The 112,182-nt window shown below is 49.4% G+C and overlaps 6 protein-coding genes and 2 pseudogenes across 14 annotated transcripts; 6 read left to right on the plus strand and 2 right to left on the minus strand.

Annotated features, from left to right (window-relative positions):
* The first annotated feature begins 2,848 nt into the window (after positions 1–2,848).
* Positions 2,849–12,297, plus strand: PELI3 (pellino E3 ubiquitin protein ligase family member 3). Of its 3 annotated transcripts, none has more exons than XM_032489913.1 (8): positions 2,849–3,021; positions 3,989–4,218; positions 4,753–4,824; positions 6,892–7,021; positions 7,626–7,727; positions 8,485–8,679; positions 8,998–9,186; positions 10,519–12,297. In XM_032489913.1, the coding sequence occupies exons 2-8, from the start codon at positions 4,067–4,069 to the stop codon at positions 11,086–11,088; spliced, it is 1,410 nt and encodes a 469-aa protein (XP_032345804.1). In that variant the 5' UTR covers positions 2,849–3,021; positions 3,989–4,066; the 3' UTR covers positions 11,089–12,297. The 3 variants fall into 3 exon arrangements, with proteins under 3 accessions (XP_032345804.1, XP_032345803.1, XP_032345805.1); XM_032489912.1 differs by having other exon boundaries at positions 2,850–3,021; positions 4,066–4,218; XM_032489914.1 differs by lacking the exon at positions 4,753–4,824 and having other exon boundaries at positions 2,852–3,021; positions 4,066–4,218.
* A 1,166-nt stretch (positions 12,298–13,463) lies between these two features.
* On the plus strand, positions 13,464–45,246 carry DPP3 (dipeptidyl peptidase 3). 5 transcript variants are annotated; one of them, XM_006179493.2, is made up of 18 exons: positions 13,464–15,308; positions 16,486–16,763; positions 24,354–24,443; positions 25,006–25,143; positions 25,726–25,800; positions 26,373–26,466; positions 29,603–29,733; positions 29,845–29,975; positions 30,051–30,109; positions 32,663–32,857; positions 33,076–33,188; positions 33,560–33,652; positions 35,122–35,184; positions 35,283–35,407; positions 35,527–35,647; positions 36,685–36,864; positions 41,963–42,125; positions 44,688–45,246. In XM_006179493.2, exons 1-18 carry the CDS (start codon positions 15,257–15,259, stop codon positions 44,858–44,860), a joined length of 2,274 nt encoding a protein of 757 aa, XP_006179555.1. In that variant the 5' UTR covers positions 13,464–15,256; the 3' UTR covers positions 44,861–45,246. The 5 variants fall into 5 exon arrangements, with proteins under 5 accessions (XP_006179555.1, XP_006179556.1, XP_014410398.2 ...); XM_006179494.2 differs by having other exon boundaries at positions 16,489–16,763; XM_014554912.2 differs by lacking the exon at positions 44,688–45,246 and adding an exon at positions 38,406–38,543 and having other exon boundaries at positions 41,963–42,098.
* LOC116666751 lies at positions 40,683–40,775 on the plus strand (annotated as a pseudogene).
* A 663-nt stretch (positions 45,247–45,909) lies between the features above and the next one.
* On the plus strand, positions 45,910–61,255 carry BBS1 (Bardet-Biedl syndrome 1). 3 transcript variants are annotated; one of them, XM_006179497.3, is made up of 17 exons: positions 45,910–45,998; positions 46,348–46,424; positions 46,538–46,572; positions 48,976–49,248; positions 49,363–49,409; positions 49,553–49,591; positions 49,712–49,784; positions 51,524–51,655; positions 52,420–52,526; positions 53,965–54,085; positions 54,257–54,415; positions 55,492–55,561; positions 55,995–56,153; positions 58,646–58,779; positions 59,806–59,940; positions 60,673–60,759; positions 60,999–61,255. In XM_006179497.3, exons 1-17 carry the CDS (start codon positions 45,952–45,954, stop codon positions 61,083–61,085), a joined length of 1,782 nt encoding a protein of 593 aa, XP_006179559.2. In that variant the 5' UTR covers positions 45,910–45,951; the 3' UTR covers positions 61,086–61,255. The 3 variants fall into 3 exon arrangements, 2 of the variants coding, with proteins under 2 accessions (XP_006179559.2, XP_032345802.1); XM_032489911.1 differs by lacking the exon at positions 46,538–46,572; XR_004323441.1 differs by lacking the exons at positions 60,673–60,759; positions 60,999–61,255 and having other exon boundaries at positions 58,546–58,779.
* LOC106728986 lies at positions 61,254–63,160 on the plus strand (annotated as a pseudogene).
* Positions 63,161–67,124: 3,964 nt separating this feature from the next.
* Positions 67,125–74,673, minus strand: ZDHHC24 (zinc finger DHHC-type containing 24). The gene is made up of 3 exons (XM_006179492.3): positions 74,281–74,673; positions 72,913–73,190; positions 67,125–69,692 (listed from the first exon to the last, which is right to left on the minus strand). The coding sequence occupies exons 1-3, from the start codon at positions 74,559–74,561 to the stop codon at positions 69,397–69,399; spliced, it is 855 nt and encodes a 284-aa protein (XP_006179554.1). The 5' UTR covers positions 74,562–74,673; the 3' UTR covers positions 67,125–69,396.
* Positions 74,674–75,447: 774 nt separating this feature from the next.
* ACTN3 (actinin alpha 3) lies at positions 75,448–88,250 on the plus strand. The gene is made up of 21 exons (XM_006179488.2): positions 75,448–75,653; positions 79,196–79,310; positions 79,487–79,606; positions 79,955–80,041; positions 80,125–80,212; positions 80,689–80,767; positions 80,851–80,932; positions 81,635–81,720; positions 82,034–82,126; positions 82,593–82,823; positions 82,949–83,096; positions 84,146–84,296; positions 84,871–84,979; positions 85,075–85,215; positions 85,452–85,634; positions 86,092–86,226; positions 86,322–86,501; positions 86,919–87,065; positions 87,152–87,217; positions 87,727–87,885; positions 87,968–88,250. Exons 1-21 carry the CDS (start codon positions 75,504–75,506, stop codon positions 88,124–88,126), a joined length of 2,709 nt encoding a protein of 902 aa, XP_006179550.2. The 5' UTR covers positions 75,448–75,503; the 3' UTR covers positions 88,127–88,250.
* Positions 88,251–88,382: 132 nt separating this feature from the next.
* On the minus strand, positions 88,383–93,362 carry CTSF (cathepsin F). Its single transcript, XM_014554909.2, is given in 14 exon segments — positions 88,383–88,943; positions 89,023–89,081; positions 89,483–89,573; positions 89,657–89,721; positions 89,802–89,921; positions 90,671–90,751; positions 90,831–90,927; positions 91,016–91,161; positions 91,280–91,393; positions 91,968–92,043; positions 92,172–92,318; positions 92,320–92,409; positions 92,715–92,813; positions 93,045–93,362. Coding segments are annotated over 14 exon segments (1,473 nt in total). The 5' UTR covers positions 93,258–93,362; the 3' UTR covers positions 88,383–88,868.
* Positions 93,363–112,182: the final 18,820 nt, after the last annotated feature.

Consider the following 112,182-nt stretch of genomic DNA (forward strand, 5'->3'; position numbering starts at 1 on the left):
AGCTCTTCCTTCTCTCCTCTCCAAATCTTTTAGCCCAGAAAGAGTTTGTTGCCATTTTGTTTGTTTTGCTTTTTCAACATCCTTCCTCAATTAGATACACAAATATTCTTCCAAACTGTTTATGCCAGCCCCTGTCTTTGGGCACTTGAACCCAAGAAGACATAGAGAAACATATTTTGTTTCTTTCTTTGTCTTTTTTTGTTTGGGAGTTTTTTAGGGGGAGGAGATTAGGTTTATTTATTTATTTAAATGGAGGTACTGGGGATTGAACCCAAGTTCTCATGAATGCTAAGCATACACTCTACCACTGAGTTATACCCTCCTTCCACTTTCTCTCTCTCTCTCTCTTTTTTAACACAATAAGGTCAAGGCCTAGATTGAAGAGAGAAGGGAGGGGCTGAACAAAAAGATTTCAAAACAATAGTGCATATTTTTATCGCACTACCGGTAGGTACTATTATTATTCCCATTTTATAAATATGGAAAGTGAGTATTATTAAGAAGCTGGAGTTCTTGGGACAGAGCACCGGACTTAGAGCCAGAAGCCAAGGCTGGGACTTGAGAATCTGTGTCTCTGTTGGTATTGCAATTCACCCTTCTTCTACCTGACCTGGACAATGCAATGCTGGAATGAGGCCCATCCCTCACTCCCAGAGGTCCCTCGTGGTCTGGCTGTGTCCACCATGCAGCTCTGAGCCCAGTTCTTTACAACAGGAGAAATCTCTGCCTCCTGGGACAAATCCTTGGAACCTCTCTTAGTCCTTCCTGCATTCTAGTGTCAGGTGGTAGTACTGGGGCCCTGGTCAAACCTCAGCTCCATACTCACCTGGCTGTGTGACCTGGCAGCCCCCCACCCCCAGCCTTAGTTTCCTTCTCTGTAAACTGAGGAGTCTCATAATTCAGTGCATGTTCACAGAGGGCCTGCTCTGGCAGGCAATGTGCAAAGGGGAGTGAGTCTGTCCCTATCCCTTTGTCTTTGTGGGCTGGTATGGAGGTGGGCATACTGTACACATTTGGGGCTGGAAGCTTCCCTGTAGAGCAGGGTTTGTATGACCTGCTGCCGGCAGCCCAGCAGTCCAGCCTGCTAGGTGCTGGGTGGTGGCCTCTCAGGGAGTTTCTCTTTGATATTATTGAGTGCTTCTGCCCCAAAAGCGTGTGCTGCCAGCTGCTTTCTTGAACAGTTGGCAAAACAGTTGATACCCTGGACTATTTCTAGGTGGGGGAGTTAGTGGCATGTGTGGATGTGGTGGGCCCAGGAGGAGTCTCAGAGACTGGGAGCTTCACAAGCAACTAGTTAGGGAGAGGGAAGGGACGCATGCTCCCTTTCAGGAATGTCTGGGCAAACTTTCACTTATCCTTCTTGACTGGGGGCAAAGCTGCCTCCTCTGTGCAGCCTTCCTTGATTTCCTCAATAAAACATGCACTCCAAAGACTCGGATTAAAATTCCATCCTCTGGGCTTCCTTCAGCTCTTGGTTTTAGTTCCAAACAGACCAAGAGATAATGAGCTGTAGGGATCTGATCTGATGCATCTCTGGGTCTCTCCTGCTCTGCATCTCTGAGCACCATCCCGTCATCCTGAGTCATAATAACAAGGTAGGAGTCCAGACTTTGGAGTCACATAGCTGAGATCCACTCTTGGCCCCTTTCTAGGAAAATAATCATGACCAAGTAAGGTTCCTAAATCTTTTTTTCTCATTTGTAAAGTGGGTGATTTGCTCCTGGGCATATATCCAGAAGGGACCCTACTTTGAAAAGACACCTGCACCCCAATGTTCATAGCAGCACTATTTACAATAGCCAAGACATGGAAACAGCCTAAATGTCCATCAACAGATGACTGGATAAAGAAGATGCGGTATATTTATACAATGGAATACTATTCAGCCATAAAAACCGGCAAGATAATGCCATTTGCAGCAACAAGGATGTTCCTGGAGAATGTCATTCTAAGTGAAGTAAGCCAGAAAAAGAAAAATACCATATGAGAGCGCTCATATGTGGAATCTAAAAAAAAAAAAAAAAAAGAACATAAATGTAAAGTGGGTGCTTATAGTGCTTGTTTCCCGGGAATTAAAGGGTTTATTTTGCTCCAAGCACAGCCCTTAGCACCTGGCACAGACTGTTAGACGAGATCTCTTGCAAGCCCAGGCCGGGGAGGGGACTGCAAACCCCCAAAGTCTCCATCCCCTTTGTGGCATCTCGGGTGATGTGTGCATGCTGCAGGGAGGGAGGGAGGAGTTCCTGGACACCTGGGGGCCCGAGTCGGCCGGAGGTCGTCCAGCGAGAAAGTAACAGAGCTGGGCTGGAAGACAGGTTTGCGACTCGAGTCAAACGCAGCCGCTTTCCTCTGCCTTCCTGTTGACGCACACCCCTTTCTCGCCTCCTCTTGAATTTTCCTTGGGTCTCTCCTTCCCGACCCTGCCTTTCTCCTCCTCTAATTTCCAAGGCTTCCCCCGTTTGGGAGGCGGGGTCTCGGGCAGGAGGTGGAGAGTCCCGGCCTAAGGTGGGGAAAGGGCCTCCCACTCAGTGCAAAGGCCCTAGACTGCGGTGGGAGAGGGGGCGCCAGGGTCTCGAGAACCCGGGAGTCCCCTGAAATGAGGTGGGGTCTGGGGAGCCCGAATTGGGGAAGGGGTCTTGTAGACTGCGGGAGAGTCCCTGAGCTGGCGAAGTTGGGCGAGAGTTCCAGACAGAGTGGTGGGCGGGCTTCTAAGGGCTCGGGGCGTGGCCAAATAAGGGGCGTGACCTCCTGGGAAAGGGCGGGGCTCCGCCGACTGGGGCTAAGCTTCGCCGCAAGGGGTGGAGTCTAGAGTGGGGCGGGGCTTCCGTGGGGCGGGGCAAAGGGACAGGGGGCGGAGTGTGACTGTTCGCTCTCGTACCCCTCCCCCGGCCACGGGTGTCCCCGTGACGAGGCAGCGCGGAGCCGCCGCGGGCCGGGCCCATCCCGCCGCAGCGGCCCTGGGGCCGAGCAGGGGCGAGGCGCAGAGAGAGCGGTGCCAAGCGGGGTCCGAAGTGCGGCCAGGTGAGGCCGCCGGGGCGGAGGGGCGGGGGCTTCGCCGGGCGGGTCCCAGCGGGCGCAGGGGGCGTGTTTGCGTGTCGGGGTGGTGGGGTTACTCGGTCCGAGGGCGGGCGCCTGTGGCTGTTTGCGCGATCGCACCTGCGGTCGCTGGTCTAGGATGGGTTCTGCGCCCGTCCGGGCACTGCCCGCGGGGCTCGGGTAGTGCTGGACTATGCGCGTGCGCGCGCGTGTTTGTGTGGAGGGGCCGCCGGGTGTTTATCTGCGTATGCGCTGGGCCGTCATTGTGCCTGCCCCGGCGCAGTCCCTACTGCGCGGGGATGTTTTCCAAACAGGCTTCCTGCGGAGATGGGCTCTGCTGCAGCCCTAGCGGGAGGGGGGAACACCGCCCCCACAGGCCTCCAGAGACCCAGGCGGCCCGGGGACTGCAGACTGACACCTGAGGGAGGGAGAGGGAGCGCACCCGGGAGGGGTCCAGAGGCCTGCCCACAGGGCGAGGACAAGATAGGGAGACTGAGGCAGATGGATGTGGAGGTAGAGGTAGCCAGACAGGCAGAGATGGGGAGGGTGGGAAGAGACGGCAGAAAGGACAGAGGCGGGGACAGAGAGTCATTGAGAAAACAGACAGAGGCCTAGACCGGCAAAGGGGCAGAAAGATTAAGATGGACAGATAGAATCCAAGAACCTGACAGAAGGGTTACTCAAAGGTCCTGGGACTGAGAGCTAAACCCAGGAACTGGGTCTAAGATAAGCAGTAAGGGCCCCTAACTCCTGGGGTGGGTTTTTTCCAAGCAAAGAAGCCTCTGGCCATCCTAAGTTTGGCCCTGCCAAATATTCTGACCCTCTATGTAGCCCCTCCTTCTTGGTTCCCATCTATCTCCCTTCCCTGGTATCCCAGCAACCCCAGCAGTTTGGGGGGGGGTGATGTGGTTGCTGTAGCAACAGAGTGGGTGAAAGGTCACTCTGGTCTTAGCCTAGGTGGTCCTGGCATTCAGAGAGTTTGGGGCCGGAGGCTGCAAAGCTCTTTTTCTCCTCTCCCACTCTGCCCAGAATGGTGCTGGAAGGAAACCCTGAAGTGGGGTCTCCCCGAACCTCAGACCTCCGGCACTCGGGGAACCATGGTTCTTGTGTCCTCTCTTCTCCTGGTGAAGATGCACAGCCAGGGGAGGAGCCCATCAAGTATGGCGAACTCATCGTTCTGGGGTGAGCCTCTCTGGTCCAGGTGGGGTGGGGCATCAGGCACCCCAGAGGACATCCAGACCAAGGGCCCCAGCTCTCCCCACTTATGGCCTTCTGCTGTTTGTCCCTTCACACCTTCCTAGCTCACAGACAAAGTTGACCAAACCTACCTCAATTCATAATTGTTTTATCTTCCCATTTTCCCTAAATTACTGTGACAACTCTAACTGCCCATCTAAGTTTCTGAGCAGAAGAAAGTAAAACCAGCTGCCTTTCACAAAGCATCTAGTGTGTAGCCTGGGGTGAAGAACTTTGGTTCTCCAGCAAGACTACTTGGTTCATATCCTGCCTCTATGAGTTGCTTAACTTCCCTGTGCCTGTTTCAATTTACCATTAGGGATGATAATAATAATAATACCTCAGAGGGTTGTCAGAGGAATGAATGAGGTGATTTCTGTGAAGCGCGTAGAACAGTATGTGGCTCGCACCAAGTGTTCTGGGAGGCAGGCCTGTGCCAAGCCCTTTCATGGACATTATTTCATTTCAATCTTCACAAAGATGCTGTGAGGAAGGAGGTGAGGAAACCAAGGCTCAGAGAGGGGAAGTGACTGGCCCAAGGGCACCCAGCTGGTAAGTGGCAGGGCTGGGATTTGGACCCAGGTCTTTCTTACTCCAAGTCTAGTGAACTTTCCCTAAGCCACAGCTGACCCTCATGCTACAGATGAGAAAACTGAGGCCAGGAGAGAGGAAGCGACGTGAGTTGGTGGCTGGGTGGACCTCATCTCTTCCTAGTCTTACCCTGACTGGGGTCCCTGCACCACCCACTTAACTTTGGCCCCAGGCACAGATTCCTCTTCCTCCCCTATCTCTACCTCCTTTTGGCCTCTTTCTCTGCCCTGAAGAAAGTATCTGATTAGCTATGTATCATTCTGATGATTATATAGAAAGTAGAATGACTTCTGTTTGTTGACATGTACATACCACATGCGTTTATCTTTTTTAGCAATAATAATAATGGCTAACGTTTGTCAAGGGCTACCTGTATATATGCCAAACTCTGCCAAGCATTTTTGAATGCTTTATCTCTAGTTCTCACAATGAACCTGTGAGGTAGGTCCTGATAAATTAGCCCCATTTTACAGAGGTGAGGTGATAGTGGAAGAGTCAGGATTTAAGCCAGGCCAGTCTGAGCCCCAAGACTTTGTCCTGAACTGCCCCACCCCCATATGTGGGAAGAGCTTACAAGAGCAAAAGTGATGCCCCTCTCAAGGGTCTTGTGTTAGAAAAGCAGCTGCTTGGTTTCCCAAAGGAAGAGCTGGCTTTTCAGCTGAGGGTGAGGCCACTGATCAAACCTAAGGCGACAGGCCCTCTTGACTGCTGTTTGTTCTCTGCAGAGCAGTGAAGCCCCACACTGGCTGGACATCAGAGCCACCTGGAGAGCACATTGAAAAATACTCATTGACAGGCCCATCCCAAACCTACAATCAGGATCTCCATGGTTGGGGCCAGGGAATCTATGTTTTAACAAGTTTAACAGAAGATTCTGCTTCAAGTGGTCCTTGACAGTATTTGGAAGCTATGCATCCTTCTCACTCCCTGCTGCCAAACCTTCTGTGGCTTCCTGCTGCTTACAGAATAAAGTCCAGAATTCTTAGTGTGGTGAGCAGGGCCCTCCCACCAACTTAATCTTCCTCTACTGCACTTCACCACCCAAGTCACCACTCCCTGATCTCATGAAACCCTGTTAGCTTCAGGGCCTTTGCTCAGAGTGAGCCCTCCATCCAGAAGGTCTTCTACAAAAGAGGCTGGAGTCAGACAGACCCCGAGTTCAAATCCAGACTTTTTCCACTTACTAGCCTAGGACCTCAGGCAAGTCGTTTTACCTCCCTGAGCCTCAATTTTCCTCATACGTAAAATGAGAAGAAAGATACTTGCCTGGCTGGACACTGCACAGATTCCATTAGGTAGTTAATAACATGAAGCACCAGGAACACGGAAAGCTCCAGAACATGGCAGTGGTCAAGGTTATGACTCACCCCATCTCTGCCTTCCACAATCCTTCCCTCTGGACAAGAGCTGGAAAGGAAGGTAGATATTTGATGTGTGTGAGTATATGGAGGTAGTGGCCATGTGGGTCTATTTTTTTTCTTTCATTCTGGTTTCTAATAGTACTTGTGCTATCATAAATGACAGTTTGCTAAAGATGAATCCTTTCTAGTTCTTCGAGGCCCAGTATAGGTGTTCCCTCCCAGAAACCTGACCCTGGGGCCAGAATTCCCTTCTCCTGTCTCTGGGCCTGTGGCGCACTTGGCTTGTGCCTGGGTCATGGCAGGTGGCACCTACGTTCCTTGAAAAACTGAGGACACCCCTCCCCTGCCAATGGGGACACAGAACTGACTTACAGTGTGTCACCGTGTCACCTCTGCCACCCCAGTGCCTAGCACCTGGTCAGGCATGGTTCAGGAGTCCAGAAAACACTGGTTAAGTAGATGAAAGGCCTTTTGAAGATATTCAGACCCCCCACCCCACTCCCCAGAGGCACCAGTTTGATATAGTGGGGTCATCTAGTTTGGGATGGTTCTGGGGCTTGTTATTAAGGTAGGATCTGCCCAGAAGTTGGCAATTCCTCCTAGTCTCTCCAGGGCTCACTTTCTCTCTCTCCCTGCAACCCTTTCTTCTTGACCCCCACATCCACAGCTACAATGGGTGTCTGGCAAGTGGGGACAAGGGCCGCCGCCGAAGCCGCCTGGCACTGAGCCGCCGGCCACATGCCAATGGAGTGAAGCCAGACGTCATGCACCACATCTCCACACCACTCGTCTCTAAGGCAAGCAGCCTGTCCTAGCAGACCTGGGCACTGGTCTTTCCAGTCCTACCAGCCCCCAGCCCCACTGGAGCAGGGGAGCCCACTGTGTCTTCACTCACTGCCTTGGGCTACCAGAGAAATGGTGCTGATGGGAGATCCCTTGTAGTGTGTTACAGTTTGCAAAACAATTCCTTGACCTCCAGACTCCATCCATTGGACGGAAGTGATCAGCATCATTTTAGAGACAGCCAAGGCTCAGAGAGGGGATGTGACAGTCATACAGCAATGACAAAGGAAAAGCCTTTGGCTTTGGAGGGTTTGGGTTAGAATTCGGGCTCTGCTGTTTCCAGCTGTGTGACTTTAGGCCAGTGTCTTCTCCTCTCTGAGCTGCGGTTCCCTCAACTATAAAATGAGAATGATAACCATGCCTCCTTCGGGTAGGTGGTTGTAGGGATCAAATTAGGTAACCTGTGTAAAGTGCCAGCTGCACAATACACCCTCTCCAATGGGTGGAACTGCCTTTTCCCTGGGAGTGGCCGCTGAGCCCTGGGCTCCAGCTTCTGGCTCAGAGGCTCACACTTCTGGCCACCTGCCCAGGGAAGTGACTTCTCCTTTCTCTCACCAGGCACTGAGCAACCGTGGCCAGCACAGCATCTCATACACCCTGTCTCGGAGCCACTCAGTCATAGTCGAGTACACACATGACAGCGACACAGACATGTTCCAGGTATGCCCCGGCACCTCCACAAGTCTTCTGGCCACTGGGCCACCGGGCTTGGATACGCAGCTCTGCAGGTGTTCCAGGGGGAGGCTGGAGGACCAAAGGTCACGGAGCAGGTGCTTTGGGTTACTCAGTTCAGTGGACCACATCCCAGTGAGGGCTGTTGACTTCCCAGTCACACAGCAAGTCAGTGGCTGTATCGAGATTCAAACCCAAGACTGGACTCCCAGGCTTCAGAAGGCATACAGTTTAGGGGTTCAGAGTGTGGTGTGAGAGTCATACTTCCTGGCTTCAGCTCCCAGCCCTGTCAACCAGTAACTGGATAACTTTGGGCAAGAGTCACTTAACCTCCCTGGGCCTTGGTTTCCTCATCTGTAAAGTGGGGCCCATTGTAGTAGCCACCCTGTGGAATCGTTGGGAAGATTAACTGAGGTATTGCACATAAAATGCTTAGCATGGATATATAGTAAATACTTACTAAAAATTCACTTTAATATTTGAGCATTCCCAGACTATGGGTGTGAGTTCCCCTTTCACTGTTCTCTCCACAAATCGACTAGTTTTTTTGAGGGAGGTGCTTCCCAGAACTGTGGGGGAGACAGAGAAGGAGAAACCCCAAATAGCAGTGATTGGATTTGGAGACCCCCGGGGAATTGGGATGATGCTGGCCACTCATTGTTTAGTGACCCTGCATACAGAGCAGGAAACCCTGGCGTAGGAAGCCGGTGGGATTGATCTGTGCTTGACCTCCCATTCCTCCCAGATTGGCCGCTCCACGGAGAACATGATCGACTTTGTGGTAACAGACACGTCCCCTGGAGGAGGGGCTGCCGAGGGCCCCTCTGCCCAGAGCACTATCTCCCGCTATGCCTGCCGCATCCTCTGTGACCGCCGGCCACCCTATACTGCCCGCATCTATGCCGCTGGCTTTGATGCCTCCAGCAACATCTTCCTTGGAGTGAGTGAGCCCCCCAGGCAGGGACCAGTGCTTTATCTGAGAGTGAGCCAAGGGGTAGGCTGGGGAGGGGCAGCATCCTGGGGTGATGGACCAGCCTGCAGAAATCATAACCATGACCTCTGCAGAGGATAGCATCCCTGCTTAACAAATGAGCAAAGTGAGGCTCAGAGTGGGTCAGGTGATGCCCAAGGTCATTCAGCACCAATTCCAATCCTCTCTGGGACACCTCTGACCTTGAGGATAGAGGGGCAGCATTCCTGGCTTGCAGCCTGCTGGGGGCCACTCAGGAATGTGATCTGATCCCACATGTGGTCCCAGGAGCGGGCGGCCAAATGGCGGACCCCTGACGGCCTGATGGACGGCTTAACCACCAACGGGGTCCTGGTGATGCACCCAGCAGGCGGCTTCTCTGAGGACTCAGCCCCGGGTGTCTGGCGGGAGATCTCAGTCTGTGGGAACGTGTATACCCTGAGGGACAGCCGCTCAGCACAGCAGCGGGGGAAGCTGGTAGGTGGACTGTCCACCCTCCCCCCAAACCCCTCATCCTTCCCGGGCCCTCCCCATCTGCCCTTCCCCCTGCCCAAGCCAGGAGGTGATGTCCAGTCCTGCTGCACAGGGGAGCCTCAGCAGGCTCCATCTGGGGCCATAAGCCGCTTGCCCCACAGAGCAGACCAGATGAGCATCTCCACATGCAGACCACATGACTGCCGGAGGTCCATGGGGTGACGTGAGGTGGAGCACACACAAGCACACTGGGCAGTACCCAGTGACTTTTGAGGATGCCAGCAGCTTAAAAATTCACACCCTCTTATGAGGGTGACACGGCCTGCGTGTGAGCAGTTTATAGCCTAAAGTGTTGGCAGTTTGTAATGTGTCTGTCACGTTCAGACAGGTTTAGCTTTATTCTCTCCCAGCAGGCAAGGGCTTTAGAGTAGCTCTGACACAGGTGACAGTGAGCGTTCCACGTGGTACCGATCAGAGAACTAATATTAGGAGCTGGGAGGGTCCTAGAGAGAGGTAGGGGCTTACTCAAGTTCACGTGGGCCAGGCAGAGCTTTTCCTACGTATGAGCACGTCAGGCAAGGAGATGCCAAACCTCAAGGAAAAAGCATGGCTTATCTTTCCAGAGCATAAATTCTACTGGGAGAGCCGAGGAAACATTATTTTTTTAAGTATGCACGTGTTTCACTTGTATACACTTGTTGAGCACCTACTATGTTCCAGGCACTGTGCCAAGTGTTCACATTGATTGATTCATGAGAACCACTTGATATACAGGGAGGCAGAATCCATCTTAGGATAAGGAAATCAAGACACAGAGAAACTGGATTACTTGACCAAGGACACAGAGTTAGTAACCATGAGGCTGGAATTCAATCCAAGGCAGTCTAGCACTTAGCATCCTTGCTTTTAGCCACAGCCCTTAGGACAGCTGCTTTGGGCTAAGCCCCTAGCATTTTGGACAGAGGACTTTCTTGACTCTGCCATTAGGGGAGAGCCAGGGAAAATGTTTTAGAAAACCGACTTTGGTCCAAACCTGTTTTGGCAGATGAGGTGACCAAAGCCCACGTTCCACTGAGAGTAAGGGATGGTGCCTGCCTGGGATCACCTGCCTGCCCTCCCACTTGCTTCTGTCTTTTCTGCTCCTCAGTCCCAGCCCTCCCCCTCCTCTGATCCAGCCCACCCCGCTCCTCTGAAATGGCCAACCCCACTGATCCAGTGTGCTTTCTCCAGGGAGGTTCGGTGAGATGGATGGGTGGCTTGACTGGGGTGATAGCAGCCAATAGCAGGGAATTCCAGAGCCCCTTGGGCAATAAGGCCCTTCTACTGCCCCTGCAGGTGGAAAACGAGTCCAATGTGCTGCAGGACGGCTCCCTCATCGACCTCTGTGGGGCCACACTGCTGTGGCGCACACCGGCGGGGCTGCTGCGGGCACCCACACTGAAGCAGCTGGAGGCCCAGCGGCAGGAGGCAAACGCGGCACGGCCCCAGTGTCCCGTGGGCCTCAGCACCCTGGCCTTCCCCAGTCCGGCCCGTGGCCGCACGGCCCCCGACAAGCAGCAGCCCTGGGTCTACGTCCGCTGTGGCCATGTCCACGGCTACCATGGCTGGGGCTGCCGGCGAGAGCGGGGCCCCCAGGAGCGCGAGTGTCCTCTCTGCCGCCTCGTGGGCCCCTACGTGCCCCTGTGGCTCGGCCAGGAGGCTGGCCTCTGCCTGGACCCTGGGCCGCCCAGCCACGCCTTTGCACCCTGCGGCCATGTCTGCTCTGAGAAGACTGCCCGCTACTGGGCTCAGACACCACTGCCCCATGGCACCCACGCCTTCCATGCTGCCTGCCCCTTTTGTGGGGCCTGGCTCACTGGCGAGCATGGCTGTGTCCGCCTCATTTTCCAGGGGCCGCTGGACTAGACTCCCTGGGGTCCCCTGCTGCCATGCCCGCCTGCCTACCCAGGTCCCCCACCTCCTGCAGCCCAGAGGGAGCTCTGCATGTGGGACTCTACCTGCTGGCGCATAGCCACACCAGATGGATGTGTTGGTTGGGCTGTGTCCTTCCCCTCTTAACTCTGGCTCTGAAAGGGGTCCCTGGGACTCCTGCCCCAGTCAGAATGATGCCTCAGCACCAGCTCTGTCCTGGGCTGATGGAGGGAGGCCCACCCCTATACCCTAGCCCTTCCTGGGGCATCCCACACCATGCCGCCTACACTGTGCCCCTGGGGGAGTGAAGGGGCCCTGGGCCCCTGACCCCTACCTTAGGGTGGCTGTGCCTGAGCCTGCCAACCCACTTTCAGATAATCTCCCTGCTGCTGCTCTGGGTTCTTCTATAAACCTTGCTGCTCAGCTGCCTTCACAAATCCCGCGTGTCCCGCATGCGCACAGTGCCTCCAGCACCCAGTGAGTGATGGGTGGGCGGCAGGCTGGGACCAACATCTGCTGATACCCACTATGGGCTGGACTCCTTGCCAAGTGGAATCTGGGGACACAGAGACAGTCAGACCTAGTTCCTTGCCTGGTAGAGTTCACAGTCTAGTGGATGACAGGCCAAATTACCCAGTGACAGTATGGCTTCCTGTGTGCTAGGATCAGAGAATTATCAGGGGCTGTGAAGCTGGTTCTCACTGAGGGAGGAGGCACATAAGGGCTCAGCCTCAGCGGTTGGGTGGGAATCCTCACAGGAAGGATGCACAGGCGGAGAGGATGCTCTAGGCAGAAGGGAGGCTGAGCACAGGCTAAGGTGTAAGTAAGCAGGAAATCAAGTGAGGGGGGTTCAGAGTGGCTGGAGCCTGGGATGCAGGGGCGGGCAGAAGGGAGGCTGGAACAAGAAGTTGGGGTCGTGCTGACAGGGAAGATGCTGGGTGGAGACTGGGAACCTCATTTCTGGAGTTGAGGGAGGAGAGAGGACTCACAGTTCGAGTGTTGGCCGTGACACAAGGGCTAACGTGACCGAATGCCCACTGTGTGCCCCGCGCTGTGCTAACAGTAGTAACTATGTTCGTTGAGCACTCACCAGGCACTGGGCTCTGCTGCTCAGAGGTTTTGTTGTTTAATCCTCACTATAACCCAGGGAGGAGGTGTTACTCTTTCTGTTTACAGGGAGATTAAAACACATGCTCCAAGTCACATGATTAGAAAGTGGCCAAGTCGGATTTGAATCCACAGCTGCCTGCCTGGCCTCAGAGCCTGCCCTCTTCTGCATCGTACTGGGCTGCTTTCCTTGGACAGGGGTGGGAGGGGTTGGGAGGAGTCGGGAGGGCAGGCCAGGTAAGGGGAACAGCATGGGGAAAGGTGTGGCAGGGGAAATGCTTATGACCAATGAGCCGGGTGTGGAGGGGGCAGAAAAAAGGAGTGAGGGGTGGGGTCTAGGGGGCCTTGGTTACCAAGGAGGCCAAGTCTGAACTGGATTCCTGTTCATCTTAGCAAAGTGTCTCCTCTCCCTGAAAGCCAAGGCAAGCTTGGGGTACTGCTGGGTTTGCCCCAGACCTTTCTTGGGTGAGCAAGCTAGAAAGACAAGTAGAAGGAGGTTCTGGAAATATAAAAATCTGAAGAGGCTCTGAGTATAAGCCTGACCTGGGCATCATCCCCAGAGGAAGACAGAGCCTTAGGGAGTACAGATTGCAAGGAGAGGGACCTGCCCCAGTCCACACAGGTGGTTGGAGCCAAAGAGACCAGACAGGGGGCTGCTGAGAGGACAGAGGGCACCCTCTATTGGTGAGAGGAGGACATGGTCAGATTCTTGCTCACGGAGTATCATGCTGCCGCAGAGGGGAAGCCCAGATGGGGACGTGGGGGTGGGTGTGGGAACATTGCAACTCCTGCATACACACACACACACACACACACACATACACAGCGATAGGAATTCAACTCTTCCCAGTTCTCTCTTTTGACCCTGTTGGGAATCAGACAGGAGAACATTCTCATGCTGTTTCTGTCAGAGAACCTCAGACTCTAGGGGGAGGGACAAGGAAAAGGCACAGACACCACACAAGGGAGAACTCAGAGGGGTTGGTGAAGGGTGTCAGATAGCCCTGGCCTTGGCTTAGCTTGGCTTTCTACTCTTGGAGCCTGTCTCATCAACTGTTAAATGGAGTAACAATCCCTACATTGCCAGGTGGCTGTGAATACATGGGGGGCACCTGTAACATAGTATGTGCTTAATATTATTTCCTCATCTACCCCATCTTCATTCTCATGGTTAAGAGCCAAGGCTGCGGTTGGTCATGACTCCAGTGAGTGGACTGCTCCATGTGAGTGTGTGTGAGTATGTGTTTGTGTGTCTGTGTGCGTGCGCAGTCTGTGTGTGTTGGGGCAGATGGAGGGGACACTGTGGTGGAAGGTCTGAGTAAGGCTAGACCCCAGTTCAGAGACTCCCAAGGACTTCCTGGGTGGCCTTAGGGAAGTCAGTAAGCCCATTAGCCTCAGTTTCCCCATATGTACAATAGGTAAAATGATATCCTATCTCAGGGTTTTTGCAAGAATTAAATGAGATCCCCCATGTCAGGCTGCTAGCACAGAACTTCAGGAAGTGCTCATATTAGCTATGATAAAAGTGCACCTTGGTTGGAGGAGTTCAAGAGTACTGGGATCTTTCATTGGCCTGAGCTGCCCATTGGTGGCAATGGACAGCACTACCTCCTTCATTTATTTATGTACATTTCAACTTCACCCAAGTTAGGTAAGACTTTACACCCATTTAAAAGACAATGGAATTTGAGGCACAGGGAATAAGAGGGGTGATTTTCTTAAGGACATAGACCAATTTATTGAGTTCCTGTCTATAATGATAATTACCATCAGAGTCAAAAGTTAGCAGCACTGTTGCACCAAGCAGGCCCTTGAGCACCTTTTGTGAATGAGAAGTTTGTGTTGGTGGTGGGCACATGCTGGTCTGTGCCTAGACACAGGTGTGGCAAAGTTTGGCAAGGAGAGTGTGTGGATTTCAGGTATTTCCTTTCCTCCGCCTGTCTCTACACAATACGAGGGAGAACTCAGATGGGTTGGTGGAGGGTGTCAGACAGTCCTGGCCTTGGCTCAGGTTGGCTTCCAACTCTTGGAGCCTCAGTCTCCTTAACTGTTAACACTTCACTCAAGCCTACAACATCTTCTGGATTGGAGACAATTTTTAGCCCAGTTTTCTGGCTGAGGAAGTCAAGACTCAGAGAGATAAAGTGATCCACCCAAGGACATAACCAGTAGGCAGTAGAGACCTGATTCAATCTTAGATGGCCTGGCTCTGTCCTAGCTCTGACCTGGGACCCCACTTGGCCCAGGTTGGGAGCTAGGTACTTCAACATGGCATGCCCCACCCAGGCCGTGAGACCATCCAGACATGCCAGAGCGGACCTCAGGCTCAGCTATGCCCTGGGCAGCCTTTCAGAGTCGCAGGCGGCTTTCTTATCCATCAGACACTTGTCAAGCGCCGGGAAACTGCCAGGCCCCTTGCCCTTTTGTGCTGAGGAAGCTGAGCCTCGACGATATTGAGCTGCTGCCTCCACCAGGCCCATGGCGAGTCGGTGGCGGTGCAGAGAACTTGGGAGCCCTGGTGGTGGGACCATCTCAGCCCTGGCAGGAGCCTGCTCGCCTGTAGCCCCAATTCCCTACACCGAGAGCTTTGCAGTCTCCGAAGAGTCTCCCCTCTCTGGCTCTCGAATCCAGTGAGGAAGGTTCACATCATCCCCAGGATGCAGAATCCCACATGCAAAACTGAGGTCGGGGGACTCAGAAAAACCCCAAAGGACAGCGAGGGTCGAGACTGTGTGTGGGGAAATCCCTGGTGCTCTGTCCGTGACAGCCAAGTCCCCCAGCCTGGACTCGGGGTACCTTGTCAGCCCCGTCTGTCGCAACTAGGCCGCGGCCACGCGGGCCGCGGAGGTCCCTGACCCCAGCGCGAGCGCCGCCTGCGGTCCAAAGGCCAAGGCCTCTGGGGCCACTCGGCGCGCGACCCCGTAGCGCCTGGGGCGGGGAGCCGGCGTGCAGGCGGAGCTCGCCTCGGCGCGCCTATTGGCTAGAGCTGACGCCCGTCCGGACCCCGAGGCCCGACCATTGGCCGGTGGGGGCGGAGTTCGCGGAGCCCCAATGAATGGGGGAGCCGGAAGCAGGAAGTGAGTTTGCGATCGGAGCAGCTGCTGCAGGTGAGGCACGGCGCCCGGGATTCGGGGTCACAATGTGTGTCATACTCGAGGGACAGGGCGAGCCTGGACCGAGCGCAAGATCATTCCCTTTTTGCCCCGCCTCCCCATCCAGTACCCTTTCCAGATTCATCGCGGCCCCATGGCCAAGGAGCGCTCAGGGCAGCTAAGGGTTAACGCCCCTTTCAGAACCCAGGGTGTTGTGCTATTCGGGGGCAGGATCGGGAGTGTTGGGGGAGGTTGGAAACTCAGTCCCAGCAAGAGAGGGCGCTGAGAAGAAAACCCTGGGTTGGGAGATACCCAGGTCCCAACGGAGCAGTGAGACCTTCGGTAAGTTCATTGGCCTCTCTAAGCCTCAATCTCCGTATCTGTAAAATGTGTATTCTTCCGGCGCGAAACTTCTGTGGCTTGGTAGCTCCCCTGGCTGAGCGCAGGAAGAGGGCAGGAGGACGCAGGGCCGAAGAAAAGGCAGTTAGAGGGATGAGAGTGGAACAGATCCCTGGAGCAGTGAGAGAGGAAGAGTCCAGGAAAATCATTTACTACTGTAGATACACGCCGTCAGATGTGACCTTATCTAATCTGCACACCCACCCAGTGAAGTCTGGGTTATTATCAAGCCTATTATACAGAGGCGGAAATCGATGCGCAGAAAAGTAAAACAATTGACTTGATATTAGGAGTCTCTGGCTGAGCCTGGATTGGAACTTGGATCTTCCAGCTGGGACTCTGTCCATGTGAACACACTGGTGGGCAGGATTGAAGAATCTGCAGAGGAATTCTGAAGAGGAGGCTAGGAGGTCAGAGTAGGAAGAGGGGAGACCAGGCCTAGGCTGGGAGTCTAGAGATGCAGATCTCTGTTTCTGACCCCTCCCTTAGGTTACTGGGCAAAGCTCCTAGCCCCTCTGGACCTGTTTCCCTGTCTGTAATACTAGGTAGTTGGCTTCAGTCTTTAAGTTTGAGAGGCACAAGCCAAACATTGCCCACCAATATATTTTGTAATTTCCTTGGGTGAGTCACCTAACCTTCTCTGAGCCTGTTAGCATATCTGGTGCATGGGGACAATGGGATTCCCTTCTTCATGGGCTTTTAGGGAGGATTAAATGAGACCATGAGCATGCAGAGCCAGGTGTGCAGTTGGCATGTGAAAAATGATGGCTGTGATCATGGTGATGGTTCTCAGCAGGGCCCATGGCGGACGCCCAGTACATCCTCCCCAATGACATCGGTGTGTCTAGCCTGGACTGCCGTGAGGCCTTCCGCCTGCTGTCACCCACAGAGCGCCTCTATGCCCATCACCTCTCACGGGCCTCCTGGTATGGAGGCCTGGCTGTGCTGCTACAGACCTCTCCTGAGGCCCCCTACATCTATGCCTTGCTCAGCCGCATCTTCCGTGCCCAGGACCCCGACGAGCTGCGCCAGCATGCCCTAGCTGAGGGCCTTACCGAGGAGGAATATCAGGTCAGTTCTCTCAGGCCAACCTGTATTTCCTGAGTGGCTTCTGGGTGTGAGGGGCCAGGAAGCAGGGATACCAAGGACTTTCTCTCTTTGGATTAGGCCGAAGATGTCAAACACAGGAACATCCCCTCCTGGAGTTTCAGTCTTCTCATCTGCAAACTATGCATGAGGGTAGTCCGTACCTCTTAGGGTTGTAGTGACCTGACTCCAAGATAAATGGTGGCTGCTGTGATTATAACAAGGGCTGTGGATTAAAGGAAACAGCTATGGAGATTCAGAGACGGTAGAGGAATTAGTCCAGTGTAGGAATCAGGAGGTCTGAGTTCTGGACCGAGAACTTCCTCTACCATGTTGTGTGTCCCTGGGCAGAATGTTCTGCCTGTCCTCTTGTTTTTGTTTGATTGTGGGCCTACTGACCAAGTAATACATGAATGCATTCTTAATGCATTCTTAATGCATTATAGCAATGTGGAAAGACACAAAACAAAACACGAAGATCATTCATTCTCAGTGCCCTCCCCAGAGGTAATCACCAAAGAAGGTGCAGTGTATAGTCTTTTCAGTCCTCTGTCAGTATTGCATACCTATACATGTGTTCATGGTCCTTATTATCTCTTTTTCATATGAGATCACACTCTACATATTGCGAGTTCTGCTTTTTCCATTGAACACCATGTCTTGGAGAACTTCCATGGGGTACAAATAAATCCACCTCATTCTTTTTTATTGACTGTGAAGCATTCCAGAGCAATGTACACTATAATCAGCTTAATCTTTTCTTTAGTGATGGACATTTAGATTGCTCGCTATTCTTACAAATGATACCACAATGAGCATACTCTTGCACGTGTGTGAGGAGGACCTATTTCTCAAAGCAGAATTGCTAGGTCAAAGGCTCTGTATATTTACAATTGGTGCTGTTAAATCATCCTCTAAGAAAGCTTCACCAAGAATGTATGAGGATATGGTCTGTTTTTCTATATGTAAAATAAAGGGATGGATTGCTTATCTCTGAGTGGAGGCCCAGGCTGTTTCTTCTACCTTTTTTGAACTTTGAGTAGTCACATCCCATCTCTAGGCCTTGATTTACTCATTAAAAAAGCTAATGCCTGGGAAAGTGGGACGAATGCTACCCAAGTATTAACTATTTTCAGTAGAATTCTTTTGTTTGTAAGTAGCAGAAACCCACCTCAGATTGGCTTAAACGAAAAAAAATCATGACTTCCAGTTTCTGGTCTGGCGTGTGAGGAGCTTAGATGTCACCCATCTGTTCTAACAACAAGTAAAAAGCTGAAGAAACTGAAAAATCAACAACTCTTCTTAGATCCTTAAAAGAAGTGAGGTCATAGGGCAAAACCCTCAAATTGGAAAAGACAGACAGGCAGGTACAGAGAATCACAGTTTACCACAGCAAAAATTCAGGAGCAGAAACCTCCATAGAACCAGTGCTGGTGTAGGAGAACCTGACCTGTAATTGATGAATTGCTGGAGGCTCAGTGTAGAAAATTCTGAGAGTTAAAAACTCTAGGAGGACCCAGTCATAAGGGGGTCCCCACACTTTCGGGGATTTTACCTCCAGCAGCTTGACCTGGTTCTCACAATGAATTTCAGAGAAAAAAATCCCTCATGCTTCTTGCAGAAGGAGAGAAAAAAGAATCATTTTTGAAATAGGCTAGAACATTCTGTTCTTCTTAACATGATCTTCCCTCAGGAGGAACTATTTAACCAGAACCAAACCTGCTAGCGTTTTATCAGAGCCTAACTGATCTAAAAGAAGGGAAATACCCAATTCCAGACAGCTCTGAACATCCTGTCCCACCTAAGGGGAGTGGTGGGGACCTAGGACTTAGAAATACATGTGAAGTTCACAGTCTAGAGGCAAAGGCTCACTAAGAGACTGAAACCTAATAATGGGACTCTGGAACACTTCCCCTGCTCCCACACCTTACCACCACATTACTAAAGGCATATTTGTGGCTATTCCTTTTACCCAGTACCTTGTGTCTGGCTATCAAGAAAAAAATTACAAAACATTCTAAAAGGCAAAAAACACAGTTTGAAGAGACAGAGTGAGCATCAGAATGAGACTTAGATATGGCAGGGAGTTGGACTTATCAGACCCAAAATTAAAATAACCATGATTAATATTCTAAGGACTCTAATGGATAAAGTAGACAGCATGCAGAAAAAGATAGGCAATTTAAGCAGAGAGATGGAAATTCCAAGAAAGTGCCAAAAATGCTAGAGATCAAAAATCACTAGCAGAAATGAAGACTGCCTTTGATGAGCCTATTAGTAGACTTGACACAGCTGAGGAAAGAAACTGAGCTTGAGGATGTCTCAACAGAAACTTCCAAAACTGAAAAGCAAAGAGAAAAAAGATTGAAACAAAACAAAACAGAATATCCAAGAACTGTGGGACAACTACAAGGAGTGTAACATACATATAGGGGTAAAACCAGAGGAGAAAGAAAGAAACAGAAGAAATATCTGAAACAGTAATGACTGAGAATTTCCCCCAATTAATGTCAGATACCAAACCACAGATCCAGGAAGTTCAGAGAACACCAATTAGGATACTAAATGCAAAACAAAAAATAAAAAACAAATAAAACCTACATGTAGGTATATCATTTTTAAACTACAGGAAATCAAAGAGAAAGAAAAAAAAATCCTAAAAGAAGCCAGAGGGGAAAAATATCTTATCTACAGAGGAGCAAAGATAAGAGTGACATCTGACCTTCCAGAAACCATGCAGGCAAAAAGAGAGTGGGCTGAAATATTTACAGTGTTGAGACAAAGTCTACCAACCTAGAATTCTGTACCCTGTGAAATTACCCTTCAAAATGAAGTAGAAGTAAAAACTTTCTCAGACAAACAAAAATTGTGAGGGAATGTGTTGCCAGTTGACTTCCTTTGCAGGAAATTTTAAAAGATGTTCTTCTTTTTTTTTTTTTTTTTTTTTTTTAATGGAGGTACTGGAGATTGAACCCAGAACCTCGTGTATGCTAAGCATGCACTCTACTGCTGAGCTATATCCATCCCCCAAAAGTTCTTTAGAGAGAAGGAAAATGATATAGGTTAGATACTCAGATCTACATAAAAAAAGGAAGAACATTGGAGAAGGAAGGAATAAGTGCAGGTAAAAGAAAAACTTTTATTGTTCTTATTCTTAATTGATCTAAGAGGTAACAGTTTGTCCAAAATAATAATAGTAATGACATATCCAACTATCTTTGCTTATGAATGACAGCAGTGATATGAGGGAGGGGAGGCATGAATTTGGATTATTTTGTTATTATAAGGTACTCAAACTACCCATGAAGTGGTATAGTGTTATTTGAAAGTGGGCTTGGATTATTTGTAAAGGTATATTGCAAACTCTAAGTCAACCACTAAACAAAGCAAAAAAAAAAAAAAAAAAAAGTACAACTGATATGCTAAGAAAGGAGAGAAAATGGAATCATATAAAAGGTTCAGTTAAAACCACAAAAGGCAGAAAAAGAATGGAAGACAGGTGCCAGTGTGATCTGGCTCTGGTGAAAGCCCCCTTCCAGGTTGTAGACTGCTGACTTCTCACTGTGTTTTCACATGATGGAACATGTGAGCTAGCTTTCTGGGGTCTCTTTTGTGGGGCACTAACCTCAATGACAAGGGCTATGCCCTCATGATTTAATCTCTTTCCAAACGCCCCGCCTCCTAATACTGACACTTTGGAGGTTAGGTTTCAACATATTGATTTTAGAGGGACACAAACATTCAGATCATAGCAATCAATAAACCTCTAGCCAGGCTAACTAAGAAAAAAGTGAGAGATCACAAACTACTATCACTACTATCACAAACTAATGTCAGAAATGAAAGAAGGGACATCACTACAGATCCATGGGCATTCAGATGATAATCAAGGAATACTGTGAAAAATGTTATGCCCACAAATTTGATAACCTATATGAAATGGACCAATTCCTTGAAAGCCATAATCTGCCAAAACTCACACAAGAAGAAATGATAAGCTACCTAGGCCTATATATATTAAAGAAATAGAATCAATAATTAATAAATAACCTTCCGAAACAGAAAACACCAGGCCCCGATAGGCTTACTACCAAACATTTAAGGACAACATTATACCAATTGTCTACAATCTCTTTATGAAAAGGGTGGGGGGATGCTTCCTAACTCATTGTGTGAGGCCAGTATTACCCTAATACCAAAACCAGACAAAGATTACAACGAAAGAGAAGAAAACTACAGACCAATATCTCTCATGAACATAGATGCAAAAATCTCAACAAAATATTAGCAAATTGAATCCAACAACGTATAAAAAGAACTATGCACCATGACCAAGTAGGGTTTATCCCAGGTATGCAAATCTGGTTCATCTTTCAAAAATCAGTAAATGTAATTCATCACATCAACAGGTTGAAGAAGAAAAATCACATGATCATATCAGTAGATGCAGAAGAAATATTTGGCAAAATCCAACACCTATTTATGATAAAAAGCTGTCAGTAAACTAGAAATCCTACAGGTAACATCATATTTAATGGTGAGAAACTGAAGCTTTCTCACTAAGATCAGGAATAAGGCAAGAATGTCCCCTCTTACCACTACTTCTTAACATTGTATGAAGTCCTAGCTACTGCAATAAGATAAGAAAAAGAAATAACAGGTATATATATTGTGAAGGAAGACATAATACTGTCTTTGTTCACAGATGACATGATTGTCTGTGTAGAAAATCTGAAAGAATCAACAAAAAACTCCTAGAATAAATGATTATAGAAAGTTGCAGGATGCTAAGTTAATACATAAAAGTCAATTGCTTTCCTATATTCCAGCAATGAATAAGTATAATTTGAAATTAAAAACACAGTACCATTTACAATAACACCCAAAAAAGTTGAAATACTTAGTCGTAAATCCAACAAAAAGTGTTTAAGACTTATATAATCACTACTACAAAACTCTGATGAAAGATACCAAAGAACTAAATAAATGGAGAGATATTCCTTGTTTATGGACAGAAAGATTCAATATTGTCAGGATGTCACTTCTCAACTTGATCTATAAATTCAGTGCAATACCAGTCAAAATCTCAGCAAGTTATTTTGTGGATGTTGACAAACTGGTTCTAAAATTTACATGGAAAGTCAAAAGACTTAGAATAGCCAACACAATAATGAAGAAGAACAAAGTTGGAGGGCTGGTATCACTCTAGGTTCAAGAGTTATTATAAAGCTACAGTAATCAAGGCAGTGTGATATTGGCAAAAGAAGAGACAAATAGATCAGTGCAATAGAATAGAGAGCAGAGAAATAGACCCCCATAAATATAGTCAACAAGTCTTTGACAGAGAGTAAAGGCAATACAATAAAACAAAAATAGTTTTTTCAATGAACGGTGCTAGAACAATTGGATATATACCTGCAAAAAAAAAAAAAAAAAGAATCTAGACACAGACCTTACATCCTTCACAAACATTAACTCAGAATGGATCACAGGCTTAAATGTTAAATGCAAAATTATGAAACTCCCAGAAGATAACATAGGAGAAAATCTAGATGACCTTGGGTATGGAGGTGACTTTTTAGATACAACATCAAGCATGATCCCTGTAAGAAAACATGGGTAAGCTGAACTTCATTAAAATTAAAGTTTTCTGCTCTGTGTAAGCTACTGTTAAGAGAATGAAAAGATAAGTCACAGAGTGAGGGTATAGCTCAGTGGTAGAGCACGTGTTTAGCATGCACGAGGTCCTGGGTTCAATCTCCAGTGCCTCCATTAATAAAACAAAAGAAAACAAGCAACCTGATTAAGCAATGGACCGAAAACTTTAACAGATATTTTACCAAAGAAAATATACAGATGGCAAATAATCACATAAAAAGATGCTCCACATCATATGTTATTAGGCGATTGTGAATTTAAAAAACAAGATACTGCTGTATACTTCTTAGATTGGCCAAAATCCAAAATGTTGACAACACAACTGGCAAGGATGTGAAACAGTAGGAACTTCTGTTCATCACTGGTTGGAATGCAAAATGGTCCACCACTTTGGAAGAGAGTTTGGCAGTTTCTTACAAAACTAAACACATTCTTGCCGTATGATCCAGCAGTCTTGCTCCTCGGTATTTACCAAGGTGAAAACTTGAAGTGAAAATTATGTCCACACAAAAACCTGCACGTAATTTTTATAGCAGCTGTATTCATACTTGCCAAAACTTGGATGCAACCAAGATGTCCTTCAGTATCTGAATCAATAAACAAACTGTAGTACAACAGACAGTGGAACATTGTTTAGTGCTAAAAAGAAGTGAGCTTTCAAGCCATGAAAAGACATGGAGAAAGTTAAACGCATATTACTAGGTGAAAGTAACCAACCTGAAAAGGGTACCTACTGTATGATTCCGACTGTATAGTATTCCAGAAAAGGCAAAACTATGAAGATAGTGAAAAGATCAGTGGTTGCTAGGCATTGGGAAAGAGGATGGAGCACAGGATTCTTAGGGCAGTGGAACTACTCTGTATGATACAGAGTAATGTATCCATAATGGTAGAGAGATGTCATTATATATCTATCCAAACCCATAGAATGTACAATACCAAGAGTGAACCCTAATGTAAACTCTGATCTTGGGTGATGAGGTGGCAGTGTAGGTTCATCAGCTGTAACAAATGTTCAAGTCTAGTGGGGATATTGAAATGAGGGAGGCTGTGCATGTGTGGGGGTAGGGGGCTTTGGGGTGATCTCTGTACCTTCCATTCAATTTCACTGTGAATCTAAAACTGCTCTATAGAATAAAGTCTATTTTTTTTAAAAGGGAGAAAATTATTGGCTCACGTAATTGAAAAGTCCAGGGCTAGGGAGGCTTCAGGCACAGCTTCAGGAGCTCAGTGATACAACTGTGATGCAGTCTTCATCCCTCAGCTTTGCTTTCTTTCCTCACTTTGGTAGGGCAGCTCCAGGGGCTTCAGGTTTGATGATTCCTGGTGTAAAACAGAGGCTCTCTGCCACTGGGAAATTTCCTGGTAGGGCTCTTATTGGCCAGCTTGGGCCTATGCCCAGCCCTGGAGTTGGGGAAGGGAGATTTCCCCGCATCCCAAAAGGAAGATGTGAAGTTTTGTTGCCAGAGGAATGAAGACTAGATTTGGGGCCAGCAGAAGCCATTGAGTAGTTGACCAAGGCCCCTCTAGCCTTAATAGAATATTTGATGCTTCTGGTGACATCTGCCTGCCAGGTTGGGGACTGAGGACAAGCTTCTGCAGAAGAAGGTGGTGTTCGCACTTGGCTTTAAAGATCATATGAGATAGCTGCAGGTGGCTGGCAGGGTGCCGATGTAAAGGGAACAAAAGTAGATGAGGGCTTAGATGTGTTTGGGAGCTGCTGAGAAGACCAGGTTGGCTGGACAATGGATGTATGAAGATTGGTCTATGAAGGTGTATTGAGACCGACTGGGGCCTCCCAGGGTGTGAGTGCTGCCCCCAGATTTCCCAGCCTCACCCATACTGCCTTCTCTGGGGGGTTAACATCCGTGGGGCAGGGAGGCTGTGCTGCTGGCCTCTGATGCCACCTTCCCCCAGGCGTTCCTGGTCTATGCTGCGGGCGTCTACTCCAACATGGGCAACTACAAGTCCTTTGGCGACACCAAGTTTGTTCCCAACCTGCCCAAGGTGAGCTGAGAAGGGCTGGGGAAGGTGGGGAATGTGGGGCTGGTGGGGTGGGGGATGGAGCAGATGGAGCCCCAGTGGGAGTGGGACCCTGAGTGGAGCCTTGACCCTGTCACTAGCCTCGCTGGGTGCTGCAGCCTCCTTCTGACTGTGCTGACCCAAGGGGCGAACGAGGGGAGGGCTCTGTGCACTGTTAGGTGCTTGCAGAAATGACACCTGTTGGTCACCCCTGGGGACAGTGGAGGAGCCTGGGAACAAGGAGTCCCTCCCCGGAACCATGGGGCTCGGGCTGTCTAGGGCAGAGACGGCTCTTACACCAGGGCTCTCAGCCCTTACTATGATCACAAATTGCCTGGAAGTCTTGCTGAAATGTAGCTTCTAACTGAGCAGGCCTGCAATGTTGCATGAGGTTCTGTGTTTCTCAGGCAAAGCCAGTGTTGCTGGTCCATTGACCACACTTTGAGCCAGAAGGTCTTGTGGGAGAAGAGCTGGGAGGTGGGTGTGGGGGCCCCAGGAGGCAGGTTCGGGTGGTGTGGCCAGGTTGATGGCCTCCCTTCCCCCGCAGGAGAAGCTGGAACGTGTGATCCTGGGGAGTAAGGCCGCTCAGCAGCACCTGGAGGAAGTCAGGGGCCTGTGGCAGACCTGTGCGGAGCTCATGTTCTCTCTGGAATCGAGGCTTCGGCACCTTGGGCTGGGGAAGGAGGTGAGGCCCCAACCGCACTAGGGAGTAGAGGGCATCCTTGGAGGCCACCTGGTGTGGAGGGAAAGGCACCAATGGGGAGGTGGTGGACTGTCCCTCATTCGCCTGAGGCAGAGTTGCTCTTCACTGCAGCCCTCAGTGTTGTCACCTGTAAGCAGGTTGGATGGAATGCTTTCTGCATGCCCTCCCAGTTCTGAGGATGCTGTGTGCAGGAGGCAGGAAGGAGAGAAGAGCTGGTAGCTGGAGGGACTGAGGAGGGGGGATGGGAAAGGAGGGGGCCCCAGCTTCCCACCTCTGGAGGCTGCTTGGGAGCTGCATGGGGTGAGGGACACAGCAAACCTTTGGGGTGGGCTGGCCTGTGAGAGGCTGGAGCAGAGCTGCAGGAAGGCTGGAGATGGACCTCTATTTGTTGTTCGCGTTATAATTTTTTCCCCTGGAAAGACATGGAGGAGGACAGTGGAGGCTGCTGAGAGGAGGTGCAGGAGGCCTGAGGCTGGAGAGGGTGGCTGGGAAGAAATTCGCCAGCTTCCCCTGCGGCCTCCAATCTCAGCAACTCCTATTTCCCATCTGCCTCTTCCCTGACAGGGTATCACCACCTATTTCTCTGGGAATTGTACCATAGAAGATGCCAAACTAGCCCAGAACTTTCTGGACTCACAGGTTTGGGGGTTGGGGAACTCGGGACAGCGGTTTGATGGGGTCCCCTTGACACTGGCGCCCACTCCTGGGTCTCATATTGGGCCCTGAGGCATGGGCGTCTTGGGTCCTTGAGGTGGAGAAGACTTGGGAATCCTCATCTGAGGGTCAGCCTGGCTTGAATGAAGGTGTCCCCGTGTGTGCCCTGATGGAGCGGCCCCCACCCCATGCCAGGCTGAAGGGCTTTGTTACAGCCTCAGGGCAGGATGACACAGAACATCACAGCCGCTTCTGTTAGGCTCTGGTGTCCTATGTCGGTTTCACTTCCCAGCTCAGCCACTCAGCCTTTCCTGTAGCCCCCGGATTAACTGAGGTCACACGGTACCTGGCATAGTTGAATTAGCACTTAGTTAGTGCTCAGTGTAATGAGCAGAGCAGGAGTCTACCCTGGCCTGCCCACCCCGCTCTCTCCCCTCCCAGGCCCCATTCTACTTTGCCTCTGTATCTTCTTCCTGCGGTGACCCACTTTCCCTCCCCCATTCCACAGCCCTCTCTGGACTTACTCTCCCCCAAACCCCTACACTGGTCTTTTCCAGAACCTCAGTGCCTACAACACACGACTCTTTAAGGAGGTCCGCCAGGATGGGAAGCCCCACTACGAGGTGCGGTTGGCTTCCGTGCTCAGCACAGGTGAGCTCATGCCCCTTCTACTCTGTCCTCAGCATTCCTGGTCCAGGGTGGAGGGGGCTGGGGCTGAGCACAGGGGTTAGCCGACTACGGTAGCCGCACAGAGTAACACCTGTTGTAATGGCAGATATTGATTGAAGGCTTATTGGGTGCCAAGCTCCATGCTGTACTCAGCATATGGTGTTCCTGTGGGGTGAGCACTCCTAGTTCTGGTTCTGGTGGTGATACAAGGGGGAGACATGAGGGCAGGGGAAGGGCCTAGGTTCCAGCTGACAAACGTCGCCACTGCAAGCCTCTGACAGGAGCCCTGTGTTGGCCATGATCCCCATTCTCCAGGCAGTGGCGCAGAAGATAATAGTCCAGGTAGACAATGGGAATAGAGGCTGAACCACATGTCCCATGACAGCCTAGAGGAGAAATCCAAACTGCACATCAGTGAAGGCTTAACGGAAAAGGTGACCACATGTGTCTTGGAGGTTGGGGAAGATACAGTAAGGTGTGGGGCTGTACCTACTAAACTCCGCTTCCTAAATATCTCTCAAAGTACCTTCAGGGTATAGCCCAGATTCACTTCTAAGGGCTCCATCATCTGGAATTTCTTGGCTACAAGTGAAGAACCTATTTCCAATTTTCCTAAAGCAAAAGGAGATTTTACAGACTTGGGTAGTTAAGAAGCCCAGAATAGTATGGCTTCAGGCACAGCTGGATCCAGCTGCTCAGACAGTATTCTCAGAAATTTCTCCCTCTGTCTCTCTCTCTTTCTTTTCTTTTAATGTATCCTGATTTTTTTCGTGGGGGGGGGGATGGAATTTAGGTTTATTTGTTTATCTTTAGAGGAGGTACTGGGGATTGAACCCAGGATCTCATGCATGCTAAGCATTCGCTCTACCATTTGAGCTGTATCCTCCCCCTCTCCCTCCATCTCTAGACTCAGCTTTCTTTGACTTCATTCCACAGCAGACTGCTCCTACACAGGGACTGATAGCCACCAGCCTGGCCACTCCAGCAAAAAGAGGGCCCTTTTCTCTCAGAAGTGTTTTCATAATGTCTGGGAGTAGCTCAGGTTTCTCTATTTTGGGTCCTATATTTGTCTGTGAACCAATCCCTGTGGTTAAGAACCAGATCTCTGATTGTCTAGACCTGGTCCCAAGCCTACCTCAGAGCTAGGGCAGCCCCTCCCACCACCTGGACTCGGGGTGGTTGTTAGGAGTGGTTCTCAAAGGAAAATTGGAGACTGTTACCAGGTGATGGGGACATGGATACAGCACTAATAGAAGCATCCTGGCCCCATGAGGACCTTTGTAACCTGGCCCTCCCTTCCCCACCCACATTCCACATCCCACATCCCACCTCCCAGCCCCCAGCCTCCCAGTTAGACCTGCAACTTCCAATTCCTTGAACACCCCATGTTCTCACACACACCTTCCCAGCCTTTGCACAGTCTGTTCCCCATTCCTGCCTGGAATGTCTTCCCTCACCTCTAGGTGTTCACTTGTTGATGAACACCTACTCATCCTGGACGCCATGCTTGGACATCACCTACCCCAGGGCCTTTCCCTGTCTTCCCATCAGCACACCTAGTAATTTCCCAGTTATATTTCTGTTGACTACAAGCTCCTTGAGAGGAGGAACTATGTATTTCATTTACCAGTGTCTCCCCAGGGGCAAGGCCTTGATGGCTAATATGTGAATAAATGAGGATGGGTGGGGAACTGATTTCCTGGTAGATGGAACAGCATGGGCCAAAGCAGAGTGGTGGGAAAGTTTAGGGATCAGCTAGTATGTAGTTCGATTTGACTAGGGAAAAAGATATTGAATTCAAGGGAATAGGAGTAGATCATACTGGAATGTAAGTTGGGCCTATGGTTAGCAGCATAGGGCACAGTATAGGATGTGGTTAAGAGTGTGGCTCTGGAGCCCAGCTGCCTGAGTGCATCAGTTATCTATTGCTGTGTAACAAACGCCCCCATTTATTTAGTGATATAAAGCTGCCTTTTCATGCTCACAGGCTCTGTGGGTCAGGAATTGGGATGGAATACACCAGGAACAGCTTATCTCTGGTTGGCCATGTCTACAGCCTCACCTGGGAAGACTTAGAGGCTAGAGTGACTCGACACCTCAGGGCTGGAATCATATGCAGTCTCACTTACTCACACATGCAGTGGTAGATGCTAGTGATCAGCTGGGGCCTCATGCAGCATCTTCATACTGCTCGTAGTGGGTGAGCTCTAAGAGTGAACATCTCAAGAGAGCCAAGCAGAAGCTGTGTCACTTTTTATGAATAGTCTCAGCAGTCACTTGGCATCACTTCTGCTATAGTCACAAGCCTGCCCCTCTTCGAGAGAAGGGAATAGAGGCCCCACTTCCTGATGGGAGAACTCACATTTGAGATGGGAGATACTGAGTCTATCTTTTGGTTTTTTTTAAGCATAGAAGAGTATTATAGGGATCAGAGACAACAGGCAAAATACAACAGTGTATTAATATCCCATTGCATCTGTAAAAAATCACTACAAATTTAGTGGCATAAAACCACATAAATTTATTCTGTTACAGTTCTGGAGATCCAAAGTCTAAAACAAAACTCTAGTCCCTTCTGGAGGCTTCAGGGGGAAATCTGTTTCCTTGTTCCTTTCAGACTCTAGAAGCCACCTGCATTCCCTGGCTTTTGGCCCCTTCCTTACAGCTCTCCCCCTTCTTTCTCCTCTCATCTCATCTCCTACCTCCCCTCACCCTCTTTTCTCCTTCTTATAAGGGCGATGTGATTACATCTAGCCTATGGCTAGCTTTTTAAATAAAATCTTCCACACTGGGTTTGAATCCTGCCCTGTTCTTGCTGCTGTGTGACCTTGGAAAACTGGCTTAACCTCTCAGTGCCTTAGTTTCGCCATCTGTAGAATGTAGATAATAATGTCCCACTCCCCAAAGAGTTGATGTGAGGCTTAAATGAGTTAACACATGTAAATCACTTCGGATATTTTGTGTTCCATAATAAATAGTTTTTTGAAGATGAAAGTTTATACTAATTTCTGTAGGCAATAGGGAGCCATTGAAATCTTAGAGTAAAGGAATATCACAGTGAGAAGTCTGCTGGGGGGTCTTACACTAGCCTTTTCCCTGAGCATCCTTCTTCCCTCAGAGCCGACTTTGGACTCCGAAATGGCTTCCAAGCTGAAGAGCTATGAATACCAGGGGAGCCACTTCTGGGTGACAAGGGGGGACTATGCTCCCATCCTCCAGAAGGTGGTGGAGCACCTGGAGAAAGCCAAGGTAGGGCTGACTGGAAGCTGAGGTATGCAGCTCCAGACCCCTCTGGGCAGCAAAGCCGGGTATGGGGATGGGTGGCTGACCTGAGGCTGACCAAACCCTGCTCACCCCCAGACGTATGCAGCCAACAGCCACCAGGAGCAGATGCTGGCCCAGTACATAGAAAGCTTCACTCAGGGCTCCATTGAGGCCCACAAGAGGGGCTCTCGCTTCTGGATCCAGGATAAAGGCCCCATCGTGGAGAGGTGAGGCGCCAGCCTTCACCCCAACCCACCCCCTCCTGCCCGCCCCTCCTCCATCTCGGCCCTTCTCTCCCCCAGTTACATCGGGTTCATCGAGAGCTACCGAGACCCCTTTGGTTCCCGTGGAGAGTTTGAAGGTAACTTCTGGGAGGCGGGAGGTCAGATTGGAAACCCTTACCCTGCATCCCCTGAGGGCCCTCCCCTCCCTGCGCCTCCCTCAGCAGTGACAACAACAGTCTCTGATGATTTACCACGGACTGGACCCCTGCCTATGTTAGCTCATTTTGACACCATTGTCCTATGAGAATTTCTAGCCTCACTTCACAGATGTGGGAACTGAGGCACAGTTGGTGGATGGCGAGCCCAGGCGCCTTGGCTGTGAGCCACTTTGCTGCGCTGCCTCTGGTATCTGATCTGAGCACAGGCTCTGGCTTTGCCACTTAATGACTGTGTAACTTTGAGCCAATTAACCCCACCTCTGAGCATCAGTCATTTCTTTTCGGGTGTCATGAGAAGTGAGGTATCATATGCAGACTGCTTTGCACAGTGCCAGGCACATAAATGGTGCTTGGTTGATGGGAGCAGAATTAACATTGTGACTGTGAACTTGACTCACCTGCCGTCATCCCAGGGCAGGTGGCAGGCTGCCTTGGCCCTTGTGCCCAAGGCCCCATGGGACCCAGTGGTGCCGGGCAGAGCATCCAGCCTGGGGATTCAGACTTGTCTCTGCCAAGCCTTATCCTCCCCAGCCCCTGGACATAGAGTCAGGAGCAGCCAGCTGCCAGAAGCCAGAGAGATTAGCTTTGGGGGAGAGAAGAAAGCCCCAGCCTCCCAAAGGGGCTTGGATCTGAGCTGATAGTTTCAGGCCCAGGGATGAGGCATGAGGGGCAGGCCGTCCAGGGGCCTGAGGGTGTGACAGGTATGCATACCCGCAGCTTTCCTGCCCGGGTCCTGATTCGCCAGGCCAGCTCTGAGGGCCGAGACCCAGAGCCTCCTCAGCAGCCTCAATCTCAGAGGTCCTTCCTTTTACATAACTCACAGTGATTATTAGAAAAGTAGTCCACATTCATGGGCAAAAGTTATGAAAATACAGGCTAAAAAAACCAACTGTGATTGCACCCACCCCAAGGTTAAAATCTGGAATGGAATTTTTAGCTTTTGTTTTTATATAAAGGCGTAAGTGTTTAAAAACCTGTGTGTGTAATTTAAAAATCCATGTTGTAAGTCATTGGAGCAAGACAGAAGTATGTAGGCTAAGATGTGAAATCCCTCCTTTACCACCTTCTCCTGTGTCATTCCCCTCCAAAGGTCACCACAGTTTACAGTGGAGTACAGGTCTTTCCAGACTTTCGTCTAAGCATTCACACACACACACACACACACACACACACACAAACACACAAACTACTTTTAATTCATCCAGGCAAAAGAGGTTATATTCTCTGTATTGTTCTGTTACTTACTTTTTTCACTTAATGATATATCTTGGATATCTTATTTCATATCAGTACATATAGACCTACCACATTCTTTTTAATAGGTGTATAGTATTCACAATCTATTATAAATAATTTCCCACAACATTTGATATTGTACTGCATGTCTAACAGCTGCATGGTGTGCCATCATCTAACTGTCCCCTAATTTACTTAATAATCCCCAATTGTTGGACATTAGGTTGCTTTTCCTTCTTGGCTATTTTTAAAAAAATGTTTATTCAAGTACAGTCTGTTACAATGTGTTGATTTCTGGTGTACAGCACAATGTCCCAGTCATGCATACATATACATATATTCATTTTCATATTCTTTTTCATTAAAGGTTATTACAAGATGTTGAGTATAGTTCCCTGTGCTCTACAGAAGAAATTTGTTTTTCATCCTCTCTTCCTGTCCCGGTGTGATGATCTCACCAGACAAAGTGGATCTGGATAGGGAGGTTTTGCCAAACCCATCCCTTGGCTAGGTTAAGGTTAACCCCTTTATCAGTCTAGGCCAGGCCTTTCCAAGGCCTAGTCCATGCAGGGTTAACTGGAATTACATCAAGAAGGGTTCAGTGCTAAGAGCAAGGAGTCTCTGCTTGCGGGACTCTTCAGTACCTTTAATACACACATGTGCATTAGGAACCTTTAAAAAGTTAGAGATAGAGTATGTAGTGCTGCCCAAACTTTTTTGACCCGGGAGCTCTTTCTTTATGGAGGCGCTCGTAGAAAATGTGTTCTATGGAGTGCAGTTTTGGAAATATTGCTTTGAGCCAGGAGCTCTAACTGCGTTAAATCTAAAAAGATCAGTCCCTGCCCTCCTGTGCAGCGGCCTCACCACTACATAAGCCAGCTATGGCTCACTGTTCCCCCCAAAAGAAGAGCATCTTCTTGTGTGTGTGTGGTCCCATCCACTAGGCATCTGATCCTTTTCCCATCACCCACTATGTGCCGCCAACAAACTCCTTTAAGAGCCATCTCAGGTGTTTCTCAGCGAAGCCTTCTCTCTACACCCCACCCACCCTAAACAGTGACCTCCACGAAGGCAGGGCCCAGGCCTGGGTCACTGCTCTCCCTGGTGGCCGGCACAGGGTCACGGCAGACAGCAGGCATTCATACACGCGTGTTGGCTGGAGGATTAGAGCGGCTGAGTAAGGTGTGTAATCCCTCCCAAAGCCCGCCATCCCACAGCCTGCTCTCTCCCCTGCAGGCTTCGTGGCCATAGTGAACAAGGCCATGAGCGCCAAGTTTGAGTGGCTGGTGACAAGTGCGGAGCAGCTGCTGAAGGAGCTGCCCTGGCCCCCAGCCTTCGAGAAGGACAAGTTCCTCACCCCTGACTTCACCTCCCTGGATGTTCTCACCTTCGCTGGCTCCGGCATCCCTGCCGGCATCAACATCCCCAACTGTGAGCTTCCTCAGGCCCTGCCCCTCCAGCCCTGACAGATTCCCCCAGTTCCCCAGGAGACTCCGTTTAGAGTCGCCCTCTCCCCCTCCACACACTTACCCTGGCCACAAATCACCCTACTCCACTCACCATCCCTGCCTGTCCCTCTTGTCCAGACAACTGGTCTGTGGCACTTGAACTTTGCCCCTTCTCCCTGGTCCCCTCCTCACCTTCTCCAGATGACGACCTGAGGCAGACAGAAGGCTTCAAGAACGTGTCGCTGGGGAACGTGCTGGCGGTGGCCTATGCCACGCAGCGGGAGAAGCTCACCTTCCTGGAGGAGAATGACAAGGTGTGCACCGGCAGCCTGAGGGCCAGCGCTGGGCTTGGCCTAACCTCGGCTGACACGGGAAGGCAGACAGGCCAGTGCAGAGGAGAGGAAGGAACAGGGTTTCAGGCCTGGATTGGCTGCTCTCCAGCCGTGTGACTTTGTGTCTTCAGAGCCTGTGACCCCAGCTGTCAAACAGTAGAGGCAGCGCCTTCCTCTCAGAGGGTGGCAAGGATGAGCGGGGCCATGCGGTTCCCAGTGTGGAGCTGGTGTGCAGTGGGCCTTTAGCAAATGCACACATCATGACTGGCCCTCGGCCTAGCATGGGGAGTGGTGGCAGGCTATGTGGCCACGGTGGGACTGTGGACAGCGTGGGTCTCTGCTTGTCTTGGCAGGACCTGTACATCCGCTGGAAGGGGCCCTCCTTTGATGTGCAGGTGGGGCTGCACGAACTGCTGGGCCACGGCAGCGGCAAGCTTTTTGTGCAGGTGAGAACGCAGCAGTCACCCCGGGTGCCAACAGAAGCCTCCCCAGTGCCCAGGCCTACAGCTCCCCTCCTCCGTAATCAGCCCTCCAGGGGTGCAGCTGCTCCATTCTTTGCCCTCAGTGTCTCACCCTCCCCCAAGACATCCCAGGAACTCTAAGGACTGAGTGGAACCTGTAGGACAGTCCTGCTGAGGTTCCCCTATCACAGGCTCCCACACAGGAGGAATTGCTTGGCTCATGCCAGGGAAGCCTGCCCTGAGGGTGTGGCCCTGGCAGCCCCAGGGGTAGAGAGGCTGGGAGGGGGCTGTCTCTGGGCACTCCTAGCCCTGAGGCTGTAGCACTGTGTCTTTGCACTGCTGTTCTCTGGAGCTTGTACCTTTCCAGGTGTTGTAGGGAGCCCCTTCTCCCCCGAGCAGCCCCTTCGTACTGGCCAGCCAGAGTGGCTGGTGCCCCCTCGGCACCCACTCAGGGAATATGAGAAGACAGCTTTTCTGGCTGGCTGGGAAGAGCCCAAGGGCCTATTGTGGACCCTGGGCCTGGAACTGCACAGATGAGAAGACTGGAGGTGGGTGGGTTGAGGTGGTCAGAGAGTGTGGGGTTCTGGGTTGAGCCTGCTCCTTGTAGGGTGGGGCTGCCTCCCCGAATAGGGAAGGGCTGGGCTTGGAAGTCAGGAGGATCCAGAGAGCAGCTGTGGGGAAGAAGCTTGGCTTTGCCCAGGCTCTGAAGTCCCAGGGAAGCAGGGACAAATGTGGCCCCTTGCAGGGGTCAGTTCCCCTCCTTGAGCCTCAGTTAGCCCATCTGTAAAAGGGGGCTCCTGATTCCTCCTGTATGGCTCTTGTGAGTAATAAAAGCAAAGCCCTGGGATTTGCCTGGCACCCAATAGGCCCTCTGGAGATGGGTATTATTGTTAAGAGACTGTGCACAGAGTTTATATGCTCTGATTCTACTCTGGGGTTCTTAATCTCTGAGCCTTAGTTTCCTCTGTGAAGTGGGGTAATAATGGAAACTTCCTTGGAGGGTGGCTGCCAGAATTAATGGATAATGCACGAAGATACTTAGCCCATGGAGAGAACAGTGAGAGTGAATTTTGTTTGGGGCAGAGAATCTCATGCTGTGGCCTCCTCTGGCAGGAGAGGGGCCAGGAAGCATGGAGGTGAGGACATCCCAGCTGGGGTCTAGGGATACTGGGTCCGGGTCTTCATGTGACTTTGGGCACATCCCTCCCCACTGTGGCCCGCAGTGTCGCTCTCTCTGCAGTGGGGTAGGTACCTCTGGGGGCTCTGAGAGGCGTCACAGGACTCAGGTTTGGAGGCAGCAGTGTGTTGTCAGACCTCCTGCTCCTGCCATCACTCACTGCTCCCTGGTCACCTTTCTGAGCCACTCATCAGGCCCTTGGATCTGGGGCTGAAAGCCTGGCTCCGGATCAGGGCCCTTTGCCCTCACCCACCTCGTGTCCGTGACCCTCCTGCAGGATGAGAAAGGAGCATTCAACTTTGACCCAGAGACAGTGATCAACCCAGAGACAGGGGAGCAGGTGAGGGCAGCCTCGGTGGAGCCCCAGGGTGCTGGGAGGTGCGGCCCAGGTGGGGTGGCAGCCACCCCTAAGCCTGCTTCCTGGGCCTCCCCTCCCAGATTCAGAGCTGGTACCGGAGTGGAGAGACCTGGGACAGCAAGTTCAGCACCATCGCCTCCAGCTATGAAGAGTGCCGGGCAGAGAGCGTGGGCCTCTACCTCTGCCTCAACCCCCAAGTGCTGGAGTACGAGCAGCAGGCCTGGGGGGTGGGCCTCCTCTGTGGATGGAGTGGGTGCTGGCAGGGAGGGCAGGGCCCCAGCAGCCTCTGACCCCCTTCCCCGCCACGTCCCCTCCCTTCCCCAGGATCTTTGGCTTTGAGGGGGCTGATGCGGAGGATGTGGTCTACGTGAACTGGCTCAACATGGTTCGAGCCGGACTGCTTGCTCTGGAGTTCTACACCCCTGAGGCCTCCAGCTGGAGACAGGTGGGGGTCAGCGGACCCCTTAGGAGGGGAGAGCCTATGGTGGGGACCAAGACCAGGATTCTGGGTGTAGGGATGGGATAACTGTACCTACGAGGCACATGAACTGGGTTTCATCCCAGACTCCACTGTGTATAAGGGCAAGTCACATCACTGCTGTGAGTCTCAGCATCCCTGTCTGTGAAATGGGAATAATAATATCCTTGCCCACCTTTGAGGGTGAACCAGATGAGACAATTTTACTCTGACTACTAGCAGATGACTTGCATAGGACCTAGTCTGTGCCACTGAGTTCTAAGCACTTTACTTAACTTGACCCACTGGTTCCCAGTATCAACCCAGACGTAGGTACTATTATTACTCTCATTTTAGAGATGAGGAAACTGAGGCACAAAGAGGCTAAGTAACTTGCTGGTAAGTAACAGAGTCAGAATTCAAACTCCAGCAGCCTTCCTCCACAGCCATCAGGCTACACTGCTCGGTTATGAGATGTACTTTGGAAACAGAGGAAGCAGCAGCAATGTTTATAAAAGTTAATTAAGTCTGTTTTGAGGGGGCAGTGTTGTGTCACTAAAAGAACACACATTTTAGGATGAGGAAACTTGGTTCTGAATCCTTGCTCTCTCTTACCAGCTCTGTGACTCTGAGCAAGTCACTTCACCTCTCTGGGCCTCTGTTTTGTCATATGTAAACTGGGGATAACCACACCCTCTTGGTCCCACTGTTTTATGCAAACAAGATTATGGAGGAGAAAGTGCTCAGGGTCCTAGTGGTGAGGGACCCTCTGGGGTAACTGCTGGCATCCAGGCAGTGTGGAGCAACAGAGGGCATGGTGGGTGACAGGGGAGAGCATGGGGCTCGGGCTCCTGCCTGGAAATGGCCTCTGTGTCCCCCAGGGCAAAGGACCCACAGGGTGGGGGAGAATAAAATGATAATAATAGTTGACAGTTAATGAGCACATATGGTGTTTTAGGCCTTGGAATGAACTCTCGATACTTCTTATGGCTGCAAAGGATTCCTTTCTCTTTGGTCCCTGGCAGGCCCACATGCAGGCCCGGTTTGTGATCCTGAGGGTCTTGCTGGAGGCTGGCGAGGGACTTGTCACCGTCACTCCCACCACAGGCTCTGATGGGCGCCCAGATGCCCGGGTCCGCCTTGACCGCAGCAAGATCCGGTCTGTGGGCAAGCCCGCCCTGGAGAGGTTCCTGCAGAGACTCCAGGTAAGCAGAGGCTTCTCACCTTGGAGGCCCCTTCCCACTTGACCCTATCTCCCCACCCTGTTAACAGGGAAGGCTTTTGGGAGGAGGTGGTTTAAACGAATTTGAGGGCCAAGGAGGAACCAGCTATGAGAAGATCTGAGAGCAGAAAGAACAGAAAGTAGAAAGGCTGGTCTTAGGACTGGAATGGGCTTGGTGGGTTGAGGGACAGAAAGAAGCCTGAAGTTTGGTGAGTGAAGGAGGGAAGGACAGTGGTCAGTGCAGACTTGGCTTCCCTCCTGTGTAGGGATGTTTAGAGTTGGGAGACCTTTGGGGATTCTGGTGCCAGTACTGACTGGCTGTGTCATTGGGGTAGCATACTTTGCCTCCCTGGGCTCTATTTGCTCATCTGTTAAACAGGATACATCACCTGTCTCACCAGGAGGGAGTTAAATGAAACAACATGTATGTGAAACTGAGCAAACAGAATGTCATGTTACCCAGAATGTCATGTGACACATAGTGTGATCCAGGGACCAGCAGCCGCAGCATCACCCAGCAGCAGGTTAGAACTGCAGATTCTTGGGCCTCACCCCAGACCTCCTGGTTTGGAAATTCTGAGTGCAGGGCCCAGGAATCTGCATGGTTACTAGCCTGCCAGGTGACGCTGACACTCAGCAAAGTTTGAGAACCACTGGTGATGCCCCACTATTTACTGGGCAGTGCCTTCCATTGGAACAGGGTCCTGTCAGCTTTTTCAACCTGAAGAAGGCCCAGCCTTCAATACAGCAAATATCTTTTTATGATTATATTCCCACCTATTTCCAGAAAGTATTTAAGGCATTTTTCCATAAAAGATATGTGTTTGGCCATTAAAGTAAAACAAAATTAGAAATTAAAAACCATTAGACACAAAGCACAGTGTGGTGTCTTGGATTAGATTATGGAATAGAAAAAGGACATTAATGAGAAAACTAGTGAAATCTAAATAAAGTCTAGAGTTCAGTTAATAGCAATGTACCAATTTTGTCAAGATGTTGACAACAGGTGAAACTGAGCCAGGGGCATGCGGGAACTCCATGCTATTGTAACTCCTCTATGAATCCAAAATTATTCCAAAACAGTTAGTTAATAATAAGTCACTAGATAAAGCAATCAAATCTGCCAAATCTTAGGTCACTATTGAACTGTGCCTGAGTATTGAACAGAGCATTCTTTTTTTTTTAACTTTTTTTTCTTTTTTTTAAGTATAGTCAGTTTACAATGTTGTGTCAATTTCTGGTGCACAGTGTTTCAGTCATATGTATACATACATATATTCCTTTTCATATTTTTCATTATCAATTACTACAAGATACTGAATACAGTTCCCTGTGCTCTACAGTAGAAACTTGTTGTTTATCTATTTTATATATAGTAGTTAGTATCTTGAACAGAGCATTCTTAACCAGGTAGGTCTCTGTACAAGAGGAATCATACAGCAGAATGGATAGTGTCCATAGCACTAGTTTTCCAGAAGATATGGAATGTGGAAGCATTTTTGGTGTGGCTGTTTCTTTTACTAGCCTCCTAGGAAAAGCCAAGAGCACAGCGAGGAGCCAGCAAGCAGGGAAGATGAAGGCATTCCCACAGGAAAAGGCTTCAGCCACGGGTCACAAGCAAAGGCGTAGTTTTGGGCCACCCTTATTGTAAAAATTGGCGAGGTGAGATATTAAATCTGTATCTCTGGCTTCTTGGAAGGTCTGGCATCAATAGGCTTAATTCGCATGTGAACCGCTGGCTGGAACTGAGCAGCAGGCAAGACATTTGGACATTTGGACATGGCACCACTCTCCAGTTTGCGGGGTCCACTTCCTATTTCCCGTGTCTGCCTTAGTCGCTGGTTTAGGATATCACCTGGCTCCTGTTGGCACCCATGGTCCCAGCTCTCTGGTTTAAGTTCCTGGGATCTAATAGGTTGACTCAACAAATATGTGTTCACATTCTAGGTGTTAAGTATTATGTGGAAGAGAGAAAGGTGAGACATTCTCTCTAACCTTCCCCCAGGAGTTCCCAGCTGGTTTTAATTACTCCAAAGCTAAAGAAAATCACTCTAACCCTGGGTCTAAGAGGAGAAGGCTTACCCAGAGGGAGCCCTAGTAGGAGTCCTACTTTGTCACCTGCAAATTGGCAGAATGAGTAAGGATCAAGCTCACAAAATGTGGTATTTGGAAGAGAACCAAATAGATCTTCTAGTAATAAATTTTATAATCACTGAAACTAAAAATAGGCATGTTAAAGAGGTTTTAGATGGAGCTGAAGGTAAGAGAAATTATACAGCATGTAGCACAGAGAGACAAAGACAGAAAATTAAAAGATTAAAAGAGAGGTTAAGAGACACAGAGGCTGGCGTTGTTGCAGAAAAACGTGTTACAGCTCAGTGTTACAGCTCGGTTATGACAGCAACCTGGATCCAGGTGAGAGACCAAGCAGCACTTGGAGAGTTGGAGAACTCAGGTTTATTTTGCCAGCAGGCCCACAAGAGTTAACACTCCAAGCTCTGGACCTGGTCTGTAGGTTTACACAGGCTTTTATAGGCTGCCAATTTACACTTTGCAACATCATATGCAAATAAGGTATAAGAAGAATTGACTAATTAGGAAGAAGCTTTGTAGAAATGGACCAATCAGGAGGGAGAGAAATAACAAATCAGGAGTGAGCTCCATGCAAATGAAGTACTACAAATGGACCAATAAGAAGTTAGGGAAATGGACCAATCAGGAGTGAAGGAAATAACCAATCAGGAGTGAGCTCAGGGAACCAATAGAATTGTAGGGGTAAGTTCCACTTTCCTAGAAGTAAGTGGTTTCAGAGGCAAAAAGCCGCTGGGCCAAGGAACCAGATGGTGCTGGCAGGAGAGTAGTGGCCCTGCCTGGGGGTCCTGCTGGTCTTTTTTATGGGGCTTCCCACCTCAGTGTGAGAGGGTCTAACATAAATAAACTGAAGTTGCAAGAGGAAAAGAGAGAGAAAAGGTAAGAGAGGGAATATTGGAAGAGATAATGGCTGAGAACTTTATAGAACTGATTAAAGACCCAATTCATAAATCCAGGAAGCTCAAGAAATCCCAAGAATGACAGCGAATCTTCTGTCTAGAAACATCATAGAATAATGCAACACATCAAAGATGTAGAGACAATCTGTAAAGCAGCCAAAGAATAAAGACAGATTGCCTAAAAAAGAATGATAATTAGACTATGAGCTGACTTAGCTACAGTGGAAGCCAGAAAGCAGTGGAATGATATCTTCAAAGGGCTGAGAGTAAGTAACCATCAACACCCAGTAAAATCATCTTTCAAGAATTCAAGGGAATTGAAGACATTTTTAGACAAACAAAAATGGAGTTTACCATCAACAAATCCTCTTTAGAAGTTAAAGAAGCTTCTATAGGATGTAATTTAGAAAAGAAACATGGACCCAGAGGGAAGGTTTGATAAGCCAAAAAGGGTAGTGAGTAATGTAAATAGTAAACATAAGGGTAAATCTAAATAACATGAACTCTGTACAATAATTAAGATGTTCAATTTGTGGGGTTAAAAAAAGATAATTAAATACTGGACCATAGCAGCATACAGGTCTCAGAACTGGGGTAGGCACTTGGAGATCCTTTTATAATTTGAGGGGATAAATACATTAAATATTTTCAGACTTTATTAAGTATGTATGCTGTAATGTCTAGGGTAAACTCTAAAAGAATAGAAATAGAGAGTATAACTCTAAAACTCAATCCAAAAGAAGACAAGAAAGGAGGGAGGAGAATCAGAAAAGCAGAGAAACAGAAAGCCCCAAATAAGAAGGTGGAGTGCTTGCTTTGGCAGCAAATTGGAACAATACAGAGAAGATTAGCATGGTGCCTGTGCAAGGGTGATGTGCAAATTCATGAAGCATTCCATATTTTTAATGATAAAAAATATGAAAAAGAATATATATGTATAACTGAATCAATATGGTGTATACCAGAAATCAACAATATTGTAAATCAATTATACTTCAATTTTTTTTTAAAAAGCAAAAAAAAAAAAAAGATGGAAATAACTCCAAATGTCAGTAGTAAAAGTGAGACCAAGCTCTTTAGTTAAAAGACTATTAGACTCAATTAAAAAACAAGACCTTTGTCTATGCTGTTTGCAAGAGATACCCTTAAAAATATAAGGACAGGACAAAACTATACTAAGTGAAAGAAAACTGTTACAGCTGTATTAAAATCACACAAAATAGACTTACAGAAGCATTGCTAGGAAAAAAAAAAACCCCAAGAAAATAAAAAACATTGCTAGAGATAGAAAGGGTTTAATAAATAATAATTATAAGTCCAATTCACCAAGAAGATACAATAATTCTAAACATGTATGTATCAAATAACATGGCATCAAAATATACAAAATAAAATTCTGTACATTTACAAGGAGAAATTGGCAAATCCACCACAAGGGAAGATTTTCATACTTCTTTAAGGAATTGATAGATTAAGAAGAGGAATAATAAAATGTAGGAGATTTGATACAACACAAATAACAATCTTGATCTAGTAGACTTGTATAAAAATCTGCACCAACAATGAGAGCACATACGTTCTTTTCAAACTAATACAAACAGACCAGTATAGGCCACAGCTCTTAACTAACTCTTTTTTTGGGGGGTAAGGGGGAGGCAATTAGGTTTATTTATTTATTTATTCTTAGAGGAAGTACTGGGGATTGAACCCAGGACCTCATGCGTGCTGAGCATGCATTCTACTACTTGAGCTATACCCTCCCCCCTTAACTAACTCTTAAGCTGGGAGGTGGTTGTATGGGGGTCTTGTTATTCTTTATAAGACATATACTATATATTTTGGGTGTGTGAAATTAAAAAAAAAAGAGGGTGATGGTAATGCCTTCCTGTCTACAGTTCAAATGAGCTTCACTTTAATGTGGGCACTTACCATGTGCTGACACTTGATTCGCATTCCTCACGTACTCAGCACAGTAAAGCTGGGAGAGGGCGGATATGGTCCAGGGCTGGGCACAGCTGTGGCCCCTGGCAAAGCCCTGTGGATACGGGGAGGCGGCCATCAGAGGCACTCACTCCTTCTGCCTTCCCTCAGGTGCTGAAGTCCACAGGGGACGTGGCCGGAGGCCGGGCCCTGTACGAGGGGTATGCGGCCGTCACCGATGCACCCCCTGAGTGCTTCCTCTCCCTCAGGGACACTGTGCTGCTCCGCAAGGAGGCTCGAAAACTCATTGTTCAGCCCAACACTCACCTCGAAGGTAATGGACTCCTGAGCTCCCTCTGATACAGGGCCGTGCAAGGCCCCGTGGGAGCACAGAGGAGGCCTGGAACTGACTCCGGGGCTCAGAGAAGGCTACGTGGGGTGGCTCCTACCTCCCTCCCTCCCTGCCACAGTCCTCCCCATGCCAAACCTCAGGCCCAAACCTTGGCATCTTCCTCCACCACCACCCTGCACACACAGGGTCATGCTGCTTGTAAGATGGCTGGCAGAGCAAGGGCTAGTGGAACAGACAGACCGCAGGCCTGTGGGGAGGCCAGGCCTCACACTGGGGAGTCAGGCCTGTCAGGTACCCACCCTGCTACATTCATTTTCCTCTCACCCCTTGATTCATCTTTCTTGACACCTGTCATGTGAGGCACCTAAGAAGAGGTGGTGCCATGCTGTGGTTAGAGCATGAGCTTCAGAACTGCTCTGCAACCTTGGCCTAGTCATTTAACCTTTCTGGGCCTGGGAGTCTTCATTCACAAAGCCAGTGTTGATTGTGTGCTGACACTACAGTGAAACTGAATTAAGTACTCCCTTCAAGTTCCAGGTGCTTTCCAGAGATTAACCCTTTAAGTCCTCACAATAACCCAATGAGGTAGGTATTTTTATTATCCTCATTCTACAGATAAGGAAACTGAGGCACAGAGAGTTAATTACTTAAGGCTTACAGCTTTTTTACTGGAGAAGCTAAGAGTCAAATGAAGAACATTTGTTCCTCACTGCCGTAGTCACAGACAGTTGTGAGGGTTAAATGAAATAATTACCTCTTAAGGTGAGGAGAGTATTTAAGAGGTTTATTCCAAACTCTTTCTAACTCCAGAGGCATCATGGGATTTGGCACCGACCCCTTGCCTGCCCTCTTCCCTGGCTTATCACCCCCCAGCACACGGACCTTTTGTTTCTCCACCCACCTGAGCTCACTCCATTCCTGTAGCCTCTGCACTCGCTGTCCCCTCTGCTTGGCACGGTCGTCCCCCACATCTTTGTCTGGTCTTCTTGTCACTCAGGTCTCTGTTAAATGGCATCTCCTGGAAGAGGCTGTCCCTGACCCCTCAACCTAGAGTAATCCCTTCAGTCCCACTAGCCCGTCACCCAGCTTCCGTTCCTTCATGCACTCATCTCTCTGCCATCTTCCTTTCTGCCTCGTCTCCATGACAGCAGGAGCAGCACATCCCTTGCGCCAAGCACAGGGCCTGGCACACAGGAGCCGCTCAATGCCTGTCAATGCCTCTGAATGAATGAAGCATGCTGGGCACATAGTAGGTGCTCATTATGTGGACCGTATCCTCATTGCTTTGATTGTGCAGCCTTGGGTAGGCATGGAGGATGGACTACTCACCTCAAGTAGTTCACAAGCCACAGGAATGTAAGACAAAGAGAAATGATCTTACAGGGGAAGTGTTCATAGGTGCCCAACAGACACAAACAGTGGTCTGAATACTTAGAGAAGGGAAGATCACATCTATTTCTGAGGGAATCAGGGAAGGGTTTGGGGAGGAAGTGGTGGTTAAACTAGACCTGAAGAACAGGTTGAATTTTCAAAGGTAGCAGTGATGATGATCGTTGCTAATTTTTGAGGACTTCCATGTGCCTGTCTCTGGGTAAAAACTTTCTATGGATTAACTCCCAACAACTCAGCGAGAAAGTTATTGTCCTCATTTTCCAGCTGGAGACTGAGACATAGAGGGACTGTGTATTTGCTTGAGGTCAGATAGTTAATGAGTGGCAGGACTAGGATTTGAACTTGGGCCACCTGAACCCAGAGCCTGGGCTCTTAGCTGCATACACCCCCTAATGCTGCAGAGCACAACAATGCACTGTGAGCAGTATAGCAGTGGAAGTATGTCAGAGGGAAATGCTTCCCATGACTATTCAGGAACACCTCATAAGTTAAATGGGTGCCCTTGGAATGGCCCCATTTAACAGATGAGTAAATAGTCTCAGAGATCATGGTGCTCATGGTAGCTCACACTTGAGTATTTACTTGATGCATTATTGTATTTTTCTTTTAAATTTTAGGATTTTTTGGGGGGGGTAATTAGGTTTACTTCTTTCTTTATTAAAAAAAAGTTTTTTTAAATGGAGGTACTGGGGATTGATCCCAGGACCTTGTGCATGCTAAGCATACATTCTACCACTGAGCTATACCCTCCCCCTGCATTATTGTATTTAATTACCACAGCTTCTTGAGAAGTACTGTACTCACCCCCACTTTACAGATGAGGAAACTGAGGCTTAGAGAGTTTCAGAAACTTGCCAAGGGTTCCGCAGTAGACAGAGATTAAGCAATTTCTGGACAGTAAGCTCCTGGAAGCCAAGGACTGGTTAAATCTTTATTAAGTGAGTGAATGAATGAATGAATGAAGCAATTCATTGGCTACTCCCCCTTTAATATTTCCTTTATCATAGGGTTATTTTAAGGATTAAGTTAGATAATGAAACACTGAGCACAATTTTTAGCACATAAGAGCTCAGGAAAACTAGCTGCTCTTATGATTATGTTTCCCTATTAAGACCTTTTTCTGCTGCTGTTTTTTCTCCATCTCCTCCCCAGGCTCAGAAGTACAGCTTCTTGAGTACGAGGCCTCAGCCACTGGCCTCATCAGATCCTTCTCTGAGCGCTTCCCAGAGGATGGGCCCGAGTTGGAGGAGATCCTCATCCAGCTGGCCACAGCCGATGCCCGATTCTGGAAGGGTCCCAGTGAGGCCCCATCTGGCCAGGCTTGAGGCACATTTGTGCATCCCCTCCCCCTGCCCCCTCCACTCCATCAAAACAAGGCTGCAAGGGGCCCCCTTTGTATGTGTGTCTTAGGGGCCATGGGAGGGGCAGGAGCTCGGAACTTGGTGCTACCTTAGTCGAAGGTGGTGACACTAAGCCCTTCCAGCACTTTCCAGTTTACCAAGTTCTTCCCCTGTGTTATGCCATTTGATCCGCGCTCCTCTCAGCAGACGGGGCAAGACAGGGCTCCTTATCCTGGTTCTCAGGTGAGGAAAGGCCAAGTTCTGAGAAAGTGACCTCTCTAAATCCTGCAGGACTCAAAACCTCTCCCAATCCAGTGCTCTTCATGTATTACTTTTATAACCAGAAAAATAAATATTAAAAACCACCGCTATCATTGTGCGATTCCTCCTTGCCTTTGACTTACTTCTCATTTGCTCCCTGCAGGGTGGTGGGATCAAGGGCTGGGGACCGGGAAGGAGGGTCAGTTTTAGGCTTCCATCTACTACATGATTTTGACGTCGCCTCTAAATGTGGATATGCAGAGAGTCACAAAGATGAACGTAGCACAATTTTTGCAGTCCTCTGTGGTATTTCTTCTATTTTAAAATATTCTAGGAACCTAAAAACTGGAAAACTTAAGTCAGAATCCTAGGATTTAATCTCTTAAACTCTGTGTTTTGTTTCTCTGAGCCTGGACCTCTAGAGGGAGGAGGGAAGAAAGGACATGTCCCCTTTTCAACCGGCTTAACCGTGAGGATGAAGAGAGGAAGAGTTAGTTTTCCTGTTCATAGACGCTAGAAAGGCTCCTCTCCACGCACGGAAGCTAGAGGGCCTTGTCGCTGACCCAGAGATTGCAAGGCCCAGAAACTCCTGCTGGGAAGGATCAAAGATAAATGATATGAGCTGGAATGAGGGCTTGCATCTCAGCAAGTAGAAACCCAGCAGAGGCCAGCTCGTTCCGCATGTAGGCCTCTCCATTCCGGACCGGAAAGCTGAGTGCCCGGAACGTTTATACGCGCGCTTCCGCAAACCCGGGCTCTATTGGGTGTTGCGCGGCGGTCGGCCAGAGCCGGTTGCCAGGGCGACGCCTGCGAAGATGGCTGCCGCGTTTTCGTCAGATTCCGACAGCGGCAGAGCTGAGAGGTGATGCCTGGGGTTCTTGAGGCTTCCTTTCCTATACATGTAAAGAGGGTGCCCTGGTTCCCGGGATGTTGGGCTCCTGCAGTTCTCAGCAACGCTAGAAATCCTTGAAGAGCTCTTAGAGCGCAAATAGAAAAACTGAGGCCCAAGGAGTGAATGGGTGGGTGGGTGTGTGAGTGACGCTAGGTCACCCAGTGTGCCAGTGGTGGGGCCTGGACTTGGACCCAGACCTTCTATACCCCCAGTTCAGAGCTCCCTACAAACCTCATTCTTAGAGACCAGCTCCCTCAAAGTTTTCTTCTCCTTTGGGATTCGTCTTCCGTCCCCCGCAACTCTTTCCCTCCTCTCCCAGCAATGAGGCCAGTTCGAAATGGCTGGATGCACACTACGACCCCATGGCCAACATCCACACCTTTTCCGCATGCCTGGGTGAGTTTCTGGGACCAGGAACCCCGGTTCTGGGGAGACGGAGTCACGATGGTTCTGTAGTGAAGCCTCTAGGGTTCTGAGACCCTGGCTTACAGTCCTTTTGTGTTTTCCAGCGCTAGCAGATTTGCACGGGGATGGGGAGTACAAGGTAAGCGTATCGCCCCAGTAGAAAGAGAATTGGGTGGCTAGGGAGTACCAGAGTTGAGATTTCCTGATGGCTCCAAATAAGCTCAGCATAATCTGTAATTCATGTGTACTCTGAAAAAACACATTTAGTGTTAAACTTTATCTTTATGTGGAAGGTGAAGAGAACCTATCGATTTCATAATACAGACTGCAGAAAGTAAAGCAAAACAGGATGCTGCTGGGGATTCTACTACGACAAAGCCTCTTATTTTTGTTAACAACATAATTCTTTGCTGGAAGGGCACATCCCTTGGTTGGGGGTAGGCCGTTAGACTCCAGAGGGAAAGTAGAAGGGAGGAAAGTGAGAGTTTTACGTTTATCAAAAGGGCGTAGATTTTAAGATTCACCATGAGCTGATAATTGTTGAAGCTGGATGATGGCTATTTGGGGGTTCATTATCTGAGTCTCTCTACTTTTGTCTATGACTGAAAATTTTCCACAATAAAAAGGTTAAATTTTAAATTTAATTAAAAATATAAATAACTAAAATGTAAATTAAAAAATTAAAATTTTAAAAGCACAGATTTTAAAAAGGTTGAGAATATATTGGACTACAGAAAGGGAGTTAACATATATTGAGTATTCATTTCTGGACTAGACCTTTGAGGCATTTTCATGTACATAAGTATTATTTATCTCTATTTTGTTAATGGGAAAATAGATTCTGAGAGGCTAAATTTACTGAGTTTGTAAAAAGTGGCAGACCTAGGTCTGTCAGCTTTCCTAGTCGTGTGTTTGTTCCATTAGAGATCAGCCCTCACCAAGGGCAGTGAACCCACAATGGGTGTATTATGTTGCAGCTGGAAAGGAATCATACCCTATGTGCAGAGTGTAGTAGGGTTAGGTGGCTTTTGCCCCCAAATTCCTATCCGTAAAGCATTCAACAATCGGCAAGCATACAGTGAACCCCTACTGTATGTCAAGCGTTGTGCAGACACTAAAATCTGAAATGAATCCATACATAGTCAGAAAGAGATATAGATACTGTCCTTAATTCATTTATAATATTGACTGAACACCTAGCGTATGCTTGGCACTGGACTGACAGCAGTGAAGAGTAGAGAAATCACAGACCCAATAACTAAAGTAAAATGTTAATGTTTTCAGATAATAACGTTTTTAATGGTGAGTTTGCTTACTGTTGACTCCCAGCATCCACCCCAGAGCCTGGTACAATCTTAGGTACTTGGTATAAATTTTGGGGGTAAATGAGTGGATCCTAACATAGAATATATAGAAAGTATTATGGGAGCACCAATGAGAGAATAGTGAATTCTATGTGGAGGCAGTAGGCGGCAGGGACATGTGAACTGGTGTTGAAGGATGAATGAAATGCACCAAAAAGGCATGGAAGAGAGGAAGGGGAAGGCTTTCCAGGCAGAGGGAACAGCACAAGTGGAGGTACAGAGGCTTGGAAGTTCACAGCACATTTGGAAAGAGGAAATTTGAAATTAGAAAGTTGTGGCCAATATAAAGTAGTAGTTAGGACCACTGGCTTTGGATTCATACATATATAGGTTAAAGTCCCAGCTCTACCACCAACTAGCTGTGTGACTTTTACCTAACATCTCTGAGCCACAGCTTCCTCACTGGTGAAACGGGGCTAGTAATCGTACCTACCTCAGAGGTTGTCGCTAGGATTAAATGAAAGGATGCATGAAGTTCCTGGTGTGGCTTCTGGGACACTGTGCAAGCTCGGAATCCAGACATTCTGTGGCAGCTCCCATTCTGGCTGGAGCATAGCGTGGATGGGGAGGTGACAGAAGACAAGTGGGGAACCAGATCAGAGGGGCCTTGAAGGCCTCACTTAGGAGCACAGGCTTGCATGGCAGCCACAGCAGCTTGGAGGGTGAAAAATAGAGGCTGAGGAGCTTGGTTCTCCTCTCTGTGTGCTTGATTCTGCATCTTTAGCTCTGTTCCCATATGGAAGCCAGACCTCAGAAGCCCAGATATGAGTTTCAGGCCCCTCACTGACCTCAGCCACCGCCACCCTGTCTAGACAGTGCCTGGCATGGAGCAAGCCTGGAAGAAATCTTTACTGAATGAATAATGAAAACATCCGCTGCCACCTATTCCTGACTAGCACTCACCAGGTTCTGTAATTCATTATCTCATTTGATTTCCACTACAAGTGTCATGTGGTAGATACTCCCATTTTGCAGGTGGGAAAACTGTGGCTCAGGAAGTTGAATAAATTTTCCCAAAGTCACATAGCTTGCAAGCCTTATTGCAAAGCCTCCCCCAACCCCATGGTACACTGTGAGCATGTATGAATGTGCCCCAGGAAAAAAACTAAGCCCAAGAGGAGGGACAGCAGAGGGATCTTTAGACCCTGAGCCTGGAATAAACCAGCCTCTCTCTACAGCTGGTGGTGGGGGACCTTGGCCCAGGGGGGCAGCAGCCCCGCCTGAAGGTGCTTAAAGGACCCGCAGTGCTGAGTGAAAGCCCACTACCTGCACTGCCAGCCGCTGCTGTCACCTTCCTCATGGAGCAGCACGAGCCCCGGACACCAGCTCTGGCACTCGCGTCAGGCCCTTGTGTGTATGTGTATAAGAATCTTAGGCCCTACTTCAAATTCAGCCTGCCCCAGTTGCCTCCAAACCCCCTGGAACAAGACCTTTGGAACCAGGCCAAGGAGGTGAGTTATGTGGGGGATGAGAACAAGGAGGTAAGGATGGCAGCTGCGGGGTAGTCCTCATTCCTGCCTGGCTCTGGAGCTCACAGGCTCTACCTTCTTCCCATGCTGGCACAGGACCGGATTGACCCCTTGACCCTGAAGGAGATGCTGGAGGGCATCCGGTAAGAGCCCACTTTTCCCTTCATACACCCCAACTCCTCCCTTTCTCCCTCCCTCACCCTTGCTCCTTCATCCCGGAGCCCTCTGTCTGACCCCAGGCCCTGCTCCTCAACTAAAGCAGCTGTGATGGTCCCTCTCCTTCCAGGGAGAAGGCAGAGGTGCCTTTATCTGTACAGTCACTCAGGTAAGGGCCTTGTGGAGGGCCAGGGCTCCAGAAGCCCCCAGGGGAAGGGAGTGGCTGTGGAGTGACCTGTGGAGGGCACCCAGCCCAGGGCACACGGATGTCAGTTCTTTGTGTGTCCAGGTTTCTGCAGCTGGAGCTGAGTGAAATGGAGGCATTTGTGAACCAGCACAAGTCCAAGTCCATCAAGCGGCAGGTAATGTCCCTTCTCTGCTTACTTCCCTACAAAAAATACAGACAGTTTTTAAAAAGACCATGCAATGGTGGTAAATTCTAAAGCCAAACCTGACTAGTTTTACTTCGCAGTTTTCCTTCTAGCCTGTGCCACATGCATATAGTCACAAGGCTGCAGGGCCTTCTGCATTCCTGTTATTGGTGACAGCTTTGAACTGATATGTAGTTGTATAACTTTTTATAACTTTTATTGTCTTGGAGGTAAATACATTCTCATTGGAGAAAATTAAGAAAATAAAGAGAAATATATAGGGAGAATATAAATATACAATCTCACTACTTAGAGGGACTCACTCTTACCATTTTGGTATACTTCCTTCGTGAATATGCTTTTATATACTGCTTCCCTTGTATGTAACATTATATCTTGAGCATTGGTCATTAGAACTCCATTTTTAGTGGCCCCTTGATTGTTTCATTGATTATTCATTATTTCATTCAGTTTGTATAACTGTTCACATGCAGGGCATTGACAAGAAATGCCTCCCTTTATTCACGTAATACTTTCCTTACTTATGATTTTAATGGCTTTATTGATGAACTCCAGTGGCTCCTAACCTCGGGACTGACTCTTGGTGCAGGACGGACTCCCAGAGCTGTCCTCTGCATTTCAGAAAGCATCATGGGAACCATCCACTTCCTGTAGAGTCCACTTGAGCTGAACACATTGACCAACACATGCCTCAGACTTTGGCTAGCCTTAGACCAGTTCTGTGAGAAACATTGTTCTCTCCCACTGATCAGCAGCTCAGATCCACAGTTGTCAATATATTTGAGTACTTTTAAAATCAGGAAATGAATTAAGTATTGCTTGAAAGATGCAGTTTTGTGGTGGGGGGGGTGCAGTCTTTCCAAGTATGTGTCATAGTTACATGACTGGGGACCACTCACATCCATGTTTCTGTAACCTTTCTCCTTCCACTAGGCATTGAGAGGCATTGCTTTTTTTGTTTGTTTGTTTGTGGGGGCAGGTAATTAGGTTTATTTATTTATGTTTAATGGAGGTACTGGGGATTGAACCCAAGACCTCATGCATGCTAGGCAGGCACTCTACCACTGAGCTATACCTTCCCCCCTCATTGTTCTTTTTAATCGTAAAGATAATCACACAATGAACAGCTTTATCCAAAGAAACATTTTAATCCTGCTAAATTATTTCCAAAGGAGAATTTCCTTAAAAAGGGATCATCCTCTTCTTTTTTGTTTGCTCTCCAATCACACTTAGAAAAGAACGTATGCCCACTGTAGAAATTGTAGAAAAGCACAATGAAGAAATTAAACATCACTTGTGATTTCCTTGTCCGGAGATAACCAGTGTTTGTATTTAAGGGTTTAGCCTTCCAGCATGTTTTTCTATTCATATTTTTTTAACTGGGATAATTCTATGTTACTTTTTGCCTATTTTTTTCTCTTAATACTTTAGAAGCATTCTCCCTGTCATTGAATCTTCTGTTATTTTAAATGTGATTTTTGTAAATGATTGCATGGTTTTTGATCACAAGGATAGTTTGTAATTTACTGAGATAATCCTCTTTTGTTTGAAAGTTAGGTTTGTTGCAATAAACACCTTTGTATATAAATCTGTCACATCTCTGATATTCTTCCTCCTCTTTTGCCCTCTTTCGTCCTGGTGTATTCTTGGGGTATCTGGGGGGATGGCATGAGGGGATCTCCTGGGTGACCCCTAGAGTCCTTCTGCAGACAGTCATCACCACCATGACCACCTTAAAGAAGAACCTGGCTGATGAGGATGCTGTGTCCTGCTTGGTGCTGGGCACTGAGAGCAAGGAGCTCCTGGTGCTGGACCCGGAGGCCTTCACCATTTTGGCCAAGGTCAGTGTGGGGCCTGGTCCTGGGCACACCCAAGGCCCAAGCTCCATTCCTTCCTCCTATTCCCCCATATCTCCTGCTCCCAGTTCTTGGTAATACATGTCAATTGTATTTTATAATTGTATATTAATTGTATAATTGTAAAATGTAGATAAACATAAAGAAAAAGATATATACCCCAAAATCCCACCACCCAGGGATGTCTACTATTAAAAGTTTTGGCATAAGTCTTTCCAGACATATTTAGACACAGATATATAACTTTACATAGTCTTTTGTTGTGTTGTTTTGTTTTGTTTTAACAAAAATGACTGTAGGATCATGTAACCTGCTATTTTCACATAGCAGGAGCTTATCAATATCTTTCCATATACATATAAAACCACATCAGCCTTTTCAAAGACTACACAGTATCAGTTATATAGATGTACCATAATTTACTTACCTTGTCACCTCTTATACACTTACTTTCAGGTTTTTGCTAATTTTAACACCACCACATTGAGCTTCCTTGCCCAAACATCTTTGTCTGCTTATCTAAACAATTCCTCAGGGTGCATTCCTGGAAGTGGCATAATTTAGTCCAAGGGTATAAATTTAAAGGCTTTTGTTACATGTTGCCAAGTTTTCCTCCAGAAAACTGTACAAGTTTAAACTGTGACCAGCAGGGTGTGAGTGGGGACTTCAGGCAAGAAACCAACTGACTTCAGGTTAGGGAAGGGCTGGGGCTCCAGAGAAATCGGGATGTTTGAGTTTTCTCTTTGCAGATGAGCCTTCCCAGCGTCCCTGTCTTCCTGGAAGTTTCTGGTCAGTTTGACGTAGAGTTCCGTCTTGCCGCTGCCTGCCGCAACGGGAACATCTATATGCTGAGAAGGTAACACACCCGTGGTCTCTGGGGCTAGAATGACCATCTCAGAAACCTGGTGGTTTCAAGGTCTGCAGGATGAGCAGGGGCTTTGGGGTTGGAGTGGGAATGGACAAGGCCAGGAATGTCATGTTGGAGGCTGAGCCCTTGAGCGCAGGGGGATATCTGCAGGCTTGTGCGATGGGGCCTGGCAAAGTGAGAGACTGGGCTGGGTGGCTGTAACACGAGCAGTGCAGTCAGATATTAGAAGAAATAAAAATAGTCTCTCATATTTGTTCTGTTGCTTTATAGGTATGTGAAATTTCCTTATACGTTAGTTTGGTATTTCTTAAAATTCATTTTTTTAATTCAAGAAGTATTTTTTGTGCTGTACACCAGAAATTGACATATTGTAACTGACTGTATTAAAAAAAAAAGAAAGAAAAATATTTTTGAGCTCCTCCTATGTATTAAACATTGTATAAGATATTGGGGCTATATTGATGAACAAAAGAGACATAGTCCCTGCTCTTGTGGAAAGACAGATATTAAAATCAAAATAATATTGCAAATGGGATGCATGCTATGGAGAAAAATACGGGCTCAGTAAAAAATAATGGAATCAGGGGTGATCAGCAAATGCTGTCTTTGGAGATGACTTGAAGGTTAATCGGAGCCAATTGTTCAAAAAGTAGAGAAAGAGTGTTACAGGCAGAGAGAACATAAGCAAACTCTAGGTGGGAAAGACTTGCGCACTCAAGCTTGGTGGGTAAGAGATGGTGTAGAGACCCGGGTTGGCTCTTGCGGAACCTGGTAGGACATGGTAAAGATTTTGGATTTTATCTAAAGTGCAGTGGGAAACTATTACAGGGTTTTAAGCAGAAGAATGACATGATCCATTTACATTTTTAAGAGATTACTCTGCTGGGTGGAGGGTAGATGGGAAGGAGTCCCAGAGACCAGTGGGAAGCTCTCAAATGGGTCATCAGATGGGAGATGTTGGCCTAGACTTGGTGATAAAGAAAGGTGGGCCATAGCCTGTGATTGACATACAGGAATTATCCCTACTTTCTGGGTAAGAGAAATTAAGATTCAGACGCCAGGAAACTGAAAACAGGGCATTTACACAGAGCAAGTACCTCATGCTTTTCTGCTAATTACTAGAATGGACTGTGTCAGTCCACTACTTCGTCTAACCTGAGGTACATTCACTGTAAACTGTTAAATGCCAGGTTATCACACAAATTACTGTAGTAAAGTTGGGAGGAAGACTAGGGGGGATCCCACACTTCATGTTATCCAAGGTAATGCACCTACTAAGTTATAGAGGTTGAAGTAATACCACAGTCATCTGCTTTTGGGCCAAAGTTTTTTCCAGGACAATCTGTGGGGATTGGAAAGAGGAGAGTCAGCCAGGGATGGAGAGAGGATCTCTCTGGGATTGGGACATTGTGTCTTTATTCCACAGAGACTCCAAGCGCCCTAAGTACTGCATCGAGCTGAGTGCCCAGCCTGTGGGGCTTGTCCGAGTACACAAGGTCCTGGTGGTGGGCAGCAACCAAGACAGCCTGCATGGCTTCACCCACAAGGTGTGGCCTCCGTGCAGACACCTCCCCTACCCCAGCCCCTGCATGCGTGTCTCCTCTGTCCCCCTTAGCAAGCGAGCCCTTCTGGCGTTCCCTTCCCAGCAACTCCAGACATCCCTTCTTTCCACTCCAAAGCCCTGAGCACCCTGCAGACACGTAGCTGTTCCCTCCCAGGGTAAGAGGCTGTGGACAGTGCAGATGCCAGCAGCCATTCTGACCATGAACCTCCTGGAGCAGTGCTCCCGGGGTCTGCAGGCCGTCATGGCTGGGCTGGCCAATGGAGAGGTCCGCATATACCACGACAAGGCCCTGCTCAACGTCATCCGCACGCCGGTGAGCTGCTCACTCTTCCTGGCCCCACTCCCACCTTTGGGGCTTCTCAGCTGCCTCTCCTGATCCCCCTCCACCTGCCACCCTGAACTTTTGGTGCATTTTGAAAACATTCGTTCAGCATCTCATGTGCACAATTCACTGTATTGGAAGGATAAAACAATGACTGAATCCTTACTGTCGGAGCTTACAGTCTAAGGTGACAGCCAGCCATAGACACAGCTAATCCAGATACAAGGCAGACTAAAGCAGAGCAGAGCACTGAAAAAGCACAGAGGCAGCCTAGTGACTGGGGGTGGTGGTGAAGGATAAATGGGGATGGAACTCTGTTTGCTTCAATAAATGGAGTGGCTAAATGGAGGAAGAATATTCCAGACTGGAAATAGCATGAACAAAGGCTGAGAGCCATAAGTGTTCTTGATAAAGGAATCCAGGTAGTTTGATGAATTTGAACCAGTTTTTCAAACATAGAGTTGGAGTCATCAGATCAATTTAATGGGCCACAACCAGCAACCAGAAAAAAGTTTAGAGACTTTTGTGTACATGTATGTATAAAGTGTCCTATGTCACATAAAATTTGAAAGCAACTGGTTTGGACCACAGGCTGCTGGGAGGGCAGGCAGTAGGTGGTGTGCGAGATGGGGAAAGGGTAAAGAGAGCTGATAGAAAAGGCAGGTTGGAGTCGGATGTGGAAGGCCTTGAATGTCCTAATAACAAGGATAAAAGCCATCAGAGGTCTTTTAGCAGAGAACAGACATGATCATATTTGTGTATTTGAAAGGCAGCAGAGGCAGCAGTGTGAAGGACAGAACAGGGAGGAAGGCTGGGCTGGGAGACCTATTAGAGAGCTGACCCTAAAAAACCAGAAATGTTCAGTCTGGAACTATGGCTGTGGCAGTGAGATTGGAGAGATTAAAAATACGGGAAATATTTCAGAGGCAGCATTGCCCCAGGCCTCGCCTCACATCTCATCTATTACCTCATATCTTGGGTCTCCCAGTCTTGTCCGTGCTCTCCTCTGAGTCTTGCTCCCCTCGCTGAGATATTTGCCCAACTAAACCCTAGTGTTTCCACCACAGGATGCAGTGACCAGCCTTTGCTTTGGCCGCTACGGACGGGAAGATAACACCCTCATCATGACTACACGAGGTGAGGCGAGTCAGAACTGGTGAGGGTTTTAGAGCTGGGAGTCAGTGGGGCAGGAAGGATCCTGGGAAAGAAAAGGTGGATGTGGAACACTGGCGGGCCTGGGTTTGGAAAGCCAGGCCTGCAGACACATGTCCTATCCGGGACTGCGCCTTCACTGGAGACAGCTCAGCAGTTTGATGTCGCTACCCAGGGGCCAGGCCCTGGCTGTGTCTCCAGTTCACTCCAATATCCTCAGCATCTGCCATCACAGTGGTCAGTAAATAACTGCTGAATGAATGAATGAATGAATGGTAGGACACACTTCATTCCTTCAGAGTCTTGGCAGGAAGACAGTAATGGGTTGATATGAGACAGGCTGTTTGGGGAAGAAAGACTGGGAATGTGGGGTGGAACTGGGGAGGACAAACCTGCTTCTGTCTGTCCCCTTCCCTAGGTGGTGGCCTGATTATCAAGATCCTGAAGCGCACAGCAGTGTTTGCGGAGGGGGCAGGCGAGGCGGGCCCCCCGCCAGCCCAGGCCGTGAAGCTCAACGTGCCCCGGAAGACCCGGCTTTATGTGGATCAGACACTGCGAGAGCGGGAAGCCGGCACCGGTGAGACTCAAACGCTGGCTCCTTCCTCCTCCTCTCCCTGCATTGCTCCAAAACAGTGAAACTGGGTGAATGCCATCTGGGTGCCCTGAGCAGTGGGAGGAGACTGGGGTGAACTGGGTGGATCTGGTCCTCTGGAAGCCCAGGGACAGCCTAGGAGGTACACTCTGCCAACAAAGAACCCGGCCTCAAGATGGAAGGTGCTGTGGGTGATGGTGAGAACTCTTAGAATTCAGAGGAGGGAGCAGTCATTTCTAGATGGAGAAATTCTCGTGAGAGAAGTAGAATTTGATTAAGGTTCTTCCTTTCCATATTCAGTTTTTACTGCTCTGTTCGTTCATTCATACCTATGATTATGCCAGGCCTTGTGCCAGGTGCCTTGAATTAGGCTAGTCCCTACCTAAAGAACTCAGTGTACCTCTCTAACTTCATGTGGCGTGACAGGTGTAGAAGAAGTCTCTGCAAAGGGCTTTTGAGGCACAGAAAAGAGGGTATGTTTGCCTGGGAGACTGGGGAGGGCTTCAGAGAGAGATGAGATTGGATTTGACCCTAAAAGATGATTGCAAGTCCACCAGCCAGAGCCGGGTAGGGAAGGGCAATTGAGGCCGAGGCTTGGGTGAAGGCACAGGGCCCTACCTGGATTCACTCAACATCTGCTGTGTAACTGCAGGAAGGCTCCACGGCCAGAGGGGAGGCTGGAGAGGCAGGTCAGCCAGCTCCGAAAGGGTCTCAAATGCAAAGTTCAAATGTTTTGGTTTATTCTGTGTAGTGGAGAGCTGGGAAAGACGTTAAGCAGAAAAATACAGTAACTCAACCACCTCTGTCTTTAAAAGGGATCTTGCTTGCAGTTTAAAGGATAAATTAGGATAAAGAAAATAGCAGCAGGCTGTTGTAAGCTGGAGAATCCAAGGGAAGTGATGGATATATTAGATAAATAGGAAGTTCTCTAAGGTAGAATGAAAATATGCAAAAATCCGTAGCTTTTGTATATACCAACAGTCACCAGTTAGAAAATATAATGGAAAGTTTCCATTTACAATAGCAAGGAAATCCTCAGAAATAAATGTAACAAGAAAACATACAGAGTCTAATAAAGAAAATTATAAAACTGCTCTAAAGAACAGAAAAGACCGCCTGAGTATTTAAATGACGAGACTTACCAAGTCTCAGGGTAGTAAGAAGTAATGTTGTAAAGCTGTTAATTAATTAACAGCTTCTGAAATTAATCTAGAAACCTAGCAAAGTTACAGTGAAAATCCCATTGGGGTTTCTTTTGTGGACTTGACCAGCTGATTCTAAGAGTAGAGCTAAGAAATTTGGGAGAAATTAGAATGAGGAGACTCAGCCCATCACATAGCAGAATGAACTATGAAGCTGTAGGAACTAGCAGCTGTGGTATCAGTGTAGGAATTGATACGATCAGTGGCACCTTTAGGAAGTCCAGAAACAGACTCTTGTATGTGTGGAAAGTCAGTAGATGATAAAAGTGTCATTTCAAATTAGTGGAGAAAGAAGAGACTGTCCAAAAAACACAATTAAAAACAACTTGTTTGTAGGAAAAAGATTAGAATGCTACCTCATACCAAACAGAAAAGTTAGTTCTGGATAAATTAAAAATAAACTGTGAAAGTACTAGAGGAAAAGGAAAAGGTTAAAGGATGGAGTAACATAAAGACATCAAACTTCTGAACAGCCCAAGACACCTCACATGCACAAGGAGCAAGGACAGACTGGCAGAGCAAGGTCCTCAGTCTGGAAAGGGGAGACAGTGGGGATGGAGGGGAGGGATTGAGCTCTGGACGTGGCTTTGAGGAAGAGTCATCCAATCCTGCCAAATGATTGGATGTGAGGGGTGAACCTAGGTGACGTGATGGAGGGGGATGCTGTGATGGAGTTAGGGAAATGAAGGTGGTTTCCACAGTGTTGAGCTTGAGGTGTTGATGGGATGTCCAGGTGGAGGTGACCATCAGGCAGTTAGAGGCAGCAGGCAGGCCAGGCTCCGAGCTGCTGGAGGTATGGTGCACGGTACCAAGTGTGAACATGGGCCAGGCCCTGAGCTGGGCACTAAGGTGAGTCCCTGCCCTCAGGAGCTGGTGGTGGTTCCTCTTTGGGATGATCACAGCCAAGGCAGGACATAGATTGTGCAGCAAGGAAGGCAGAAGATGAGAAGAGGGCCAAGGACAAAACTCAAGGGAACCTCAGCCCTTAATATAAGGAACCAGTGAAAGAGGCTGAGATTGTGTGGGCAACCAGGTGGTGGGAGAACCAGGAAGGAGGAGCAGGAAGTGGTCTGCAGCATCCAGTGTCACCAGAAGGCTGGGCTGTGGGAACTTGGTCCTCATGTTTCCCATGTTCCCAGTCTGAGGACCTTGCCCACTGTGCCTTCCACTTGCAGTCTCTCCCCAGCAGCCTGAGCAGGAGCACTACCACCCCCGGCCATGCCCCCTCCTCCCGCCCCACCTCCAGCATCAGCCTTTTGTGTCCCTCCTCCTCAGCCATGCACCGGGCCTTCCAGGCAGACCTGTACCTGCTGCGCCTCCGAGCCGCCCGTGCCTACGTGCAGGCCCTTGAGTCCAGCCTGAGCCCTGTATCTGCCACGGCCCGGGAGCCACTCAAGCTGCATGCTGTGGTGAGTGGTCAGGTGTGGGGGAGTCAGGCCGCCTCAGGGCCAGAGGGTTAGAGGTCAGGGGTGGGCAGGAACCCCTCAGCCCCAGAGCCGATGACAAGCCAACTAGGCCTTGTGCTTCCTTCTCACCTTCCCACAGACCCAGGGACCAAGTCTTGTGTCCTCCTTTGTGAGAATGCTCTCACCTTCTCTTTCCTGGGCTGCCTCTTCCCCTTGGCTGGCCACAGAGTGGGGTGCCGTCTCCAGCTCCCTCATTCCATGCTGTGCCTCAGACGAGCCCCCAGACTTGGGGCAGGGTACACAGGTAGTCACCTTGGGGCGTTTCTTCCGAAGAGCCTGGAGGGACTCTTACAGCTGTGGTACCAGGAGGAAACCTATTCATTTCAGTAACTGCGGGCAGCACAGGGAGTTAGGGCTGCCCGGTAGAGGGAAGGGGCCATCCTCAGACCAGTACAGACACAGGGAGTATGAGGAGGCCTTACACTCAGACACAAGTGACCTCAAGGTTGCGGCTCCAACCAGCTCTGAATGGGTCCCTGAGGTGTGCTGTCTGACCCAGTTGGGTTTCTGATTTCTCTTTCCCTAAAGAAAGTGGATAGATATAGAGAGGAAAAGGCTACAGAGCAACCAAAGGTAAGAGGGAGGAAGGTGAGATCTTTGAGCCGCCATAAGACAAGATGTGCCGGTGGGCCAGGCCCTGGGAGGAGAGGGGCAGGGGCAGTGGTGCGGACACAGGCAGGAGCTGGGACCTGCTTCCCCAGCCAGCTTTCCCTCCAACCAACTGGCTAAGTGGCCTCTGTCAAGCCCGTTCTCCAATCTGGGCCTTTGCTGATCCCCATACACCTGGAGCCAGCCTTCTGGGTTCTGTGCCTTTTGAGGGACAGGTGGAGGAAGCGTTAGAGCAGTTGGAGGAAGATGACTGGAGGGCATTGATGAGGAAGCAAGCGGGCAGGGCCAGGGTGCACTGTATTCGGCGCCCAAGGCAACTAGGTCTTAAGGGCTTTCTCCCCCACCTCACCCCCTCCACAGGTTCAGGGCCTGGGCCCCACCTTTAAGCTCACACTTCACCTGCAGAATACTTCAACAGCCCGACCCATCCTGGGGCTGCTGGTCTGCTTCCTGTACAACGAGGTGCTCTATGCTCTGCCCCAGGCCTTCTTCAAGGTACTGGACCCACCTTACTGAGACACGAAGTGAGAAAGGGTGGGTGAGGGGGCCTGATTAATGCCCACAGGTCAGAGGTGAGGGAGCTGGCAAGTGGCTGCAGCCACAGACCAGAACAGGGCATAGCAGGGGCCCTGGGGAGAGCACCCAAGGCCTTCCTCCCAGCCTGTGAGGGGCTCGGAGACACACAGAAGGTTCTGGGAGAACAGTGAGAGTCCAGGTCCCGCCGGTGCCTCTCTCAGAAGCATGTTGGTTCTCCCAGAGCCCTCCCTGCTTTCCCACCACTCCTGAAGCAGGAATTGGAGCCTCTCTTTGCCCTAAGGAGAATCTTCCAGAGTTAGGGGCCTGCCTGGTTTTTCCCCAGGTCTGGATTTGACTGTTTTAAGTTGGAAGGACCAGAAACTGAGAAAGACTCTGGGATGTGAAAGAAATAGCCCTGGACTTGGTTAGGGGTCAAGAGGTTTGGGGTGTTTTTGTTTGTTTGTTTTTTGTTTTTTACCTTTCCTCTTGAAAAAAGAGGTTTAGCTTTAATTACGGACATGCATGCGTCCCTGGGGCATTCTTTCCCCCCACTGAGCCCTTGCCCTCCTTGAACGGGCCTGTCATCCATGCCCACCCCTGCCAGGGTACACTGAAATTCAGCCGAGACAGCAGGTGTGAGAGTGCTTTGGAATCTGCCAGACACTGTCCGGGCATGAGGCCTGACTTCCTTACCACTTTGTCCCCACTCAGGTCCCCTTGCTGGTGCCAGGGCTCAGCTACCCCCTGGAGACCTTTGTGGAGAGTCTTAGTGACAAGGGCATCTCAGACATTATCAAGGTAGGTCACCCGTTGGTACTACTTAAGGAGGACACCGAGAGTGATTGTGGACAAGGCCCCCAGCTGGCTGCCAAGATGGGGTGGGTGTCTGCACAGTAGAGGCCTCCCAGCCTCATCCCCTTTGACAGAGTCCTGGTGGCCTGTCATTAGGGCTAGTGCAGACCAGGCCCTGCTTGGCCTTTTCAGGGGCAAGGGCAAAGGAAGAATGCTCCCTACTACCATGAGTATCTTCTCCATAGGTTCTGGTGCTTCGAGAAGGCCAGAGTGCACCCCTGCTGAGTGCCCATATCAACATGCCCATGAGTGAGGGCCTGGCAGCTGCCTGACCCCCAGGCTGGTGTAAAAGCCCCTGTGGAACCAGGACCAGGAAGATCCGGCCCTTCTACTGGGCCGGACAGTCAGTGGCATGAGGCCCACTCCCTGCGCAGCAGTGTGCAGGAGTGACAGCTTCCCTCTTCTCTCCTAAGTGCCCCTTTCTCACCACCTGACCACTGGGTGACCTGCAGCCCCAGGTCAGTGAGTACCCAGGAGGTTCAGCTCCTTCCTTCTCCCAGGGCTCTTGCTGCTTTTCTGTGCTCCCCACTTTTCTCCAGAAACCACACCCAGGTCTAAAGGAAGAGTTCTGAAGTGGTCAAGGTGAGATGAGGCGCAGAGGCCCAGCCTTCTTTGCCGCTTCCCTTGGGCACGTCACTCTGCAGCTGCTGCAGACCCAAGCCAATTGGCTAGGTCCTGGCCTGGGACGATCAGGCTTTTCGTGGGTGAAACTAGCCCCTTGTTGCTCCTGGGGTTCCAGAGGCTTGGCTGCTGCCAGCTCAGCTTGCAGGCAAAACACTGCTCTCATCTCCTCTCTTGGGCTGAGCAGAGGGCCCCTCCTTCTATTCAGGGGGCCCAGGGAATAGCTGCCTTCCCATAGGGGGCTTTTCTGAAATTTTGGGCTCAGCCAAAGTCTCCGGCCTGTGATGCTCCATGAAGATTGCCAAGGGAGAAGCTGGTGTGGGAGGGCAGAGAGTTCCTGTGCAGGGAGCTAGTGGCCCAGCCCTGACCAGCCTTCTGAGGACCACACAGCTGCTGCTCCTGACTTGGATGCTCACGCCCAGAAAGCATCCCAGGAGAGGACAGCTCAGCTAGACAGAGCACAGGCGGGGCCCGGGCACACAGGACAGGTGTCTCTGGGGTCCTGGGCAGGGGACACAGGAGGCAGAAGCCCAGAACTGCTGATCAAGATGCCCTTCTATGCCCTGGAGCCCAGATCAGTCATGTGAATGGGAAGTTCACTGGGCAGTGGCCATATTGTGAGAAATAAGCTGGAAAGGCGTGGATCATAGGTGTTGAGTCAGGTTGAAGATTGATTGAAGACACATGTTAGACCACAAGGGTCAGAGACCCACAGTCCAGACCCTTGATGCCTCCTGGAGTCCCTTGGCTAGCCTGCCTGGCCCACCTCAACATCCTTCTTTTGGGTTGATGCTGCCAGGGCCTCCCTGAGCCATCTGTGAGCCAGGAACCCTACTCCCCGAGGAAGGACCTGTATCTTCCCGTCTGACCAGGTGCAGCCTAGTGTGTGGCAGAAGGCTCAGGCTTGTGGGAAGTAACCAAATCCCTGTGGGTTTCAGTTTCCCCAAGTGTAAAATGAAGCAGTTAGACCAGATTCAGCTCTAACATCCTAGAGCCTGGCAGCCCCTCTGGAGGAAATGAGGAATCAACTCCAGAAAGGGGGTACTTGACAGGAGTTCAGTGCAGAGCTTTTGCTCTTGAGACCAAGGGCCCCAAGCTGATTGATTCTGCTGGGCGACAGCCTCTGTGCCCAAGACACAGTGAGGGACAGACCACAGCCACCCTCTATCCTTCCCATGGAATGTATTCTGGGGTCAGGTTAAGAGAAGCAAGGGGTCTGGACCGAAGAAAGAGCCCATCCCCCTCTCTGCATGGTCCAGCCACTCACAAACATGGACCAGTTCAGTTAGGATGGTCAAGAGTTTCTAGATCAAGCCAACTGAGGCACCGTTGGAATAAGCAGGAGGTTTAGTCTGGAAATGGAAAGACAGGTGGAGGGAGTGTCGCTGTCAAGAGAGATTTCAACTTCACGTGAAGTTTTCTAAGAGTGCTTATAAAAGATGGGAGGGCCTGCCTTAGAAGGTATTGAGCCCCGTCACTGGAGCTGTGTCACTGGGGCTGGGCTGTCACTTCACAAGGTTGAATGTTGGGCCAGATAACTGTACGATCCCTTTCACCCCAGTCAAGTGATGAACTGTGTGAACTCGGAACAAACAAGTCTGATCTGGGTTCTGTTCATAGTTATTCATGATGATGAAAGTGGAGAAATTGTTCCTAAGCCCAACACCTAACGTGAATTTATATGATGTAATACTGTGTACCTATTATTAAAACTATGTGGACTGCACTGGTGTGGACAGTGTACATAAAACAATATGAAGCAAGAAACGGTGCATGATACCCAATGGCCCCACAAGGTAGATAGAGCTCCAAGAAGTTGTGTGCATTAAGGATAAGGAGAGGTGGTTTTCTGGGTTTTTGGGTTTTTTTTTAAGTATCTAAAAACATACTTACTTAGTACTCTGGAATTAGGTAGTTTATAACAAGAATACAGCCTCTCCCTATTCCCTAGTACTGCTCCCTGCTACAGTCATTTTCAGTCCTCTTAGCTTTTTATTCTTTTTTTTTAAATTTTGTTTTATTGAACTATAGTCAGTTTACAATGTTGCATCAATTTCCGGTGTAAAGCACAATTTTTCAGTTATACACAAACATACATATATTCATTGTCACATTCTTTTTCACTGTGAGCTACCACAAGATCTTGTATACATTTCCCTGTGCTATACAGTATAATCTTTTTAATCTATTCTACATATGCCTGTCAGTATGTACAGACTTTGAACTCCTAGTCTGTCCCTTCCCACTCCCCTCCCCCCGGCAACCACAAGTTTGTATTCTATGTCTATGAGTCTGTTTCTGTTTTATATTTATGTTCATTTGTCTTTTTATTTTCTTTTTTTATTTTAGATTCCACATATGAGTGGTCTCATATGGTATTTTTCTTTCTCTTGCTGGCTTACTTCACTTAGAATGACATTTTCCAGGGACATCCATATTGCTGCAAATGGCGTTATGTTGTCTTTTTTTTTTTTTTTACTGCTGAGTAGTATTCCAGTGTATAAATATACCACATCTTCTTTATCCAGTCATCTGTCAGTGGACATTTAGGCTGTTTCCATGTCTTGGCTATTGCAGATAGTGCTGCTATGAACATTGGGGTGCAGGTGTCTTTTTGAAGTAGGGTTCCTTCCGGATATATGCCCAGGAACGGGATTACTGGGCCATATGGTAAGTCTATTCCTAGTCTTTTGAGGACTCTCCATACTGTTTTCCACAGTGGCTGCACCAAACTGCATGCCCACCAGCAGTGTAGGAGGGTTCCCTTTTCTCCACTTAGCTGTATATTTTTAAAATGTATTTAGACACTATTTGTTGGCTCCCTCATAACAGATGAGGCTTTAGCTCTCTTGTGACAGCACCCTGCCCTCTCCTTTTCTCCCCAGTTTTTAGGTAAATCCATACTCATTATTTGGATTATTAGGAGAAAGTTACTCACTGCAGAGCAAACATTTGGGCTCTAATTAAATTACCTTTTTTTGTACTTACTTATTTTTCATGGAGTTAATAATTGCCATATTCTTTTCATTTGCTTAGTTTTCTATGTATACCAATTGCTAATTCTTCCCCAGCTCAGTGTGCCAGTTCCTCTCTTTTCTGTACACTTCCCTTCATCCCGCCGCTTGAGTGCTGTTTGCTCTCTAGATCTGCAGCAGAGCACTTCTGGGAATTCTCTCTGCCATGTCCTGGGCTAGATTCCCTGATTCCTGGACCCCATGTCTTCCTTCATAGTTCCTTTACCCTTCATTTGGTGAAGCATATCCACAGGGACCTTCTTTAAAAAGTTACTAGAGTTAACATTTTTAAGACACTATCTGTCTGAAAATTTCTTCATTTAGTTCGTACACGTATGTAATAGTTTGGGTCATAAAACTTGAAGTTGAAAATCTTTTATTTTTATGTAAGAAAGCCATTTTTACTCCCTTATATTCTAATCTTTGGTAATGCCGTGGAGAAGTTCATGCCGTTTTTACTCTGAGGTTCTGAAAGGTCAGAATGTGCCTTACCACGTGTCATTATTCATTGTGCCACAGGGTGGAGACATACATCCTTCAGTTCCAGAAAACTTTCTTGAGAGATGTCTTCCCATTTTCTCAGTTCTCTGGAATTCTGATTAAGCCCAGCATTTGATAAATGGCAGTTCCAGAGAGAGCAGAATTGATCCTCTGGTTTTCTTCTTTCTTCTCTCATATTGTCTTTTTGTTCTATTTTCTGAGAGATTTTTATCTTTTGACTCTTCTCCAGAATTGTTTTTAAAATTCTATTATTTTAATTCTTTTTGCTCTCTGTTCAGTCTTTAATTATGGTATCTTTTCAAGGACATAGTTGAGCTCAACAACACCATCAACCAACTGGTTATCACTGACAGACATCTACAGACTACCTCAACAGTAGAATACACATTTTTCTCAAGGTCACATGGAACATTCACCAAGATAGACCACATTCTGGGCCATAAAAAAACACCTTAACAGACACCTGCACCCCATTGTTCATAGCAGCACTATTTACAATAGCCAAAACATGGAAACAGCCTAAATGTCCATCAACAGATGACTCGATAAAGAAGATGTGGTATATTTATACAATGGAATACTATTCAGCCATAAAAACTGACAACATAACGCCATTTGTAGCAACATGGATGCTCCTGGAGAATGTCATTCTAAGTGAAGTAAGCCAGAAAGAGAAAGAAAAATACCATATGAGATTGCTCATATGTGGAATCTAAAACAAACAAACAAAGCATAAATACAAAACAGAAATAGACTCATAGACATAGAATACAAACTTGTGGTTGCCAGGGGGTGGAGGATGGGAAGGGATAGACTGGGATTTCAAAATTGTAGAATAGATAAACAAGATTATACTGTATAGCACAGGGAAATATATACAAGATCTTATGGTAGCTCACAGAGAAAAAAATGTGACAATATATACATATATATGTTCATGTATAACTGAAAAATTGTGCTTTACACTGGAATTTGACACAACATTGTAAAATGATTATAAATCAATAAAAAATGTTAAACCTTAACAAATTTAGTAGGATAGAAATCATGTAAGTCTGCTCTCAGACCAAAATGTAAATAAATAACGGAAAGATAATTAGAAAATTTCAAAATACTTGGAACTTCAACAGCATGCTTCTAAATAACACATAGGTCAAAGAAGAAATCTTAAGAGAAATATTAAAATATTTTGAACTAAATGAAAATGAAAACACAACTTACCAAAATTTGTGGGATGCAGTGAAAGCACTGCTTGGAGGGGAGTTTATAGCATTGTATATTAGAAAAGAAGAAAGATCTAAAATCAATAATCTAAGGTTTTACCTTAGGAAACTAGAAAAGAAAAGACAAGTTAAATCCAAAATAAGCAGAAGAAAAGAAATAAAAAAGAATTAGAACAGAAATCAATGAAATTGAGAACAAGAAATCAATAGAGAAAAATCAGTGAAACCAGAAGCTGGTTCTTTGAAATCTTACCAGAATCAGCAAGGGAAACTGCCTATTTCCAAGCCTAATACTGGGTAGAAGAGGGGAAAGATCTCTCCTGAGAATTTTTAACAACATGCCAGCCTGAATAAATTTGCAACATAAATTGACAATACCCAGGTCGCTCAAAAGACCCCTAGCTGAGAATTTAAAGTGGTGAGGAATTTAAAGTGGTGCAGAATTGGTTTGTCATCAGGCAACTGATAAACACATTTCCTCCCTGGAAGAATTTACTTTTAACCCAATCTCAAAAAATCTCCACTGATAAAATTGCAGGAAACAAGAATTTACAGTCAGAACTCACAAATTACAGGAAAATAAGGCATTGTGAGCAAGAGCAAACAAACAATAGCCTGCATAATCAGACCTCAAAGACTTAAGATATTAGAATTACCAAACAGTATATAGAATATGTGTTTTCAATATATTTAAAGGAAAAAAAAACATAAGAGTATATAAAATGATCAAGCTGTACACAAGAAATTACACTGTAAACTGACTATACTTCAGTTTTTTAAAAGTGAAAAAAAGGAAGAAACAAAACCATTTTTTCATAGATATAACTATAGAAAACTCAGAAGAATTTGTAAGTAAATTCTAAGTTTTAGCTTTGCTGGAAATAATTTATTTTCATAAGCCATGAACAATAGGATAACAATATCAAATAATCTAACAAAAAAAGGCATGATCTTTATGAGAAAAAGTATATAACTTTATTGAAAACATTAAATGGGGAGATACATCATGTTCATGAACTGGAAAATTCAATTTCATGTAGATGTCAATTTTTCCCAAACTGATCTATAGGTCCAGTTGGGTTCCATTCACAGTTTCAAAGGGGTTTTTATTGGTGTAACTTGACAAACTGATTCTAAAATTTATATGGAGAACAAGGGCCAAGAATAGATCATAGGGGATCATATACAGGGGTAGATACAATGATCAGTAGGACAAAATAGAAAAATAAATTGTGGTATATTCAATGGCTCACTATATAGCAAGGAAAAGGAATGCCCTACAGCTGTACACATTAATTGTGATAAATCTCAGAAACATAGTATTGGGTGAAAAAGCAAATCACAGAAGAATAAATATGGTATGGTACCTTTTATATAAAATTCAAAACCATGCAAAACCAATACAAGTATATGTAATGAAATCACAAAGCAAAGCAAGGGAATGATTAACCAGCACAGTGTTTCCTCTACAAGGGAGGGGCCCAGCAGAGACTTCAAAGTAAATGGTATCCATTTCTTAAATGGGGCTGGGGATGGTGGTGTTTCTTTTTCTTGCATCTCCTCTTTAATAAAAATACAAGAAAAGGTATTCTGGAGGGAGAGGGGTAAAGCAGAGGAGAAAACAGGAAGTCGGCCAATACTTATGTACAGCACAGAGTAACAGGGACACCAAGTTCCTTACAGAGAAAAAATAGTAATAGAGCATGCATGCCATTTGGAAAGACAAAGTCCTGGTAGCTCAAACCTCTGTGGGCATCGGGAGGGCCTGTCAGAAGGGTGGGCTTCTCTGAGGGTTCTTGGGAGGCAAGGTCACTTGAGGACCCTGCCCCCCAACAGCAGCATCTGTAGATTTTCACTTAACCCCATTTTTGGTCCACCCCTCACCCCCACCCTCCCAAGTGCTCCAAAGGTGCTTCAAAAAGCCCCCACCCCCACCCAGTGGGGTAGCTGCTTGGCTGCCAGGGGTCAGGTGGACCCTGGGGGGAGGGGCAGCCTAGCTGCTCCTCACGTAGACTGTTTGGATCAGTTCCTACTGTCAGCCCCAAACCTTGGCTTCCATGGTGCTGGTGGAATTCCTGAGCCTCTGCAGGGCTCTGGGGGCCGGTTTGGCTGCCTCTTGGCCCCTCCTTCTGGGAACACTTAATTTCAACTTCTGATTCTCTGAGAGAGTAAATGAGCCTCTGTCCACTTTCCATCTTTCAAAATGTTGTCAAGTTCTTTGGTCTACAGCTGTCTCCCTCCTATTTTCTTTCTCTTCGTAAATTTACATCATTTTTTATTTTGCTACTATCATTTTAGATTTTAAGAGTAAACAGGTAAATTCATGTATTTAAACCTGCCACATTTAACTGGAAGTGTCTGTTCACTATACTTAAGTAAAAGTGTTAACAGTAGCTCCTGAAGAGTCCAGAGAGGAGGAGCTCAGCCCTCAGCACCGTCCCTCACGGATGCTTGATCATCCCCACCTGCTTTCTCTGCCTGGCTTTCTCCTACTCCCTTCCCTTGGCTGTGCAAGGGTGAAGAAGAAAGCAGAGATCTGGGTTCAAATCCAGACTCCTCCATTTGCTATCCCACGATCTGATCACATCAGCTCTCAGCGCTGTAAGTTTATCACTTGTATAACTGCCGCCCAGTGTACCAGGTCAGCTAGAGAGAAATTCAGTGACATCGTTGCTGGGAAATTCTCCTAACTATAAAGCACTGAACCTGGGAAAGAATGTCAGATTCTCATTCCTTGGATCACTACATTCTGCCTTGGCCGGCTGGCCTCCCTCAACCCCCTCCCCAAGGCAACAGGAGGCAGAGCCCTGACTGCAGACATTCTCAGGCGTTCTGTGGTTCCCAGGCTGGACAATCAGAGGCACCCAAACAGCAGCCCCAGCAACAGTGGAGGACCAGAAACCCACAAAGACAGAGGAAGTCCAAAAACCACGAGGGGGGCTTTATTATCCTGGCAAAGGGGCAGCTAGGTTGGCTAAGCAGACCCTTACCAGACCCTCCGCTGTATTCAGGGGCCACTGACAGAGGCAGAATCACAGGGCCCAAGCCCTGGACACTAGGTGTCCAAGCTGGGCAAGGCCAAGGCCAAGGGTGGGGCTTGAGTTGCCAAAAGCAGGCATCAAGTAACAAGTAGCCTCCCCTCCTGAGGCTAGGGGTGGGCCTGAAATGAGTTGAGTCACCTCTCCTGCTTCCCACACCTTGTACAGCTCAGGGTTTTCCCAAAGTCAGGAAGCCATGAGTCCCACATCAGCTGTGGTCTGGAAGGTGATCCCATCCCCAGGCAACGGGGAAGCCAAGAAGGGCCAGAGCCAGACGAGGACCCAGCGGGGCCCCAGGGCTGCCTGCAGGTTGTGGCAGGGTCCCAGGTCATAAGAGTGCTGGCCCCGGGCCCACTCCCACGTGGTCTGGCCCCTCAGCAGCAGCATCCCATGGAAGAGCAGTCCAGCCCCACACAACAGCGCACCCGCCACACACGTGTCGGTCACAAAGGCCAGGGCGAATTGCGCCAGAGACACTCTGCCTGCAAAGAGAGCGCAGACAGGGTCAGGGAGAAGCAGTGGGCCCAGCCCTCCCAAAGCCCAGCTTCTGCCCTCCTCCCACCCCTACTCCACCATGAAATAGGGCTCATTCCTCTGCTCAGCAAACACTGAGTCACTGCTCCCTGGCCAACCCATGCTGGCTGATGGAAACACACTGGTGAGCCCGAAAGACACGGCCCCCTGCCCTAGATATGACTTTCACCCCCTAGATACAACTTTCACTCAGGCATCGCAAACTTGTGAGCACCTCCCGTGACTACCAGGATGAATGGCAGGTGGTATCTCTGACCTAAGGGAGCTCACAGACAGAGCTCAGGTCAAGAGATCAGGCCTCAGCTACTTAATTACAGCTGTGATACGCGTCACAATGGAAAAGTACAGCATCTTGCACCGTCCTGGCCCACAAAAGGGAAGAAGTATCAGCTGAACTAACGAACTTACAAGATGCCATGAAACATGCCAAGTGAGAGAAGCCAGACACAAAAGGTCACATACTGTATGGTGCCATTTATATGAAATGTCCCAAACAGGCAAATCCATAGAGACAGACAGAAGATTTGTGGTTACCAGGGACTTGGGGGACTCTGGGGAAATGGGGAGTGACTTCTTAATGGGTACAGGGTTTCTTTTGGAGGGTGATGAAAATAGTCTGGAATTAGTGGCAATGGTTGCACAACATTGTGAATGTACTAAATGCAGCTGAATTGTGTACTTGAAAATGGTTAAAATTATGAGTTTCATGTTATATGAATTTTACTTCAATAAAAAAGATAGCCTGTGGCTGGGGGGAGGGAGATGACATGCAAACTTATTAAGAGGCTCAGGGAAGTAAACTTTATCTATTTTGATAGTGACATTTTGCGTGGTGCCTGAAGGTTAAGGAGGTATTTACTAGGTGAAGAGGGGAGAAAACATCCTGTTTGATGGTCCTGAGGCAGGATGGAGAGGTGCCTGTGAAACGAGTGGATGGTTCTGGAAGCTCAGGGGAGAAGCCCAGGCTGGATACGCACATCTGCGTGGTTCCAAGACCTGCCAGTATGCAGAGTGAGAGGAGGATGGTGCCTGAACCTCAGCCAGAAAACCAGGTCCTTAGGGACCAGATAAAGGAAACCAGTAAGGAAGGAGGAAAACCCACAGTACAAGCTGTTAGTGGCATTTAAGGAGGCTGGAGGCCAGCAGCTTTATGAGGCTGAAAGGTCTCATGAAGCAAGATGAGAACTCGGAGGGGTCCTCTGGGTTTTGTGGAGACAGAGGCCTGGGGACTGTGGCAGTCTCAGAGGGCGGGGAGGGGCAGAAGCCAGTTTGGAGCAGGTGGAGGAATGGGTGGGAGGCGAGGAAAAGCAGCCTCTGAACCTAGGTAAGTCCTCTGACTTGGCTGCTGATGGAAGAGCTGGAAGATAAGAGCTAGAGGAGGATGTGGAGTGAAGAGAGGGTTTGTACCAGGTGGGAAAACCCAGAGGAAGTCAGCAGAGGGAGTGGCAGGAGGAGGGGCCACACACAGTGCTAGGCCTACGAGCTGGGAGGGGCCCGACCCCAGGAGCAGCTGGGGCCGTCAGCTTCTGCCCCTAGGACTGGACAGACAACTCTGGATGTGCCATCTGATGTCTAACTTTCTCTGTGATGTATTTTCATGCGAGGCTGGGGCTCGGAGAACAGGAAAGTGTAAAGGTCTGAGCTGCAGTGATTAGGGGGAGTGAGCTTATGAGAAACCAGGACATCAGGAACCAGAGAGGGCCTATTGAGGTCCGTAGCCATAAACATGACATGGTACCAACTGCCATGAAGTACCAGGCATCTCTGGCAGCTCTCAGCAGCCAAGGGCAGACATGGAGAAGCCAGGAAAGCACAGTGGAAGGAAGATGGAGCAAAGAGGTTTGAGATGTTGCAGGAGAAGGGTAGGAATGAGGGCTCTGAGCTGGACCAGGGACTGTGAAGAGGGAAGGTGCTGATGGACAGGAAGGTGAGGGCCAAGAGCTCCGGAGCAGGTATCGTGGGATAAAAGAGTGAGAGGTGAATAGGAAGGGAGGCGGGAGCAGAGAGAGGGGTGGCTGGTGGGGTGATCTGGGAGGTGACATATTTTGGGTACTGACAGGACTAGGGTGTGGATGTGGTTGTCGGAGAAGGAAGGAAAATGGAGGAGAAGATCAAGAAGCTGAGCGACTGGGGCCATTCACCCAACTTCCAGAAACCTGTGATTTCCACAAGGCCCAGGGCTGAGAGAAAGACTGGGTGCAGGAGCCCATGTCTTCAGTGACTGCGGGGAGGGAGCAGGAGGCCATGGACGGAGGGCAGGTGCAGGGAGGTGCAGCCGGAAGGCTTGAGTCTCAGTGGAGGCAGGGGTCATGGAGGAGGGCTGCTCAGGAAGCCAGTGTGGGCAGAGGAAGACCCTGACAATCCCACTGGGGATCCCAAGGCCTCCCCTGGGCTGCAGGGAGGGGGTCCTGGGGACAAAGCTGGGCTTGAATAGGATGAAGAGACAGCCACTATTCAGAGAGGTTGGAGAGTTTAGTAACTGCAGGACAAGGTTACAAGGAAGACTGGGGAGAGGTCAGGAGGAAGGAGTCAGGAGAGAGAAAACCCAAAGCATTCTGGGGGGCACAGAACAAAGTATGAAAACCCAGTGGGGTTTCTATCGGGTGGTGTCAAAGGAGAGAGTCATCCAGGACACAGCCTCTCAGTCAGCATCCTCATCCAAAACGTCCCCTTCCAACTTCCAAAGACTGCACCTTCCCCTGCCTGTAACTTTAACCGGCTCCCCACTACGCAGTCTAGGAAGGGCCATCTCCTCACGTCACCCAGTCCTCAACTGCCATCCTAGGCTCAATTCTCAAAATTCCCATTGAGTTGCCTTCACTGCTCCCTACCCAACTCAATCTCCAAGCCTTTGTTCACACTGCTTCCTCAGCTCAGAATGTTCCCTCACCCTCCCACCCTTTCTCAGTGAAATCCCACTGATCTTTCCTCCTCAGCCAACACCTCCTGGAACCCTCCCCTGATTCTCTCAGCCAGAACGCTGTACCTATGTCGAGGCACTGTGTTTTAGCAGAATGCACACCTCAGTTGAATACCAGGCTGCCCTCACCTCCTACAACTGACACTGGGACTGGGTCCCCAGGGCACTGCCTGGAGAACCAGCTGGTAGTCCCACCTCCCACCAGAATGGGCCTCTGCCTCCCTGTGGAGGCCTCCGTGGCTCCCCACCTGTGAGCAGCATCAGCCAGGGCAGCAGGAGGAGGGCGGCAGTATGGAGAGGTGAGTAGGCTCGCAGCAGGGCAGACAGGGCAGGGCCCAGCAGCACAGAGATGTGAAGCAGGACACCTGCGGTGTGAAGCAGCAGACACAGGAAGGGCCGGTAGTTGTGGAAGCCCACGCAGCGGCCCAGCAGGCGGCAGTGGTGGTCCCGGCGAAGGATGCAGATGCGGCAGGCAGAGCAGTGCCCACTGCGGGGTGGCACCTGGCTCTGGCACTGGTAGCAGTAACTGCAGGGAAGGAACCACATGGTCAGTTCCCCTAGCAGCTCTGAACCCCCTGTATCATGCCCCAGTCAGCCCTGAGTCCATCCTGGGGAAGCAGGCACAGCCAGTGCGCTCACTAAGCCTCAGGTTCTTCACAGGTAAATGCAGGCAGAACACCACCTCCAAGACCCTTCCACTCCTAGCACAGCAGGTCTGAGGGCTCCTCCACTGAAAGCCCTAGTCCTGAGGCCTTTCTCTGGCCTCTAACAGTCAGGAGCAAACGTCTCATTTCCTCCAGTCACCATCTTGGTCCAAGTCACCATGAACTCTCTCCTTGATTATTGCATCAGCCTCTCGACTGGTCTCCCTGATTCCACCTTTGCCCCCATCTAGTGTAGTCTCATCCCAGTGGCCAGACTGATTCTTTTGAAATCTGTCATGCCCCTCCTCTGCTCAAAACCCTCCAATGGCTCCCATTTCACTTCTTGTAAAAAGCAAAGCCTTCAATGTCTTACAAGGTCTTTACATCTCTAACCTGTCCTTTTCCCCCGCTCACTCCACGCCAGCCACAATGGCTGTCTTGCTGTTCCTGGAACATGCTGGGCACAAAAGTGCCTCAGGGCCTTTGCATTGTCTGTTCCCTCTGCCTGGAATATTCTTCTCCCAGATGAATGTGGCTTACTCTCTCACTGCCTTCAAGTCTTTGCTCAAATGCCACCTTCTAGATGAGGCCTACTTTGATCACCCTATTTCAGGCAACAATTTGCATCCCCTTTACCCAGCTCTTTTTGTTTCCTTACCAACACCTTCTAACATTCTACATTATTTGCTAATTTATTACGCCTAAAGTTTACCATCTGCCCCTCCCCCCTGAAATCAGTAATGTTTTATTGTATCTCCAGTGCCTATGACAGCACCTTGCACATAGTAGGTACTCAATAAATATTTGTAAGTTAATGAAAGATACTCCTTCTGGCTTCTGGTTCTAAAGGAGTTCTCTGGCTCAAACAAGCGGATCTTATTGTAAGCTGGTTCTAACATCTTTAGGTCCTAGGGGCCTTCCCCTGCCCATAGCTCCCGCTTCTCCTCCCGCCAGGTCCCGCACCCCACTCACGCCCAGCCCTGGCCCAGACTACGGCCGGCCAGCATCACACCCCGGATGCTGGGATCCGAGCGCAGGAAGAGCCCCACGTTGCCCAGTAGGTTGAGCAGCTGGAAGGCTGCCAGCGCAAGCTGCAAGGTTCGGGCCAAGGGTCCCAGCGGGGGCGGCCCGGGACCCAGTACCAGCACGTAGGCCAGCTCCAGGGCCACGGCCGCGGCCCACAGCGCGGTGAGCACAAGGGGCAGCCCCGCCGGCGACCCCTCGGCGCTCCCCACCGCCCAGGGCTGCCCCATGGCCTGGACCCACCCGCGGTCGGATCCCGAGTACCCCGTAGCTTCCGTATTGGGGCGGGGATAGCGGCAAACGGACGTCTGCCACGACCAATAGAAGCTGTGAAAGGGTGCGGCGAGCGTTCAGGTTCACAGGCAGCAGTCCGCAGTTAGGGAGATGTGATTGGACGGCCGAACGAGCCAAGTCGATGCTTGAAATCTTGTTGGCTGTAGAGCCCGGTAGGACAGCACCGTTATGGCCCCGCCCACTCGCGGAGGCCCCACCCTTCCCTCGGACGCCTGGCGCGCTAGTCCCGCTGGCCCTCACGCCAGGAGGATTGAGTTGCAGCCTTGGTGGCATCGGGGTTTCCCGGCTCAGCACATTCTCCCTCACCCCCCAGTCGCCCCGATATTAATAGACCTGCCTCGGCCCAACCAGCTGGCTTGGAGCCCGTCCCCATGCTCGGAATGTCTCCCTTCATCTCTCCAGAAAACATTCAAAACAGCTGGGCGCCTCGATGTTTCTGACTGTGAAATGGGAATGGTGCTCCCTGTTTCCCACCAGCACAGTGCAGGAAAAGGGTCGGGAGGAGGCCCAAAAGGCAGATCCCAGAGCGGCCTGCAGCCACCATTGTTATCGTCATCTCCGTTGTATATGTGAGGAAACAGACTCAGAGAGGGTCCATGGCTTTCCCAAAGTCACACAGCGCCCAAGCGGCGGAGCTGGAACGCGAACCCCGGATTTCCGCCACGGGATCCATCCTAGTGCCCCAAAATTCTGCAGTCTCCTAACCCCAGGACAACCTCCTGCCTGGTCCCGACCCAAGCGCCCTCGCCCCCATCCGGCCCCTCCCTCCTCCCCCATATTTAGCGCGAATCCGATCCGGGGCTGGGCTGGGCGCTACTTAACGCGGCCCCCATGTTCTGCAGCTCTCCGAGCGGAGCGGAGCCAGGAGCCCGAGCAAGATGATGATGGTTATGCAGCCCGAGGGTCTGGGGGTCGGGGAGGGGCCCTTTGCGGGCGGCGGCGGCGGGGGCGGCGAGTACATGGAACAGGAGGAGGAATGGGACCGCGACCTGCTGCTGGACCCGGCCTGGGAGAAGCAGCAGCGGAAAGTGAGTGCTAGCCCATTTCCTGATGGCAAAACTGAGGCCCGAGAAGCCAGGCGGTTTGTCCCTAGCATCTCAGCAGGTCAGGGGCAGAGCCTGTCTTAACCCTCCTCATGCCACTTCCTAGCCCAGGCTCTGCCCACCAGGACTCTGATGTTCCCTGGGGCTGGAAGAGAGGGCTGGGGTCCCTCATGAGGGGTTTAGGACGACGAAAAGAGTTTCTGGGGTCCCTGCATCCTGGAGTTCATTCCCCAAGGCCCACTGCTCCACTTCTGCTAATGAATACGGGGTGGGCAACGCCGTGGAGATCCGCGTTTGGTGGGGGTGGGGGTGGGAAGAATAATCATTCTCCCCACACCCCCACTCTCTAGTGAAATACTCCCAGACCCCACCTGAGGGCTTGCAGCAGGGCAACTAGTGGTCTTGAGTGTGTAGGGGAAGGGGTAACTGTCCCAGACCCCCTTCCCACCCTCTCTAAATTCTCTCCAGCGCAGGGTCCACCGTCACTCTATCCCAATTGTCAAACGAGGAAACTAAGGCCTAGAAAGGGGCTGAGATAGGACCCAAGTCATATACTGTCAGAACACAGGAACTACCCCCCGAAACCTGAGGGTCTTTGCCCATTGCTTGCCCCACCCCCACTCTTTCCCAAGATACCCCTCCCCACCCTACAGGCCCCCCCAAGTCTGCTGAAAAGGCCACAAGGTTGGGGAGGAGGGGAGCCCTGGGTTCCCTTACATGGTAACCTGACTCTCTGGCCAGATGGACACTTTGTGCTGAGGCAGCGCCTTGGAGGAGCTAAGAGGGGCACATGGGCAGCTGCTGCCCAGGCCCAGCCTTGTAGGGCACTCAGGCCTCCCCTCCCTGATCTATTTTCACTCTTAGACTTTCCCAAGTGGAGAGGGCAGGACACCTGGAGACCTAAAAGAGAAAATGATCTGGGCTGGAGTGAGGAAACTTTGGAGATTGGCAGGCCAGGGGTAGGGAGGGAACCGTGAAGTCATTAGACCCTGTTCAGCGTTTGCCAAAAGTGTATGACTCCAGGAAAGGGCAGGGAGCAGGGGTGCTCGGTGGAATCTGCAAGATCTGAGAATCCCAGGATTTAGAATCAGAGCACTTCTGCTGGGTTAGATGACAGGAGATGACCCCAGGAGCTGGGAGGCTCAGCTGACTCGGCTAGGGTGCCCCGGGTGACATGCTTCCCCCCAGGCTCCTCCTGCACCTGTCTCCAAGCAGGGCTGTGGTCCCTGGGTCTAGCCATCTCCCAGTGATGTCATCCCTGCCCCTGGCTCCAGCTGCCATCTGCTCTGTAACAATTCTGATCCCTGCCCCTACCCACCCACACCCTCCCAGATCCAGGTTTACATGCCCCTTATAAGACACAGGCTAGTCTGTAGCTTGCTTTCATCACTTAAAACATCAGGAACATCCTTCCAAACCATCTTACAGCCACCATTTATTCATCCATTTATTCAATGGTTGCAATGTAGGCCCCCTGTAAATTAATCAGCATATCCTAGAGTTGGACATTCTGGTTGTTTCTTTCTCATCCAACATTGTTTATTACAATGCAGTAAACATCTCTGTGCTCAGCTATAGTCCCACCCCATCCTGGTTTCTCCACCATATCTTGGAGCAGTCCTAGCTCCTTCCAGCTGATACCTAAGTGCTCTTTATTCAACCTCATTCAGAAACAATACAGCATTCTGTATTTCTTAGATCCTACTATGTGCTAGGCACTCTTTTAGGTGTCAGGAATTCAGCAGGGGACAAAATAAAGTGCCTGCCTCAGGAAGCTTACGTTCTAGCCAGGGCAAATGTTTCTATCTCATCCACTTGATCCTGCCCCTCCCACTCACTGACAATTCCTTCCTTCACTCTGGTCTCAGTTCCCACCTGCTGTCTTCTTTCTGCTCTGCCAAGCCATTTGTCTCCACTCTGTAACCAGAATGAGCTTTCTAAAACACAGTTCTGCCCCTCTCCCTCCTCTGCTTGAAAACTTCCCTGATTCCCTGTTGCCCTCAGGATCAAGTTCAAACTCTGGCTTAGCACTCAAGATCGTGCATGACCTGGCCCCTGCCACCCCTCCGGCCTGCCTCTCATCACTTATTCCCAAACACCCCCAGAGCAGTGCCCAGAGAGCTGCAGCTCCACAAACCTAGCAACTGTTTCTTGTCACCAGGCACTTGCCCATGTGGCTGCCCCTGCCTGGAATGCCCTTGCCTGCCCTTCCCTGCCTGAATTACTCCTGCTCTTCCATCACAGTTCTGATCCATAATTAACCTTCCCCAAGAGGTTCCCCCATTTGATTTGAAGGATTCCTCCCCCAGACTCCCCAACACTAGTCTCTCCCAGCATTTCTCAGACTAACATAACTCTTTGTGAGTTCCTTTAGGGCAGGAACCAAGTTTCATTAAAAGTCATGTTTATCAAATGAAAGAATACCCCTTCCATGGAGGCCCCACCCAGACCTGCCTTATCTAGACCCAGAGCATCTGAGACTCCAGGGTTAGAAGGAACTACAGGGAATTCAGCTGCCCTCTCCTGTGCTCAGGGCCTCATCAGTTAGTGCTCAGCACCCACTTACCCACCTGAGGGAAAGAATTCCAAAGGACTTCCAGGGTTACCTCCCTGGAGTATCTGCTTTGTGGTGGGGGAATGCTTTGAGTTCTAGAATCCTGCCAGGTTGGGGGAAGAAGGAGCTGAGACATCATCGAGTCTGACCCCTTAATTGTACAAGTGGGGAGACTGAGCCCAAGAGAGGGCAAAGGGCACATCCCGGGTCATAGAGAGTGAGTAGCTCAGCTAGGATTGGAGCCCATGTATGATTCTACACTGACGGCAGAATCCAGGGCCTGCAGGTTTGGTCGGTTGGTGGAAACCCGTGCACCAAGTTCTAGGTCACTCCCATCCCCAAAAGACACAAGGCTATATACCATCCCTCCCACCTCAGACAGAGGCTGAGGCCGAGGCACACCCTGGGGGGAGAGGGAGGGCGGTCTCCTCCTGAAAGTAGGTCAGGCCAGGCCTGAGTGCCCAGCTGATCCCCTCGGCCTGCAGAGCCCTTGCAGCCTCATGGTCCTCTTGGAGGCCGATGCACGACCTGGGAGGTCGGTGGGGCTGAGATAATAGGTGCACAGTCCCTGGGGCAAAATCCTCAGAGCCATCTGTGCTTCAAACCAGAGTTTTTCAGATTTTAGAAAGGCAGTATCAGTCTGCATTGACCCTTGGGTCTCAGAGGGCTCCACACTTTGGAGTGGCTGATTTACAATTTTCTAAATCTCCCTCCAGTGCTTGAGACTGGACAAAGCTTTGTGCTGGCAGCGAGGCACCCCAGGTCCAAACTGGGACCTGAATGGGCCCGAGACATGATTTCTCTTCTGGGAAAATAAAGCTCAGAGAGGGAAAGGGGCTGGCCCCACATGCACAGCATGTCAGCAGCTGAGCCGGGACTTGAATCCAGGGCCTTGTCTCTGAGAGCTGCCCTGACAAAGGAGCCTGAGCACTGTCCTCAGTACTAGGGTCTGAGCACTGTCCTCTGCCTCCAGACCTTCACTGCCTGGTGCAACTCGCACCTGCGCAAGGCTGGCACCCAGATCGAGAACATCGAGGAGGACTTCCGCAATGGCCTCAAACTCATGTTGCTTCTGGAGGTCATTTCAGGTGAGAGGTGCAAAGCAGTGCCCAGGGACCCCAGGACCTAGGGGAACCCAGAGAGCTGGGGGGATAGTGGCAGCAGAACTCTGGAGAGGACTTGGTGAGGGAGGGGGAAGTTTGAGGACAATGTCTTCAGCTTCCTCTAATGACCTTTGACCCCTGACCTCTCCTCTTACACCCAGGGGAGAGGCTGCCCAGGCCAGACAAAGGCAAAATGCGCTTCCACAAAATTGCCAATGTCAACAAGGCCCTGGACTTCATTGCCAGCAAGGGGGTGAAGCTGGTGTCCATCGGTGCTGAAGGTGAGGGGGTGGCAGGAGGAAGCCTGGGTGGGGGCAGTGGGTGGGGTTCCTGACATCAACAGATCACCTCTGCGAGCCTCAGTTTCCTTATCTCAATGATGGGGGAAATTATCCATGCCTCCCAGGAGGGACTGTAAGGAGTAAATGTACCCACAGTGCCCGCACAGGACCTGGCACCTAGTGGGTATTTGAAGAATCATTTTTAAGTAAAGCGATTGAGCACCTACTAGGTGCCAGCCCTGGGATGGAGGACAAGGGCCAGAGGGTAGAGCAGGGGATAGGTAGCTGAGGCCTGGTAGTACAGGCCTCAAATGCCAGGCAAAATGTGTCCACACTCCCGTCCTGCAGAGATTGTCGACGGGAACCTCAAGATGACCCTGGGCATGATCTGGACCATCATCCTTCGCTTCGCCATCCAGGACATCTCCGTGGAAGGTGAGCGGCAGGGAGGCAGGTAGGATGAGAGAGGGCCGGCCCTGACCCCTCCTCAACCAACACTCACCCCCATCCCTACCCAGAAACCTCGGCCAAGGAGGGCTTGCTCCTGTGGTGTCAGCGGAAGACAGCACCCTACCGCAATGTCAACGTGCAGAACTTCCACACCAGGTCTGTCTGTGGTCAGCATGTGAGGGGGCCTCTGTCAGGCACTGGGGCACAGAGCTGGCCCCTGGCACAAGCCATGGGGAGGAGAGGTCACAGCCAAGTTCCTGTAACAGTGTCTGAAAATAGGACTCAGTCAATGTTGCATTAAACCAGGAGGGTGAGGGGGAATTCCTGGAGGAGGGAGCATTGGAGACATCCTGGGAAGGGCATTCCAGCTGGAGCGAACCCTGCGAGCAAAGACCTGGAGGCCAAAAACATCTAGAAACTGCTTAGGCATAGGGTAGGTGAGGGAATCTTGGTGAGCGTTGAGAAAACGGTCAGAGACGTAATGAAGGGCTTTAAATGCCAAGCCAGGGAGTTTGGACTTTACTGCATTTTACATATGAGGCTGTCCTGATAGGGGTGCTCCTGGGACAAGGGTAGGACAGGGCCTCAGCTTGAACCCAGGCCTGACCCCCACACCTCTTCTCTCTGTCCAGCTGGAAGGATGGTCTGGCTCTCTGTGCTCTCATCCATAGGCACCGCCCTGACCTCATTGACTATGCCAAACTACGCAAGGTAGGTCTCCCCCACCCGGCCTTCCAACTCTCCAGTCTCTGCCCTCAGCTGACCTTTCACCCCTCCCCTCTCCCACCATCTAGGATGACCCCATCGGCAACCTGAACACTGCCTTCGAGGTGGCAGAGAAGTACTTGGACATCCCCAAGATGCTGGATGCAGAAGGTGAGAGAAAGCCTAGTCTGGCCAAGGACTCCACTTACCAGTCAGCACCTCTGCCCCTGCTCTTCTCTCCTCCTAGAATGCTCTGCCCCTCACCCTGCTCCCTGGTCAGAATCCTTCCTGCCAGCAGACCCCCTTTTCCAGGAACCCTTATCCCGTCCCCTGTCCCCCTCCACCCAGTGGAACCAGCCTCTCCTGCCTCTCCCCTTATGTAGTGGCTCCGCCCTCTGCCTCTATCCCAGTTACCTTGGTAACCTCTGGGCAGGATGGTTGCCCAAGGCTGGGAGCTCCTCCAGGGTGGGCCCTGCCTCTTGTCCCTGTACCTGTAAGAGGCTTTAGTCAATTGAAGCAGCAAATGTTTTCTGGGCCCCTGCTGCACCTGGTGCCCTAGATGTGAACTTGGGGAAAAGACAGACAGACAGATGGAGATTGGGGTGGTTAGAGGTGCCTTGTGAGGGCTGTGGTGTCTGCTCACTCACCGACTCCCTCATGCTTTCCTCACCCCACAGAGGGGAGGTTGCCAGGCCCTGGGGTGATCAGAGAGGGCTCCAGGGAAGATCTGGGCTTAGGTATCTGGCAGCTGGTGGCCATGACGAGATGTCTTTGCCCCCTCCCATCTGGAGGGAGCTCTCTGCCTGGGTAGGGGCAGAAGCCCACTCCCCACCGCTGGCTTTGGCCAATCAATACCTTGCTGCTATCCCCCAGACATCGTGAACACCCCAAAGCCCGATGAGAAGGCCATCATGACCTACGTTTCCTGCTTCTACCATGCCTTCGCGGGCGCAGAGCAGGTAAGGGGCTCAGCTGCTGCTGCCTGGCTGGGCTTGCGGACCCAGGGGCCCAGCCTTGGCAGCATCTTGACACTTGGAGGTGCCATGTGGGTGGGAGTGCCACTGTCCCAGCTGCCCGTACTCGATCCTTGGGGAGCTCAGGGGCAGAGGCCTCTGACCTGGAAGGGCCCCTTTCCCCCTAAAAGACGTGCTCCCCTTATCCTTTCCTTTGTTTGCTCAGCCCCGGTTTTATGGGTTTACAGAGCGGGGAGGGGTTGCGGGTGTCTGTGACAGCTTGTTCTAATGCCAGCCCTCCTGCCCACTCCCAACACAGGCAGAGACAGCCGCCAACAGGATCTGCAAGGTGCTGGCCGTGAACCAGGAGAACGAGAAGCTGATGGAAGAGTATGAGAAGCTTGCCAGTGAGGTGAGACTGGGGCCGGAGGGCCTCCCCCTCCCCCACCTGTGCTCTCCTAGGGTGGCCCTGCTGCTGCTCCCAACCGAGCTGCCCCCTGGCTTGGACCTGCAGAGCCTCTCCCAGCATCCTGCTGCCGCCTTCACACACCTCCTGCTCATTTCTGCCCATCCAAGCTCATGCCATTCACTCATCATGCATTCAGTTCTCATCATTTATCCATTCACTCATTTTTAGGCAGTCTCATGGCCCTTTGCTCTGTCCCAACCTATACTGGTCCCTGGACTCAGAAATTAATGATCCTTCTCCTTCCCTGACTAGTGGGGATTCCCCCCTCCATCCTGCCCTCTGGACGCCCGCTCTGCTTCTCTGCTTAAGGACCAGCTTTTGGCCACGGCCCAGATGTGGGTGGAGAGGGGCGGGCAGGGTGAGCAGGTCCGCTCAGAGCTCTCTGCTCGCCCCTGCCTGGCACTGGCAGCTGCTAGAATGGATCCGCCGTACCGTGCCGTGGCTGGAGAACCGCGTGGGTGAGCCCAGCATGAGCGCCATGCAGCGCAAGCTAGAGGACTTCCGGGACTACCGGCGCCTGCACAAGCCGCCCCGCGTGCAGGAGAAGTGCCAGCTGGAGATCAACTTCAACACGCTGCAGACCAAGCTGCGGCTGAGCCACCGGCCTGCCTTCATGCCGTCTGAGGGCAAGCTGGTCTCGGTGAGCCAGGCCCAGGAACAGGGTGACCCCAGCCCTGTCCACATCCTCTGGGTGGCTTTGGACTCTCTGTCCCCATCTATCTAATGGGTGAACCATGATGGAGGCCACTTCTGCCTGCCCCACAGGACATCGCCAACGCGTGGCGGGGCCTGGAGCAAGTGGAGAAGGGCTATGAGGACTGGCTGCTCTCGGAGATCCGGCGCCTGCAGCGGCTCCAGCACCTGGCTGAGAAGTTCCAGCAGAAGGCCTCCCTGCATGAAGCCTGGACCCGGGGTAGGTACCTCTGGGGCCCACTTCTGTCCTGGAGTGGAGACTGGTGGGAAGGGGTCCTGGCAAAACGCACAAGTCAGAGGCTGGTGTTCTGCAAGGAAGTTGGAGATGGGTTTTCTAGTCCCACCCTGACTTGGGGAACTGGGCCACAGTTCCTTTATCTGTAAACTCAGGCCCTTAACTCTCTCCTGGCTCTGGCCCTCTGTAGGTCTGCTCTGATTAATTTGTCATTTAGCATTTTATTTGTATATGTAGCAGGTGATCAAAGGTGAGTCTTCAACCCAAAAATCACTTACATTATACTCAAAGTATAATGTGCCAAAATATTGCATGAACCTAATATATCACTCTCTGTGAAACTACTCATTCTGTATTCTATCAAGGATTTTAATACTACAAATGAAAGAGTCCTACCTAGAAGTAATGAGCATTAAATAATGGATTATGGACATAATGAATAACAATGGCTGGATATAATTCCTTAAATATAAATATATACTTATGTGACCCTGAGGAAGTCTCTGAACTTCTAAACCTCGGTTACCCTCTGCAAAATGCAGAGGCACTCAATAAATGGTCGCTGCCGCGATTATTGTGACTATGGTTTTATTTGCATAATTATGGTAACTGTCATTCTCAAAGTACTTTTACATTTATTATTCATTCATCCAACAAGTACTCCTAGAGAGTCTACCAAGTGCTAGGCACTGGGGAAACTGATAACGGGTCAAGGGCTCATCAGGCTCACAGTCATTGAAAGGTAGTCTTGATCAAATAATACCAAAAGTGTACCAAGGGCCACCCCGAATTGTGCAGGGTCTCGGGACTGTAACATTACTCACGGGCCATGCTCTGGAACAGGAGCTTCACTTCACTTTATCACACTAGTGCCTCAGAGCAAGGGCTAGGGTGGGCTGGGCAGGCGTTTCACAGATGAGGAATCTCCATGGTTACACAGCCCGGCTGGGACCTCCTGCTCCTGCGGGGACCTCCTGCTCCTGCCGTGGCCACCGCTGGGTGACCCAAGCCAAGCCGGGCCTGTTTCCGAGCAGGGAAGGAGGAGATGCTGAGCCAACGGGACTACGAGTCGGCTTCACTACAGGAGGTGAGGGCGTTGCTGCGGCGCCATGAGGCCTTCGAGAGCGACCTGGCAGCGCACCAGGACCGCGTGGAGCACATCGCTGCGCTGGCCCAGGAGCTCAAGTAGGCGGCAGGGATCCAGGGTGCCCGCCCCCAGTGATGAAGCCCTTATAGCTGGCCCCGCCCCTCGGCCCGAGCCCCGCCCAGCTCCCATTGCCCTCAAGACCTTTTGCACTCCCCAGTTTGGTAACTCTGCTTTGGTACCCACGTCTTTCCCCATCACCAGTAACCCTGTTCCCATTCCAGACCCCGCTCTGCCACCCACACTCTTCCCCCACTGGCACCCGGCCTTCCGCTAACCTGGCGGCTCCCTTCAGCTTCAGGAGGTCGAGTCCTCACCATCAGCCTTGGCCTCACACCATCTCCTGTAAACCTGCAGCTGAAACTCCAGGCCTAGCCCCTCTACCCATGCTCCTCCAGGGCCTGGAGCTGAGGACCTGCAGGAGACCCCCTTCTCCCAGGAAGGGGAACCCCCCCCCCCCCCCCCGCTATAGGAAAGCCCTGCTTCAGCTCCACTTGCCCTGGATCCCTTATGCCTTCACCATCACTGGGCATGGGTTCCAGCCCCCTGAGGGCAGTCAGGAAGAAATCTGGGCTGGAGTCTGGCCCCACAGTTGCCCCTGCTTCCCGCCCCTAGTGAGCTGGACTACCACGAGGCAGCCTCAGTGAACAGCCGCTGCCAGGCCATCTGTGACCAGTGGGACAACCTGGGCACGCTGACCCAGAAGAGGCGGGATGCGCTTGAGGTGAGGTTGGGGGCCAGGCAGATGGAAGCTGGACACTGGAGGAAGGTGAGGTGTTGCTGGACAGGCTGCTAACTGGACATGCTGGTGGCCCCTAGAGGATGGAGAAGCTCCTGGAGACCATCGACCAGCTGCAGCTGGAGTTTGCCCGGCGGGCAGCGCCCTTCAACAATTGGCTGGACGGAGCAGTGGAGGACCTGCAGGACGTGTGGCTGGTGCACTCGGTGGAAGAGACCCAGGTATGGGGGCATTGGATGGGATGATAGGGAAGTGACCTATCTTCTTCAGCCACCACTTTGGGCTCCTGGGGAGTGGTGGGGCAGGAGGAAAACCCCAGTTCCCATGCTGGGAGACAGGAGGCCTGGCTTGTCCTGCCAGCACTGCCCTGGACCCGCTGGATGGCCTGGAGCACGTTGCTGCCCAAGCTATTGTCTGTGGGAAGCAGGAGCTGACACTTCCTGCCTGTCGTCCCCAGAGCCTGCTGACGGCACATGAGCAATTCAAGGCAACGCTGCCCGAGGCCGACAGAGAGAGGGGCGCCATCCTGGGCATCCAGGGTGAGATCCAGAAGATCTGCCAAACGTACGGGCTGCGGCCCAGCTCCACCAACCCCTACATCGCCCTCAGCCCGCAGGACATCAATACCAAATGGGACACGGTCAGTTCCACCTGTGGCCTTTCCCTGCTTCCCTCCTGCTCCGATGCATTCTAACCACCCTGAGAGGCTCAAATGTCCTCAGACATGGAGAGAGATCCGGGGTCTGCTACAGACTCCATGTGGCACTGGACAGGTCCCCTTGCCTGACTTGGCCACATCTGTAAAACGGCTATAACAGCAGTGTTTTCATTGTGAAGCAGAACATTCATCAGTGTGAAGCAGAATTAGATCTGGAGTTTGGACATCCTTTACAAAACAATCTAAGTTCATTAGGAATGACGTCAGGGGCCCCATTTTACAGATGAGGGAACAAGCCTGGAGAGGCTGAGTGACTTGCTCGAGAGCTTGCTCACTAGAGCCCTGCCACCTTGGCTCAGAGCAGCAGGAGCTGTATGAGGGGCTGGAGCCATATCCTGGCTCCCAAAGCTGCCCCTGGCACAACTACCCTCCTCCTCAGGTCCGCAAGCTGGTACCCAGTCGTGACCAGACACTGCAGGAGGAGCTGACACGGCAGCAAGTGAACGAGAGGCTCCGGCGACAGTTTGCAGCCCAGGCCAATGCTGTCGGGCCCTGGATCCAGGCGAAGGTGGAGGTAAGGCTCGGATAGTGGAGCCCACCTGGGAGAGTGGGGCTGGGACTGGGCCCCAGGGAGGCGGGAGCACTCATGCAGCCCCGGTCCCCCTGCAGGAAGTGGGGCGCCTGGCAGCGGGGATGGCTGGCTCTCTGGAGGAGCAGATGGCTGGGCTGCGGCAGCAGGAGCAGAACATCATCAACTACAAGAGCAATATTGACCGGCTAGAGGGTGACCACCAGCTGCTGCAGGAAAGCCTGGTGTTTGACAATAAGCACACCGTCTACAGCATGGAGGTGAACTCACCACCCCCCAGAAGAGAGGGGAAGTGACACTGGCTGGGGAAGCCTGCAGCGGCCACAGCTGGACTCAGCACATCTGCCCCAGGAGGGTCTCCAGTTCAGCTGTCCAGGTCCCCCAACATACCCATGGGGATACTGAGACCCAGCAAGTGACAGTGATCCATCCAGAGTCACACAGCGGTCTAAAACCAGGCCTGGTTGGCCGTGGCAGGTTGATCAATATGTAATACATACTAAGTCATCAAACTTTAAGGCAGGAAGGGCTGCTGGACTTCATTCAGTGGAACCTCCAGATGGGAACAGAGGCCCAGCAAGGGGAGGACTTGCCCAGGGTCATACAGTGAATTGGGGGTGGAGCTAGAGGCTAGGCCCTGGCCACCCATTGATCTGGCCTGTCTCCTGCTTTCCCAGCACATCCGCGTGGGCTGGGAGCAGCTGCTCACCTCCATTGCCCGCACCATCAACGAGGTAGAGAACCAGGTACTGACCCGCGATGCCAAGGGCCTGAGCCAGGAGCAGCTCAACGAGTTCCGGGCATCCTTCAACCACTTTGACCGGGTGAGTAGGGGCCTAGCCCCGTGTGGTGGTGGACTTGGGGGCAGTGGGGTTTGGGGATTGAGCCTGACATCCTCTCACCCACTCAGAAGCGGAATGGTATGATGGAACCCGATGACTTCCGGGCCTGCCTCATCTCCATGGGCTACGACCTGGTGAGTGTCCCCCACGCCCGTTGAGGAGTCCCATCCATGTCTTCCTCCTACGTACTGACCCCTGCTGTGTCCCTCCCACCTTCACATACACCATTTCATTTCCTCCTCATCACACCCACTGGGGCTGGATAGAATTACCCCATTTCACACAGGGGCCACAAAGGCTCAGAGAGGTAAATTAACTTGCTCAAAGGCACTAGATTTGGACTTAGTTCTGCATGATTCCAGAGCTTCCACTTCAGAGAAGCAGCACTACAGAGCGGCCCAGAAAAAAATCAGGACCAACAGGCAGCAGGGGTTATTGCTGGGGCAGCAAGCAGAGCTCAGCCTAGTAGAAAGGATCTCCTCGAGCCAGAGCTGACTCAGGCTGCAGCAGACGGCCTCCGGAGGAAGGGGGCACCTCGTCACGGGGGTTGTCAGGCCAAGGCAGACAGTCCCCAGGAGGGGACACCAGGAGCCCTCCTGACTTACGCACCCACCGGCACGGTGCCCGGCCTCTAACCTTGCAGGGGGAAGTGGAGTTTGCTCGAATCATGACCATGGTGGACCCCAATGCGGCCGGGGTTGTGACCTTCCAGGCCTTCATCGACTTCATGACCCGAGAGACAGCCGAGACCGACACGGCTGAGCAGGTTGTGGCCTCCTTCAAGATCCTGGCAGGAGACAAGGTGAGTCCCTGGCGGTGGAGAGGGCTGGCAAGCTGGGACAGGGCACAGGACCTGTAGGCCCTCAATACCTCTTCTCCCCTAGAACTACATCACCCCTGAGGAGCTGCGGCGGGAACTCCCAGCTGAGCAGGCCGAGTACTGCATCCGCCGAATGGCACCCTACAAGGGGTCGGGGGCTCCAGCGGGCGCCCTAGACTATGTGGCCTTCTCCAGTGCCCTCTACGGGGAGAGCGACCTCTGACTTCGACCCCTACGCCAAGTCTGGAGAGAGGGTACCTCCTCTGGCTGAGCCCATCCATCCCTCAGAGCAGGGGCCCCGGAGAAAGACCAGCCAAGTGTTTCTGAATAAAGATGCATCATAGGCCTTTCTCCATCTCCTTCTGGTTCCTGAAGCAGAGGCTGGGCCCCCGGGCTTCTGGGCCAGCTGCCCAACCATGATTCTCCAGGGTTCCCCACCACCCTGCCTTGCCCTCAAGGACCAAGCATTCACACCACACTGGGGCCCAGGACACCTCTTTATTGTGTTAGAAAAGGTGGGTTACAATAGTTTCTCTAGATATGGAAGGCAACACTGCCCCCAGATCCAGGGGACCAGAAAATTTATAGCATCAGAGGAAAGCCAGGGCAGGAAGCCAGAGCCTGCTGAGGACACAGCTGGGTTTAAGACCACAGTATTTTCTTCCCACTTGCTCCTTACCCGAGCCCAGGGTTCTTGCCCCAGCTTCGGCTGCCAAGACTTCATCCTTCACCCCAAGGTCCTCCTAGCTACCACAATTCAACAAAGGTGCAGTTGGGGAACTTCAGGGTAGGTGGGTGGGGGTCGGGGGAGGGGCTGTGCCCTGAGCCCAGTGGCCTTTGCTCACCCTCAGGTACCTGGTGCCCGTCCCTCAGCCAGCTGTGCCTCCTGGGGAGGGGCCTGGCCACGCAGGTCAGGCAGGGGAAGGGGCTGCTCTGGTCACCACCAGGTCCTGAGCTGCTGCACCTCAGTTCACCACTGCTGAGCTGGCCATGGTGTTCACACCACAGGCCCCAGACCCACGGTGCAGGTAGTAGTACCCCTGGGAGAGAGGGGGCGTTGGTGAGGGCACCAGGGAAGGATGGGGCATGGAGGGCTAGGGCCAAGAGGGCAAGACTCACCTCCTCGCCCCAGTCAGTGCCCCAGCTGTTCTTGATGGCCCAGAAGGGGACGGCAGAGCCTGGGGAGCAGTGCAGAGTGCAGGGAGTCAGGGCCCCAAGCACTCTGCACTCTTCTGTGGGCCTACTGTGGGACCAGCACTAGGAAAAGAGCAGAAAGCAAGACGGGCCCACCTGCCACCCTCCTGGAGACCTGGTGTGGCTCTGGGGTTTGGGGAAAGCACCCATCCATCTGCCTCCAGCAGGTTATTCATTCATAATAGCTCAACCCCCCCACCGCCTCTGCTTTCCCATTCACAGAGAGGATGGATGGTCCATAGCCCGAGGCACAGGTAAGGCCAAGGTTCCGAGGCATTCCCCCAAACTCCCCCTCCATAGGTCCTGAGATGCTGTGGTCTACCCTCTGCCTGTGACCTGGGGTGAAAAGGCCCAGGAGGGAGGTCACTGGGTCAGCAGAACTCACGGTTGCCAAAGCCCACAAGCAGCACAGCATGGTCGATGAGCCAAGGGCTGCAGAGGGGCCGCAGCGGGTGTGAGATCCCGTGGCGGTAGAACTGAGGGGGAGAATAAGAGTAGGGGACCAACTCCAAGGAGTCGGCAAGTGATGGGGCAGGAGCAGTGGGGCCAGGGACCTCACCTGCATGCCAAAGGCGTTGATGGCAACAGAGACGGGGCCCTTCTTGGCCAGCCAGGCCGCCAGCTCTGGACAGGGGAGGAGCAGCGTCAGGGACACCTGGGCCTGCCCCACCTGGCCTGTCCTCACCACACTGCCCCCAACTCACTTTGCTCATTCTTGCTCAGCTCCACTGAGTCATTGATGTAGACCTTGGCCTTCTCTGCAGAGAAATTGCAGGTCTGCAGGTGGCCACGGTAGCTGTAGTCATCCTCTGTCTCCAGCCCTCCTGGGGGATGGTGGGGGCAGATCGGGGGGTTAGAGGAAAGGTAGACCCCAGTTCACCCTACTCATCTTCTTCCAGCCAGGGGCTGTGCTAAGCCCCTTATACACAAGGTCTCACATTCTTCACCCACCCCAGGCGACAGGCCATCCTCCCTGAGCGTGGCCTCGTTCTAGAGATGATGCAACTGAGCCCCAGAGGGATGGGGGGGTCACCAGGGAGAAATGCGGCAGAGGTGGCACTCAACTCCCAACTTCTGACTCACTCATCCCAGCACTCCTAGGACTCTCGACCTCGGCTTGCTTGTTCTGCTCTGACAGCCTGCTCCCCAGCTGGCCCAGGCCCCTGCCAGGCTCGAAGACCACTGCTCAAATGAACTGCCAACTTAGCTCAGTATCTCCCCTCAAGGGTGAGGTGTGCTGCTGCCTGGTCTAGCAGCGTTACAGGAATACAGAGCTCCAAGCAGTAAAAACACCAAGACCCCTGACTCTGCACCAGGAACTGTACATGCATTTCCTCACTGACACTCAAGGCAATGCTACGAAGTGGGCGTGAGGCATTCCATGTCACAGATGAGACATCTGAGTCTCTGACAGAGCTGACCTGCCCAAGGTCTTCAGCCAGTAAGGGTCCGCATTAAGACCTGAACCCAATTCCCGTGACTGCCACGCCTATGTCTTTCCCCTTCACAAAGTGACTACTTGTGGAGGGAGCGGTGGCTCCTCCTGCCCCTCCTGAACCCCGGGGATGCATACCCAGAATCTTTATGGCCGAGTAGGCGTTGGAGGGCAAACCACCCAGGCAGGCCTTGTCCACCTTGTCACAGTCCAAGAGCTCTAGGAGACAGAAGGCTAGTCCCAAGGAGCCCTCTGGCGGGGCTGGGCTGGGGACAGGGGGACAGAGCGGGATGCTCACCCTGCTCAGAGAGGGAGAGCAGGGCCCCCCGCTTTAGGAACCACTGGCCTTCCACGTTGCCTGTGACTGAGAAGGCCCAGCAGGAGCCGCACATTCCCTGCAAGAGACGGGGAGAGTCAGGGCTGGGTCCCTTCCAAACACCAGTGCAGTCCTCATGCCCCACCTCATTTCTTAGGGGTCCCAACCTGGTCCTTGACTTTGGTGACAGCTCCCTTACTCCTCCAGTCCCACTCAGGGGGAGGAAGGTCGGAGATGGACTTGGCCAGGGGCATCTTCTGGCCAGGCTCTTCCTTCAGCAGGGGATTCAGGTAGATGGTGCGGAACTCCTCCTCTGCGGGCAAAGGTGGGCCAGGTTCAGGGAAGAGTATACTAACCCAGTCTGACGAGGGGCCTTGGCAGCAGGCCCTGTCTCTTCCAGGCACCGTGAGGGCTCTAGCCACCACCCCTACCTGTAAGGTCACTAAACTTGGTGACCCCATACTGAGCTGTCCCACGGTCCAGGGCCTGGATCTTCTGCGCTCGCACCATGTTACTGGCAAAGACGGACATGCGCCACCTAGCTTCTGAGAACCGAGGAGGAGAGGAGAGGCTTGGGCCCCAGGCAGATCATAAAAACAGAGGTGCTTGGGGATCAGAGGCAGAGGTTTCCCTGGGGAAAGGTGGGCTCTGGATCAGGCCTGAAGCTTATTTCAAGAGGAGCAGAACACGAGTGGGAGTGGGTGGGGGTGGGTGAGAGACCCGCAAGTGATACGAGAGGGGCCGACCCAGGGTGATGCCTGCCCAGGTACAAAGGCAGGAACAAAATGGGCTCCAAAGGATGTCCCCAGCCAAGAGGTTGTGCGAAAAGGCCACCATGCCAGGGGGGCTCCAGCAGAGAAAATCTGGCCTTTGCCCCTCCCACTGTACCCAGAATGATGGAGGCCTATGCTTACTGACCGAGAAAATCAGATGGGAGAAGGGACCAGGTACCTGAGGTGGCTACCAAGTTCTGGGAGGTTGGGAAAGAGCTTGGGGATACAGAGGTCCTTGAAAGGATGCCCTGCCTCTTGTGCCTGCCCCCTCCCAAACACCAAGTGTGTGTGTGTGGGGAAGGCCCTGGTCTGACTGGAACAGATACAGCCAAGGCGGGGTCCTCACCCTCCTCTGTTTCATATGTCCGGTTATAGGCGGTGACAAAGTCCTTGAAGATGGAAGTCATCTTCACAGAAAAGTCCTGGAAAGGCAGAGGAGTCTTTACAAGGAGTCCTTCTCAGACTGAACAGGGAATCTCAAGCCAGGGTGAGGGGAAGAGAGGGGGCATAAAGCAGCAGCCAGCTCTCCAGACACAGACAGACGCCTCACCTGGGGCAGGGGGTCCTTGTTCAAGAGTGGAAGGAATGAACTGAAAGTGTCATTTCTGTCATCTGGATTGGGTTGGAACAGAGAAGAATCAAGATTGAACCCTGAGTGAAGTCTGATCTGAGCCATCCCCGCACCTCTGGGCTGTCCTAGCACCTGTAATCTTGGTATCCACGGGGCCACAGTCCCGCCTCAGCAGCATGTGTTTTCCTAGCTCATCCAGGACTTCGAAGCTGCAGAGCTGGAGCAAGAGGAGGAAGCCAGTCAGGGGGCTGGGACGGGAGCAAGGCCTTGGCAAGATGGAGCTGGAGGGTCCTCAGAGGACCACCTCTAAGGCAATTGCCCCCACGGTGGAGATCAAGGACAGTCAGCAACCAGACACCCTCCCTTTTATAGCATCCTGGTCTCTGGCCTTCCAGGTCTGGGAAGTGACTCAGGGTTAGGTAGCTGCTGCCTCAGATCCCTCCCTCTTGACTTGACCCATCATCCCAACTACTGCCAGACTCAAGTCTCGGGGCAGGAAATCTCAGGAACCCCATCACTTACGAGGGTTTCCTTGGACACAGGGAGCTGGCACACCGTGGGGTCGTTGCAGGGTGGCTCCACCAGCGTTGCCTTTAGGGAGTACAGCGATCCCTGGCCTGCCTGGATGGAGGAGCGGGTAAGGCGGGCAAGGCCACTCCCTCCTCAGCCCGGTCTTCACTAGACCCAGCCCCACGCAGCCCTTCCCCTTCCCAATCACTAGAGGTCCAATGCCCCCACCCCAAGTCAGGCGTCCAAGACCCTCACCCCAAGTCTAGCCCAAAGTTCCCAACCCTCGGACGAGGGCCCTGCTCACCCCGGACCTGGAAGCCCCAGTCCCCAGCACGTCCTTACCCGGCGGACGCGACCGCTCACGGCCTTCAGCGCGGCCCGCGCCCCAGCAGCCCGGCCGCGGTTGTAGATCTCCAGGGCAAAGCGGGCGGGCCCCAGCAGCTCCGGGGACGCCAGCTCCCAGGCCTGCGCGCCGGCTGCTCGGGGCTTGTTGGGGGCGGGAGCGGCGCCCGGGAGCAGCCCCAGCAGCAACAGAAGCTGCAGCCAGGGAGCCATGGCGAGGGCGAAGCCGGGGGCCCGGACTCACGCAAGGACAGACGCGCGGATCAACCGACGGGGCGGAGCAGCCGGCGGCCCGGGGCCCTGGTCCTCCCCCAGCTCCTGGGGCGGCGGGGCGCCGGCCAATGGGCGCCGGCCGGGGGCGCCTGCGCGCTCGCTTATTTACGTGAGGCACGTGGAGCGGCCAGGCGGCGCAAACGGGTGGGTCCCAGCGCCGCCCTAAGGCGCCTGACACCAGCAGGGTCTGCGGACAGGTGGCCCGGGGTTCCAGCTTTGAAGTAATCTTCCTAGGTCTTGGAGCTGCTGTTTGGGGAGGGGAAATGATGCTGAGCTGAGAATAAAAATAATAGCTAGCATTTATTACATGCTTATTATATGTTACACATTATATGCCATCTCCTTTTAATCGTAGTAAGTATCCCGTGAAGTAGATGTCATCCCCATCTTATAATTGAGGAAGTAGAGGCTTAGATATATTAAGTAGCTTGCGAAACATCTGCTAAGTGAAAGAGCTGGGCCTGAACCCAGGGATTTGGCTTCAGAGCTTGGATTCACAGATCGATTACCTCTTTTTTTAAATTGAGGTATAGTTGATTTATAGCTGCACCCCCTCTTTGAGGCCCCTCATCTCATCAGCAAAATGGCAGCTAATACCCCCTGGACTGGCAGTGCCTCAGGCTGTTATGGGGATCAAATGCAAACATGCAAACAGTGCACAGGGTTGGGACTGTTCTTTTGTTCCTTCAAGCATTCACCAAGTGTTCTAGGGCCTCGCAAGCAACATGAACAGAGGCACTAGGCATAGTATTGCCTATCGTGAGCTCCCAGTCTAGTGGAGATGTTACCGAACTCAGATCCAGCTGCTCGCCTCTCAAAAATCAGTGAGAGAGAGAGAGAGACAGAGAGAGAGAGGCAAATGGTAGAAAGGAAAGTTGCTTTTAATCAGAATGCCAGCAATCTGGGAGGATGGTGTACTCAGTGTCCCCACAAAACCATCTCCCCAGATTCTGCTCAGCCATGAAAGTTTTTAAAGGGAAAAAGGGAAGTAATCTCAGTTAATCATTGAGATGGGGGTCAGAGTGGTCACCACCTGCCACTGCGTACAGGCTTGTTGACTTGTGATCTTTCTTTACATGTTATCTTGTTCACACAGTTTGTTCATGAGATGACTGAAGGGGAAGCTAGGGAAGAGAACTGGTCATCTGTTAATTACTTATTCTTAATTTCTGCTTCTTTGATCTATGGAAAGAACCAACAAGTTAGGCAAGGTATTGTGTGATCAAAAGATCTGAAAGATGTGTTGGGGCCAGATACGAGTAGAGCAGGGGCGTGCCTGGTTTAAGTTTAGTGACAAGACTAAAGAGGCCTCCTGCAGAGAGCTCCGTCCTGCAAAGAGCTCTTTCCTGCCAAAAGCTGCTTATAAATCCCGACTTGTCAGAACATCATTCCATTTCTATGGGATTATGGGTGAAGGTCTGTCTTCTGTAACTTCTTCATGCTGACATAGGGCACTGTATTCTTAGGGTGGAAAATGTTGACATGGGTCTGTAGCATCTCCTTGCTGACAGTTGTAGTTGCCTGTTTACATAGACAAGCAGAACAAGGTACAATTATTTTGATGCCCACAAAGATACAGATTATTATGAGCAATAGTGTTAATCCCATTTTCTTAAGGCCGGTTCTTGGAATTGTCCTGGCCAGAGATTTCAGTGCTGCCCGAGATGGAGCAGTTTATGTCACAGCTGTGATCTGGTCATCACGCAGTTAGCCTTTCCACTCTGGAAGACTGGGAGACTTCAGCTTTTCTATAAACAACATGCAGGGGACATGGAGGGGCCTCTGCACTTGGGGGTGGGGCCCATGGGATTCTGCTCTGTTCCAGAGAGACAGATGAGAAAAAGGAATTTTCCTCCAAGATGTTACCAGCCGGGGGAGAAGAAACAGGGAAGAGAGATTTTAAGGGAATTGGGGGAAGCCCCATAAGTGGGTAGAGGGTTAATCTGGGCATGGAGAGTGGGGAGATATGGTCCTAATGATCATCTGGTCTGAACTGACTTCTTTTGGCAGCAGAGGTCTATAGACATGAAGTGACTAAGTGACTCTGAGCTACTCAGAAAGCAGTGCTGAAGCCAGACCAGAGCCACGCCACGCTCCCAGCTGAGGTCTGAGAGGGGAGGGCCTGAGGGAGCCCAGCAGTGACGGAGCTCCCCGGCTTGTGCCCTCCTCAGTTTCAGCTCTTCAGGGCTCCCTTTGTCTCTCACAGGAGGCAGTCCCAGGTCCTTAATCTGGCTCCTAAAGCCCCGAAGTTCCAGTCTCGCCGTGGTCCTCTGTCTGTGCTCTGCACCTGACACTCCAGTCTCACTCTATTTGCAGGAGTTGAAGCTCTTGCACACCTTGGAACCTTCACACTGCTCTTCCTCGGCCTAACTCCCAGACACCTTTCAGCTCTCAGTTTGGGGACAGTTCCTCAGGAAGGCGTCCCTGACCCACCCGCACTGCCCCTGGCTGCTTCAGTGCCATTGCCTCTGTACTCCTCGACTCCTAGCCCCATGAACTTCCTCCTCCTACAAGGTCTAAAGCTGAATGAGTTACAAATAGGAATTTCTAAGGCACAGGAGAGGCAGTGGGACTTTTCTTAGATCCAGGTTTTCGGAGATCCACACTGGTGTTGTATTTCACCTTTGTGGGAAACGGTCATCTTCCCCAAAGTTCTGTTCCTCAGACACTGAAGCCACCTGACAAGTGTCTGGGGGAAAGGGTGGCTCATCTTCTCACCAGAGTGAGGCAAGCAGGCACCCTGATAATTAATGGAGGGAAAGGAGGAATTTTTTTTTAAACCACACATTTATCTCAGGCAATTGTCCCAACAACCTTCAAGAGAGAAATTGTACAACTCCACACGGGGATAGTGAAGCCAGGGCATGCCAACATTCAGAAGCTGAGCTAAAAGGAGGGAGGCAGCAGAGGAGACTGGGAAGAAATGGACATTGAGCAAGGAGGAAGACTCAGAGAGGGTGATGTCAAGGAAGTGGAAGAAGAGAGTGTATTTCTTTAAATTATTTTTTTAGAGTTTTTTTTTTTTCTGGGGGCGGGGATTAGGTTTGTTTGTTTGTTTATTTTCAGAGGAGGTACTGGGGATTGAACCCAGGACTTCCTGCATGCTAACCATGCACTCTACCACCTGAGCTATACCCTCCCCGCAAGAGTGTATTTCAAGAAAGAGGAAGTGGCTGACTGTCCAGTGCCACCAAGAGGGCAAGCAAGATTAGGAGAGAGAAGTGATCTTTGAGTTGGGCAACATGTAGGTCACTGGGGAACTCATTAAGAGTGGTGGATTGAGGAAATAATCTGAGAAATGCAGACAATGAATGGAGACAAAGATTTCAAGACGTTTTACCATGTAGGAGAGGAGATGAGGTGAAAACTAGGGGAGCTTGGGGCATTTAGAGTGTTTTTTTTTTTTAGATGGGAGACACTAGAGCATGCTTGTGAGTTGATGGAATGGCCAAATAGAAAGAAGGGAGATATTGATGATTCAGAAGAGAGGGGAGAGAATTGCAGGAACAAAGAGCTTGAAAAGCGAGGGCTGGTATATCAGTTACCTCCTGCTGTGTGAAACATTGCCACAAAGTGGATGGCTAGGGCTGTGATCTCATTGGAGGCTGAACTGAGGAACAATCTGCCTCCAAGCTCATGTGGCTGTTGGCTGCTGCCATATGGACCTTTCCAACGTGGCCACTCGCTTCCTCAAAGCCAATAAGGGAAAGGGATGATATTAAAATCTTGTCTAATATAATCACACACCTAATCACATGTGTTGATCACCTCTGCTGTACTCTACTGGTTAAAAGCAAGTCACAGGTCTCTCCCATACTCAAGGGGAGGGGATTACATAAAGATGTGAATATCAGGAGTGGGGATCATGGGGGCCACCTTAGAGTCTGTCTGCCACAGGTGTTCCTGAGAAGAGTGCCCAGTACACAAAAATATTAACAACAGTAAAAATAATGGCTAATGGGGGTGGGCAGTGTATAGCTCAGTGGTAGAGTGCCTACTTAGCATGCACAAGGTCCTGGGTTCAATCCCCAGTACCTTTATTTAAGAAAGAAAGAAAGAAAACCTAATTGCCGCCCTCCCCCCCCAAATGAATAGAGATACATTTTTTTAAAGAAACTGTCTAAAAAAAAATGGCTAACATTGAATGAGCACCAACTCCATGCTAAGCACTCAGTGTTCTCGGCATGTACACAGACTAGCCCAGGAAACCACACAACAACCCCATGAAACAGATATGATGCAGATGAGGAAACTAAAGCAACGAGAGACTCAGTAACTTGCCCAAGTTGCAGAAGTGGTGAAGATGTAAGCAGGGTTTGAATCTTGTTCTAATACAGATAAAGATTCTGCTTCTCAAACTGGCCTCTGCAGACCCCCGGGATGCAGGAGATAAGCCATTCAAAGCTAGAGGGTAAACAGAGCATTGTTCTTCCCAGCGCTCTCAATAGACACAAAAGATCAGTCACCCAGTGTCCAGGGGGTGTGGGGTGAGGGACAGGGGAGTAGTTGACAATGCACGGTCTCAGCTTCTGCTTCAGTAGATCAAGGTAAAGAACTTGGAATATGTGAGTGCATCTGATGAACACTTATGTTTGAAAAGTATGCCTTACATGTCAATTGCTATACTGGGATGAATTTTATTTTAAATTTATTTTCCATTGGAACATGTCCCCAGATATTCAGCATAGTGTGCAAAATTTGCAGCACTTCTTTAAAGACCTGAATTTTCAATGAAATGGCAGTTGCTTGCAGCGAGGTTCCTGGGATAAGGGGTTGATTTCACCCTCTACTGTCACTAGGGTTTGAGAAGGTCTATATTTACACTGAAGCAAATGCTGCCCAGGAATGAAAACGTCTAGGGGATGGCTCAACCCCCAGGACATGGCCAGATGAACTGACCTTTCTAGGACAAGGTGGGGCAAACAGCAGACTTTCCTTCAGGGAATTTCATCTGATTTATGAGAATGGCAGTAACTACTGTGTGGTCTGAGTCTTTTCCAGATCCCTCTGACTTACTTCCTGATCTTTGGGAGTGGTGGACAACTTGTAAAATTTCTTTCCAGTAAATAAAATGCTTCAGTTTCCTAAGACTTATTTCCCCAGGATAAAAGAGGTCTTTTTCTGGGGCTGAGAGGTGGGAGACAGTGAGGAGGAATTAGAAAAGAGGACAAAGTCACAGGCTTTAGAGTCAGATTGACTGACCTTGATTTTAATTCTGGTTCTACCATGTCAGTTGGCTGTGTGACCATGAGCAAGTTAGTTCACTTCTCTGAGCTTTTTTTGTAGAAATTGGAAGAAGATAGAAATGTACCTCATTTATCACACCAGTTCTAACCCTCTAGCAAACAAACACTTGCAGAGAGAGTCCTAAAGGGTGGAATGAGTTGTGAGGGTATGGAGGGTCAGATCTTTGAGAGGCTCCAAAAGAGAAGGCCAATAAGCAGAGCTTAGGTGGCTAGTCTTTCACATACAGTGGACGTCTCAGAGGAAGATCTACTGTCCCTGGGAAATCAGATCTGGAAGTTTGTAGGGGCATTCATGGTTATCACATTGATAGGGGCTCTCTGGTCCTTAGCAGACAGGGGCTAGAGATGCTAGATGTCCTTCACTATTCAGGACAGGCCCACATTACTGAGAATTGTTCCATGTCCTGCACAGCTTTCTAAAGTCCCATTGGTCATTTATGTAAGTAGAAAAACCTGTTTATATTAACTGCCTCAAGCTCTGTTATATCTATAAACACATAATATTATGTGTACAGTTTTAGCATACACTGAATTTTCCAGAAATTCTACTAAAGTGAAAATCCAGGGAAGAATTTTCCTTGTATGAGTTCAGATCTTTACAAAAGGGTGTTCACCATTTCAGAAGATCATGTCTCAGTATTTGGGGTGGTCCCAGGTCACAATAATCTCTTCATTACAGCTTCCAGTGTGATCTTGACTACGTACATGTAGAAATGCACACTTCTTTTAGCAGACATTATCTTCATTTTATTTTTCCTTGATTTTAAAAATTATGTCAGTAGGTAGGATATTATCCATGAATTTCATTTTATTTGTTTAACAAAGATTGACAGAGTGTACAATAAGGCATCAGGCACAATTCAGATGCTGCAGAAGTGAAGAGAGCATTGTGAAATATCTGTTGTTAAAATGGCGTGTTGGATCTGATAGAGCTGAGATCCACTGGTAGGCTGACCTGATTTTAATCCTAACTCCTAACTCACCATCTACTACGATGTAAACTGGGGCACATCTTTTCACCTCTCTGAGCCTCTGGTTCCTTGTACTGATGTGTGTAGATTACATGAGATCATGCAGCTTCTCAGATCTGCTCGTGGAAGGATGACTGACAACATTATTATTAGGTTGATTGATTTCTTTTATGGAACAGGTACACCACCATTTTAGCTTTCTTAAACTCCGTTGCCTAGCTATCTCTTTCTGTTGAGGCTCCTTGCCTCCTTCCCACTCTGAGCTGTCCAAAGTCCTCAGTGATTTATTTAGTCTGAAATTGGGAGTGGTAGGGCTGGTTTTTGAAGATACTGGCCATGGTCTGACTTCTTTGCCCATCCTGTGGGGAACTGGAGTCTGGAGTCTACTGCTATTAAGACTTATTATAGCCACACGATGGCGCCATTGAGGCTTAATCCTGGACACTCTCAGGGTCGCCAGCCCTGGAAGAAGTTGAGGGCCACTCTCTTCCGGCTCTCTCACCTTCCACCCAGCCACTGCCCTCAGAGCACCACCGCAGGGCCTGGGAGGCAGGACCAGAGAAGAGTCCAGCATCACTGGATGAAAATCAGCCCTAATCTACATCTCCTACATGTAGATAAAAATTAAAACAGAGAGATCTGGACTCTGAGCTTCACACCACTCACTTGACATCAACTCCTGGATCTCAAACTTCGCCCAAACTGTGTATTATTTTCTAACCCAGCTCACTTCAGGAATCCTTCATTTCAGTATATGGCATCACTGTTCCCTTGGTTTAGTCCACGACCTGAAGTGTCCTCGACTCTTCCCTTTCCTTCACGTCTCACATCTAACCCATCTTCAAGTGCTCTGGTTCCACCTGCCAGTATCGCCAAGATTTGTCCACTTGTCTCTATTTCCATGACCATCACTCCTGACCAGACACCATCGCTGCTTGCCTGGATGGATCCACTCTGCCCAGTCTTGCCTCCATCCCTTCTTTCTTGGGTGTCGATCTTTGAGAGGACTCCCTAACAGACCTCCTGCTGGCCAATCACTCTCTCAGTCTGCTCCCCAGGGAGCCCAACTTAACCCACACCCTCCACTTAGAATGAAAGCCAAATACTACTCAGCCACAAAAAATAATAACATAATGCCATTTGCATCAACATGGATGGACCTGGAGATCCTAATTCTAAGTGAAGCCAGAAAGAGAAAGAAAAATACCATATGGTATCACTTATACGTGGAATCTTAAAAAAAAAAAAAAAGACAAACAAACTTATTTACAAAACAGAAACAGACTCACAGACATAGAAAAAAAACTTATGGTTACCAATGGGGCAAGGGGGTGGGAAGGGATAAATTGGGAATATGAGATTTGTGGATTCTAACTAATATATATAAGATAGATAAACAAGTTTATACTGTATAGCACAGGGAACTATATTCAATATCTTGTAGTAACTTATGCTGAAAAAGAATAGGAAAACAAATATATATATGTTCATGTATGACTGAAGTATTGTGCTGTGCACCAGGAATTGACACAACATTGTAAACTGACTATACTTCAATTAAAAAAAAAATATATATATATATATATATAAAGAAAAAAAAAGAATGAAGTCCAAACTCAGTACCGTGGCCTGTACGCTGGGCATCCCCAGTCCCTGCCCTCCTGTCTGAACTCGTCTCATGTTCTTTCGCTGCTACTGACTAAGCCGCCGCCACAGTGACCCTCTTCCTGTCCACAAGCTAGCGCTTTCCTGTTTTAGGGCCTTTGCGCTGGCTGTTCTTTCTGCCTGGAGAGACTCCCACTGCTCTGTACAGGTCAGGTTCCTTCCCAGCTCTCCAGTCTCAGCCTAAATGCTATGTCTCCAAAGTAAGGACCACTTCATCTAAAGGCGCCCCCTCCTTCTATCTCAGAACACTAGATCTTTCAGCACTCATCATACCACGTCGTTATTTGATTGTTCCCACTGGACTGTAAACATCTGAGAGCAGGGGCCTTGACTGTCTTATCCCTTTCTGTTTCTATCCTTGATATGCCTGAACTTCAGGGCCATTTTCTCCCTCAGACACCAAAGGCCTCTGAGCTTTCCAAGGACTGTAAAAATGTTAGAGCCTAGAAAAAAATTTTTATTGCAGCCAAAATTAAAAAAAAAAATTGCTATAGGGGGAGAAGGTACAGCTCAAGTGGTAGAATGCATGCTTAGCATGCATGAGGTCTTGGGTTCAATTCCCAGTATCTCCATTTAAAAAATAATTTAATAAATAAATCTAATTACCCCCCCCCAAAAAAAAACAAAACTAGAAAAAAATACTATATATTTAATTAAACGCCTATAAAATAAAGTCATTTCATGGACTTTATTGTTAAACTTAACATTTATAAAAATTGTGGTACAACTGAAAAGGATTTATGAGTTAGAATTTCTCAACCCCAAACCATCTGGATGATACAGGATGATTGCTTAAAAACATCACAGCAAATTATAATTGAAACAAGTTACATGAAGTTGGATAATTTCAAGAGCAAAATTATAAAATTCCTTTCAAAAAATTTACAGCAAAATATGATTTAGTGCGGGACATAGGTGCATTTGATCATCTGTGATAAAATGTAGGGTGGGGACCCCAAAAGTTTGACAGACTAAGACTAACAAGGGTGAAAAAAAGACCCTTCTTTGGCCAATAGTGGGCTTGCTCTAATATTTCTTCAATGACTGACTGCATGGAAAGATGGATGGATGGATGGATGCATGGATGGATGGTAGAGAATCTGGGACCCAGGTCTTGAGCCCAGACTCCTTTCCTGGAGGTGAATTTATCTCAGGGGCTGTCTCTTGGCCTTGAGTGAGCAGCTCTGGTCCACCTCCAGGTCTCCCTGGCTGAATCATTAGGCCTAGGGTTAGGGTACCAATCTTCTGTACCTCCACCCCCAAGCAATCTAGAGCTTCATGCATAAATTGATCCATATCCTCACTGCTTTGTGGCCAAGATCTCAGGCTGCAGCGCCTTCAGAGAGCCCCAGAAGATTCTTGTTACACCCTAATCCCAGAATGACCCTCAACTCACCTCACAGTTGCATAACTTAGAGGAGCCATTGGATAACAGCCACTATAATAATAATGCATAGCTGGGACTCATTCCATGCCCTGGGCTACACCCTTCACAGGAACTCTTTTAATTTAGAAAGGTCATCTCTAGGTGATCTGGGGCCTTCAGGCCTTGAAGTAGGAGAGGATGGCATTTCAGAACTCCTTCAGGGGAACCCACTTAAATTTCTGCCTTAACCTTCCAGCAAGTGGTTATTTTGGGGAGTTTGGTCCAATGAGGTTTAGTGATTTAACACCTGAAACTAGATCCAAGCTAAGGCTGATACCATCATTCACAGGGTGGGGGTAGGGAAGAAGGGTGGGAGCCTGTGATGCAAGAATTGCAAGAGATCAGTTTGTTCAAGGAAACCCAGTGACCTGCGGTCTGGCAGGAAGCAGTCATAGGCCAAGTTGCAAGCGTCCAAAGGTTGTGTGGGGTGAGGTGGCACACAGACCCTCCTGGCATAGAGGAATACAGACCCGTGAGTGACGGTGGTCGGAGAGTCAGCAGCTGGCAAGGCACCCTCACCTGGCCCCCAGGTGCTGGGATCGCAGCCCAGAGGAAACCCATCCCCATTCTGGTCCAGAGCCTCGGGGGCTGGGTTCCCTTGTATGCCCAAGACGTGCCTCAGTGCCAGCCTCCTCACCCTTTCCTGGGATGCTCCTGCCGGGCTCCTCCCTGCCCCATCCCCCAGGCTGTTTCCAGACTCCAGGCAGCAGTCTGTTTTCCAAGGGGCCAAATCTTGGTCCTCAGCAGGTGTCTCTCTATAGATGGACAGATTTCCAAGTAACACCTGAGCCAATCCTGTGCTTCCCAGAGAACTCCTTAGTCAACAGAGCCTACTTCCTGGTGGCCTCTGAGACGCTGCGGGATAGTTGTCTATGGTCTATGGAGAATGTCCCCCAAAGCCTGTGTTCTTTCCCCGGCACCACGCTGTCAACATGCCATTGACACTGGAATCGGGGACCTCATCGCCTCATCTATAAAACAGCGGTTAATGTTGGTGCTTACACTGGTTGTTGTGAAGAATAAAGGAGTTAATGCCCGAAATGCCCTCAGAACAGAGCCTGGCAAGTAGTAAAAGCTTTAAAATATATTTATTGTTATAATAATAATAATAACGACATATCATGAATCCTTCAGACTTTTGTGAGTAGCTTCTATTGAATTGTTTACGGAGAGCTTTGAGATGACCCACGGCACCCCACCTCCCCACCTCAGTTGATAGATATAAACCAAGTGAGCAGATTTGCCCAAGGCCCTAAATAGTGGACCTAGAAATAAGGTTTGGGTCATCTGTCTTCAAGGCAGGTTTGTCCACTGAAAAGAGGATGAACCCTTAGATTCAGGGCTCCCTGTGAGCATTAAATGCAAGGGTTGTAGAAAACCACCTATCTGGCATGCTGACTTGTCCAGCACATAGTAGGTGCTTAATATGGTTGGTTTTTCTTTTTTCGCCACCCCCAGGCCAGTGCTCTGGGCTCTTGGCTGAGTCCAGGGTTAAGAGCTGACACCAGTTAGGAGCCTGGAGGACAGAAGACTTTAATGGTGGTGGGGCAGTGGGCAGTGGGAGCTCTCTGGCAGATGTAAGGTGGCACCAACATCAAAAAGGACCCTCTGGTGTCTTGTTCTCCCCTCCCCCATTGTAGCAGAAGGACGCAGGCTCTGGAGTCACCCAGTCTCTACCACTCATTTTTTTATGTACCAGTTTTTTTGAGCTGTAATTCATATACAAGTCGTCCATTTAAAGTGTGTAATTCAAAGGGGGAGGGTATAGCTCAGCAGTAGAACGCATGCTTAACTCAATCCCCAGTACCTCCATTAAAAAATAAATAAGTAAATAAAACCCTAATTACCTGTCTCTCCAAAAAAATGTTTTTAAAAAGCATATCTAACGTGTGTAATCCAATGGTTTTTGGTAAACTCTCAGAGCTGTACAATAATCACCACAATCAATTCAGAACATTTTCATCACCTCCAAAATAGACCCCATACTCATTAGCAGTCATTCCCCATTTTCCTCATCCCCTCCCAGCCACTGGCAACTACTCATCTACTTTTTCTCTCTCTGGATATTTCATATAAATGCAATCATATAATATGTGGTCTTTTGTGTCTGGCTTCTTTTACTTAGTGTAATTTTCCAAGGTTCATTCATGTTATATATAGTATGTATCAGTGTTTCATTCCTTTTTTTTTCTGCTGAATAATGGTCCATTATATGGAGATAAACCACATTTCATGTATCCGTTCATCAGTTGATGGACATTTGGATTATTTCCACCTTTGGCTATTAACAATCATGCTGCTATGAACATTCATGTGCAAATTTTTGTGTGGACATATGTTTTCATTTCTCTTGGGTCTGTCCCTAGAAATTGGAACTGCTGGGTTACACAGTAACTCCACATTGAACTCTTTGAGGAAATGCCAGATTGTTTTCCAAGACAGCTGTACCACTTTCCATCCCCACCAGTGGTGTATGAGGGTTCCAGTTTCTCCACGTCTGCCAACATGTTACTATTATCCTTGTTTGTGTGAAGTGGTGTCTCATTGTGGTTTTGATTTGCATTTCTCTAATGAATAATGATACTGAGCATCTTTTTGTGTATTTATTGGCCATTTGCATATCTTCTTTGGAGAAGCATCTACTCCAGTCCTTTGCTTATTTAAAAATTGGTGGGGAGGGTATAGCTCAGTGGTAAAGTGCATGCGTAGCATGCATGAGGTCCTGGGTTCAATCCCCCATGCCTCCATTAAAATAAATAAGTAAATAAATCTAATTATCTCCCCTTCCCACCAAGTTGAGTTGTCTTTTTATTATTGAGCTGTATTTTTAAAAATATATATATTCTAGATACAATTCCCTTATCAGATATATAATTTGTAAATCTTTCTTCCCATCCTGTGGGATGGCTTTCAGTTTCTTGATGGTGTCCATGGAAGGACAAGTTCTACATTTTAATCTATCACTTATTAACTATAAGACCTTCAGCATGTTGCTCTGCTTCTGTGACAATTTATTCATCTGTGGAGCGAGCATGTCAACATCTCTCAGGGATGAGATGAGGCTCAGAAAGCCTGGAGCACAGGGCTTGGCTGGGCTTGGACAGAACCTACACTCTCATGGTCTCCTCTAACCCTAATTACCTCCCAAAGGACATACCTCCAAACACCGTCTCATGTGAGTTCTGGGGGGACACAAACATTTAGTCCACAGCAAGGCCTAACTCAGTGGTATTAGGTGAACTTTGCACTTCGTAATTAACTTGTTTTTCAGTGATGTTTTGGTAACATTTTAAACAAATAAATCTTTTACATATTTTTAGGCCCCAGACTGACCTAGAAAACTACAGATTTGTGATATCTGTGCAGCTACACAAGACATAACTGTATTAGTATGCTGTTCAAAGAGGATTCCTATCTTTAGCAAAATTTCTGTCAGTCTAAGAAAAACTGTTTGCCTCTGGACTCCACTTGGATGCCCTGCAGGCATATCAAAGTTAACCTTTTCAGAAGGAACCCTCCTACACTGCTGGTGGGAATATAGTTTGGTGCAGCCATGCTGGAAAACAGTATGGAGATTCCTCAAAAAACTGAAAATAGACTTACTATATGATCCAACAATCCCACTTCTGGGCATATATCCAAAGGGAACTCTAATTTGGAAAGATACATGCACCCCAATGTTCATAGCAGCATTATATATAATAGCCAAGACATGGAAGCGACCTAAATGTCCATTGACAGAGGACTGGATAAAGAAGCTGTGGTATATTCATACAATAGAATACTACTCAGCCTTAAAAAAGAATAAAATAATGCCATTTGCAGCAACATGGATGGACCTGGAGATCATCATTCTAAGTGAAGTAAGCCAGAAAGAGAAAGAATAATACTATAAGATATCACTCATATGTGGAATCTAAAAAAAAGAAAAGAAAAAAAGAAAAAAGAGGACATATGAACTCATCTACAAAACAGAAACAGACTTGCAGACATAGTAAACAGTTATCAGTGGAAAGGGGGTGTGAAGGGATAAATTTAGGAGTTTGAGATTTGCAAAGGTTAACCACTATATATAAAAATAGATAAACAACAAATTTCTTCTGTATAGCACAGGGAACTATATTCAATATCTTCAATATGAATTCAATATGAAAATGAATATATGTGTATATATATGCATAACTGGGACACTGTGCTGTACACCAGAAACTGACATGTTGTAACTGACTATACTTTAATTTAAAAAAAAAGTGTAAATACAAAGTTAACCTTTTGGGGGCTGAACTCATCGTCTTCCCCCACCTCCATCCTACCAAATCCTCCATCCTCCCATTCCATGAAAGGCTTCACCAGAGGCCCATGCTGGACGCCCAGGAGGTGTCCTTGGCTTTCTGCCCTCATTCCCCACATCCAGTCATCGCCAAAATGCTGCCAAGTTGGTCTTATAAAAGTTCGTCTCTGCTCATTTTCCCCCTGAAGCAGCCTCCACCCTGGTCTGTCCGTCTCCAACCTGGCAGCCTCCTAACCCTCACCCACCATGCAGCCAAATGTCACTCTTCTGACTACAGCCTGTCCAAACCCCATTATTTCTCTGACCCAGTTCCCAAGCTATCCCCAACTGCCACTCCAGCCATACTGGCCTCCACAGACCCACCAGGCACACATCCATCTCAGGGCTTTTGTACTTACATTAGCTCTGTCTAGAATATTCTTTCCCCAGATATCACACAGCTCTCTTTCCACTCCTCCCAGTCTTTGCTCAAATACTCCATCCTCTGATCCCCTATTTTAAATTGCTAATCTCTGAATTTTCTTTCTGTTTTGGCTTTTTTCCTCCAGATCATTTGTCATCATTTCTCATACCATTTGTTTTACCTGCATGACTGCGGTGTCCTCTCCCAGCGGAACGTGAAGGATCCTTGTCTATACTGTTCAATGTGGCATCCTCGGCACCTAGACCAGCCCCTGGCCCAGAGCAGGTGCTCAGCGGGTATTTGCTGATGAATACATGGCTCCCCACCACCTACAGTACAAAGCCCATACTTGACCTGGGCCTGCCTCCCCCTCCAGCCTCACTCCCTTCCAGGCACTTTAAGGCTGGTTATGCCAAAGTGCTTGTAGTTGTCCCACATATGCTATGCTCCTCTTCCATACTCCTGCTTGTGTGGGGCTTAGAAACCTCCTCTTCTCTGCCACCATGTGCCTGATAACTCCCACTCAGTCTTCTAGAATCCAGATGCTGCTTAAGTGTGGCCCTCTCTGGGAAGCTATCCCTCATCACCCTTCCCCTACCAACCCCCCAGTTGAATGTCCTTTTTGTGAGCTCCCACTGTAGCCTTTACTTCACTTGCCATAGTGGTGACATTATCTTTTCTACTAAACCTTAAACTCCTCAGTGACAGGGTCTAGTTCTCTCTGGTTTCCTCTGGCTCTGCACCCCCACTGGGCCCCAAGCAGCGCCTGGAACTTGGGAGGAGTTCCATGAACGTGCTCTGTGGCCTGAAAGAAGAATGATGTGGGCCTTGGAGTCACTGCTGGGGATCCAGTTGGCGGGCAGAAAGCTGATTTCCTCAGGGTACAGGCAATAGTGAAAGCTCAACATTTGACCATATTCAGCTTCTTCCCCTGGGCTTCAACTGGGCAGACTTGTTTTTGATAATTTTGTGAAACTGTGGAGTGGTTAAGAATATATCCTTGGAGTCAGACCTCTGCCATGTTCCTGGCTGTGTGACCTTGGGCAAGTTCCATAACCACTCTGTGCCTCTGTTTCCTCATTTGGACCTTGAAATCACAGCCATACGTACCTCACTGCATTGCCATGAGAACTAAATGAATCACTGCAGGAAAAGTGTTCAGAATGGAGCCTGGCACTTAATAATCACTATATAGTATTAACAAGTAAGATTAAAATTCCTTTTAAAAGAAGTTTTAAAAGTGAGTCAATATAGAGAAAAGTGTTTGGTAAAAAACATTGCAAGGAAGAGGTGTGCCAAACACTGAAACCCCAAGACCAAGAGGGGTGGGACTATAGTCTTAGTGGATTCAGGAGCACCTGGGCCCAAGTCTGGTCCCTACCTGCACCTGTGAGCCATTGGCACTTGGCTTAAGCTCTGCGGGTCTCAGCTTCGCAGTGTCCAGGTCACCAAAAGCCAATCTGCTTGTCTAGCAGCTAGATGACCAATTTGTGGAATTACTGATTTTTTTTTTTACGTTGTAGTTTTACTTCTGGCTTTGCCTTCAACATCTTATAAGCAAACAAGCTGGTCAACCAAACCCTTCCCCCACTTTTTCTGCCCCTGCCCCAGGAATGGCCCACTCCCCTGACTCATGTCTCACTGTCCCCACCACCATCCTTACTACTGCCTTTGCCCCCATCTCTGCCCCTTCCTCTACTAAAAAAAAAAATACAGACAGAATCCTCCAGACTGTTTCTGGGGTTTCATGATGTCTAATACTGCTGACACGTTATTTGCCTTTTCTGCCCTCACTGTCTCCAGAGGAGAGTGTTTTCCAGAGGCTGCATGCCGTGTGATATTGCAACAGATACAGCAGAAACATAAATGAAAATCCAGTTGTCTCCCATTAAGGAGATTTGCTAAAGAGTAAAATAGCCACTCATCACTTCTTTAAAAAAATTTTTTTTAAATTTTTTTTGGGGAGGTAATTAGGTTTTACTTATTTATTTATTTTTAGGGGAGGTACTGGGAACTGAACCCAGGACCTTGTGTATGCTAAGCATGTGCTCTACCACTTAAGCTATACCCTCTCCCCTTTCACTCCTTTTTTTTAAAAAATTATTTTTTGTAAAATACATGATCTCTGTAATAATATAATGGGATTAGTGTTAATTTAAATAACTAATAAATATATATTTAAATGTGCAAATGAATGAGCCATCCCTTTGATGCGATAGCAAATAGAGAAGATATTGGGCTTTTAGGGGCTGAATTTTTATGCAGAAAGGCTGCAGCACATCACAGCCTGGAAGTAAAGTTATTTGTCTGATGGCCTCCAGATCTAGGGCAAGCACTAAACTAAAACTTCCACAAAAATCCTTTGTAATTTAGAGACTTGATTTTCGTCCAGTTATCCTAGAGTCCAGTTTCCCCAGGGGAGGTAACAGTGCCTTCTCTTTCTTTGCAAGATTGTTGGGAGGATTAAATGAAATAATATCCTTAAAGCACCTGAGCATGGCACTTGGCGAACAGTTGATTCTCAACACAACTTTTGCTGGGGTGGGACCTGGCAAACAGTTGATTCTCAACACAACTTCTGCTGGGGTGGGACCAGGGACTTCTAGCTGTATGGAGGCCTGGCTCAGAGCAGGGGCCTCCACTGCAGCCAGACCCTCAGGGTAAAGGACTTAAAGTTCCCAGATCTGGGTTTAAGTCATGACTCCACCAGTTCAGAGGCAAGTTACATTCAACTGAGTCTCAGCTGAATGACTGTGAAAAGCACTTTGTCATCAGCAGAGCATGGATGAACATTAGTTAGCATTATTATTATTACATTCACCAAATCCATAAATAGGATCAGCAGTGGGGAATTGCACAGCAATGGGTTTAAGTCTGGGACTTTGGCAAAGTTAGTCCTAGGCCTTTAGATTTCCACATCCAAACACCAGGCTGAAAGGCCAGGACCTGCTGAGGAAGTGTCTTGAAGCAGGCCTAGGAGGCTCCGCATCTCCTGTGTCCTCCCTTCTAGAGCCTGTTCCAGGCTTGATGATGCCTTTTCATGCTACTCGAGGCCCAGATGCCACAGCTGTGCCTGTATGTCTAAGACTGTACCCTCCCTGCCCTACTTCTGTGCACTAACCCCACCCAGAATTGTCAGTGGTGATTCCAGAGGATGAATTCACGTGAAGTAATATTTCCTAAAGTTTATTTCCCAATAACCATAATGGATATGAAGGAATAAAAGGGTTCTTTGGTCAAAGTTAAACTGGTTTGTGTCTTGTAAGACCTATCAGAGCTTTCAGTATGCTAATATGTACTGTGAATCCCTGAGGGAATTCAGGATCATAGTATGTAATGTTCCCCAAAGTTATTTGACCATGGACCCTTTTTCCAGGACTATCACCTGGGATTAATTACTAGGCACACACTTTGGGAAATGCTGCACTAAGCTTCACAGCTTCCTTCTCCTGCGTGTGTTTTCTTTTTAGAGGGGCTGATGCCAAAACACTTCCATTAGCAAACTATAGCCTCCAGCAGCCACCTATTTTTTTAAATAAAGTTTTATTGGAACACAGCCCTGCCTATTTACTTATATTTATTTATAATTGCTTTCATACAACAAAAGCAAAGTGGAGCCTTGCGACAGAAACCATATCGCTCACAAAGCCTAAAATATTTAGTACTCTCTGGCTCTTTAAAGAAGTTTGCGACCCCTGCTGTAGTGTCTCTCACCTGGGTCATGTGTAACTTCGAAGAGGGTGAAGCAGTTAGGCCGGGAGAGAAGCCACAATAGAAATGCTAACTGTAGCATATGTGCCTGGAGGGCCAATTGAATTCAAAGATAAGTAATAGTAAGCATCATTTGTATAGTAAAACAAACATGGACACATAACAGAGTAGAATGCAAATTTTGCATACATTTAAAAAATAAACGACTCTTAATAAATTTCTCAGGCTAGCACTGCTTTCCCCTGTTGTTCCCCCAATCCCCACCACCACCCCAGTCCCTCACACCTGACTAAGACGCTTATTTCCATTCCTCTATTCTAAGGGGTACCTGGGTGGAAAAGTTTGAGAAGTGTTGTTTTATTGGGAGAACAAAACAAAGTGGGTGTTTATCTATCAGCAAATGGTGAATGGGGATTTTTTGGATCAGGTGAGGCAGACTGGGTCTAAGGGCTCTCTTCCCACTTCTTACAGAATTGGTACACCAAGACACGTGTAGGTTTCTGGGTCGGACAGACCTGGGCTTGGGTCCTGACTCTCCCATTAACTACCTTTATGACCCTGGGCAAATTACTTTACCTGAGTCTTCATTTCGTCAACTGTAAAATGGTGATTAAAATACATACTTTACAAGGCAGTTATGAGAAGTCTATGAGATCAGGCAGGGAGAGTGTTCTGCACAATTTAAGAACTTAATAAGTGTTAACTATGAACATGTTAGCTAAATTTTCTGAATATATAAAGAGCTCTGAAAAATCAAGAAAGCAAAACAGTCAAAACCAGTTGAAAAGTGGGCAAAGGGCTTGCACAGTTTGCAAAAAAACAAACAGCTTTAAACATAAAAGATGCAACTTCATTCATAAAAGAGATGAGAACCCAACTCAAATGAGACTATTTTTCATCCATTAGACGGTAAAGATGAAACAATCTGATAACCCTATTGGTGGGGGTGGGGAAAAAGTGATATTCATGCAATGCTGATGATAATGCAAATTGTTATCACCTTTATGGAGGATAATGAGTAGTATCTATCAAAATTACAAATGCTTATGCTTAGATATAATTCCACTTTCAGGAATTTAAACTATAGATATAGTTGCAAATGCAAAATAGATGAACAAGGATTTTTTTTAGAGCATTGTTTTTGTTTGTAAT

Source organism: Camelus ferus, chromosome 10 (genome assembly GCF_009834535.1).
Source record: "Camelus ferus isolate YT-003-E chromosome 10, BCGSAC_Cfer_1.0, whole genome shotgun sequence".
In the NCBI taxonomy this organism is placed as follows: Eukaryota; Metazoa; Chordata; class Mammalia; order Artiodactyla; family Camelidae; genus Camelus; species Camelus ferus.

What these genes read in the sequence shown, in the direction of transcription:
- PELI3 (XM_032489913.1), top strand. Translation starts at nt 4,067, where the DNA reads ATGGTGCTGGAAGGAAACCCTGAAGTGGGGTCTCCCCGAACCTCAGAC. An exon ending in GGCCCAAGGGCACCCAGCTG is followed by an intron (nt 4,825 to 6,891) that starts GTAAGTGGCAGG and finishes CCACATCCACAG; the next exon opens with CTACAATGGGTGTCTGGCAA. An exon ending in GCGACACAGACATGTTCCAG is followed by an intron (nt 7,728 to 8,484) that starts GTATGCCCCGGC and finishes CATTCCTCCCAG; the next exon opens with ATTGGCCGCTCCACGGAGAA.
- DPP3 (XM_006179493.2), top strand. Translation starts at nt 15,257, where the DNA reads ATGGGGGAGCCGGAAGCAGGAAGTGAGTTTGCGATCGGAGCAGCTGCT. An exon ending in AGCACCTGGAGAAAGCCAAG is followed by an intron (nt 29,734 to 29,844) that starts GTAGGGCTGACT and finishes GCTCACCCCCAG; the next exon opens with ACGTATGCAGCCAACAGCCA. An exon ending in GGTTCCTGCAGAGACTCCAG is followed by an intron (nt 36,865 to 41,962) that starts GTAAGCAGAGGC and finishes GCCTTCCCTCAG; the next exon opens with GTGCTGAAGTCCACAGGGGA.
- BBS1 (XM_006179497.3), top strand. Translation starts at nt 45,952, where the DNA reads ATGGCTGCCGCGTTTTCGTCAGATTCCGACAGCGGCAGAGCTGAGAG. An exon ending in GAGATGCTGGAGGGCATCCG is followed by an intron (nt 49,410 to 49,552) that starts GTAAGAGCCCAC and finishes CTCTCCTTCCAG; the next exon opens with GGAGAAGGCAGAGGTGCCTT. An exon ending in CCTTCACCATTTTGGCCAAG is followed by an intron (nt 51,656 to 52,419) that starts GTCAGTGTGGGG and finishes TTCTCTTTGCAG; the next exon opens with ATGAGCCTTCCCAGCGTCCC.
- ZDHHC24 (XM_006179492.3), bottom strand. Translation starts at nt 74,561, where the DNA reads ATGGGGCAGCCCTGGGCGGTGGGGAGCGCCGAGGGGTCGCCGGCGGGG. An exon ending in AGTCTGGGCCAGGGCTGGGC is followed by an intron (nt 73,191 to 74,280) that starts GTGAGTGGGGTG and finishes CCTTCCCTGCAG; the next exon opens with TTACTGCTACCAGTGCCAGA. An exon ending in CTGGCTGATGCTGCTCACAG is followed by an intron (nt 69,693 to 72,912) that starts GTGGGGAGCCAC and finishes CTCTCTTTGCAG; the next exon opens with GCAGAGTGTCTCTGGCGCAA.
- ACTN3 (XM_006179488.2), top strand. Translation starts at nt 75,504, where the DNA reads ATGATGATGGTTATGCAGCCCGAGGGTCTGGGGGTCGGGGAGGGGCCC. An exon ending in GTGCAGAACTTCCACACCAG is followed by an intron (nt 80,213 to 80,688) that starts GTCTGTCTGTGG and finishes CTCTCTGTCCAG; the next exon opens with CTGGAAGGATGGTCTGGCTC. An exon ending in ACTCGGTGGAAGAGACCCAG is followed by an intron (nt 85,216 to 85,451) that starts GTATGGGGGCAT and finishes TGTCGTCCCCAG; the next exon opens with AGCCTGCTGACGGCACATGA.